The 109,850-nt window shown below is 33.5% G+C and overlaps 6 protein-coding genes and 3 long non-coding RNA genes across 12 annotated transcripts; 5 read left to right on the top strand and 4 right to left on the bottom strand.

The window, feature by feature from the left end:
• Positions 1–7,370: 7,370 nt before the first annotated feature.
• On the bottom strand, positions 7,371–20,620 carry Hpr1 (THO complex 1-like protein Hpr1). Its single transcript, XM_088226177.1, has 10 exons — positions 20,372–20,620; positions 19,595–20,269; positions 19,263–19,516; positions 17,066–17,238; positions 16,411–16,552; positions 16,079–16,164; positions 13,837–14,111; positions 9,337–9,489; positions 9,095–9,249; positions 7,371–7,634 (listed from the first exon to the last, which is right to left on the bottom strand). Exons 1-10 carry the CDS (start codon positions 20,408–20,410, stop codon positions 7,541–7,543), a joined length of 2,046 nt encoding a protein of 681 aa, XP_088082303.1. The 5' UTR covers positions 20,411–20,620; the 3' UTR covers positions 7,371–7,540.
• Positions 20,621–23,164: 2,544 nt separating this feature from the next.
• On the top strand, positions 23,165–32,826 carry LOC148281746 (uncharacterized). The gene is made up of 3 exons (XR_015822288.1): positions 23,165–23,484; positions 24,493–24,634; positions 32,279–32,826. It is a non-coding gene; the product is annotated as an uncharacterized LOC148281746 (long non-coding RNA).
• A 4,463-nt stretch (positions 32,827–37,289) lies between these two features.
• meng (serine/threonine-protein kinase meng-po) lies at positions 37,290–47,443 on the bottom strand. The gene is made up of 2 exons (XM_088226176.1): positions 47,270–47,443; positions 37,290–39,549 (listed from the first exon to the last, which is right to left on the bottom strand). The coding sequence occupies exon 2, from the start codon at positions 39,535–39,537 to the stop codon at positions 38,404–38,406; it is 1,134 nt and encodes a 377-aa protein (XP_088082302.1). The 5' UTR covers positions 39,538–39,549; positions 47,270–47,443; the 3' UTR covers positions 37,290–38,403.
• On the top strand, positions 39,485–68,130 carry LOC148281743 (uncharacterized). 2 transcript variants are annotated; one of them, XM_088226175.1, is made up of 2 exons: positions 39,485–39,579; positions 66,600–68,130. In XM_088226175.1, exon 2 carries the CDS (start codon positions 66,606–66,608, stop codon positions 67,866–67,868), a length of 1,263 nt encoding a protein of 420 aa, XP_088082301.1. In that variant the 5' UTR covers positions 39,485–39,579; positions 66,600–66,605; the 3' UTR covers positions 67,869–68,130. The 2 variants fall into 2 exon arrangements, with proteins under 2 accessions (XP_088082301.1, XP_088082300.1); XM_088226174.1 differs by lacking the exon at positions 39,485–39,579 and adding an exon at positions 51,169–52,591.
• On the top strand, positions 53,240–61,078 carry LOC148281744 (52 kDa repressor of the inhibitor of the protein kinase-like). Its single transcript, XM_088226186.1, is given in 5 exon segments — positions 53,240–53,272; positions 59,735–60,284; positions 60,539–60,636; positions 60,802–60,927; positions 60,929–61,078. Coding segments are annotated over 5 exon segments (957 nt in total).
• Positions 68,131–82,657: 14,527 nt separating the features above from the next.
• LOC148281742 (uncharacterized) lies at positions 82,658–83,737 on the top strand. Its single transcript, XR_015822287.1, has 2 exons — positions 82,658–83,097; positions 83,426–83,737. It is a non-coding gene; the product is annotated as an uncharacterized LOC148281742 (long non-coding RNA).
• Positions 83,738–84,067: 330 nt separating this feature from the next.
• Positions 84,068–86,881, bottom strand: LOC148281741 (uncharacterized). Its single transcript, XR_015822286.1, has 4 exons — positions 86,650–86,881; positions 86,479–86,523; positions 86,008–86,061; positions 84,068–85,904 (listed from the first exon to the last, which is right to left on the bottom strand). It is a non-coding gene; the product is annotated as an uncharacterized LOC148281741 (long non-coding RNA).
• A 4,735-nt stretch (positions 86,882–91,616) lies between these two features.
• On the bottom strand, positions 91,617–93,683 carry LOC148281740 (MRN complex-interacting protein). Its single transcript, XM_088226172.1, has 2 exons — positions 93,383–93,683; positions 91,617–93,304 (listed from the first exon to the last, which is right to left on the bottom strand). The coding sequence occupies exons 1-2, from the start codon at positions 93,431–93,433 to the stop codon at positions 92,402–92,404; spliced, it is 954 nt and encodes a 317-aa protein (XP_088082298.1). The 5' UTR covers positions 93,434–93,683; the 3' UTR covers positions 91,617–92,401.
• Positions 93,684–94,681: 998 nt separating this feature from the next.
• On the top strand, positions 94,682–100,462 carry LOC148281739 (uncharacterized). Of its 3 annotated transcripts, XM_088226171.1 has the most exons (6): positions 94,757–95,149; positions 95,623–95,685; positions 96,128–96,217; positions 96,769–96,843; positions 97,975–98,141; positions 100,404–100,462. In XM_088226171.1, exons 1-6 carry the CDS (start codon positions 94,906–94,908, stop codon positions 100,416–100,418), a joined length of 654 nt encoding a protein of 217 aa, XP_088082297.1. In that variant the 5' UTR covers positions 94,757–94,905; the 3' UTR covers positions 100,419–100,462. The 3 variants fall into 3 exon arrangements, 1 of the variants encoding a protein (XP_088082297.1); XR_015822284.1 differs by lacking the exons at positions 95,623–95,685; positions 100,404–100,462 and having other exon boundaries at positions 94,682–95,149; positions 97,975–99,054; XR_015822285.1 differs by lacking the exons at positions 94,757–95,149; positions 95,623–95,685; positions 100,404–100,462 and adding an exon at positions 95,381–95,556 and having other exon boundaries at positions 97,975–99,054.
• The last annotated feature ends 9,388 nt before the right edge of the window (positions 100,463–109,850 follow it).

Raw genomic sequence — 109,850 nt, 5'->3', positions numbered from 1 at the left:
GTGGCTAACGAAGCCTTCATCTTTTCTAAATTCAAGTCTTTCGGAAGTGGCCGTTTATACCTTATAATAATTCTTCGCCAAGAACCACTGAATGTATATCTGACAAAAATATACGGAAAGTGTTTTCCGATTTTTATTTCTCCGACATTTCCAACTCTCAGAGCTGGTGGGCTTCGTTTAAAAATGGCTTCCACGATTTCTTCAAGTTAAAAATATATCGTTTGTTGTCCTTTGTACGACATAATATATGGTGATGGCCATTGACTTACTGTTTCCATTATTACGGTCAAATCTTCGGGAACTTCGGGAACTTCCCTAAACAAAAGTTCAGTCCTTTTGCTTTCTTATCTCTAGAGATCAACTAGTTGAATCTTCTTTTTATGCTACTTAAGTGTTTGTGTTTATAACGACGTTGTTAGTTGTTACGTAAGGTGAAACGATACCACAACCCGACATTTTTAAAAATTATCAAAATATTTTTTGTTACAAAAACAACATAACTACTAACTGTAATATATGGTCAGATGTGATGTTTTTGTAAAAAAAATCTCACATTTTTTGTAAAATTTATGAAATTTTAATAGCGTTTTGTGCTTGTTAAGTTGTTCTTATCAACAAAAGACTTAAATATGCTTATGGTATTTGAGATAAATAAAAGAGTAAATTCCAAAAAAAAAAGGAGTTATGCAATTTTTGTAAAAAACCCTTAAATTTTCTTTATATTTTTTCATTTGTATTTATCGTATCCGCTTAGAATTATGTATATGTTATTAGAATAAATATTTCGTAAATAAATAATATAGTAAATAGTAATTCTAAACAGATTTCATAAATGTTTATAAATCTTAATTTTGTTTAGAGATTATTAATATTATCATGGTAAACCTAATCTGAGGTAGGTTATTAGTCACATACTTCATTCATATTATAGTAGTAGTTGCGAACCTTTTACCTTCGAAAATTTACAAATCACTAAACGATATGTTTTTAAATTAAATACCGGAGTATTTACCGCTGAAGCGCATATTTGAACGTTTTATTATTTATAATATGAGCAATCGAGTGAAAGCTTTTTTTTAAACTGTATCTGTGTAATATTAATACAGCTTTCGACGTGACCGTTAGATAAAAGAGAGAAAAGGAAAAATATACATTAGGTAGGTAATATTATTATTTGAACGGCGCACGGCAAAAACGGGCTACAATTAGTTAAGAGAGCAAAAAAATATATAAAATCTTCATTTGTCGGACAATCGGACAACTCACTCCTTGAACAAACATGCAAAAACTATCTCATTCTGGCAATTATCGCATTTTGATCTGTTGTTTTGCTAACCGCGATCCTATATTTTTTTCTACAATTTATTACACAAGTAGCCATATTTTGTTTGTTTTTAATATTCCATTCAATTGAATTAATAATTCAGTAGAAAAACAAGGCATAAATATATCGAAAATCGAAAGAATGAAATGAGCAATCAGAGACAGGCAACCTTTGTCGGTGTGCCTACATCTCGTTGCACAGCTTTAGTAAGTCGTAAGAAACATTGAAATCGGGACCTAGAGCAGCTGTCGGGATAGTGTATGAAGATGGATAGGAAGAGTATAGGTAAGACACCTCGTCAAATGTAAATTTAGGACTTGATTCCAGAATGCAGATCATCTGAGATGTAGTTCCAGAACCCCGATCCGCAGTAGAATCCCTTCTCGGGGGTGGCATCAAAGTGTGTCAATGTGACTTTCCTTTGTTGATGATAGCTCTTCACCAGCGTGAACAAATTGCGAAGGCACTTCGTACTGCTCAGTTGGCATATTGAAAATGACCACCGAGCATTATCAAAGGCTCCTCTTGTATCGAGCGCAATCGCTACAATCATCTTCTTGTCTTACAGTGCAATCCTAATTACCTTGACTTATGCGTTTTTGATATTTTGTGAGTAAAGCGAGGTTGTTATCAACATCATCTTCATTTATAAAAGGAATTCTCTTTTAGTATAAATTTAATTATGTTGTCATTCATAATTTTATTTTATTTTATTTATTTTGAATACAAACAGATGTACAGGTTAAATTAACATTTTTAAAAACTATATAAAATGTATACATAGTAGGTCCTGCCATCCAATTATATTTATTCACTAAATAATAATAAATAATATAAAGCGACGATGGCTTAAAGTTTAAATTATATAAATAATAAATATACTATTTATTAAAATAAGATATTTATGGACAAAACAAGGAGATAGTAGGAAGGAAAAAAAGGAAATTCATAAGGAGTGGTAAAGGATGATTGAAGGAAAGTAAGAGTAGAAAATTGCATTTGATTTAAAAGAGACAAAACGTCTATTCTCTGTTATTCTGAATCAAGCCTATTTGTTCACTTCTGTACATATTGTATGGATTGTTAAATATATCAAGACTATTAAACATATACGAGGGATCATAGAATGTTTCCGATGATTTGTTTTAATTTTACGAATATAGAAAATATCAGAGAGTCTAGTTGGCCTGAAGGGGACACGGTTAGCAAGTAGATTAATGAGTTCCGGGGAATTGAATTCGATTCCCCGGAAATGTATTATTTACAATTTTGTAAAGCAGGATCTGATCAAAAATATCTATTTTGTGTGCTAATGAATCAAGGTTATGAAATTTTAATAAAGCTATATAATTTGGAAAATGCAAATGAAATTCGTATTCTAGTTTTTTCGGGAATTTTTTTTTTTAACACTCGATTCTATTCATATTTAATTTATAAACCGGGGGATAGATAGCAGTGCAGTATTCAAGATGATATAGCGTTATAAATGTACCTAAGTTTTTAAAAGATTTACACAGCCGCATGATAAATCTAGTCATTTTGTATGCCTTGTTAATGATTGTTTCCATATGACTATTGTAATTTAAGTTTGAGTCCAAAATAATTACTAAGTCACGTATTTCGTTTGTTTCTCTAATTGCATTTTTATTTATGATAAAGTCATGTTTTGTTTTATTTTTATTTCGAGTGAAAGATATTTTGTAACATTTTGAAACATTGATATGAAGTTTGTTTTCAATACAGTAATTTTATAATGAAAATAAGTCTTGTAATTTTACACAATCATCTCTACACTTGACTTTGGGGTATTTTTTTTAATCGTCAGCATAACAAAGGTAATGGGCATTTTTGAAACATAATTGAATATCAAAAATATAGGCATTAAATAAAAGTGGCCCAAGGTGTGATCCCTGTGATACACCAGACGGAATGGAAATGAAATTAGATTTATATCCTTCAACCATACTTGTCTGAAGTCTATTAGATAGAGATGAACCATCTGTATAAGTCACCGTGTATTCCCAGATATTCTAATTTACGCATAAGAATTCGGTGATCCACCTTATCAAACGCTTTAGAATAATCTGTGTATATGACATCAACTTGCGTTCTGTCATCCATATTGGATGCGACGTATTATACACTATGAAGAAACAAATAAGTAGGTATCTATCAGTGTTATTTGCTTAGAGTAGGTATATACATAAATACTCTAAGGTTATTTGTTTCTTCTCGTTCAGGAAAAGGTGTCGTATCTGCGGATATAATGACAGGCAGTTTCGATGTTCGTAATCACAAATTTTTGTGGATCGTGGATGAGTCGGAAGGAATTCTCTATAAGTGTAAATATAATTATGGTGTCATTCATATTACTCTATGGAGAAATAAATAAGTAGGTGTCAGTGTTCAGAAAAATAAAACTTTTTTGTTTCTTCTTGTTCAGGAAAAGGTGTTGTATCTGCGGATATAATGACAGGCAGTTTTGATGTTCGTAATCACTAATTTTTGTGGATTGTGAATGAGTCGGAGAAGTGTAGTTGTGTGAGTAAAATGATTGCACAATATTAACAAAAAGTTAGGTTCTATTTGTGTATAGAAAAAAGATTGATGTCGTCTGAGTGTAAACAAGAGTCAGAACCATGGACGAGCGTTTTGACTCGATGGCTAATCTCGGGTAAATGTCCACCTCGTCTTGTAGTGGTCGGTGTGTTCACTTACCATTTTTGAAATCCTAGGTTCGATTCCCGGCAGGGTGGACCGGAAATATTGGCTTTAAAGGCGGTTCTGCACTCTAATATTTCAGTGTTCCTGTACTGGCACTTGAAGAGTAAAACTGATCACCTTACCTTCCATGTAACAAAAATAATCTAAATTGGATACTTAGGTAATTAGGTACACTGCAATTATTGGAGTGCCGACGCAGTGCCCTATACACCACTAGGTGCAGATAGGGAAATGATGATGACCCCGTAACTAACAATTATTTGAATCATTAATCACTTCATTAATTTTAGTTAAATTTTGAATTTCCTGTCAAATCAAACTAATTATGCTCCTTATTTCAAACGCACTCGCGGCCAAATTACATACAAAATATACGAGGAAAACTGTTGTTTTGTGCCACGAGAGCGGTTCAGAATAGCACCCCGGGGTGATATTCGAAACGCTCTGGGGGCCGTAGATAACACATTTATCTCGTGTATTTTCATACAAAAGATAGCGAAAGCCGTTCAGAATAGCATCGCTGTTCTCATAACTTATATGTACTATCAGGAAATGTCTATTCCTACATAGTATGTACATATAGTACATGCTTACAACATTACAAACACTTTTTTTTTCATGTTTTTTAAAGTGGGTGACGTATCGGTCAAATAACCTCTTTCAAAAAAATCAATAAATTTAGAAAGTGCGACTTAACAATACCCATGATTCCGAGGACCCGAGATTCCATACTGCATACGGCACCTTTATTCTAGTCAAGTGCCTAACTAAACACCAACATCCATCCTAGTTGGCAAGTTTGAAACTAAAGAGACTTAATGGCGAACGTCTTCCTTTAAAGAAGTCTCACCGGATTACCCATAATGTAAGCAAGTATCCACAAGCATTTAAGAGAGTATTCAAACATTATAACATGGCCCGCGCTTTATTGAATTTGTGAAGAAATCATAATGATTTTTAAAGTACAGGTATCTTAAATAAATATACGATATATATTTTTATTTTTTATTTATTTAAACGCCTTGTAGGCTTTTACATGTTTTACATATATATTTATATAAAGAACAGACATATATTTTACATCTATATATTATTACTCTCGAAATGATTAATTGAGTCTGCCCTCTCTCTGTACGGGCCCATTTTTCCCGCTGGACGTCCGGTCAACATGGGCAAACTCTGCCGCAAACCCCCCTTAGACCATCCACCTCACCCTACCACCTCACCCGACCGATGAGTAGCCGGATAGCAAGCCACGCTTCCAGCCAATGAGGACGACAAAAATATTGTTTATATGAAACGCCTAGGCGTCATCACTAGCGATCGGATCCTCACGTGTATTTTTTTCTTAATGCTTCAAACTTCAAATGGCAGATAAAATATTTATATAAATTCTGGTAAAACAGTTTTTTTCAAATAAAAAACTTAGCTTGTATATTTTAACGTTTCACAGATCGGCCGCTAGATAGCAGTAGTAAAAGTAGTTATTTATATAAAATATTATATATAATCATATATAAAATAATATCTAAATAAGACCAACTTACGTGCGGTTTTTGGGAATACTAAAATTCAAAATGTTTTTTTTTTCTCAAGCCTATGTTGTGCTACAATTAGTGTGAGTATTTGGTTTGTGGTGAATTACAAAATTAAAAAAATAACAACAGACAGGCAGAAAAAGTAGCTTGCTGAAAAAACAGAAAAAGTGAGTATTTGGATTGTGGTGTAATTAAAAAAAGAAAAATAATAACAGACAGGCAGAAAAAGCAGCTTTAATCACATTTTATTTTATTTTATTTTATAGACATAAACGGCAAATCTGCCTTTTACAAACATTTATAATATTAACATATTTGGCTTAATATTTTTTTTTTTAAACATGAATTACCTTATACCCAAGATTTATAAAAAAAAATTAAACCAAAAATTATACAAGATTCATATTAAAAAAATTAAGCTAATAATTATACAGCATATTCAGTAGAATGTTTAAATAATAAAACATTCTACAGTAAAACAACAAGAAAATCATAAGTACTGTTTCACACAGCTCGGCAAAGTGAACAAAAAACTGTATATACGAGTATATATATTTTGAAATGCATGAATAAATAAATATAATTACCATTCACCATCTTTAAAAAAGTTCAAAAGGTTTGTTCTATAGAAACAATACCCTACACTAAATATATCAGATACGTGGGAATAACTATTGCCGAGTTCATGAAGTCTATTTAATACGGCATTACAAGTATACACTGTCCGTGAATTGTTGCTACAAAACGTTAATTCTTGTGTTCTCACCAGGAATCGAACCTGGAACCTTCCATGCGTGAGTCAAGCGTCTTGACCACTTCACTTCAGAGGCTGCCGGGATATATAATTTATTATATAACTGTGTCGTTTTTGAAGCGTGATTCTGAGTGATAGATTATTATTTTCTTTTTTTTTTAAATAAATATTTGCGTTCTTAGCGTTATTCTGAGTGACAGATTATTATTTTTTCACTTAATTTTTGTGTTTTTATGATTTACCCAAACTATTTATTTTATTAGAAAATGAGAACCAAGTTGTGGTAGAGCGTGGTGCGATTCTCGAACCTTTGATCCATGGGTCCGTGACACTAGCCACGGGACCACACCCCGGTTCATTATATTTAAATTGCTCCTTGTTAGGTTAGGTTTGCTGTTGCAAAAAATAAATTGTGAGGCTCAAAAGGGTGAGATTTCATAGTGCCCGAGATTTGGATAACTCAAATGAGGCCCGAAGGGCCGATCAACTGAGACCCGCAAGACCGATAAAGCGTAGCCCGAAGTGCCGAGTTTTCTAGCATGTAACCTGTTGCCTGCTAGTAATTATCATTTCAGTCAGAGCATCTATCGCACAAGAATAATGGAAAAGATTCAGGGCTGGTATTCCAAACGGAATTGCGCGCCAAGAGATCGCTCTGTTAGCGTGTATTTAGTAAATAAATACGCATTTTAAATAGGTTTTCTACGCGCGCTCTTGCGTTCAGAATACCACCCCAGATTTTGTATCGTTTCTTTCAGTACAAACTTTAACTGCTTATGCGGGGCGAATTACTATCCAAGTAATTTAATCCCCGTAAGCTTAAACTGTAAGAACGGATAGTCAAATAAACTTTTGAATCGAAAGGTCTAATTCTTCAATTAAATTTCTCAAATGATATGTTGACCTTTTTTGCTTATTACCGTTGCACGTGTGCAATCTGCGACCAACGCGGCGGCGTTCAGTGTAATAATAATAAGTATATTTAAGATTAATCTTACCTCAAATTTTTTTGACCAAATTAAAAAATCAGTAACGATTACACATTATTATTTTATTGCCATTATAAATTTAACTCTAAATTATTCTTTAAGACAGTATTTTTCAATTTCAATCTTCGATCTTCTTCCTTGCCTATTCCCAGTTCTTCTAGGATCGGCCCCTCCGGTACTCAGTCTCCGATTCTTCCTGTCTTGTGTCATCTCACATGTCAGCTACTCCCTCCTCGGGTACCCCTCGATATTGGTCCACCGGGGGGCTTGTGGACGACTTCGAGCTCTCCCTTATGTGTGAATATCTAACGCAAGTAAAGACTTTTAATGCTACCCCAACATTCGTTTTTAAGGTAATACTTTTAAATTCCTTTAAATGTTTCATTGTCGATTATTATATGATATTTATCATTTGCTTTCAAAATATGAATATCTTAAAGATAGATTGATCTTATAGATTACCTTAAATTCAATTATTTTTTCATCATCATCATTCCCTTTCTGCACCTAATGATGCATAGAGCATAGCGTTGGTACACCAATAGCGGCATATCTTGATCATTTGTTTGTTCACAGCTTAAATATGTCATAATAAACATGTCAGGAATCGAACCCAAGACCTCTTACATGATAGAAAAACACGCTGACCATTATGCTACGAGCCGGACAAACATTTTAAAATTATAAAATAATTCAGTGGTATCCTAAATAACACAACATGTATTTTATTATAATGAATAACTAACTTTTGAAGCATTCGCGAATATTGATTTTAATTTGTATTGTAGAAAACAAATATAGCGCATCTGAGATCCTAATTAATCAAGGCCCTGAGAACCGATTTAATAAGGCCATTAGAACAGATTAACTAAGGCCTGCAGGGCTGATTAAACTCAGCCCGAAGGGCCGAATTTAATATCATATAACAGTCGGCATTAGCAGACTGTTGTTTTTTTAAATTACAGTTTCTTCACTATTCAATGTTAATCGCTTACTAATTTAACTTTTTGTCTAGATATTGAACATATATCTGTAAATTGTGTGTGATTCTGGTAGCATTATTCTGAGTGACAAGATTCTTTTTAATTACATTTAGATTGCTCCAAAAAACAAAAAATAAATTGTGAGGCCCGAAGGGGCGATATTTTTAAGTGCCCGAGATCCAAATCAACCAAGGCACAAAGGGCCGATTACATGAGGTCCGTAGGCCCAAATTTTATAGCATGTAACAGTTTCCGGGACTCCGGGAGAGCGGCTTTTTTTCCAGGAAGCGTGCAAAAAATCCACTACTGACCAAAAAAATGCGCATTGCCCGCTTAGAATGAGCTAAAAAATATAAAACTTTGACTGAAATCGATTGGCGAAGAGTTATTTCCTCCGAAGAGACTAACTTTAATTTATTTGGTTCGGATGGAATATCTCTAATCCGCGAGTCCGCAACACTTGGCAATGGAACCAAAACCCGATTATATATATCTTTGATTTTGTGTGTTCGGTACTTCAGTTTTTAAATTTTTAAATCAGTAATAATTAACACTCAAAAGATGTGTGAAAGTTTTGCATTATTTTACTAACATTTTTTATAAAATGATTTATTTCAATTCAAAGCAGCAAATTAATTATTTATTTTATAATTGACTAGTGTAAATTCCAAAATGAATGTAACAAGAGGATACAATTGAAAAGAAAGAAATAAAAATTGTACAATACAAAAAATTTATTAGTATTTTATTATTACAAACTTAATATAAAATGGAGATATTACGGTTTGAGGGTGGCAGCGGCCTCGGTAAGGCCGAGACCTTCCAGTATATACATCAAACTGTCCGCGGAGGCATCCTCATCTACCGAGAACCAAACCTTCAACATGGCCAAGGTGCGCTGCGGCTCTTTCTCGTGGGAGGATTCGAAGAACAGCACCTGTTTACAGAATGGCGTGTTTAGTTCAGCCAGTAATACCGCGAGTAATAACTAGACTGGCACTACAGCGCTATAGCAACCCCTCACCTGGTCAGGAGCGAAGCAGAGCTTGGCGGCCAAACGGCGCCACTCGGTTCCTAGAGACTTGCTGAGGGCCTCCAACTGTGCCGGACTGGCGACGCGTAGCGCGCTGCCGCTTGCTTCTGCCTCGGCCCCTTCCCCCGTCAGAAGCTCTGGACCCTAAAATAAACATTTTGGGCAATTTACATAGAGTGGATAATATATTACACAACATATTTTATATGTAATATCTGCTTTCAGTAGAAATAAAGTTTTCGGTAAAAGTTAGTAGATCGGGATAGATAAATAATATTATGAAACTTACACCGCACTTATATTACGAATACTCATTCTTTGGTACTCGTCACATTAGTAATTAAATGGGAAATTGTATTTGACATACGAGGGGGTTAAAAACAAAAATGCCTCTGTCCATGATCACTCTTTAACCTCCTCGTTTCTTAAAATACATACGAAACCTGATCTAGCCAAACTTAGATTGGCCATTACATGAATATTTTGAAATTGTAACCGATATAGTTTTAAAATTAATACATTTCAGGATATTTAAGTAAGTTTTAGAATATTAAAAGAACCGATAATAAGATCAGATATTTAAATGGACTGCCGCAACATTCAACTCAAACAACTATATTATATTTTATGCAACTCAATTATAACTTACGGCATTATAGGATGGGGAGGCACTTATAAATCAATATTAAAACCTCTCGAATCTGCTCAAAAATCTATTATTGAAATAATTTGAAAAAGGCCCTTCAGGTACCCTGGGGTGACGCTGGCGTCAAGTTGTTCGAGGAATTCGATATATTGGATATAAGGCAATTATATATATATTTATATAAATATATATATATAATAATTATGTTTGTGAAAGCAAATTATTCTACCAAATCCCAAAAGGAACACTACCAGACGTCAAACTCAAGGATGAATCATGGGGTCTACCACGAACTCTGAATTCGGGCAAAGAAATTTCAGGTTTCTGGACCCCAAACTATTCAAAATGTTACCCGAACATTACAAAACCCGAATTCAATTAAGTAAATTTGTAATAAAATGGTTACTGGATTTAGTTAGAGAAAAATAAGAAATCTTACTAAAAAACATTCTAAAATAATAAATGGTATATAGTAGCAATTGCACAGAAATCTTTAATCCGAGTCATCTTAAAAAAAACATTTCGCTATCCAAGTGACTTGCTCTTCAAAGAATTCAGAGTACTGAATATTATTCAACAGTATATATTGAGAACGGTAGTGGTTACACACATAAAGAGAGACATTTACCCAAGCGTCAACCACAACCATAACACAAGATACTCTAATAGGGATCTGATACTAAGTGAAGGGGTCAACACTGTTCTGGCATCGAGACAACACTATAACGTAGGCAAAAAGGTCCATAACCTTTTGCCAGAATCGTGGAAAGACGGGAGTGTTGTCAAGTTACGGAAGGTGTTGACCTCGCTCTTTCATGACATTGGTCGTAGGGAGTCAGAAAAGTTGATGCATGCCACGGATTGGAGAACCTTACTGGATGTCAAAAATAAAATATAAAAAATAAAGAATAATTTAAAAATATATATTTATAGATGACAACCATGAAGTTTCGCATAAATAAATTGTCTATGTTTTTATGAATGTATGTATGTGTATGCGCATGCGTGTATGTACGTGTGTGTGTATGTACATATGTATATATGTGTATATTTATATATACATGTGTGTATATATGTGTATGTCTGTATGTATATGAATCAAAATGTGTATCCGAATAAGTATATATTGTGTTTGTCTGTGCTCTATATTAATTTGTTAAGTATTATAATATATTAAAATGTAATTGCCTAGCTTGGAACGGGGTATGTACCCTTGTTAGCTGGGCAAAGTGAATATGGAATTGTATTTTGATAATAAGTGTGAATAAATAAATAAATAAATAAATAAATATTGTATAACTTTATAATAAACGAGCTGAACCCGGCGATGCTTTACTATTGCTAGATTCGAGTTCTTGCTAAATAGATTAAATGAACGCAATTGAAAGTTTGATATTAATTATTTTATTATTCCAAATTAGATATGTACGTATACATTATTATTTTTGTGTTTCGGTTTAGATAAATTGTGAGGACAGAAAATTTTGATAAATAGGTGTTCGAACATTGTTTTCCTGTCACTGTCTCGCAGATGTCTCCCCGATACTGTAAGAAAAAGACAACTGCATGTCAGACATTGTGTTAGAATAGAAAAAATCGACGTTTCGCTTTACCGTTTTCCGCACCTCAAAACTGAATCGATTTTGTTATTTTTTTAACAGAATGTCAGAATAAAATTTTCTGTATCGGTATGTTTTGCGTATTTCAAAAATAGTTATATTTGTATACCGTGCGCCGTGCGCCCGAAGACTACAGATAAAACTGTGCTTTTTACAGGCTCGAATGGTTCTAGTTCCCATAATAAGCCATTATTTAAAAAATGAAACAATATAGGGCCACGCCAATGGTAAATATTTATAATGTGTAAAAAAAAGCTCTGCGCTGGTTTGGACATGTAGAGCGAATGGACAACGAAAGAACAGCTAAAAATATTTATAATGCGAATGTCCATGGATGCAGAAATAGAGGAAGACCGTGAAAGACATGGCATGACCAAATCCAACAAATATTTGAAGATGGACATGGTAAAAGTCGGAATAAACAGCGCGCGTGCATGAGAAGATCTATGAAAGTAGAGGAAGCGAGATCTGAATGCAAAGATAGAGTGAAGCGGCGTTCTATCCTCTCTGCCTACCCTTACGGTGAAGCAGCAAGATAGTTTGTTGTTGTTATTGTGAAAAAAAAATCTCTAGTGGCATAATTCAGAGAGAAAATACGTGAATACGTTTGTATGCAGAAAAGTAGGACCGCGTTTCCTCTTAAGATTAAACATAATTAAGTATGCTGACAAAAATTTACTAAAAAATCATTGATAAGTAGGTATTTGTTTATGATTGAATTCCAAATCTAAATGTAATATGTAGATATTCAAATATTGCATTTAAGTAGGTACCTACCTAAGTACTTGTTTATGTTTGAATTCCAAAACATAAAATAATAAATTATTTTCAAATAAAGAATTCTTTTAGCAAATGTCAAACTCTGCTCAGGGATGCACTTGAGTCAGGAATGTGATTTTCAAAAATGTACCGAATGTTAGTTAATATTATTTTAGTATAACAAAAAATCCAGTAAAAATAAATAAATGGGTAGAAATTGTAAGGAATTCGTTGAAATAATCTGACTGGGATCCATAAAAAAACGAATTTTGTTTGTCAACATTCAAAAACCAGCTTTTTTTATACACAAAAAAAAAACCTCCGTCCATTTTTTGTATTTCGACTTTTATTCATTCGTATTCATTCATTATTTATTCGTATTTTGTATTTTCCATTCGTCCATTCTCGGCGAATGCAACCCTCGTGATGGATAAAAAAAACATTTACGCTCCTATCTTTTTTTGTACTTAATAAATTGAAGATTTTGTGAGCTATAAACCTTCTCGTGGCAAAGATGTACATTTATCTGAAAACCGCATGCAAATCGGTCCGGTCGTTATCGAGTCCATCGAGGAGAACCATTCGAACATTGCCTTTTATATACATAGATTAACTAGTGGGTAGTCATGTTATTGTTTATTTTTCCATAAAAATGTCTGCCTTAAAACAGGTTGTACCTAGTTAGGCAGACTAGACATAATCCAGAGAAATCTATTACCTAAGTATGTATGTAGTAGATAAAGAAACTGTAATTTTTGTTAATAAACCATTACTATTACTATTGTACAGCAGGCCTCAGAAAAAGGCTGGGGAAAAACCTAAATCGGACAAGGTTGTGGCAGCATTGGAACAAGAAGCTAGTATCTTGTTCCAGTGCTGCCACAGCAAGAACAATATTGCATCGCCCGCCTGATCAAGAGGAATAAAAATATTACTATTATTGAATATATCGAGAATGTGGTCAAGCAAAATAATGATACCCGATGTGACCCCTTACTGTCGTGTGGAGTGGAAGGATGGACTCGCTAAATCTCCATGATTTATAAAATTGAGACATTAGAAATGTGGTTGTACGGAGAATGCTAAATATCTCACAGACTAATCGAGTATCTAACAAAAGGGTACTGAATATAATGAAAAAAGAAAGTGAGCTATTAATCACGGTCAAAAGACGAAAGACTGCAAACTTTGCCCACATATTCCGTGGAGGAAAAATATGCCCTTCTACGGCTAATGGTGGAGGGAAAGATAGAGGGTAGACGGTGTATGGGACATAAAAGAACACTGTGGCTCAGGAATCCTCGGCAGTAGTTTGGAATACCAGATGCAGAATGGCCCAGGATAGAGAGGAGATTCATCTGACGGTCGCCATGTCGCCAGTCGTTTTGCGAATAGATGCATTCCGGGAGTGCAGTGGTTGGATTTTGCAAGGATTGTGGAAACAAGACGACCTAAGATAAGCGTTACCTGTTCCATATCATTAGGATCACCTCCCTTAATGAGGTCAGCCTCGGATAGCTCTTCCTCCGGAGACTTGGGTAGGTCCTTGGCAACGCGGCGCACCATCTGCTCCAGGTAGTCGGGCAGGCGGTTGATGGGATTGTTGCTGTGTGTGAAGAAGTGCGGCGAGCGTCGTGCCAGAAGTCGCAAGGCGCGCCAACCCCAGCTGCCGTCCGCCACCACCCTGTCCGCTCCCACCACCCCACGCTGGCACTGCTCCATGGCCTCCCACAGGTAGCTCTCTACATCACACAATTATCATTACGTTACTCTCTACTTTTTGTCTTTTTTCATTATAATAAAATATTGAATGCGGGGCGGGTATCGGGTCATTTTTTATTATGGCCACAACCTTATCACGTGGATATAAATATCCCTGTCTGTACCGATTCAGTACAATACAGCAATAAACTTGAGAGATCATGCGGCATAGAAGCAGTTTGATAATTAGGTATTGGTAAAAAGGTAAAAAGCTGTCACTCTCTCGCAGGTGCCTGTCTGAATACTGTGCGAAAAAGAGAACTGCACATTGGACAAATTACGTCTGACTAAAATTGTCAAAATCGAGGTCTCACATTCCCGTTTTCGGCACACCAAAACTGAACAGATTTTGTTTTATTTTTTTAAAGAAGAGATGTGAAAGAAATTTATTGTGTCAGTCAGTGTAAGTTTTCTTTTTTCAAAAATATCATATTCGTATGCCGTATGTCCAAAGACGGCAGTTAAAACTAGGCACTCTTAAGGGTTTTCGGATGATAACCTAGCTAATTTATTAAAAAAAACAAGCAATATGGACATCTATAGTGTAAAAAAATCATCGCTCTAGTCCCATAATTCAAGGAGAAAATACTGGAATACCTTGTTACGAAGAAAAGTCAGACAACGTATCCTCTTAATGTGGGGGGTTATATTCATATTAGTTCCAGTACTAAAGGGAACAGCGTTAAATGAGGTCAAAATGGTCAAAACGAGTGAAGGCCGAAAAACACATCATAAACACTCTTAGGGCCACAAAAGAGAAATTTCTCTGATACGTGTTTTTATTAATAAATAATTCAAATTCAGGAAAACTTAGTACGAGCATTCTGCTGGGATCTTCTCTTGTAACTGCATGACCAGAAATGTGTCAATGACTCCTTTAAAAAAAACTAATGTCCAGTACTTTCATGGATTGAAACGATGTCTCAGATGGGAAGGAAGGAAATGAGGTTTGTGATGAAAATGGTTCTTTCTCATGATATTTTTTGTGAAGAAGAGAACTAATGTCATTTTCCTTTTCGATTCAGAAAGCAGTTGTTGATAGCGAGACATTGCATCAATAACAAAATAATAATTAAAGATAGTAGTACTTTTATAACATAATTATATTAATTGTGTTTCAAGTATCATTTAACATTGATTGATTGATTTGGTGTTTATTTTGTAGAACTCCATATTTAAACTTATAATTAGAAATCAAACACTGATTTGAGTCTACTGAACACTTTATTTTATTTTTACAAATATAAACATTTACAAATAAAAATTTCGTGACAATTGTTTCGCCTTATTTATGTTTATATAAATTTCCTCATAATATTTCAATCATGTTTTAAAATTAAAATAAACAGCAACCTATTATAATATTATTGATATTTTTTCGACAACAATTATCTAAATTTACAAAACTATAAAGCTTCATTAATTATCTCACAATACATACTTGTATGTCAATAAATACTTACTTTGTTATATTTTCCCCAAAATTCAAATATAAATACCTAAATTCCCCATTACCTATTAAACACTTATACCCATATGCAGAGACAAAACTTAAGGTGAGGAAAGTACATTCTAATTTCAAATGCAGAGAATAACCCGAAGGTGAAGACAATAGAATGTACTTTCCTCACCTTAAGGTTTGTCTCTGCATACGGATATTAGCCTCACCCTTAACCATTGGTTTTTCCCTCAATTATGAATTATGTACATGCTATAGATCATAAGATTATTTTTATTTTCTACTTAAGTACCTTGAATTATATAACTATATAAGGACATTCAATCCAAATAATCTTCACATTCGTTTAAAAATACCCTAATAAGGCGAAACAATTGTCACGAAGTTTTTATTTTTATATGTTTATATTTGTAAAAATAAAATAAAGTATTCAGTAGACTCAAATCAGTGTTTGATTTCTATTTATAAGTTTAAAATCATTTAACATACCCAGAGATGGTAGGAAATCTCTCTCTTTTCCCCGACAAGCCTCCAAATTATCCGGACACAAATTCCACAATTTTGTCAGCTCAGCGCTGTAAGAAAAATAAGTGAGAATTAAAAGAAAATATCCATATTTATTGTAACTTATTCGTATTAAGCCATTCCACCGTGTATATAAAAACATAATTTATTCACGACATACACTATTTATTAAATAGAGCAAGAACTTAATGCCTTAAATATGTATTGTACATGTTTAATGGAAAAAGAAATCAAAAGTGACAGATTCACGGAAAACTTAAATCTCGATTATAATTTAGGATAAAATCGATACCTACTTTCCCAAGTAGAACTTTCCCTGAGCCTCATACTCCTTGACAATATCTCCCAGTAGTCTTCTCCGTTTGGGCTTCAACAATTTCCTTATATCTTCTGATACAGGTGGATCTAGTTGACTCGAAGACTTCAGCTTTTTGAATTCTAAACCAAACATCATCATTTATAAATATACATATTATATATATAGTGTTGGGGTTGGAAAAGCCATTACATTATATTAAGACTTATTATAGAAGGATGTTAAACTACAATAAGATGGAAGACTGACTGAAGACTAAGTACACTAAAAAGTCTTTAGACTTAAAAAGGTGTGTTTTTAGATTAATAACATCTCCTTTCTCTTCTTTAGTCACTCCTCCTTTCCTCTTTCCTATTTTTTCCTTTTTCCCGTTGAGTAACGTTATTGATTTAAGTTAATTTATATACAAATACGGTTCTTTCTATTTGTATATTTCTTTAGCTTTTTTATTTTTATTTTCTATCGAATATGTTTTGTAACTTGAATTATAAAAATAAAACTTTTATTTTATTGGTTGGTTTACAATTTTACAATTACATAATATTATTTACAAAAGAGGTAAGTAAAAAAACAGCTCGATGTGGGGATATCTTGGTTTTTGACAACATCATTTTTAAATGAGAGAAAATATTTACCGGGACATCCTTCATTCTTCCAATTATTCCAGTGTTCCTCTCTTTTTAGGATATGCTTCACGCAAGATGCAAAATTTTTCCCATCGGGAGGAGTTTCTGCGAGAAGCTTAAACACCAAATCTGACGTCTCTTGAACCCATTCCGCTTGGTCCGTTTTCAGGTCAAATGATTCTCTATAATATTGATGTTTTTTGTTGATATTTCTTGATAAAACTCCATAGTTAATGATTATGATAAAATTATAAATTAACTTGCTGACGGTAAATTTAACTTAAGCATTTATAGAAAACCCACTTTTAGCGATAATATCATACATGCCCATTCATGCCATCATTTATCTCACAAATTGTCAGTTTTTCATTCAATGATACATAGATTAGTTAATATACCAATGTCTGATGAAAATTATTTTAAAAAAATAAACATAAAAATAATAGCATTCAATAACGGTTATGAAAATAATCTTATTGACAAATTATTAATTAAAAAACAAAAAAGAAACTCAGTCAAAACAATAGGTAATGGTTTATTACCGATAGTAAAAATAAATTAAACTATTGGGTAAAATTAAATTATATAGGTAACACAGGTGACAAAATTAAGAAACTATTTTATAAAAATAAAATAAATGTAGATATGTATGATAAAAAAACAATTGGACAATATCTTGTTAATAATAAAGATAAGATCTCAACCTTAGATAAGAATGGAGTGTACAGTTTAAAGTGCAATGATTGTGAACGTACATATTATCTAGGTCTAAGTGGTAGATCAATAAAAACAAGATTCAAAGAACATATTGCCTCCTATGGATTAAAAAATGACAAATCTAATTTTGCAACACACTTAAACTCGCTTAACCATACCTTTGACAGCGAAAACAATATTAAATTACTAAATTTTGAAAACCAAAGAAAAAAATTAGAATCGATAGAAATTAATAGAATCAAACTTAATGCAGTAATAATTAACCAGCAATTGGAATTATCGAACTCTCCTTTACTTTTGAGATGCCATTAATTTAATCTATAACTATGCTCCTTTTGCTTTAATTATTTACTACTAAAATAATATAATTAACATAAAATTAACTATCAAAATAAATAACTTCATTCCATAAACAATGTATTATCTAAGTATGTATCTTAAAATATTTCGTCATTCATCTATAAGTATGTAAACTTCCCTGTCAAAAATCAAGTATTGTGCTAACTTTATCTGTTAAAATGTGCATTTCCCACTCTGTCGTATTTCGCCATGTGTTATTTTCCCACCTTTTAAATAATAAAAGCTTAATCCCAATTTCGGTCCAAAAACTCCCAAAATGAACTGTTTAGCAAACTAGTTGTAAATATTTATGTTTCTGTCCCCTGTTAAAATACTTATTTGATCTTGTCTCCAAAATATGTTAAGAATAGTATAAAAACTGTAAATGTTGGAAACGATTCACCAGTCTTGAAGATGCCTACTTAGGCGAAAGCGCTCGTTGGTCAAAATAATAAAAAGTAAAACTAAACCAAGAAGATTCTCTATAACACAAATTTAAATAACCAAAATGGTAGAGCACAATACATATGTATATTGTACTGTCCTGGCTTTATATCGAGAATCCACACCTGTATTTTTCAACCTTTTTGAATATGCGACCCCCTTACGAGTAGACAAATAGTTGGTGACCACGTCCCTAACTTTTGCCTTGCCTTGTGGGGTCACGAACAGAGTTGCCAACTTCCATCGAGCTGAAATCGGTAGATTTTGATAGATTCGTTATCAGCTGAAACAGCTTCACAAAAATTAATTAAACCGTTACAGTTGCTGCTGAAAACTGTTATTTAAGAAACAATTTCACATATTTTCACGAGGCTACGACTTTTCCATACTGCTCTAAAAACTTTTCTTACTGTTTTATAAAGAAAACAGATTCACATTGGCGGCCAGATTTTTGTTTTCGTGGGGAGAGCGGATAGCCACAGATTCTTTAGATATATTTATTACGAAACAGTTTCGCATATCACAAACAATAAAAATCGTGGGAAAGGGTGGCTGCTATTATGTCATAAAAATAACCAATTGTTCGAGATATTTGTAGAATTACCATTAAATTCGGTAGATTGCCGAGACCCTCAGGTTGAAAAACACCGATCTGCACAATAAGGGTATGCTTCAGATTAAGAGGGTACAAGAAATCAGAACTTACATTTTGAACTTCACCGACAAATGCAAATATTGAAATAGGATGAGATATTGCACTAATATACATCTGCGAAAGTTGGAGTCGGATAGCTGCAGTTCCAGAAGTTTTTGGTTAGTTAGAAATTTGGCAAAATAGTGCGATTCTTCCTCTCTCTGTTCCCAGTCGTCTCCCGCCTGCGAGGAAGTCCGCTTGCGTCCGGCAGCTTGAACCGCATCCAACTTGTAGGAGCTGAAGGCCGACAGGACGCTGGACGAATGCTAGAAAATCACAATAATAAACACCAGAGGTCTGCAGACGAGGAAGGTGGGTCATCTGCCCTACATCATTATTCTTACCGAAACAAATGTCTTCCATTGGACTTTATTGTAACATAGATTAGGACTCCTAAAGAATTCTTGCAATGACCAAAATTTGCAATACAGGTTGTAGTCTATAGACAACTTATTAACATTCTGTTCTGTGTCTTCGTTTGTCGCGTTAAGGTTAGTCCCGCTGTCCACTCCCAATTCCGTCACATTGTCCACATTAAACTCTGACACAATGTTGAGGCCGGATCGCTCAGAAAACGGGAAGAACTTAGCCAGGAAAAGCAGAATTCTTCCGCAAAATATGGTGTTCTGAGAACGAGACAATCGACGGAGAAGATCGTTGCACATTCTCAGTAAATTATTTTTGCAAGCCACGAAGAACAAATCTTCCTTCCATATGCTTACACCGTTTTCCACATAAGAGAACATTTTCTCGCACTTGTCAAGCGTAAAAGCGTCGAAGATATCTCCTAGCAGAACAACCGGCATGGTCGGGGTCACCATCTGCTTCCGACAACACTCCACGCAGTAGGAAATGTACGTCTCTAGGCGTGCTTGGTCTCCACCCAGGAGGTCTAATAACGTATCACGGAATACTTGGTCCATGGACGTTTTCTTGTCACTGTCGAATCCCGGAGATTCAGTAAACGCTGTGAACATTTCATCCGAGTCGGAATTTATGAAACAGCGGTGTAATTTAACCTAAAAATTTATTTAACCAGTTGTAAAGATATAAAAATTTGGTTTATTTATAAAATACTTGAGGTAAAATGAATTGATGGAAATGCAAAATAAAGTAAGTACCTTAAATTCTGCACGCAAGTCTTCGAAACCACAAGCCATGTTAAATTGTTTAAGTAATATTTTATAAAGAAAAGCATAAGCTTTAAATTGATAAGCTCAGAATGATTTATTGATTTTAGTACATATCGCACATATAATTTCAAAATTAGTCTTTCCGAGGATATCCTAAGTATTTTTTTGACACTTGTACATGGAAATCGAAATGCTACGAACGTCGCCGGGAACTGTAAAATAAAAAATACAAATGCTGAAAAACGGCATAATGATAATTGATAACCATAGAGGAAACACATCAATAGAAAAAGACTAGAGACTAGAAATAACTTGTCAACACACCACAGATTTAGTACCATCGACAATAAATTAACGAAGGGTGACGCGCGACTATCTAGAATCATTCTAAAGCCCTATGCACACGTCATAGTAACACGTAATAGTATTTGTTTGTTTGTTTGTTTTTTTTGTAGTTCAATAGTTTAAATCTTAAATAATAACATATTATTTCAATACGCAAACGTGCTAAGTGATGGTTTAACTGTCCTAAAACAATAAAATGAGTCAAGTTGGGTTGGGAGCCTCGTTGAAAATGAATTGATTTTATAAATATCAAACACCAGTGTGTACACATCAATCCACCACAATGACCAAATGGACCTTTTAGTTTCTGAATTGAAACAAAGTTTTTGGACAGTGTTTTCATTGTAACAATGAGGACATGTTTTTATTTTAATAGTACTGATATAATCTTTTCTTTTCACTACATTTTGTAGAACAAATGGCGAAAAATTTTAGGACCCACTGGCGTTTGATATTTATCAACTCAATTTATGTCCATAAAAAAATATTTAAAACTTAAATATTTGAATAATTGCAACATACCTACCTAATATAAATGCAAACTCGTTCTTGTAAAAAATACCTATCCATGTAATGTGCTTATTGACGTATGGTAGAGAAAAAATCAACTTTTTTTTTGTGTAAAAATTGTTACGCACATCAACACGAGAAGTGGCATTTCTTAAGACCGCCACCACGCTAAATTATGTACTTAGAATAAGGGACATCGGTATGTGTTAGAAAATGTGCCCTCCTCCAATAAAAACTCATATTTGTTACTTACGGAGATGGCTTTTTCCATACTGGGGCATTTAAATAGTTATTTAGTAAAAATATAAGTTATAAGCATTATTAATATATTCATTTTTTCACGCTGCACTGATGCCGCTAGACTGCCGTGAGAGTCGGAGGGGGAAATGAGTATTTACATGGAGGGAGGGAGATGGATAGAGCGGGCGGGCAGCCTCCTCTACCGCTCTCTCTCTCTCTCTCTGATTGAGACTGATTTTTAAAAAAAACAGCTTTAAAGCTGAAAGTATTTAAATTTGGAACTCCTACAAATACGAAATATAGTCACCTAATAATTTACTTACCATACTTTCTATTGTGGGTAGGGTAAAGTTAACTTTTTTCCCTACATGATCGGGAAAATAGGCACAAAGCCCACAAGTTCCCAATACAGAAGACAAAGTATGTATAAATAGTATATCAACATAGTAACGTTGGCAACAAAAAAAAATTTAACCTATAATGACCCTTAACAATTATTTTTTAATGACTGTCTAGATTCCTCAAATATAACCAACCCTTCATCCACTTGGAATAAATTATTAAACGTTTGTTAAATTCTTGGTAGGAGTGAGCGGTAACCAATATTTGATTTGAAGATTTTGCCAACAAACAAATGGTTGGTAATGTTGTGTTCTTCTATTTGGTGCAGAAAAATTCATTCGTTTAGTTAAATTTGGCAAATTCAAAATCCCGGCACAACCCAGTTTTTCGGCATTCATTAATTTATTTATTGAAAATAATGTTGTTTAAAATCTGATAGTTGTATAAAATAATTTAACTCATAGATTCACTTTTTGCAATACATATAATGCATGTAGTCTACCACCAGAGTGCAGCATAATCTTACTATAGAGAGTTTTATTGCCAACTTTACCAATTTTGGAAGCAATCTGCCGATCTACTGAAATTAATGGTGATTCTACTGATTCTACTTTCAATATCTTGAACAATTGACTATTCTTATAACATAAAAGCAGCCACCCTTCGCCTCGTCAATTAAGAATCCGATGGTGTTGATACTATTTTTTTTAAAGAGCGAAGCAATGTTCTCTGTCGTGATCTTTTAAATCTGAATTGAAACTATCGTAATTAGTATTTACTTCGGTAAATGTTAGATATCAATTGCAGAATATTAAACAATTAAAGCAGTAAGTTAATTGGCATTGGACACCGATATTAAAAAAAAAAAACATTAAAAATAAATTCTCGCAAGTTGTTTGAACTATTTTTTATATAAAAACATTATTTTAATTAAAATATCATAAAAGTATCTAATTTAGTACTTATGTCAACAACATATCTCCTAAAGTGCCGACAACTATACATTTTACCCTACTTACCTATGAACATTTTTTGAAAATTGCGGTGTTTTAGCAATCTTTTGTTATAGGTATACATTAAGACATAATGATTTGTCTCACTCTTCAAGCACTAATATTTTAATATAAAGCTAATGTTGCAGTATTAGACCACTTTAAAAAGTATGTTTTACTCAAACCCAAATGTTGTTTCAAACCCACATACAATTTTAATTTTAATAGCGGCAGTGATAGTTTAAAGTGTAGATGTTAGATTTAACTACTTACTAATACTAACTAGCTGTTAATTAATAAAAAATAATACTTTCTTTAATGCGCACATGCGCAGGTGTACCTCGTCCTTTACTATCACAGCTGCTGCGAGTAGCGTGAGTGAGCGAGCAAGCGAGAGGGAAATTAGCAATTTGCTTTTGCTCTGACAGCGCTTGTGTTTTGTGATCGTGTGGCGTCTTTATCAAATCCACTTCCCAATAACTAAACAGTTCTATGATCAAAACAAAGAAGTTTCAAGATCACTATATCCGCTTTGTTATGTCAATTTCGGAGCCCGTGTATGGCGTATAGCATTTTGTTTAATTTACTCTCTTACCGTCGAGGGGAAGTTGTGTATCAACTGTTCCCGAGTTTCGCCACCTAAACAGAAGAAATGGATAATAGAAATCTTAGGTAAGTACAAAGGCGACTGTCGAACCGTTGTGTGTTTACTATTTTACGTATCACTGCATCTTTAAAAAGCTAAACATAATAACTATCCGAGTTGTTTATCAAATTCCTTGACCATCCAAATTACAAGGAGAACTATCAGTGCTCGATACACTTGACAAATGTAGGTTTACTGATTTACCAATATTACATTACCAGCCCTCAGCTATTTGACACACACCTGATTGTTTGGGTCAACAACCTTTCTGCCATCTATGTGTTTTAACTTGTCAAAATTAGGAGAATCAGCTATGTCACATAAAGTACTCTTAACAAAAATCAGTTTTCCGAACTCCCCTTAAGCCAACTAGGCAGTCAGTATCTTAATTCGTAGTTATCATTGTCATGACAATATTAAATATGGTACTCTTTCTCACTTGAGATCTTAATTTGAATCTAAGTATATGTTAATCGGTGTCCAGGCGGATAATGAATACAGTTCTGTGTATGAAATTAAACCGGAATCATGGACGAGTGTTTTCGATTCGACGGCCGCTTTTGGGTAAAAATCCTGAAATAGGAAAATCGAGCGAAGATAAGTCCACCTCGTGTTGTAGCGGTCGGCGTATTCGCCTACCACGCTCAAGATCCCGGGTTCGATTCCTGGCAGGATTGACGTGAAACATTTGTTTTTAAGGCGCTTTAACACCGCAATATTTCACTGTCTGCCACTGGATGCGTAAGTTCGATCACCTTACCACCCGTGTCACGAGAACTATCCATATACATCGCAATTACGATTGCAATACGGCGCCCTCTACACGGCTGGGTGCGGATAGGGAAATAATGATGATATGTTATTAAATAAATCACCGTGGATATAATAATTTAACTGCACATTAATTTTTAAAATATTTATCTAAATTATCAAATTTCATTTGCCTAATCTTCTTATCGAAGAAATGTATCAGAAAGAAATAACGAAGAACAGGTGTTCAGAGTGAAATTCTAAAGTTAACCATTACATTACAGACACAACAACTGGTGGGGCGGGCGGAACCAGCCGGGGCTCAAGGGGCGCCCGCCGCCCCGCCTGGCCAACCCCCCTCACCCCCTGGACGTCCACTCGCCGCAGGACGAACTCATCAACTACATATACGATGCCTGGGATAAGGTACGTCACACTCCGATACCCATTCCCTCTCCTGTCTACGTCCGTTGTGTGACTCGTGAGTTATTAACAAAAGTAGGCTCCGTTAATCAAACCATAAAGTTAACTAATACGGATTCATTACATTTATTATAGAAATAAACAACTAGTGGTACTTAAAGCCACAAATTTGGAATAACCGAAGACCGGTTTTATCGCTGTCGTGTCATCTTCGAGACTGGTATCTTTAACATACTGCAACAGGGATGGAGAACATTTTAGATAAGGAAATATAGAAGTCTAGGCATCAACAGGGTTCATGACATATCATTGGCTGGTTTAAGTGGCCACTTAACACACTGTGTAACATTCACCAAACTGCCTATATTTGAATATCTATTTTCTATATTTTGGACAAACTCAAAACAGTAAGGATAGAGAATTTAAAATTATGTATTAGTAATTGAATCAAATTATTTTTATCTGAAGGTTCTTTTTACAGAGTGTTAAGGGGTTATCATATGAAATATTACACTTTCTCAATGTTTTAGATAGGTTTTGTTTATATTTTTGCACCACAATAGGGCGAGAGGCCCAATAGGGGTGTTGAATTAAGTACGGCATAGAACTCCCAGGCTTGAGAAAAATGACATTTAATTATTGTGATCTCACGGAGAATTGAATCCGGAACCCTCTGTGAGTGGGGCGAGCGTCTTACTGTCTGTACCGCGGGGCCATAATGCGTGTTGCCCTCGATAAATCATAAGTGATATGTTAAAATGAAGAACTTTAGCCCTCCTGGAAATCCGATACAATAAATGTTTTCTTGTGCGCGGTAAAAATGGAGCATAAAAGTGTGCCGCAAAGTTTCCTAAAACTGTACAAGAAATATTATAAAAAATATTTTAACAAAAACTTTGAATGACGTCACTGATTCATATGAATCAACTGACGATAAGAGAGTTATGGAAGATTACCGGTTTGCTTGCCGTCAATGGACCGATGGGCAGAACTGATTAAGAATAAGCGGATGAGAACCTCTGACATCACACTGGGAGTTATTGCAGAAATACAAAACATTTTTTGGCTTAGTTTAACAGTCTATTAACAAAGATTTAGAATGACCTCGAAATGTCCTTTCCTATGAGAAATGCACATTTGAAACCATTGTAGGAACCATAAATAATAAATAAACTCCAAAAGCCAAACAAGCTTCCTTATCAAGGAATAATTTAGTAATAAATATTTTCCTATTTTATGTTTTTTTCTATTATTAATTGAATCAGCACATCTTCGTAACGCTTCATGATGAATTGTTATAAAAATAAGAACAGCTTTTTACCACCCATCGATGGTAGAAGTGCTCTCCGGAATCTATAGTTGTGTTCTTTAAAGAATACACATGTGTAATACTAATAACAAAGTTTTGTTTTTATCATATTTAATAGAATAGTAGTCATTACCGAATTCTTCTTGTGTCAGGCTCGTGGTGTGTGGTCAGCGCGTTTGCCTACCATGCAGAAGATCTGAGATTCGATTTGTGACATGGTTGACGTGAAATATTTATTTAAAATGTTGGTTATTTCACAGTCCCTGGCTGGCACCTGAAGCGTAATGATCATGTGACAAAAATGATCGAGAAACGCTGCGATTGTTGTACCAATGCAGTGCTCTATGCGCCATTAGGTGTGGAAAGGGAATGATGATGGTGAAATTATACTTTGATAAGGAAGCTTGCGTAGATTTGAAACCGATCGGTAATCTTAATAAATATAGCCCTTCTTGTTCCAGCCGTTGGAGTGTTCAGTTGTTTCTAGTACCCGCGCTCCTCGTTAATTTGAATATTTTAGTTTGTCTAATTCAGTCAAAAATAAACGTAGTGCCAATCGGACGTGTGAGCTCGTCGTCGGAGACATTCATATTTTACGAATCGAGAACCATTTAAAAGTTGATTTCGTGGCGTGCAGACGTGCCGGTCTGACTTAAAAATAAATAAGTAATAAAAAAAATTATTCAAAATTATAAAAAAAAATAAATTAAACAATAATCGATTTGAGTGAAACTAACAAAATAAATGTGTTTTTCCATTTTCCGGAAAATCCTGAAAGATATTTCTCAAAAGTCGGAAAAGCTAGGAAAAACAGTATAATTTCCCGGAAAATCCGGAAAATATTATTATCTTCCATATTTTCCAAAAGCAACCCGAGCTTCCCGAGCTTCAAAGCATTGGAGACTTTAACGACAGGGATTGCAACTCGAAGTCTGTAAACAATATAAAATCGTAAGTAATAATTTATTTATATTTTACTTTACGAAATGACAGACTCTGCCAAAAAATTTTTGCGAAGACCGAACTCAGAACCTGCCTCTAGGTCGGCTTCTCCAGGAGGAGATCCGGAAATAATTGATAACCCCGGAAAAAAAGCCAGAAGTCTAGCAAACATTATAAATATCGCAATGAATTCTGGAGCAACTATAAAGCGTGATATCAAAGAGACTGTCTTAACGGCCACAAAAGAACTTCTTCAAATTGTCTTAAACATGTGTGATACCATGAACATAACTGGAAAAATGGACCAAACCTTGGCTATGGTCCAGTCTCAAATTCAAAAGTCGGAAAAAAATATTGAAAAAATTCTTGAAAAGTTAGAAGAGAAGCAAACTCCGACATTACCGTTGGAGCCAAAACCCACTAGCTACGCACTTATCGTGAAATCTGGAGACCCTATGAAAAAAAGCGAGGAGGTAGAGGGTCTGGTAAAACGTCATATAAATGTTCGGTCAACAGGAATAGGCATAGTTGGGTTGCGAAAAATTAGTAACCAACAAATTTTAATAAATTGCTCCTCAAAAAAAGACCGTGAAAGAATGAAGGAAGAAATAAAAAACAAAACCCAAAATCTCTTAGTAGAAGAAGGAAAAAAGAAAAATCCTCAAGTTATATTTAAAGGTCTTATCAAGGGAATCACTGATGAAGATCTTAGCGAATCATTGACAAACCAAAATAAGAGTTTAGAAATTAATGACGATCTAAAGATCAAATACAAAAAGCGAAACAGAAATGCACTTCTTCATAACGTAATATGTGAAGTAACCCCAAGACTATGGAAAACTCTAACCAATGCAGGAAAGGTGAACATCGGATACCAGAGGGTTATAGTTGAAGATGAAAGTCCTGTGGTGCAATGTTACAAGTGTCTGTCCTTTGGACACATACAAAAGTATTGCAATGCCGAAGCTAAATGTGCGGTGTGCTTAAAGGACCATGAAACAAGAGACTGCAAGAGCAAAGAAAATCCCAAATGCGTCAACTGTTTTGAAAGGAAAATGGAAAATAATAATCACTATGCAACGAGCATAGCTTGCCCTGTGAGAACTCTTATGGATAAAAGAGCCAGAGAAAGGGTCGAATACGAGTGCTAATGGCAGCCATGCGAACAATCGAGGCAATTTTATTAAATTTGTACAATGCAATCTCCAAAGATGTAAAGGTGCTACAGAAGAAATAATAAAAGCGTGTTTTGACAAATCGATTGATATTGCGTTAGTACAAGAACCTTACACCGGAAATACTGGCACGATTAAATCAGTTCAAAATGTGCAAATTTTTCAGTGATAATTCAAACATCGACCGTAGAAATAAATCTGCTATTTTTGTAATGAACCAAAACCTACAAATTTATAAAGCAAAGAATATCGATAACAACAATATAGTATGTGCCATTTTACCCAAAGAAAATATTGCTTTAATATCAGTGTACTCAGAGCCTGGTGGACATATAAACAAAACACTCGACGATTTAGAGTACATTAAGGTTAAACTTAACATGAGTAAGATTATTCTTGTGGGAGATTTTAATTGCAAACATATGATGTGGGGTTCGCCAAAAAACTGTTCCAGAGGAAACGACCTTGTAGATTTTATAGCTTCCAACAATTTGTGCGTTTTAAATCAGGGTAAATCGCCTACATTCAGAGCAATTAGATGGGGGAAAGTATCCGAAAGCATTATAGATATTACCTTATGTACATACAACATCGTTCAAAAGATAGACAATTGGGAGGTATGTGAACAAACCGTCCTATTATCCGATCACAACGCAATAAAGTTTAACTTTAAATCGTGTACCTTAGGAATAGAAAATAATCGCACAAATACTAGAATATACTGTACAAAAACTGTAAATTCTAAACGGCTTAATCGATTTATATGCGGTTTTCAGAGAAATATAGATCTTTGCGCTGTGCGTGTTCGTAGATATAAAAATCTTCAATCTAATATGCAAAAAATAAGTAAGGAGCATAAATGTTTTATTCATCGATCTACCAGGGTTGCATTCGAGGAGAATGCATTTACAAAAAAAAATTTTTTTTTTTGTGTATAAAAAAGTTTGTTTATGAATGTTTACAAACAACATTTGTTTTTCGTGGATCTCAATCAGATTCTTTCCTTAAAATCCATTTATTTCTTTTTATTGGATTTTTGGTAATAGTAAAATAATATTAAATTCAATACATCTTTAAAATGGTATTCCAACTTAAGTACACCCCTCTGTTGGTGAGACCGGAGTTTGACGTTTGCAAAAAGAATGCCATATTTGAAAAAATATTTAGTTTTTGCTTTGGAATTCAACCATAAACAAGTACGTAGGTACCTACTTAAATTCAATATTATATGAATATTGACAATTTTTAGTTTTGAAATTAATCACACACCTACTTATCAATGAAAAGTCTTTTTCCTTTTATCCAGACAGTTTTTGCACGCTTTTGGACATTTTTCATGAAATTTATTTTGGTTTCCAATTAAATGTCAAGATCGCGTCGAAACCCGACTGGCGGTTAAATAATGACTAAATTCACGTTAGGCATGAGTTGAGTGTCATAATTTTAGAGGGCTTAGGGTAAAACGCAGTCTGACTTTTCTTCATTAACACGTATTCCCACATTTTCTCCCTGAATTATGGCACTAGAGCAGTGATGTTTGCATGATTTTGATTTGAGCACGACAAGGACTTTTAGGCCCGGTTGTTTGATCGTTAATAAAAGTGGAGTTTTAACATATGTAGTTTAATTTATTGACGAATTCGGTTTTACTATCGTTCTACTATTAATGCGTTGTTTCACCCGCGTTTTTACTTAAGGAAAATGTTACCGCTGTTTTTTCGATTCCAAATCTCAAAAATGGAATATTATATTTTATTCATTTTTTACACATTGTCACACTGTGGAATGTGACTTTGCAAACGTCAAAAAAGCAAACAAATTAAACCACATGACAACATGGTATATTTTAACGTAATAAAATAATATCGGGAAACAGAATTTTACAATAATTATAAAGTTTAACAATTTCCTGTAATAAAAACCCGAAGAACAATAAAAATATTTTAATATCTTATTTAAAAACAACTGTGATAAGAAAAATTAAAAGACAACAAAAGTACGGTAATGTAACAAGCTCCAAATGGCAGGCAAGCCAACGTTCGGGCATGACGTCTGTCGGGTCCGCTAGTATACATAAAATAGCTGGTTAAAAACAAACTTTAAAACCAGATAACATGATGCTTTGATCACAATATCATTTTCAGAATAGGCAAAAAGTAGGTATTGACTGTGGAAAAATGTATCAACAGAATACAAAATAACTAAAAGTTAACAAAAAACAAAATGGGTAATGCAGAGAATAAATAAATGTGAATACTCACATTACAACACGCCACAACACGCCTCAACACTGAGTACCATACTCGTGACCTTTCCACTCTGACACTCGATGACAGATATCCCGTTAATAATCTTGAACCTGCGTGACTTGAAATCTGTGATGTGAATAATGGACCTACGGCCTTTACTAGTGATTCGGCTGGTTCAAATTTAGAAAAAAAGCGGGGTGTGTAGATAAGGGTTAACAAAAGAAAAGAACCATTCAACAAAATATATGTTATTTGTGCAAAGAGACAAAATGTACAAAAAAATATGTCAAATAAACTAGGCAAATATAGGATTGAAAAAAAAAATGTGAAAAGAGAGTGACAGAGGCAATGTGTCATATTGTGTCCCTTAGTAATGAGGTAATCGGAGCACACATTTTACAATATTATTATAGTTTGTAAAAAAAATGCTTAAATAATTTAGATTTTGATTTGATAAGGATAAATGAAATTTATAATATAAGAAATCAAACACTGATTCGAGTCTAGAGTCTATATATGTCTAATATGGAGTTCTACAAAATAAACACCAAATCAATCAATAAATTAAATTAATCAACATTTCCATGTTTGTTTGCTAACATTTGATTTAACTAGAAGATATTATTAAAAATAAATTGTATTTTCTATTACCATTCACAAAGAAACATTTACAAAGAAACATGTACATAAAATGAAGATGATCAGTTTTATTTTGTACGGGCAGGATAACTATCCCCCCCCCCCATCCGTGTACTGTCTTATTTTTTCTCAATGTTGTTCTTATACATGCCTCAGTGTGAATCCTAACGTTGTTAATAAAATTCACAAATCACTAACCGTATTACAGGCAATATTGTGGATCTATAATGCAGAAATAAATGAATACAGCACAACTCGGTTTAGCCAAACTCCAGTCATCCGGATTGCCAAATATCCAGATCGTTATCGGCAAATAAAAGGGTAGTTTTTAATTTTAATTCAATTAACTTTGCCGGACATGTTTAAGTAAGTTTTTAATGTGATTCCAATTCCCTGTATTATTTCAAAAGCAATAAAGTCTGGTACTCATTGATCCGGATAATTTTACTTTTACTGTAATTGTATACTATGTATACATAAAACCATTTATAAAATATTCTCAATATAAAAAATAAATACCAAACTTATTGTGGACTGTGCTCTATAAGTCTATACTGTGGCAATGTAAAAATGATTAATCTCTCATTTTAATTAACAATCAACAAAATATATAGAACAACTTTGTTTTTAACCACTAATTTTTTTTTTTCCCCCGACCGATTTCAAAGCAAACTTTGCTTGCTTGTTTGCTTTGAAACCGGTCGGTAGAAAAATATAGTGGTTAAGAAAAAAGTTATTTTATTTAAGGTAATGAATAACCACAAAGTTAGTGCTTCAAATATAAAATTAAAATTTATAAAAAATCAACATTTTCGTTTTATCAAATTTTAGTGATTATGTTTTTGTCATTTTTGTAGACTCTTTTTACACACTCTATAAAGAACTCTAGTGAATGTTTGATAACCCAATGTTAATGTGTCAGTGACAGAAAATTTTCAAATAAAATATTCTAGTTTGCCTACTAACACCGACGAAATTTGTAATTTACTTGGTTCACCGACAGCCACCAACACATTAACATAGGGTTATTAAACATTCAAACGCATTATACCTTCTGTTCGTCAAGTTTACATGGCATAACTGTTGTCATCATTTGGCCAATAACACCGTGTGAGTCATTTTTATTTTTGTCCTTTTTACAGGACGATGAAAAATGGTTCTTTTATTGAAAGGTCAACTAGAGTACGCCTTTAAATGTATTTAAATGAAATTTTCAAAACTGAAGTCAAATACTCCTTTTCAATTTAACAAAAATGACTTACTCGATGTTGTCAGCTAAGGGACACTATCCTGCGGTGGTAGTGGAAGTAATAGTCTGATCGGTTTGTTGCAGATCTCGCGCTCGGGAGCCAGCGTGTGGGAGCCCCCTCGTCCCCCCGCGCCTCCTCCCCCCCTGCAGCCACTGGACCTGCAGCGTTGGCTCGGCCAGTACCAGCGGTCCCCGCGCTCCCCCCGCCCCTCCTAGCTCCAAAGCGTTTCGCACTTTTTTACAACCCATTTATAATGTAAAACATACTTTGTTCCCACCCTCCAGCGTACAGATATATCTTGATCCCATTTTCCTCGACGCGAGGTACGGCCAGCCTCCGTCGATACTGCCGTCTAGTTTTTGTGTTTTAACTTATTTGTCTTGTATATACAGGTTTTCCCTACAGTGACACATTCCTGTTTAGCTGAGCCAGCTGTCCGTCTATATCTTCCTTACATTCTTTATTACTGTACGTTTTTTTAAATCCCAAAATCTGATATTATTATGTTCTCAGAAAAATCTATATTTCTATTACATCGCATGACTCCAGGCATGTCGGCTCAGCTGCGGTAAATTATATTTGTTTTAACATTTTACTGCAATCTTTCATTCCAATAAATATTTAATCATTATACTGTGTATCTTTCATTATTCGACGATCCAGTTTGGTCTCATACTTTAAACAGTCAATACTGATTAGCATGTAGTGTTGCAATTCCGCATAGGCATTTAATTAATTTTATTCCAAACATTATTGTAAACATTCAAAGCCTCACCCACTTACCCGGATCTGTTTTAAAGGTCTTGTGCCCTCTTTTTGGATCCACACATTTAACAAAATTTTTTTAGCTGGTAATTTTTTAATTTAAAAAAAATCCTTTTTTTTGGAACTTGTATTTACTGCTATAAATATCTCTATCGCTGTCAGAGCAACCTAAGTATATATAGTCAATCTGTCTGTCACCCTCAATTTAATTTTCCCGATTCCGACGGTGATGCAAGTTTATTGGCTCGTTGGCTTGTTAGTAATAAGGAAGAAACAAGTCCTATTGGGAGAACCAGAACTGTCACCACCCTGGCCAAATAATTCAAACCTATTAAGCCCAAAAGAAAATTATTGGAAACAATTAGTCCTAATTGTGAAAAACTGTACACGATGAATTCTTCGAGTACTTTTGTTGTCTTCCAACATTCCGTATATGGCCGGCCTGAGAGAGGCACACCCTGTTCTTGTTGCAGACCTAGGAGTATAAGCAATTTAAAAATTCATAATTATAAATTATTCTTTAATTGTAATAACAATGGTATTATACAAGTATTTAGGTAGGTATACATATTTTTGTTTTGTGGAATAATTTATTCATAATATATAAAACATCTCTATTGCTGTGTAATAATAATAATATTTGGCTGATTTATAAAGCGCAATTTTTGTGAAAAATCACCTCAAGAGTGCTTTACAATTTTATATGTAAACTTACATTCCAACTAAGCTAAAGTTACATATTATATTTTCTGATTTATAATAATTGAGGGTATGATGAATTAAAAAAGTGAGATTTTAGTTAAGACCTGAAATGACTGGGACTGTCGATGATTCGCAAGTGTGAAGGCAGTTGGTTCCAGGCAGAGGGGCCGACAGCGGCAAAAGCACGATCTCCGAATCTAGTGTTTAGGCAGCGTTGGATTTTGACAAGTTTTACTCGGCCTGAATCAAATGCTGACCTAAGAGTAGATTTTCTTTGACATGTATTTCCCTAATACATAAGTTCGATAGGTATCTTGGAGCAATTTCATGAAGGGATTTGAATACTGTCCAGCAAAGCTTTTATTTTATTATCTGTTGGCTTTTTAACCAGTGCAAAGCTCGAACATGTTTTTTTAATATTATTAATAATTTTAAGCGAGCAGCTTAAAGCTGATATGCTTAAATCTATTTAAACTTATATTCAATTAAAATTTATGTTGTAAGATGTGAGAATATTTTTTTACTCCCGTAATAAGCCTTGCTGCTGCATTGAAAACGGATTGGAGTTTATCAGTTTAGTATTCTGGGAGATTTGTGATTATTCCATTACAGTAATCTAGACACGAAACGACGAGCATTTACAAGAGCTTCAGTTGTGTGTATAGAAATATTTCTCTGTACGGATTTGATTTGTCGGAGATGGAAGAAACCAGTGCTTACCGTTTCATTGACCTGAGAATGAAGAGAAGTATCTGAATCTAAATGAACACCCAGTATTATTAATACTAGGGGTAAGATCACAACCTGAGATTAAAATTGGAGATTGGTCTAAAAGGTGTTTTTTGTTGCTATCAATAGAAACTCAGTTTTAGATGGATTTAGTTTGAGTCTGTTAGACGACATCCAGCTATTGACAGGTGACACGTGATTTTTCAAATTTATGATTATATCTTGAGAGCAGTAAAAATAAATTTATTGATCATCCGCATAACAGTGAGAAAGTAATCTGAATAAGTTAAATTTTGGACACATTGTTGTCAAACAGTGTGAAGAGCATAGGACCGAGCACGGAACCTTGTGGGGCGCCAGATTTAAAAAGGGTAAATGAAGACTTTTTATCTGCAATTTGAACTGATTGCATACGCCCCGAAAGATAAGATTAGATCCATGCTTAGTGAGCCCAGAAATTCCAAAAGTTACTTCTGATCTTTTAATAAGAAAGCTATAGCCTTTTGTATCGAATGCAGAACTCATGATTTAAGGAGAGCAAGTATAATGATAAAAATATATATTAAAGGCAGGTTAGGTACCTAAACCTACCTAAAAGTTTGTGGTTTCATCAAATACCATATAAGCATATTATTATTCTAGTCATAAATTACTACACGGGTAAATTTATTATTGTCCTTCAGGAGGAATAATATATACAACATAAATCAAGGTATACTACTTACTGCTGTCCATTTATTTAGTTTTATACAGCGTATTTAAAAAGAAGAGGTAGGTTATTGTAAAATAAATAAACCCTCACAAGTTTCTACTAAGAATTAAATAGAAATATCACTCTACGGCAAAGGGTGATCCTATATTTTCTTGGATTCCTATTCTTTTTTTTTTATTTGAAAATTTATTAACCCTTACGGATTACTACATTTATTTTACAAAAATAATACATATATACATTTTTTATTCATACTCTGTTGTTTAAAATAATAATTTTTACATCTTCTGAAAAGTTTGACTGAGCCTTTTGCTTAGTTTTGTCTGGTAGTTTATTGTAAATTTCAGTCCCTGGTTTACCAGTCTCGATTGTCCTTTTCTTGTTTTAGAAAGTTGCATATGATATTTTTCTGACATTTTCGTATTATGTCCATGTTTACTACAATTTTTAGTTCTTCGTCTACAATTAAATCAGTGGCTAATATATGGATAAATTTTAATGGACAGTTATAATATTTTTGTGTAACATAAGAAATAAAAAATAAAATATTCTGTAAAAGATAATATGGTTTTTTTTGTAATTAAAAAGGGAAATAAAAAATATTAAAAAAAACACAAAAATATTCCATATTATTAAAGGGCAACAAAATATATCATAGAAAAAAAGAGTTCATATCTTTAGTTTGAATCCAGGATAGTGTATGTTTTTTAAAAGAAGGAAAATTTTGATAGTTTGGAATCAATGAAATATTATCAGTAAAAAAAGATTAAAATATTTTTGGGCCTATAAAATATGCATGTCTCTGTGCAAGCCTCGTTTTACAATGTGTTATTTCTAACACACGATTCCTTCTTTGACTTGATCGGTTTGAATTACTTGTAAATAAATTTTGGTTCTTAAATATGTATTTTAAACATTGAAAACAATATATTTGTCTTAGATCTAAAAGTTTAGCTTCTTGGAACAATTGAAAAGAGGGAAAATTGCGATTTTTGTGAAGCATTATTTTTAACATAAATTTTTGAACAGTTTCTAATGGTTTAATATAATTGTTGTAAGTTCCCCCCCATCCAATATAATTCTTATGCTCCAATATAATATGTGTGCCTATAATTTTTCCTTTAAAATTGTACAGTGATAAATCATTAATATTTAAAATATATATTAGTGGACCCAAAATAGATTCTTGTGGTACTCCAAAATTTACTGTTTGTAATTGGCTTTTTTTTTCATTTACATATGTATACTGCTTCTGATTTAGTAAGTATGATTTGCATAGTTAACATTCTTGAAATTTTACTCCTATATCATTTAATTTTTTATCATGGTCTCAACATCTAGAATAACTCCTGTGATTGGAATCCCAGTATCCATGTTTGTTTGAATAAAATTGATTAAATATAATAGGGTTGTTCCTTTTTCTTTTTTTTCTTGAAAGCAGTGTTGATTGAGAGTTTGTATATTAAGATTTTTTTATATGATCAATTTATTTATTATGAATGTATTTTTCAAATATTTTGTTAACGACTGTTCAATTTGCTATTGGTCTGTAATTACTCTGATCTGTTTTATTATTATTATTTATTTATTGAAAGAAAACAACAGCCATTACAACAAAAAAAAAATATTTTCAAATAAACCAAAATTATAGGCCAGTTATAGTTTTCTAAATACTAAATACAATGTCAAAAAAAAAGAAGAAAAAAAGCGTACATTGAAATTGCCACTCCGCATAATTCCATGCGTAAAAAATAAATAAAGTATTACAATAATAATGAAATAATTTAAAAAATACAAGAAAAAGTTTTTTGTTTACTTGGACTTAAAAATCCTTTTGTCGGCGGATCCACACCTCCTTTATATATTGGAGTTATTCTTGCTATTTTTAATTTGCCTGGATAGGTACCTTCTTTTATATGCAGACTAATCAGATTTATTTATATTGGACTAAGGCATGTCTTTAAGAAGTTTTACTAGCGATGGTTTAATTTTATCATATCCCGGAGAAGCATTTTATTTTTAAATTATCTATATTTTTTTTTATTTCTTCTATTGTTGCGGGTCTAAGAAAGAAGGTAGCATTTATTTGGTATTTTTGTGTTTCTGTTATATTTAAACATGGTCCTTTTATTATATTTGAAAGTTTTTTTCTTACATTTGTATAAAAATCATTTAAAATCATCATCATCATATAAATCGTTTTCAATGTTTATTTTTGTCAATTCAAATTCCTATCTTTCAATTACAATATTAGTTGAGCCATTTTAGATATTATTGTATGGAGAAAACAGTAAAATGAAGCTAGAATGACTCAACTGTTTCTAGGTACCTATGTATTCTTATACAGGAAAGCACTTTAAATTAATGTATGAAATAATAGTACTTAAATCAAATTTACCCTTTAAATCTCAAACACACCTCACCTACAGGGAATTCAAATCTTTAATGGCCTTTGTTTATGTGTGCGTTACAGAAAGTTTTCATATAAAATATTATGGTGTGCGTTCTCGCACAATAAAAAGTTGCATGTTTAATTGGTTCAACGACAAGCACTGATGCACTAATATGAGCCATTCATTCAACCACGCGGCACAACAATCATATAAATATGACAATAACAATATTTTGAGTGTGTCCAAATCTTTACTAGATTTTTCCCCCGAGGGAGTTTAACTTCAAGACTGATTAATATAATAGAGAACTTCTTTAAGAAGGGAATATGAAAGTCCAACGACTGTCATCAGCATCATCATTTCACTTGCCACACCCGGTATTGCATGGGGCACTTCATTGATACACCAATAATGCGGCGTATTTTAATTATCAATTACACGAAGGTAAGGTTATCAGTCTTACACTTCAGGTGCCAGTTCACGGATAGTGAAATCCTGTAGTAAATGAACCGAACCTGGGAACTCAAGCAACCACCGACCACTACACGGATTTATCTCCATTCAATTTCCTTTTTCAGTATTTCTATCTGAGAGTAGCCATGCAGTCAAAAATACTCGTTCAGGATTCTGATTCTATTTCACACACAGAACTGTATTTTTCATCCGCCTAGCCCCGGATAGCGACCGTCATATGGTCTATAAATGCCTAGACTTATCCTTTTCTCAAAAAAATTCTCTTTATCTAACAAATTATCCAAAAATGGCACGCGGGTACAGCTCGTGTCCATTCCCCTCTCCCGGCGATGGTCACTCCGATCTTCTGTCTCCTCTCGTACCGAGATGTACGGCTACACGGCGATGTTTCGCTACTCCGTTGGCTGATTCCTTCGGGGGTGCATATTGTGACTTAGGAAACATCGTCGGGATTTGTGTCGCACGACAGCACCCATTCTCTCACTCTCCTGGATGTAGTTATCTTGTCTAGTGACATGGCTAATCCGTATGAGCTAATCGGTTCGTTGAGTTTATTTTTATGATTTTCTCGCGAATGGCTTCCGTCGGCCAAAGACGGCTTCCTGTCGGGGGAAGCGGATGCGGTGGAGCGGGGCTCCACCAGCCACGGCTCGCTGGCGTACTTCAGGACCTCCGTGACGGGCGCGCGCTTATCCGCGTCGTGCTCCAGCAGGCGGCGCAGCAGGCGCAACGCGCGCGGCGTGCACCGCCGGAAGGCGCGCGGCGCGGCTGCGGTGCGGCGTCGCTGGTAGCGGCGGAAGGCCGCGTACTGCGCGTCCCGCTCGGCGTCCGCCATCCGCCACGGCGGGCCGCCCGCGAGACACACGAACAGCAGCACGCCCAGCTGCCAGCTGTCGCCCGACGGCTCGCACGCGTAGCGCTCGTTGCGCAGCGTCTCGCAGATCTCGGGCGGCGAGAAGGCCAGCCGGCCCCCCGATGGCTTGTCCACCAGCGCGCCCCGCCTCCGCGTGGCGCCGAAGTCGCTCAGCTTGACCTTGGAGAAGTCGGCGACGAACACGAGCACGTTCTCCAGCCTGACGTCGCGGTGCACCAGGTCCTTGGAGTGCACGAAGGCGAGCGCGGAGGCGAGCTGGAGGGCCACGTCGCGCGCCGCGTCGCCCGGCAGGCCACCGCGGCGCACGTGGCGCGCCAGGTCGCCCAACGGCGCGTGCTCCTGCGCGAACACCAGGCAGCCCGCGGCGCGGAACGTCACGGCGTAGCTGTCCAGGATGGCGGGGTGCGGGCTGAGGTGATAGGAGTAGTGGAACTCCCGGCAGAAGTCGCGCGCCGCCGTGAGCCGCTCGCACACGGCTTTGAGCACCACGCGGCTGGCCGTGCGGCGGTGCGCGCACAGAAGCACGCGCGAGTAGCAGCCGTCGGCCAGCACGCGCTGCACGTCGTACTCGTCCTCCAGCCGCAGCTCGTGCAGCGAGGGTTCCCGCACTTGCAGCAGTAAGCTTCCCTTCCTCTCGTTTCTCGCCTTCCCCTTGTCCCCGCCGGAGACACCGCCCAGTAACAAATTTCTCATTAGTGAGCCTCCCTGCAACAAAATCGTTCCGCAATATTTTATGTAAGTATGTTTCTATATTCTGATAACACTGCGTGCACGAATTATTGTCTATTGTAGATATTTATTTATTAAAAGAAAGAAACAGCCATTGTAACAAAAAAATACAATATTTACAAATAAAATAAAATTATAATAAATTATATTAAAATCAACAATATTTTGAGTTTGTCCAAATTTTTGTAGACAAGGACTAGACTCCCTGGGGAGTTGTTAACATTAACATTCACCCGCATAAATAAAGGTTCCAACATCAAGAGATGAAAGAATTTAAGGAATATAGATGTTCAAATATGGGCAGAATGGTGAATGTTACACAGTGTGTAAAGTGGCCACTAAGATATTTAACCTATCCCAGATAGCAGTGAAACTTGGTACAAACTTGATTCAAGATTGATGGAAGGTTAAAAAGGAAAATTTGACGCGACAAGTTTTTATCAAAAGTTGCTGGAATCATAGAATTAAGAATAGTCCAGAAACCGCATACGCACATTTTGATGTTTGCAGAAAGCGACTCAACTACTCATAAATGAGTAGGTTTACGTTTTAACCCATCATTTTATTTCTATTTTATTTATTTCGAATACAAACAGTTGTACAACTTGTACAACTTGTACAACCTGTACAGGTTAAATTAATATTTTTAAAAAAAACTATTTAAAATGTATACATAGTAGGGCCTGCCATCCAGTTATATGTATTTACTAAATAATACTGTAATAAAGCGACGACGGCTTGGAAATTTAAACTATATAAATAATAAATATACTATAAGTTAAAATAGGAAAAATATGGACAAAACAAGGAGATTACGGAAAGGAAAAGAAAAGAAGGAAATTGATAAGGAGTGGTAAAGGATGATTGAAGGAAAGTAAGAGTGGAAAATTGCATTTGATTTAATGATTAAATGAATTATGAATGAAGAGCATGAATCAAGCCTATTAATTTTCTTCTGTACATATTGTATGGAGTGTTAAATATATCAAGACTATTAAATTTTTTGTTAAATGTTTCACATATACGAGGGATCGTTGAATGTTTCCGATGATTAGTTTTAATTTTACCAATATATAAAATATCAAAAAGTCTAGTTCGCCTGGAGGGTACACGGTAAGCAAGTAGATTAATGAGATCCGGGGAATCGAATTTATTATTTACAATTTTGTAAAGCAGGATTTGATCAAACATATCTCTTCTGTGTGCTAATGAATCAAGGTTATAAAATTTTAATGAAGCTAAATAATTTGGAAAATGCAAATGAAATTTGTATTCTAGTTTTTTCAGGAATTTTTTTTTCACTCGATTCTATTAATATTTAATTTATAAACAGGAGACCAGATAACAGTGCAATATTCAAGATGGGGGCGTACGTATTTAATGTAAAGCATTATAAATTAATCTAAATTTTTAAAAGATTTACACAGCCGCATGATAAATCCAGTCATTTTGTATGCCTTGTTAATTATAGTTTCTATATGACTATTGTAATTTAAGTTTGAGTCCAAAATAATTCCCGAGTCACGTATTTCGTTTGCTTCTCTAATTGTATTTTCATTTATCATATATTCATATTTTATTTTATTTTTATTACGCGTGAAAGATATTTTTCAACACAGTAATTCGATAATGCATATAAATCTTTTTGTAATTTTGCACAATCATCTCTACACTTGACTTTAAGGTAATTTTTTTTATCGTCAGCATAACAAAGGTAATGGGCATTTTAAAAACATAATTGAATATCATAAATATAGGCATTAAATAAAAGTGGCCCAAGGTGTGATCCCTGTGGTACACCAGACGGAATGGAGATGAAATCAAATTTATATCCTTCAATCATAATTGACTGAAGTCTATTATCTAAGTAAGAGATAAACCATCTGTATAAGTCTCCGTGTATTCCCAGATATTCTAATTTACGCATAAGATTCTTTGTAGACGTCGCTCAGTACGCAACTCCTGATTTGAATTCAACTATGCTGTGTTGTGTCCTTTTAAAGTGTAGAAATACTGCTAGGATCTTAAAGCAACAGGATGCAATCACATTTCTTGTATATTTAGCAAATGAATGTGTATATAACAAATGACTTCAAAATTGAATTATTTTTCCATCTGTCAGATTGTCGAAGAAACAAAATAGAAATTTCGTTAGTGATGCCAGGGTAATATTTTGTTTACCCTACTTTGCTCATCCAATGAGAGAATTAATGAAAATTGGATCTCGGATTAAACAACTCTGTGGTGGATTTTTGACCGACATTATCTTTAAAACATCAAATATTATTTTACATGATATAAAAATATCCGTTTAATGTAAAAAAAAAAAATTGTTTTATATTTAATTAGTTCATTAATTCAATTACTCTTATTAAATGACCCTTTACTTATCTACTCTGTTGTGTCAATCAATATTTTCGAGTGCACAATAAAATTTTAGAGAAATTAACAGATTGCTTTTTTTTACCTTACATTTGTGTTATGATTATATTTTTTTCCCATCGTGCAACATTACGTGGCGACATCACGAATGCGCGCGGCAAAAGTGGGGCATAGTGGGGGAATTTTTGACACAGTCTGATGTATTCAAATATGATTCTACGCTCCTTCTGGAGTATTCTTAAAGCTTGTATTATGTATATGTAATTTGAATACGCTTTTCGTACTTTTTTAGCCTGTCTATTGGGTACATACCTATATTTTGTTAATTTTAAAAACTTTTTCAGTCTTGTAATTTTTTAACATTTGCACTCTCTTACTGTTTAATTATTATTATGCATACATGTAATTTTTAAACTTTATTTTTTTTTCTATTTTTATATTGTGTTATATATAATTTCGAATTCATTTCCATTACCTTGTATTATGTTTATTTTGTAATTTTTTAAAACTTTTTCACGCCCTTTTAATATTTAGTGTATCATAATTTCTATTCTGCTTTTGTTCATAACGTTATAGTTTCAAATATAAAAACGTCTCTAAATAAATATTGTTATCTGCATGTCCCTAAATGAGTTTTTTTACAAAAACTCGATAATATATGTAATGTGTTTTCAATTTAAATCAATACATATATGTATATATATATATACAGGTGTTCTTTAAACCCTGTCACATCCGAAACCACTATGATCAGTATGGGCAAGAAGACATATTGGCATATTTGAAAAAATATTTAGAACGAAGAAAATTTGTAAAAATAAAATATTAAAAAGAACAAATGGTTGCTTACTTCTGCAGGGGAGAAGCGAGGGGGGCTCTCGCAGCCATAGAAAACATTTTTACCTCGCGTATTCACATAGAAAATAAAAGTCATCGCTCAGTTACGTTGCATGCAGCATGTCTAGTGCGTAGTGCGACAAAGAGGAATATTGAAATCTATTGCAGTCAGCAAATCGGCACAATCGATCTGATTATGGAAGTAAATTATAGAAAAATAATCGATCCGCAATCATATGCGTATTTTGTGAAGGCAAGGTAAGTTAAGTTTAGATTATTGAGGCTTGGGAATTTGTATTGCACGTATTTAAGAAATGTATTTTGTACTTTATCTGTCAAGTTTATGTAAATATTATATTGAGGATTTCAGATGCAGGAGACGTGTTCTAAGTGACTTCTGACTAATGAAGTATATGAAATCTGGGAGAGAATAACAAATAAAAAAGAACGTGTTTTTGGTATAAATATGTGAAAGCATGGCATTCTATCCTCTCTACTTACGTCTCCTAGTAAAATGCGTCCTACTTATTTTTAGACAAGAAATACATTTTTTTTAACATTTGTAATGTCAGATGTTAGTATGAAAATGTATTGATTTTTTTTTCACTTTTAAAAATACTTTTTTAATTAAAAAAAAAGCTTTAGTCTTTATTCAATAAAATACACATTTTATTACAATATGCATTATAAGCATAAAAACATATTTGTCCCGACACACTAAAATATACATTTATAAACGAGGAAATAGTTATTTACGAAAAATAATGTTTCCCTTAAAATTAAGAAGTTTGGCGTTCTATCTACTGTGTCTACCTTTTCAAGAAACATTTAACTCGGCATTAAATATTTCCGAAAAAAATATATCTGTCAAGAAATCGGCGCGCGAAGTGAAAATAAATATGTATTTATAAATAAAAAATAAGTTTGTAAAATGTTGAAGAATGACTATCCTCTCTGCTTACCCCTAAGAATAGTCTGCGTAGTGGTGTACCGATAAGTCGTTTTATCTTTTCCAAAGTTTTTTACTTACTCACCCTTTCATGATTTGTACCTTTTTACTTGAATGCGTTTTGTACGAAATACTTAAGCAAAACTTGAATCCTCCGTTGTTGGTTAAAAATAATCCATTGATTAAATATTTCACGAACAAGTGCATTTGCGATTAAATGTTTAACGTACACATGTCATAGCGAATAAATGTTCGGCGAAGAAGTGCTGTGGCGAACAAGTCGCTGGCGGTGAATTGTGTCTGCAAAGAAAAGCCCGGGAACAAATGTCTCGCGAACAACTGTTGGCTGTTGGCGAACAAATTTCCGGGAACCAATTATTCAAGATGGATGAAAAATTAATAAATAAGATTCACACTAAATATTTTTTTAAAAAAAAGTTCAAAATTTTATTTATTCATCATACCTAACTGCTCCAAGCCAAACTGGTTCTGTTTTCATAAAAATATTTTTAAAAATTGCCTACTAAATTTAACGACTCAAAAAAACCTTTTCGAAACACTTAAAATGAGATGTTTTATCAGTGTATAGTTAATCTATGTACACTTTAATACGTTTATGTTATTTATCCGTAGGTATATTAATCATTAGTGGATTCCGAATTGTAAAATTGTATTCTAAAAACCCCTCCTTCTCCTTCTCCTCCTCCACTTTATTTCCTCGTCCCCAACTTTCTTGCAATGCTAGAATCTAGAATCGGGTTGTGGTCCTGTGGCTAGTGTCTTGGACTCGAATCCCACTCTACCCCAACTCGATTCCGATTTTCTAATAGTGAGTTATTTACAACTCGTTGAAAATGGCCCTCAAAATTAAATATTTGGGTAAATCATAAGAACGCAAATATTTATTTAAAAAAAAAATGCTTTTCTCGCGGTTTTTCTGGCGAAATACGGCGTTTATTGGCAAAAATACTACACTTGCATAAAAAATGTATATAAATATGTGCAGTAGCGACGCTATTAACTAACAACATTTAATAATAAAAAATATACAGACTGGAACAATCTAAATTCAGAAAACTAGTGTTAATGTAAGAGTTATGATAATTACAGATTGAAAAATAGAGTAAAAAAAGGAAATTCTTTAATAGGTAAAAAAAAGTTCGTTCTTGAAGGCAGCGTTAAATTCCAGCTGAATTGTTCCGAGTCTTAGGAGCCACTTTTCCATTTGTTTCAATCAACAAAGAAACGAAAGCAGTGTGCATAAATCGGGCTAGGTAAATGATCGAACCACGCGCTGTGGATTTTAGTAAACATTCGGTTTTGTTTAGATTATTTAGCTTTCATGTTTAAATTTAGGTTGGAATCGTATTTGCATTTGACGTCATACAACTGGCAACGAGAAATGATCCGATCCGGTGTGTTCGAGTGCCGAACATCGCCCGCGCCTAGAGCTGGGCCGCGATTATGAACGGCTATCTTCATCGGTATAATATACTGAGACGGTATAAACTAATATCGATATTTATGTACGAAAGTGTGTATATTTGTATGAAAATTCGAAATATCTTTGTCGGTAAACGGTAATACGTATCCGGAAGAGTTCGATATGTACCTAGCGGGGGCAGAATGCTCGACTTCTTGTATTGTTTGATCAGTGGGTCTGAGTACCTTTTCCATATAGGAACAATAGGCCGCGTGGGTATTACAACCTTTCATAGATGCGATGTGCGACTTATCGTCCCCGTAGCTGCATAGGAGTAGGTACCTATCCGCAGTTTCCGTAGGTAACTCCTATCGAACTTTCAAGATCATCGTTTAGCTACATCAAAGTGGCCATAAAGTCTCGCTGCCGCGCCGCGCCGGCCGAGGGGAGAATATCCAGACCACAATACAAAACTGTTTACGTGTATTTGCGCACTAAAAATACCTAGACTAGTGTTACATGAAACTTTGCAGGTTGGTAACATACGGAATAAAGAAAGGTCAATATTTTACGTAGTGCCTAGGTACCTACTTATTATTTATTTCAACCTAGAAATCGCTAAAAATAAATAATATTGTAAACAAGAGGAGGATCCATCCCATTTATGGATGTAAAATTACGTAATTTTTCCAAAAGTCGCGGTAAAATACCGTAATTTACGGTATTTTACGGTATATGCTCCAACTAGGTAGTGGACATGGAATGATGATGATGATGACTTTTGGTAGGTCAACTATCAAATAATTAGTAAAAAGTTAATGCTAATAGCGCTTTTCCGCTATTTTGATAAAATGTATTTGATGACGCGAGAACTATGAAACTGGTGGGTTCACTAGTCGTACTTTGTATTGAATTTGTCTCACAAATATATCTGCTTACAAATAATTATGTGGTTCGAAATTCGTCCATTTTAGAATTGCCCTTATTTTAGAAAAACGTTATATCTGCGTCTCTCCGACAGATAAACCGGTCAGTATTGAGACAAATACCGGGATTAAATAATAACGGCCGGTAATAGAACCGAGGTTTTCTGGCACTTTCGGGGTTTTATAACCCGAGACTACCGAGAGTGGCCATCGAGATGCTAAGTTCTGGACGTTCTGGTTCCGTTTCCCCCGAGGAACTTCATTCCGACCGGATGCGGACTTTTTTATTTTATTTTCAGTTCACAAACAACAAAAAATATAACAATATAATATACAGGGTGTTCTTTAAACCCAGTCACATCTGAAACTACCATGATCAGTATAAACAAGAAGACATATTGGCTCATTAAAATATGTTTTTAGAACGAATAAAATTTATAAAAATAAAATATTTAAAAAAACAAATGGTTGCCTACTTCTACAGGGGCGAGACGAGGAGGGGAAAGGTACCGACAATCGTGTGGCGGCGCCCCCCTCACTTCTCCCCTGCAGGAGTAAGCAACTATTTGATTTTTCAAATATTTTCTATTAAAAATATTTCTTCGTTCTAAAAATTTTTAAAATATGCTAATATGTTTTCTTGCCCATTCTGATCATCGTGGTTTCGGATGTGACAGGGTTTAAAGAACACCTGTATACACTTTATAAAATAAAAAAAATAATAAGGCTAAACATCTTTCGCCAATTATATGTGAACATTAATAATGACAAAACAAAAATTAAACATTTTAAATTGACTAAAATTTCATTTACAATATACCTACATGATTTATGCAATTGATTAATGTATTTTATCAAATAAAATTTAATTTAAATATTAATAATTCATAAACGGCCTCGTATAGTAATAATAGTAATAATAGTAACAAAAAATAAAAGGAAGAAGTAACAATAAATTACGCGTTAATAAGGGTATTAAATCATTTTATTTAAATGCAAACGAGATCTAACCTACAACAGCACCTACCTAATATTTAAATTATCAAGGACAAAAGTGGAAAAGTTTCAATTTTTTTTGCATTAGATATTATGAAAAAAACTTTACACAAACGGATAATCTAAATAGCAATATTAATATAAGATTTTTACAATTATAAAAATCAAAATTTTATAACTCACCTTTACAATAATGAAGAAATATTAAATCGATCGTAATATCAAATCACTACATAGGTCGAGGAGTAAGTAGATAATACACGGCGGGTAGTTTGTAGAAGTTAATAGTGGATCACTCCAGTTGAGTACGACACCTGCGCCGACCGGCTCCGCAACAGGTCTGCTCTGACTGAGGCTGGCCGCCCACCGCCACCGCCCTTATATATACCCGCCGCGCCACCCGTGCACGCTGACGTCACCGCCCTACACCCTACACCCTGCACCCTGCACCCTACACGTATCCCGCCAGTTTGCCAGCCAGCCTCATCCCTCATCCCTAACAAATTGTTTCATAATCTCCCTTCTTGGTGAAATTTTAATAATAGTACAGCTTACAGCTCGCTCACGTAATTCGATTAACGGTTTTAATTTTATTTATGTCCGATACTTACAGTTACGTACGGTAAATATTTTTATACATTAAATTGTTTTCATATTCACGTCACGAATTGCTAGAATAAAATAAACACTGCCTCGCCGTGCCCGTGATTGTTTCAAAATATGCATATGTTCAGCCCGATTGGAGTAAACTCATTAAATCACTTCGGGGCTGGTAATCTGAATGCTTTTTGAGGGGTAGATTAGTACCCAAATTAACATGCTAGCAACGCTTCCTCTCTCCCCCCTAGAGAGTTTTCAGAATCGCACTCGGTAACGCGTCGGTAACCCGTAATTGAACATGTTTCAAAAATATTGTGTGCATCGAAGATAACTCTGTTAACTTCTCGTAATACGGACCCTGGAGGCCCAATTGCAGTAGTGAATTACAGCACAGAACACCCGGGCTCGTCCGCAGCCTTCCGTGCGCGAGGCGGGGGTCTCGGCCATCACACCTTACACCGGACACCGGTATGGCAACAAACTAAACTGAACTGCTGTTTGTAACTTGAGTTTCCAGCTGTAATAAATACCTAAAATTACCTACAATTAACTTTCTTATAAATTATAACTGTAAAATACTAGCCTAGTACTTGCGGAAACTCTCTGAACTCTGACGTATTGCGGAAATTAGTAGAATATTTTCAGAAGTAGTAGTAGAAACAAGCCAGAAAATTAATGCCGCGTCCGAAGCGAAGGACTCGGAAAATCTTTACAAAGACTTCGTTATTTGACAAAAGAGCTAGTTCAAATGACTGACACAGGTGTAGGTGGTACGCGGTAGAGATAGTATAATTATTATTACACCTATAATTCACGTTATCTGCTGAAAAAGCTAGCGTTACGACTCGTTGAAAATGCCCCCAATATTAACGTATTTGTGCACATCGTGAGAACTCACACATTATCTCATGTCTTATGTTGCGCATTGGCACTTTTACCTTAACCAATTTTAGATATTTTTTTACGTGAATGCAAGATAATCGATCTGATCGATCATATTTGACTTTCATCATGGAAACATGGAATCATGGAATACAGTATAGTAGCAAAATATCTGTCTGTAAAGATCTTACTGTTCTATACCTCACTGTTGACTAGTTACTGAAAATTATTTAATAATATTATTATCATATTTACAACAGGTATTTTTTAGTAATTAAGGAAAAAAACACCAATGCTTTTTTTAATTTATTACACTTTTCACTAAAACACGCGTTAGCATACATTCTTGATACAAATATTTACTTACCTACACACCTCACGTAATAAACCTTCAATCTATGTCCTACGACTACTACGAGTACGTATGATGACGACAAAGTATTGTCTGCTTTGCGAGTCGCCTTTTTTGTCAAACTAATACATAAAGGTAAAATAAATGCCCATGAAATTACTGAATGGCTGATTTGCGATAATTCCTTCCATGCGAGTAGATAATAATTTATCGTTTCCATTTATTGGTTCAATTTTTATATTATTTTCAAGAAATTTCTTATATTTTTTTTTCAGTTTCAGTGCTGCAGAACAGCGTTTATTTCATATTTTTGAAATACATATTAAAATTTGTTACCCAATAAGTCTAGAGACTTTTCGGTGTTTTTATATAAGTTCATCATTTAGTTTTCAATAATGTTTACATTGTTTTCTAAATTCATATAATTTATTTTTACAAGCTGCTGACAAGTCGGTTTCGCGGGTTCATTTTTTTTTTTTCTTATTCTAATAATTAAATTATGCAAAAGTAATATTATAAGGTGAGTAGATAATTTGGTAAACTTGTGAGTTTTTGTGACTTATATAGAAATAGAAAACCTAGTCTAACAATTACATACTATTAAGTACTGTTTAATATTATAATATTTAAATAGACTTATTTCTACCCCCTTTTCGTTATTCCGGCAGAATATGAAATGACGAAATTTTCAACGACAAATTATAAAGAAAAACTCTAAAAAAATAAAACTCGCTAGCACGTACGAAAAAACTCTTGCAGATAAAATGTGTAGGTGGGTACTATAATATTTAAAAAGTTTACACCTTGTTAGGCAAATATACAAATAAATTTGAAAAATGTGTTTTTATCCTGCAATATTTCGTAGTTGTAAATCTTGCCTTCAATCGAGATGCTCGTAGCTGCCACGTGCCACTGTACAGGTATTTACATAATATAACAAGGTGTTCTTAGTGCCGCTACCGGTACCTTCCTCAATTAGGTTCACCTTCCTTCGGGAACATGATATGGGTACAGAGCGAGTTCACCTATTAACCGGAACCGGAACCGGGACCGGAACCGAAGTCGGTACAAACCTGCACAATACTTCTAAATGCACAAAATAAACTAAACTAAATTGATGCAAAACCCCACTCATGTAAAATGAAATTACACAGTTACATCTTAGGCCTATGTTCAAGGCGCACGGAATGTGGGAAAGTGAAAACTGACCAGCAATTTTTCATGTAAAAAAACTAAGCCTGACAGCGTCATGTCACAACACACTACCGCATTCGTTCCATGCGCGTGCGCTCTGAACGTATACCCCGACCACAGTTCTATATTATCAGGATATAAGAAGAAAGGAAGGAAGGCTGGTCTTGAGGTTACTCCGTGTGCATCCGGTGACGAAAGGATTTGTTTAGAGTCATTTTCATTATTATACGGATGGCTTTTCACGGGTGCGCTTTTTTCTTATTTATTTTGTTGCACTGTATTTACTGATGTACCTATATAGAAAACTATAATTGGCCTATAATTTTGGTTTACATTTGTAAATGTTGTTTTTTTTGTTACTATGGCCGTTGTTTTATTTTATTAAATAAAATTAAATATAATGTGCCCACATTAGTACCGACGTATACACGTAAAATACTTTTGTAATTGTATATTTTAATTTCAGATCTGTATTTTTTCTAGATTATACCGGCTTAATATTGTTTATCACAATTTCATCATTTTTCTTTCCGCACCTAGTGTTGCATAGGGCACTGCATCGGTATGCCGATCGCGGCGTATCTTGATCATTATTAGATACGCGAAGACAAGGCGATCAGTCTCATACTTCAGGTCCAGGAATTATGACACATTCCACACATTCAAATAAATATTTCGTGTCAACCATGTTGGAAATCGAAACCGAGCCCTCTCGCATGGTATGCAAACGCGCTAACCGCTCGAACGCGAGACAGACAAAATGTGTTAATAGCCAATACTAAATCATTCTTAGCCAGCGCGAAGCGTGACGGTTCAGAGAAGCCTATAAATAGGGAAAGTACGTGTCCTGTATTCTGTAGTTCTGCATTTCTGTAGAAGCAGAATTACACACAGAGTTAAACCACCGTGTCCGAACATGCACTAAAACATTAGGTTGATTATGTTTATTCAGTGGTGTGTAAGAGAATGGGTGTGGTGGAGGGTTGAGAAGGGCAGGGGTTAAGAGGTTGAAAGTTACACGATTGCTTAATTTTTCAACAAAAAAGTGGGCTAGAATAAAACGATATTTGATTTTTTGTTAAGGGAATATTATTAAGTCCTTTTTAGGATTTAAATGTAAAATTGTAACTCGTATATCCTTATCAAATTCGTGAGTTGAATTTTAGTTGAGGTATTGTTTACAAATAGAATTCTTCTCCATTTACAATTACGAATATTATCTTAAGCTTTGTTGGTAGACGCAAAAAGTCAGTGAGTGGTTATATAGGCACTACAACATTCGTTAAAATGTTTGACCATAAAGCTTGGAGCTGAAATTTAGATCTTTCAACATAAATACCTAGTGATTATGTTATTAATTATTTCTGTCTACAAACACACTGATGATTAAATAATGGATAAATGGCCACACTGATGATTAAACGTCAAATAATGTATAAAACTGTTTATAAGACGGGAAAAACCGAATACCGTTTGGTCAATTCAACGTAAGTTAGTGTTTTGGATAATGCTCAAGGTCGCAATAATGGTCCGAATGAACATTTTCAAATTCAGTTGCACGTGTTCGTATTTGTTTGACGTTTAATCATCAGTATGGCCATTATATGAAGCAAATGAACAAATAGAAATTTTCAAATTAATCACCCTCTCTCTAGAGGGTAGAGAAGATCCAGAATACCACCCGCCCTGGTGCGCTTAATGGTCGGTGCGTTCGTATACCGTGTTCGAGGTCCCGGGCTCGGTTCCTGGCGCGGTCGTCATTAAACGTTTGTTAACAAGATAATAATATTGTTCTGTAATACTGTAATACTGCTCCTGGACCGTGACAACTGACAACTGACAACCTCACCTCCGCGTGGCAGATGATCGGATCGACACACGCCGCATTCGGTGTATCGATGTAGCGCCAACGCCACATGCAACGGGAGTATGCTGATGTCGATTATTATACAGATTGAAATTATTTATTAAAAATTAATACGAGCGCCCCCCTGCTGGCTCCGTGGAACCCTGAAATTCCTAAAAATCACCTTGTCATATGGCTATAGGATTCTATTAGGTCAGACCCGCGATAGGTATCTTTAAAGGAAGATCAGACATCGCGTAGATCGGCACTGCGCCTCCGCACCTCCGCACCTCCGCACCTCCGCACCTGTGCAACGGGCCGAAGTGTGGCCAAAATCGTCGTTAATTTCTCGGGAACTACTCTTGTAATTGAGTGCAGACGCAGATGAATGATGCCGGGAACCGAAAGGCAACTGATTACTTTTCGCGAGAAATCTCTGAGATTAGATTCCCCAGTTGTCTCCGCGTGTGGCGGAGGACGCGGGTTCCGGGAACGGACGAGCGGACGGCGGCGGCGGCGGCGACGCAGACGGGAGATGTTCCCGGTCTCCCGGCCTCCTGGCCTCCTGGCCTCCCGGCCTCCCGGCCTCCCGGCCTCCCAGCTAGCTACTCACGGCAACTACAACTTCAGTGTGAGTATGTTGCGCGAGATCGGTAATGACGGTCGCGTACGGAAATAGTCGCCCTGGTGTATTAATAAACTACTATTTCTATAAATAAATTCACTCGAGAAACGATCATGACATGCCTTCATTTCTTCACACCAGGGCCCCGATTACAATGGGACGTTAACATAGTTATATTCTACTGTCTATAAAGAAAAATCGATATTTGTGAACAAAAATGAGTATATTTGCGTGAACATTTAAAGTATCTTCATAGGTAACCGATAATTAAACACGTTAAAATAAACAAATGTATGCGTGTTCCGCTTTTCATACGGAAAACTTAATTTTACTTTGTAGATAAAATTAGTAGGCGGAAGATAGTCCAATAATTTCACCTTTATCTGCACTAAAATATCTCATTCGCCCGAAAGATAGTATTGCGAGAGTATTCAGTCTACTTTCATCGCGGTTTTACAATTCCATTATCGACACATTTATTCTGCGCTGTCCTTGATAATTACATCATTAAAATGCAAATTATCAATCATTACAATTTACAAATAATAATCTCTAAGTTCACATTAAACAAATCGGGAACGAAGGAATTTTAGGTGTGCTAAAAACAAAAATAAGAATATTTAGAAAATGTCCGTTTCATCAACACAACGCGCGATGCCGACGCCGACGCCGACGCCGACGCCGACGGTATCCGTTGACCAATTATTATACATAGACGTATGAACATTTGTTTTTCATTATCATCATCATTCCCTTTTCGCACCCAATGGTGCATAGGGCACTGCATTGATACATCAATCGCAGCGTGTTTTGATAATTTTATTACATGAAAGTGAGATGATCAATCTTACGTTTCGGTTGCCAGTCCAGGGACTGTGAAATATTCTAGTTTGAAAACTGCTTTTGAAATAAATATTTCATGTCAACGATGCCGGGAATTGAGCCCGAGACCTTTTAAAGGGAGGCAAACGCGCTGACCAGCATCGCGAGGCCGGCATTTGTTTTTGTTGGATCCCAATTTTTTCCTTATAATCCTTGTATAACTTCGACCTATTTATTTATTTTATTTATTGATTTCTAGGAACGCAAAAATAATATTACCTTACATATATTATATTTAAAAAAATGCATTTCTATCAGTGTGCCACTGTGTGGCTGGATGTAATACGAGTTTCGCAATCGCGCCCCTGGGCGTCGTTCGACGTTTACACAAAAATTTTTTTATTTGAATATGATTTATTTTAAGCTTTGTTAGTCACAATAAGTTTTTCTGGGTTATAATGCCTTTTACCGATTTTTCGGATTGCATTACAGCCTGTAGCCATCGAGTCAAAACGCCGGTCCAAGGTTCTGGTTTGTATTTTTTATCTGCCCGGGAACACGTGCCGTTACCATAAGCTCATTTTAAGCTTTTTCTATCGGGTGAGCTATGTTGATGTGTGCCTGACGGTGATACAAGTACACAGACGCCGAAAAGTTTTCGTTACGCATTCATAAGTAAAGTTTTTTAAAGATTTGAATGGACCGTTGGTACCGACGCAACGCTGAAAGATGCCGCTGAATCAGCCAACGTTCGAGATGCGTCCGATTCCATTCTTCGTATTCAAGCTCAGTCCTCGGTCTTCTCCGGGGTTTATCGGTTATTATTGACTTCGAAATTTCCCGAAAGGAAGCGATCAAACGAAAAACGTGCAATGCATTCGCTCGCGGTCCCAGATAGCAATGTAAACTTGACTCGAGCTTGTATCAAGAGTGAAAGCTTGATCCGCGTTTGAGATGGCAACTATGTAAACTTGAGGCAAGTTTAAATTAAACTTCCTAGTTACCATCCACCAAACTTTCATGATGTTTGTTTTTATAAACATCCTACAAGGTTGCCACACCAAAATTCATGCAATTTTGGGTTTTTCTACAAAGCCACAGCAGACTCGAAGCTTTTTAAAAATATTAACTTTAAATAAAATATCCTGTTATCATAAGTCACCATATTAATTTATTTTGAATAAAAATTAGAGATGTTGTAATGTCAAATAATTCTCAAAAAACAGACTTGAGACTAATTTGACTGGAGGTCAGAGTCCGGTGCATTCTTTTGTCTCTCAGCATTGAAACAAATAAATAAAACTGTTTTAAGACTTATTAGCTTTTTGACTAGCGGGATTTCTCATTGTAAAAAGTATCCGATATTCAAATCAAAATTGGTTGCAACAAAGAGGGAAAACATTTTGAGAAGGGAATATGGAAGTCTAGGTATTTACAGAGCTTTTGTTCTGTCATTGGCTGGTTTAAGTGGCCACTTTACAAACTGTGTAACATTCACCGTTCTGCCTATGTTTAAACATCTTCATTTCCTGAACTCTTCCATCTGGTAACTTTTGTGAAGTATAAGAGCTGAAACCATTTATTTTATGGGTGAGATTCATCCAGTTGAACCATTTACCTACTGGGCAACGTCTGAAAATATTTTTTTAATTTTTTATACTTCCTATACCAGTTAGTTCAATCAACAGTGTTTTGGGTATGTTCAAATGTAAAAGCGCTGAAACCTTTATCATCTGGGTGAGATTCATCCGGCTGAACATTTGGACATACCCAAAACATTGTTGATTAACTAACTAGTACAAGAAGAAGCATAAAACTTTTTTTTTAATTTCAGGCGTAGCCTAGTACGTTAAATGGTTCAGCCGTTCAGCCGGATAAATCTCACCCGCATAATAAAGGTTTCAGCTCTTATACTTCACAAAAGTTAGCTGATGAAATGTGGAGGTCTGAACATAGGCAGAATGGTGAATGTTACACAGCGTGTAAAGTGTCCACTAAAACCAGTCAATGACAGGTCATAAGAATTGTAAATACCTAGACTTCTATATTTCCTTTTCAAAAATGTTTTCTTTCTCTGTTGCAATAAATGTAGAACTTTTATATTTCTTTTCATTTTGCTCAATTTTTCTTTTCCTCGTTTTTTTATTTTATTATTTTTTTTATTTATTTATTTTTGATTTTTTACAATAAACATAAGTGATAAAGCAGAGTATTAAAAAAATAAAGCATAAGTACAAGGCAATGAAATACATATTAATAGTAAAAATAGTAAACAAAAAAATCCCACAAAGGCATGGCCTGTTCGTGGGTATACAAGAAAATGTTGATGAATTTTTGCTCCTATAATAAATAATGGACAGTTATAATATTTTTGTGTAACATAAGAAAGAAAAAATAAAATATTATGTAAAAGATAATTTGGTATTTTTTTATAGTTATTAAAAAAGGAAAATAAAAAATATTTAAAAAAAAACACTAAAATATTCCATATTATTAAAGGGCAACAAAATATATCATAGGAAATATCTTTAGTTTGAATCCAGGATTCCAATTTTTAAAAGATGGAAAATTTCGAATGTTTGGAATCAATGAAATGCTATCAGTAAAAAAAAAAAAAATTTTTTGGTCCTATAAAATATGCATGTCTGTGCGATCCTCGTTTTACAATGTGGTATTTCTAACACACGATTCCTTCTTTGACTTGATCTATTTGAATTACTTGTAAATGTCGAAGTTTTGCTTTTTGCGGACGATATTAAAATATTAAAAAAAATATCGGACATTAATCATTGTGAAACTCTGCAATCAAATATTAATAATTTGTATAATTGGTGTAAAAAAATCAATTATTTCTTAATATTAAAAAATGCAAAATTATGACATTCTGCCGCAACAGGAATCCCATCGTTTTCACGGATAAAATAAATTCTTCACCATTAGAAAAAGTTACAGAGATGACAGACTTAGGTATTCTTTTTGACAAAAAACTGAGTTTTATTAAACATATACAAAACATTACAAATAAGAGCATGAGAACCTTGGGATTTTTGCTGCGAACGATACAAGATTTTAAGTCTATAAACATAATGAAAACATTGTATATTGCCCTAGTGCGAAGTCAACTCGAGTATAACTCAGTTATATGGTCACCGCATTACAGGGTTCATGTTAAGGACATCGAAAGAGTTCAGCATATTTTTTTGCGTTTTATCAATTTTAAATTAAGTATACCGATTGAATACATAAATTACTCATACTTAAATGATTATTTAAACATCCAAACATTAGAAAACATACGAAAATTAAATGACTTGCTTTTTTTGTTTAAAATAATAATGTCGATGTTCGATTGTTGTGAACTTATCAATTTGATTAATGTGCGGTCGAGTTACCCGATGTAATACTTTGTTCTACTGCGGTCCATCATCGACCAATTACAGCGCGAATTCGCCAGTAATGCGGATGCATGTACTCGCGAACCAATATGCTAACAACATCGATGTCTTTAGCGTGAGTTTTGTAAATTTTAAATATTAATGTATATGTTCCTTATCAAATAGAACTTAATATTCTGTTCATATTGTATTTTATAACATTATGTACCTAGCTGCTTTAAACCTTTAATTGTATTTCTTTAGCTTATTAAAAAAAAAATAGAAATATATATATATTGCTTTAATTTTTTTAAAACCAACTTAACTTTTAAACACAGTTCTATATTTTATTACTTTATATTGTATTTTTTTTAAATTTATGTTGTTAATACACTCATCTTTTTATTTTTATACCAACTTTACTTCTTAACACTGTTCCTATATTTTATTTCTTTATATTGTGTTTTTTTTTTTAAATCTATGTTGTTTATATCCTCATCTTCTTTTTTTATACCCACTTTACTTCTTAACACTGTTCTATCTTTTGTTGCTTTATATTGTATTTTTTAAAATTTAATGTTGTTTATATACTTATATTTTGTAAAACTTTCATGTACCTATGTAAAAGCTTTATGGGCGTGAAAAAATAATTTTAAAAAAAAAATAATTATAAATAAATTTTGGTTTTTAAATATATATTTTAAACATTGGAAACAACATATTTGTTTTATGTCTAAAAGTTTAGCTTCTTGGAACAATTGGAAAGAGGGAAAAGTGCGATTTTTGTGAAGCATTATTTTTAATATAAATTTTTGAACAGTTTCCAATGGTTTAATATGGTTTCCGTAAGTTCCCCCTATCCAATTATTCCATAGGAAAGAGATGACTGTACAAGTGCATAAATACCATGTTAATAGTATTTAGCTGGGCGTAAATACTTAGTCGTTGGAACACATTTAATTATCTCAGTTTATTAACAATTATTTAAAGACGATTGGTCCATTTAAATTGACAATCAATGATTACTCCCAGGTATTTTATGCACCTTTCAGACTTCATTTTTTCACAGTTATTACATATGTCAAGATTACAATATTTATTATGAAACATTACATTAAGGGAAGAATAAGGGGAAGATGATTTTGAGTTGTAAAATGGAATAAACAGTGTTTATTACAATTTAGCGAGAGAAGATTTTGATCTAACCATTCCTTGATAATAGTTATATAAATATTGGCTTTTTTAAAGTATTATTCCAGGTATCACTTTGTACAATTATTGCAGTATCATATGCATAAGAAACTAATTTACAGGAGCAGCTATATTACAAAGATCATTAGTATATAAGAAACAACAAAGGGCCAAGAACCGTTCGTTGTGGGACTCCGTGTATAACAGTTTTAGTATTACTAACGTTAATTCCGATCCCAGTACATTGCAGTCTATTTGCTAAGTAACTTTCAAAAAACAACAAGCACTCATGTTTTATGCCAATTTGACGTAATTTACTTATTAAAATTCTATGATTTACTATATCAAATGCTTTTTTAAGATCTAAAATATTGTTAAAGTTTTCATATTCGCATCTAGACCAGAATAAATTTCATGTGTAAGTTTAAATATTGCATCATCTGTACTCCAATTAAATCTAAATCCAAACAGGTTATTTGACAAAACATAATTCGTTTCCACAAAATTCATAATTCTTTTTTTAATAAATTTTTCTAGGATTTTTGCTGATTGTGAAATCATTGTTATTGGTCTATCATTATCAGTTTAACATAGAGAGCCTGGTTTGTGAATTGGTACTATAATCGAAGTTTTAAATTTATCAGGAAATACACCCTTTGAAGTGATAATATAAATATTTTTATTGACTTAATGGTTAAACTACATAGGTCATCTATGTATTTGGAAATTTAATTTTCCCCAATAGGTTTAAAGTGGGATAATTCGGGGGTTGAAGTTTAGTTACTTTCTGGGTTGTGTGCTATGGAGTCATTTAGATGCATTTTAAGTGAAGGATTATCTTCTATAAGCGATGAAGCAATTTCCGTGAAACAATCATTAAATTTACTGACCATCCGTGAATATTATATTATCATCAGTTATTATTTTTTCAGGAGTTATAAACTGAGTTTGTTTTCGGTTTGAAATTTCATTAATAACATTCCATATTTTTTTAGAATCTTAGTTTGAATTTTGTAATAGATTGGAATAATATTAATTTTTACTATTTTTTTTTACAACGTTTATTTTCATTAATAGGCATATTAAAGTTTTATGATTTTTATAAATTTTATAGAGTTTATTTCTTTGTTGAATAGATATTATGAGCCCACAAGTTATCTAGGGTTTTATCTTTTTTGTTTCCTTTTTAGTGTTGATATTGGATGACTACTACTAGCAATATATTAAGAATATCATGAAAAATGTCTAGAGAAAGATTCGGATCGTCATTAGAAAATACCGTGTTTCATATTGTAATAAGCTAGTTAATTTTTGATGGTCGATTTTTATTTTGTTTTTATGTTGGTGACTGTAGATAGTAGAGTTATTAGATTTTAGTGTTGTATGTTTATAATTGATATCTCCTGTTATGAAAGAAAAATCAATTGTTTTATCATGGATTTCTTTTATTATCCCTTTCAGCTTTTTATTTTCAGATTTTTTAAAATAATTTTATATCCAATGAAGGAGATCTGCAAATGGCAAGGATTGAATATATTTTGCAACTAAAAGTAAAACATGAATCATATTTGAGTAGTTTGATTTAGGCATTTAAAAAGTAACATTTGTTAACAAACTAGAATTGTAAGATATAGATATACCGTCATGAGAAGTGTGTTTAGAGGGCGCTGAGAAAATTGAGTAACCAGGGATGCTAAAAGGGATGCATTCTCTTAGTTGAGTTTTTGTGAACATTTTGTTCAGTATTAAAATAATTCATAAGTATACAAAACTCATCAAAAAACATTCTGATGGAGAAGGCAACTTCAGAGCGTTGTTGAAGTTCCGAATCGATGCTGGAGACGAGATACTGCGTGATCACGTAAATACGTGTGCTAAAAACGCTTCCTACATCAGCAAGTCGACACAAAATGACTTAATTGAATGCTGTGGGGAATTAATCAAAAACAAAATAGTGAACAAAATTAAAAAGTCGAAATATTTTACCATTATAGCTGATGAGACCACATATGTTTCTGTTTGTGAGCAACTAGCCGTTTCTATTCGCAATTTTAATGTAGATACAAACGAAATACAAGAAGACTTCCTAATGTTGGTCGAAGTTGTTGAACTTACTGGTGAAAACATTGCTCTCCATATTTTGAAGGCGTTGGAAAACCTTAACCTGGACTTAACATTGTGCCAGGGTCAAGCATACGATGGAGGAGCCAAAATGAGCGCTAAAACAAAATGTGCTCAGGCACGGATATCCAGCATCCAGCTTTTAGCCTTTTTTACCCACTGTGCAAGCCACCGACTCAACTTAGCTCTCAGTACAGCCTGCAACGTACCCAACATAAGAAATGCCGTAGCAGTTATCTCTTCTTAATTCTTTTCTTTATTCTCTTCTTAATCAACGCAACTTTCTTTCGTGAGTCAGCTCAACGAATACATCTCCTCAGAGAAGAAATGCAAGCTCATCTGCCTAAGGAAAAACAAAATATATTTTTAAAAATGTGTGAGACCAGATGGGTAGAAAGACATGAAGCGGTTTTGACATTTTTGGATGTCTTGCCATGTCTACCAGAATTTTTGCAAAAAATGTCTGATCAAAGAAACAGGAGTGCTACATTTCCATTTTCGTTGCTCCAATCTATAATGTCGTCGGAATTTCTCATAAGCTTGGTAATTCTTTCTGATATTTCAGGAATCATGCTGCCCTTATCCCGATCATTACGAGCCATTGAAATCGATATACTTTCTGCAGTTCAGCTTATCAATACGACCACAGCGAGTCTGCAGAAGCAATGTGAAAATAGCACAGACGCATTAAAAAAACTTTTCAATCAGGTTGAGGCCATCGCAAACAAAATTGGTACAAAAATCACGGTCCGCAAAATCACCGGCCGTCAAACAAATCGGCCGAACATTCAGACTCAGTCAGTGGAAGAATATTACCGACTTTCAGTATATACTTATTCCTTTTCTAGATTATTTATTAAATGAAATGTCATCCAGGTTCCCTAGCACTCCCATGCAAAGAATCGGACAGTTTCAAAAGTTGTTGTCACATAACTTCAGCGATGAAGATATAGAGGATGTTTTGCAAGGCGCTGAAAGTATATAAGGAAGACCTTCCTTGTTTTTTAGCTTCGAAAGGAGAGCTAAAAATTTGGCAACAGATGAGAGAAAATATCCCAAAGTCTCCAGCAGATGCCTTCAAAAGTGCAACGGTGCTGCCGAATATTAGAACTCTTTGTCAATTGCTGCGCACGTTTCCTGTTACTACTAGCACTGCCGAACGATCTTTCTCCACCTTACGCCGATTAAAGTCGTATCTTCGCAGCAGGATGACAGAAGAGCGCTTGAATGGACTGGTTTTAATGCATATCCATCAAGACATTGCGACAAAAATAAACGCTTATGAAGTGCTGGAACTCGGTGTCTCTTATACGTACTCATGTTGAAATTAGCAAGTTTTATAAACGTGTTTATCGGAATCATCTAGTAGCTAGTGTCTAGTGGATTTTGGAGAAGATGAATGAGCTATTGCGACACGCGAGTGAACCAAAATGTCAGTTAGATCACAATAATAATTTGTGTTTGTCGAATGTGTATTTAATTATGTGGTTTGGGCTCGCGGCGTCGTCGGCGGCGGCGACCCGTCCGCGTCCGCCGTATAAAGGCACGTCCGACGTGACCCGCAATAATTATCGCCACTGCAGTGGCGCGCTGCAGTTGAGTCCCGCTCCAGACGGCCCGCCCGCCGCCGCCGCCGCCGCCGCCGCCGCCTCCGCCGACATGGCCACCCCGCTAGTGGTGATCGTGAGTACTGAACCATCTTTTTTTTGTTTTTTTTACAATATATATAAGAGGTGAAACAGAGTATTAAAAAAATAAAGGATAATTACATAGCAATTAAATACATATTAATAGTAAACAAAAAATCCCACAAAGGCATGGCCTGTTCGTAGGTAAACAAGAAAATGTCAATGAAGTTTTGCTCCTATAATAAATAGACAGTTATGATATTTTTGTGTAACATAAGAAATAAAAAATAAAATATTCTGTAAAAGATAATATGGTATTTTTTTATAGTATTAAAAAAATATTAAATAAAACACAAAAATATTCCATATTATTAAAGGGCAACAAAATATATTATAGAAAATATCTTTAGTTTGAATCCAGGATAGTGCGTGTTTTTCAAAAGATAGAAAACTTTGAAAGTTTGGAATCAATAAAATGTTATCAGTAAAAAACATTTCAAAAATTGGGCCTATAAAATATGCATGTCTCTGTGCGAGCCTTGTTTTACCATCTGGTATTTCTAACACACGATTTCTTCTTTGACTTGATCTATTTGAATTACTTGTAAATAAATTTTGGTTCTTAAATATATTATTGGAAACAATATATTTGTCTTATGTCTAAGAGTTTAGCTTCTTAAAACGATTGGAAAGAGGGAAAAGTGCGATTTTTGTGAAGCATTATTTTTAATATAAATTTTTGAACAGTTTCGAATGGTTTCTGTAAGTTCCCCCATCCAATTATTCCATAGGAAAGCGATTACTTTACAAGTGCATAATATACCATGTTAAAAGTATTTTACTGGGCGTAAATACTTAGTCGTTTGAACACATAGGTTAATTATCTCAGTTTATTAACAATTATTTAAAGACGATTGGTCCATTTAAGTTGACAGTATGATTACTCCCAGGTATTTTATGCACCTTATATATATATAAGAAACAACAAAGGGCCAAGAACCGTTCCTTGTGGGACTCCGTGTATAAGTCTTAGTATTACTAACGTTAATTCCGATTCTGGTACATTGCAGTCTATTTGCTAAGTAACTTTCAAAAAAACAACGAGCACTCATGTTTTATGACAATTTTACGTAATTTACTTATTAAAATTCTATGATTTACAGTATCAAATGCTTTTTTAAGATCTAAAATATTGTTAAAGTTTTCATATTTGCATATACACCAGTATAAATTTGATGTGTAAGTTTAAATATTGCATCATATGTACTGCAATTAGGTCTAAATCCAAACTGGTCATTTGACAAAACATAATTAGTTTCCGTAAAATTTATAATTCCTTTTTTAATACATTTTTCTAGGATTTTTGCTGATTGTGAAATCATTGTTATTGGTCTATCATTATCAGTTTAACGTGTAGAGCCTGGTTTGTGAATTGGTACTATAAACGAAATTTTAAATTTATCAGGAAATACACCCTTTGAGATACAATTATTAAAAATATATACTAATGGTGATAATATAAATATTTTTATTGACTTAATGGTTAAACTACATATATTATCTGGTCCATAAGAGCTATTAATATTTAGGTCATCTATGTATTTAGAAATTTAATTTTCCCTAATAGGTTTAAAGTGGGATAATTCGGGGGTTGAAGTTTGGTTACTGTCTGGGTTGTGTGCTATGGAGTCATTTAGATGCATTTTAAGTGAAGGATTATCTTTTATAAGCGATGAAGCAATTTCCGTGAAACAATCATTAAATTTACTGACCATCCGTTAATATTATATTATCATCAGTTATTATTTTTTCGGGAGTTATAAACTGAGTTTGTTATCGGTTTGAAATTTTATTAATCACATTCCATATTTCTTTTAAATCTAAGTTTGAATTAAGAAACAGATTGGAATAATATTTCTTTTTACAATTTTTAATTAGAGTATTTAGAAAGTTTCACCAATCAATTCGCCACAATAACATACTAACTTATGGTACGAGTATTCATGTTATAACATAGCGAAGGTAGATAAACAAACAAGCTTCTCTGAGATAAATCCTCAATAAAGAATATATCCGCCAGTGTCTTAACTATCTTATCTTTTTTCTTTTAAATATTTCTTATTAGTGGGTGTTTTCACACTAGAAAGTTCTTAGTCCCTGGACTGGTACCTGAAGCGTAAGACTGATCATCTTACCTTCATGTAACAAAAATGATCAATATACACTGCGATTTGTGTACCAATTTAGTGCCTTATGCACCATTAGGTGCGAAAAGGGAATGATGATGTACTTTGGAAGTGCTTGGGTCATGAATATTTATGTAAGGTGAAGCTAAATGGGTTTCTTGATTTGATTGGTCGGTTGAAATTGTCTTCTTCTGTCGATATAATAACTGGCTGCAACTCTTCGTATGGAACATTAAGGCTGACATTCTCTATAATATCTTTTCTATTGCCGCATTGACCAATAAATATTGACGCCCATTCATTTTTCTGAAACAAAAAAAATCTAGATGTACTTTTAATAACCATTAAAAGGGTACTATCTAAAAAATAATCATTTAAAAACTCAACTAGCAATAATTTTGCCAAGGCATAATCAAAAAGCTGTTTCAACTATTAAAAATATTAGATCACTATATTAAAAAAAACAGCATTCACTAATAATGAGAATAAAAATAGTGATTCAACAAAACTGATTTAACTAGAAATATCAAAATATCAACCCGAAAGAAGTCAAAATAAACATAAACTTTTTACTTACCGGATTAATCAAAATTGTCGAGACTCAAAATCTAGCAATGAGTATTCGACGATTTGATCAGAATCTAGCTATCAACACTGCAGCATCTCCAAATAATACCGAATAAATTCACGAATTACCAATAAAACTGTAGCAACTCGAAAAACAATAGTTTTGTGCTACCAACGTGCGTGCACGCCGTGCTGCACTCCACTCGTTTTCCTGCAACCGTTTCGGTGGGTGGATCATGAACTCATCCATTCAACAAAAAGTTTCTAAAGCACCATCTTTTGAGATATTCATGATATTTTTTAAAAAATCAGTTGGTTTGTTCATGGTTTTTTTTGCAGTCCGAATAAATGATTAATTAAAAAAAATTTTTTTTGGGTTAATACTGTTTTGATCTAGGTGCGCGAGATAGGAACCGATAGATCCTCTCGAGTGTTCTGCTATATCGCACTGCTTGCTTGTTTTACTTATCCTTGGCGCTTGGCGTACAAGTAGGTAGTAAAGCTAGGGTTTCCTAAGACAGCGGTGACCGTATCTTAACGGCCGTAGTGAACGGTGATGCGGTGGATAGCCGTCGCAGTGGTGACTAGAGAGTGGTTTCTAGGAAAACGATGTTGATAACACCGTTAAAAAATAAAACCACTCTCTAGTCACCACTGCGACGGCTGTCCACCGCATCACCGTTCACTACGGCCGTTAAGATACGGTCACCGCTGTCTTAGGAAACCCTAGCTTAAGTAGTATATTTAATGTTTTGCAATTGTATACAAACTAGAAATCACAAGAGATCACTGTAACTATACCGGCATGGAACTTTCCCGAATATATCCAGTCTCACACAACGTCGCCTTAATGCAGATTTAATTTGCATGTTTAAGATACTTAATAGTTTATTTGATGTCCCGACTATTCTCCGACAAATATCTCTTAATTTTCCTTCACGTAGACTCAGAAATAATGAAATTCGGTTCCTCGGTCATCATAAGACTAATTATGGTTTCCATGCTCTTCTACCCAGAATGATTAGATTTTTAAATGAAAATCAAGATCTAAATTATTTTTATTATAAATTGTGTTTTTTTTTCAAATAGGCTAAAGAAATATTCCCAATAAATTGACTGTACAAATATGTAGAATTAACCTGGATTCCATAATGCCTGTCTAATGTATTAACTTGTCTTTGCTTTTCTTTGTTGTATTCCTTCGATTGTTTGTTACTGTATTATTATTGTTTTTCGTTATGTAATTTGTTTAAATTGGACATTGTCCGTAATTTTATAAATAATTTTATAAAAATAAATAAATAAACATATATAAATATGTAATAATAATTAAGTTAAATTTACTACTGAGATTTAATTTTTCAATTCAATGGTATGGCTGTTTTTTTTGTTTAGTTTAGTTTACTATTCAGTTTTAGGGACTTTCTAGGCTACACCATAGGGCTTTATAAGTTTTACATAAAAATCATAAAATTATATCAATTAAATTATACAAAAAAAACATTGTGTTTATCGATGCAGGCTTTCCCGGGGATAGAGGCAAAATGACATAATATTATGTTATCCTACTACTCTGTTCGAACGATAACCTTCAACATCACTTACTTCTTTGTCCAATCGCGTCGATTTGAAAGTTGACGAATCGTTTCAACTTTTGTATTTTATTTCCATCACAATAACAGCACAAAACCCGTCAGACTTCTGAAAAATCACGTAAATTTTTGTGTTCACATCGGGAATCAAACCAGGAACATTCTGTGCATCGACATTGTGCGTAACATTTCACATAATTTCTTCGTTTCAAAATAAATATCTGAGACAGAAAAAATGCTTAAATAAATTTCCTGAACTTTATCGTCGACGTCACTTCAAATTTTCTCATTTTTAAAGTACCTCTACAAAGGAGGTTTTAAAGTCATGAGGAAACACCTAAATGTCGTAAGGTCGTAAGGTTATAGTCGTCGCCGCATAAGAATGCATATGCTAACATATCTTTTACCCTGCGGTCACTATGCAAGCGTAGGCATTTTAATCTGGCGACGACTATAATATATAATGATGTTTTTTCAATAATCTTACATTTAAAAAAAAACTTGGTTACAGTGATATTATTGAATGTTCTCAGGCACTGATGCACGCTTACTTGTCGCTGGCCAGAGCGGCTCCGGGCGCTCCATTCCCAGAGTATGGTTCCCCTCTACTTTCTCGCAACGGGCCAAAAGAAACATTCTTAGTGCTGACCCCTGACATCTTCCCCGAGCGAGGATTGCCACCCCAATCTGAACAGAACAGACGTGACCTCGAGCAGAACAGACCTTACCCTGGGCACGACTTTCCGGATCAGCATAGATCTAACGTTTTAGCGCAGAAGACTCCGGAATTCCCAGAGAAAAAGACGCCTACTTTTCCGGAGCAGGAAAACCCCGAATTAACAGAGCAGGATAGATACGATTACCCGCAGCAAGAAAGACAGAACTTTCCGGAGCAAAAAAAACTGAAATTCCAGGAACACCAGACACCTTGTTTCCCGGAAAGGGAGATACCTAAAGATCAAGAGAGACCTGATTTCCCTGAACAAGAGAGGCCTGATTTCCCAGGTCAAGAAATACCTGATTTTCCAGAACAAGAGAGACCTGATATCCCAGAAAAAAAGGGGCCTGATTTCCCAGAGCAAGTTAAAACTGATTTCCCAGAACAAGTTAAACCTAATTTCCCAGAACAAGAGAGACCTGATTACCCAGAGCAAGAGAGACCTGATTTCCCGGAGCAAGTGAGACCTGATTTCCCAGAAAAAGAGAGACCCGATTTCTCAGAGCAAGAGAGACCTGATTTCCCGGAGCAAGTGAGACCTGATTTCCCAGAACAAGAGAGACCTGATTTTCCGGAGCAAGTAAGACCTGATTTCCCAGAAGAAGAGAGACCTGATTTCCCAGAGCAACAGATACCTGATTTCCCGGAGCAAGTGAGACCTGATTTCCCAAAAGAAGAGAGACCTGATTTCCCGGAGCAAGAGAGACCTGACTTTCTAGAGCAAGTGAGGCCTGGTTTCCCCGAAGAAGATAAAACAATTTTTCCTGAGCAAGAGAGACCCAATTTTCTAGAGAACGGACCCACTATTCTGAAGCAAAACATACAAGAAAAACCAGAACATCACCTCGCACAAGTGAAGCTGTTACGAGACTCCGTGGGACAATACAGTCTAGGACTACTCTCCCAGGGGCCCGAGGGGCAGGAGCTAAAGGAACAGGGCCGCCTCATCACCACTAATGGAGGCTGGGAGTATGTGATAGCTAAAACAGGATCTTACTCTTACGTATCTCCCGAGGGAGTAATGGTCTCTGTGGAATGGGAAGCTGATCATAATGGATTTAGAATAATTAGGTCTAGTGTTTAATATAAATATTTAATATTTTCAAATTTCGCACGCATGTCAGTCTAAAACCAAAAGAGGTCCATTTTCTACTTTTTTTACAAGATACAAACTGGAAAAACTGATAATACGAAATGCTTAAGATTTTAAAATCAAATAAAAATAATTTTAATAATATTTCATAGAAAAAAATATACTTTTTGTAATTTAGTACAAAATATATTCACGGTAAGATTTATAATGTGAGTAGTAAAAGATAAAGTGACTTTTCAATAATAATTCAAGTGTTGGCATTTTCTTTTTGTTAAAAGCCCCGGTGTTCCTATTGTTCATAATTAAAATCACCAGAATTTTACAATAAAATTAGTCTTTATTTACTTAGAGTATTATTCATTTTATCCTTTTATTAATGGTTGGGTCCCATAGGGCTTTGCATATCCTATACTTTGTGTTAAGAATTCTCAACAATGCTCCAGTGGAGCCAACAACATATCGGTGGAATGTTTTGATGAGTAAGGATTTTATTTTTTTTACATAAACGCAAAAATACACATTCAATTGTTCCAGATTACAAACAAACAAACAAGCCATCACGCCGTTTCCTCGTTAGGGTAAGCAGAGAGGATAGAACGCCACAACACTCTATCTTTGCATACAGATCTCGCTTCCTTTACATACATATATCATCTCATGCACGCGCCGATTATTCCGTCTTTTGACATGTCCATCTTTAAGTATTTGTTGGATTTGGTCATGCCATGTCTTTCTCGGTCTTCCTTTATTTCTGCATCCATCAACATTCGCATTGTAAATATTCTTAGCTGTTCTTTCGCTGTCCATTCGTTCTACATGTCCAAACCAGCGCAGAGCTCCTTTCTTGATTTGGTCGATAATGCTTGTCTCAGCCTTACATAATGTACGGATCTCAGTATTTGTGCATCTATCGTACATAGTTTTACCACACATTCACCTGAGAGATCGCATTTCGACAGCATTCAGCCTGCTTTCATCCCTGTTTTTCTAAGTCCATACTTCGCTCCCTTACATCAGGGACGGGACCAGGACTCCGTTGTGAACTGCCAATTTTGCCTCTTGTGACAAACATTTAGTTGCCAAGGTCGATTTAAGTGCACCGTTTACTCTGTTCCCGGCGAGTGCCCTCCTTTCAATATCTTTCTCAATCATTCCATCCCTAGTGAACATACTTCCTGGGTATCCAGATACACGAATTTCTCTACTTGTTTTAGTATAACTCCATTCACAGTGATTTCAAATTTAGTCATACTTTCATTTCTTTCAAAAACCATCACATTCGATTTATCGACATTCATCAGTAAATCGCTTCTCTTGCATACATCGTAGACCTTTGTTACCAAGAATTGCAGTTCATCTTTGTTGTTAGCAAAAAGTACAGCATCGTCAGCATACAAAAGACAATTGACATTTAAATCACCCATTTTTGCGCCCATTCTTAAGCCTTTCAGTTCTTTCATGCAGTTATCGATATACACGTTGAACAGCCATGGTTACATCACACATCCTTGCTTCACTCCTTTATAAATGTTAAACCACGATGTGTATGATCCGTTTACCCTAACACATGCTGTGCTGTCTTTATACAGAGAAGCAATAGCACGTGTTAGATTTCCGCTTACTCCGTACTCCGATAACACCTTCCATAATTTTTATCTGTCAACTCTATCAAACGCTTTTTGCAGATCGACAAATGCGCAGAAAAGCTTTTGGTTTTTAGCAAGAAATTTCTCTGTCATGTTTCGTAAAGCAAATATTTGATCCATGCATCCTCTTCCATTCATGAATCCGCTCTGAATATCTCACACTCTATCTTTTGTAACTTTTCTTACTCTCTCAATCAGTATTCTTCCATACATTTTGCCAACAGCGCTCAAAAGGCTGATTGCTCTATAATTTCCGCATTCTACTCTTAAACCTTTTCCCTTGTATAGAGGCATAACAACAGCCCTTCTCCAGACTGGAGGAGTGTATTCTTCCTCTAAACATCGGTTGAAAAGTTTGTGCAGCCATACAAAAATTATTTCACCACCCGCCTTTATAAACTTTGTAGCAACATTATCAAAACCTTGCGCTTTTCCATTCTTCATATATTTGGCAGCAATTCTTATTTCTTCCATTCTTATCTCTGTCGTACCATCATCTGCATTTAAACTTACCTCCTCAGCACTACAGCCCCTCCTCAGGTGCTGCAGTGCTTATATTTCCACCTCCTCGAAGTATTCTTTTCATCTTGTTTTTATTCCACTATCATTTGTCACCATTTTCCCATATTTTCCTTTTATACCTGTCATACATCCACTTACATTACTGTTTTGGGAATTTTTCACCGCTTTCCAGAATATCTTTATATTTTCTTGGAAGTTCTCGGTCATTTTGATTTCCTCTCGAAATTTCAACAATTTCTTTCGTTCACACACACCTTGTTTCACTCTCTTCTTACATTCATTATTTACGCTTTTTAATTTTGCGTACCTACTACCAATCGCTTTATTCACTGTCAGCAGATTTAACCATGCTTCCTTCTTTTCTTGCACTATTTTTTTTATTCTATCGTCCTACCAAGCATCACCTTTCTTTCTTCCTTGTTTCATTATACCGCATACTTCCATCGCAGATTCACACACACCATTTTTCAAACATTCCCACATTGCATCAATACTCTAATTTTTACACATTCATCAATCAGTCTTAGATTTACAGCCCTTTCAAATTTATCTTTTATGCGATCATTTTGGAGTTTTTCAACTTTGACTCTAGAAGGCGCCTGCATTTTGTGGGTCTTGGACCGCCATCCTTGAAACAAGATTACTCTTGATACCACCAAGAAATGATATGTTTCCATTTCAGCTCCTCTGTACACCCGCATATCAACTGTCACAGGCTTCAATCTAGAGTCAATGACTACATAGTCGATAAAATAGGTCTTTCATTGCCTCTCTCCCACGTACACTGGTGGATTTCCTTATGATCAAAGAATGTATTTAACACAAAAAAAAATTCATTCCAGACATACCTCTAGCAATCTTCTTACATTATCATTCTGCTTTCCATCCCCGAACATGCCTAGGGCTGACTCCATCCCGTCTCTTCGAGTTCCCACCCACCCATTTAAATCTCCCGCAAGTATTACTCCCTCAGTACCGCTAAACCGTCAAATTTTGCCCTGGATGGATATTTTGCCATTTATAGATGGTACCAAATTAACCGAAATCAAATGGAAATATGATTTTTCAAAGGTTGATCATAGATTAGACTGTTTGAGCAAAATATCCATCCAGGGCAAAATTGGACGATTTCGCGGTATCTTTTTTTCCATTCATCACACTTGTCCAAAACTTATCCTTCTCAGATTCGCAGTCGGAATTCACAGGAGCATATCATATTATTAAAATAATACCTGTCAATCCAATCTTGAATCTGACAAACATAAGTCTAGAACTTATGAAGACTTATATATTTACTTTTATCCAGAAGAACTAGTATTGAGCTTTCGAAGGGACCGCTTTGTTACATTTTGCCTTTAATTCGGATATAATTATTTAACAGATATATTATCTAATCAGTAGTTTATATATTATAACAAAACAAAATGTGGGTAGGTACGCATGAAAATAATGAAATTCCCAATAAAAGTATAAAGACCCCAAATAAATATTACAGAGTATTATGGTTCTGGGTATTATTTCAAACTATGAGTAATTATTACACTAAATGAGACTTGAAAATATTATTTAACTGACAATTTAATTTTGATTGGGTAGGTATAGTTTGTTCGTCGTAACCACTCTATTCAGTCACTGAGCGCGCAAAAATGTGCTACTAAGCGTTGCGGTGTCTTATGAATTTTTATTTTTATGCATTGAATTAATTTTATCATTTTTGTTTGAAACTTTGCACTAGAAATTTAAAGGCACATTTACAATACATTTAGAGGAACTCTTCTTCTTCTATATCCATATTTGCTCCGTGTGTAGAGCAAATGGATTCCACAACTGTCTCCAAAAGCGATGCAATCGACTGCCAGTTCCCGTGCGTCTCTACCCAGATAGCAGTGAAACTTGGTACAAACTTGATTTAAGATTGACGGAAGGTTGAAAAGGAAAATTTGACGGGATTAAGCGTTCTGCCTATGTTAAAACATCTTCATTTCCTCAACTAAATTAAAAGTTTGAAAATCATCGGAAAAACATCCAATGATAAATGCGTAATTAAAATACTTTAATTAATTCATGAATTTATCTGCAGCACTGCGCATTAAAAATGACACGAAACTCACAGACAAAAACGGTGAAATACATATTTTTCTATGACTTTGATTGCCAATCTGAATATTGTTTGGAATTAACCACTTTTTTGGATATTTGTCATGCACTAATTTAATTCGGTGATCTCCGTGGTGTAGTGGTTATGACATTTGGCTCACACATGGAAGGTTCTGGGTTCGATTCCTGGTAAGAACATAAAAATTTAATGTGTTTTTTCTTAAGGATAAGTGTACCGTGCTGTAATTCACCACTGTAATTGGGCCTCGTTGTGGTGCCAAAAAAAATCGGTCGTGTAGAAATGTCCTGGGATTAAATATAACAGTTTAAATTTAAAAAAATAATAAAGCAATTCTCTCCATATTTCTATGTATATGGCAATGTATTGATCATCACTGTATGACTTTCGGATTCTGAAATACCATTCTTGACAAAGCAAGATTCCAGCGAGTTTTGTCAAAACTTGTCTTTTCAAATTTGACATAACAATATTCCAGCAACTTTTGATAAAAAATTGCTGCGTCAAATTTTCCTTTTCAACCTTCCATCAATCTTAACCCTTATACTGCTAAACAACGATATATCGTTGTATTTAATCCCTATCATAAAGTTCTAACTAGACTGATGCTGACGTCATAATCCCCAAAAGGGTAAATTGCTTGTTGCACTTAACCGTCAGTGGTATAAAACATTTTCAAAACATAAAAATTACTTATTCGACGGGTTATATGTGAAAAGCAGACATAACCGAAGGGCATTTATGACAAGATATTTGAATGTGGAAGAGGCTAGGATTGTATGCCAGGATAGACGTGTGTGGCGGTCCATTCTCTCTACCTACGCCTACGGGGAAATGGCGTGATGGTAGTAGTAGTTATTATTTAGTTTCGTACCTATTTCAGCCCTACGGAAAATTTTATACAAAAAATGTTTTCTGTAAGAAAAAAAAAAGTTTAAGCATTAAATTGTACGGCAAAGTTTCTTGAAAATGAATAAAAAATCATTAAAAATATTTTAATGAAAACGAACAACTTTGAACGACGTCACTTGTTCATATGAATCAATCAATGATAAGAGGGTTGTGTAAGATTTCCGGTTTGCTAATCGTCAATGGACCAATCAACAGAACTAACCGAGAAGAAGTGGAAGAGAACTTGCGACGTCACACGCGGATTAATGTCAGAAATACAAAACTTTAAAAGATCGTAGCGCTGATAGTACGATACATAAAAATTGAAAAAAAAAGCTTTGTCTCATAACAATTTATTTTTTTAAAAACCACCAAACATCCTTATTATAAATTTACTTATGATGTTTAAATTCGCAGTGCTTTTAAGAAAAGAGAAACGACTAAACACAGGAAACTTCTAGTTAGTTGGGACCTGAAACAGTGAACTTTTTCCATTCCAAAAACAGTGAAATAAAGAATAAATCAATGTTAATAGTTAGATTTTTAATCACCTATATGATATTTGAGGAAAATAATTATTTTTGGTGTTTTCCCCGCTATTAAACCCGATTCAGTGATTACGAAAATATTGATGTACTTCCGTAATGAATAACTAATTGAATACTTTACCTTTAATATAATTACTCTTGTCTAGTGAGGTCCCTATATCACCGGAAAACCCCATAATTAAGAAAATAAACAAATAAGTAAAGAGCCATCAAACATAAAAATAATTCACCATGAAACCTAATGATTGTCAATTAGGACGTTTGAATATTAAAAAAATAATTTGTTAATTTATTATAATGGGTACCCACAGTTATGGGAAATCAAAATGTTTTAGCTGTTCATTAGGTAGTAATTATTACTCTACTAACAAAACGTAATTATTACTATACAAACTCTATTCTACTAACTATTCTACAAACAAAACGTAAATGAGGTATATTAGCTCGATATTGATCCAAAAATACTTTAAGAAAAAGCTTCTTCGATTTCGTGCTCTTCGTAAGAGTCATATTATAAATTATTATCACTATCACTTAAAAAATATGGTTATTGTCTTATTCACTTTCGGAATAGTTTGAGCTGCTAAGCCTCCGAGTTTCTCGACGAGGTACTATTATTTCTTTATCACTTTCACTATCCGTTATCATTTGGAATGATATATTTTGTAAATTTATTCATAATAAAAAGAACGCTTTGCAGAGTTGAATTGTTAGTTAGAGTAACAAGGTAAGATTAAAAATATATATAAATGTAAAAAATATATAATTTACCTCAGCTGTTTGTAATTTCGGCAACTTCTTGTCTATCTCTCAATCCATTATGCGTGAACTAGCTATTAGTGAAACGGAATATTTTTCTTAGAAGAGATATCAATTTGTGAGACAGTTGTACAAAAATATTATTTTTTTTAATTAAAATTATATTATAACAACTACCAAGAAATAATATCACTTCTTAGTACATTTACCGGTTACCTTTAAGTTTCAATCTAAATAACTCCCTACAAACATTTGGACATACTCAAAATATTGTTGATTAAAATAACTTGCATAAAAAATTTTAAGTAATTTTAGGCATTACCTAGGAAGTGAAATAATTTATCCAGATGAAACTCACCGACATCAATAAAGGTTTCAGCTCTTTTGACTAGTTTGCAAAAGTCAACAGATGGAAGAGTTGAGGTAATGTAAAAATAATCATGAATGTGGATGTGTAAACATACCCAGAATAGTGAATATTTCACAGTGTGTAAAGTGGTCATTTAAACCAGCCAATGGCAGATCATAAGTCCTGTAAATGCCTAGACTTCCATATTCCCTTGGCAAAAATGTTTTCCCTCTCTGTTGCAACAAATTTCAAGATATATTTTACTCAATTTTTGATTAGATGCATTGATGGAAGTGGTAGGTTTAATAATATATAACAGAGCACTTTGCCCCGCAATCAACAAAAAAACTATCATAATTATTTCGTCTCAATAATAACAATGCGCATTGAGATTGCAGTACGAGATCAGTTTTGTTTGTTTTTATTTTCAATTAAGAAAGGGTACGAAAATTGTCTATTTGCGGCACGAATTGTCTATCTTGCTCACTCCATTGGGCTTGAATTAGATATTTATGAAATGGAAGATTTTTCTTGGAATTGCTATTAATTGATAAAACAGTAGCGTGTTTGGAAAACAACGTTTTTTTTAAATATTTTATTTTTTTAAACTTTATTCGTTCTAAAAATTAATTTTAATGTACCAATATGTCTTTTTGCTCATACTGATCTTCGTGGTTTCAGATGTGACAGAGTTTAAAGAACACCCTGTATATATATAAATACTTGTAGTAATAAATGTGAACACCTTTTTGGTTGGGTTGAATTTTATACATCATTTCTACTCAGTTCTAGGAAGAAATATAATTAGTAAAGAGTTGACAGCCGCTAGTTTTCGTAAAATTTGAATCAAGACCCCCACGACTGAACTGTAAAAAAAACACGATAGTTTCATTAAATTCCGTAATTAACTCATTTTCCAGAGACCTTGTTTAGTTATTTAAATTCAATATTATCCTTGCAGTTATTCCGCGTACCATTGCACATTTCATTTAATATTTCGTATTGAGTAGATCGTATATCCTAGCAAAACATATTTTTAAAGTTGATTGTTTACATAACTTTAATTACATGGCTAGGTTAATTTTATATTTATGTTTATTATAATAAATTAGATTTTAAACATAAGAACAGTGGATACGAGAAGGAAGGAATATGGCGGGAAAAGTGGACCTACCCCCAACCGAAGCGTGCGCCAATCAGGGAGACAGAACCGAGAAGCTGGAGGCGTCAGCCCAATCCGGGGGTGGGGACATCCAGAAGGTGATAAAAACCGCGACACCCGCTGACAGAACTCTCTTCCCCGATCTCTCTTCTCCGGGCTCTCTTCTCCTATCTCTCTTCTCCTGCGCCACCATACCTTCACTCCGTGGGTGAGTTTGTCTTCGAGGGTCACGGGCGGGTGCCTTGCCATCCTCGTGGCCCAGTCAGTAGCCCAGAAGGAAGAGAAGCCACCACGCTGACTATTCAGCCTTGACGCCCAGCCCCAACGCTGCTGCACCACGATGAGACGCAATCCACGCGCTCACGTAGCACTATGGAAAATAAAGGTCGGTTTCGGATCGAAAGTCAATAACTCTTTTATTTTTAGAGGTATATTTTTGAAAAAATACACCAATATAAAACAGTCTTAAAGGCTTGAAATGAGATAAAATTTAATATGATATTTTTATTTTCACACAGTAAAATATAAAAAATAATATTAAAACCATAAAAAATGATGTTAATTTGATTATATGTATACCTACTAACTAATTATTATAATATCGATGGGTTATTGAACATTTATCGTATATCTATAAAATTTGAAACACGGCACTTGAAAGTCTACAAAGAAATATGTTCATATTATTTAGAGTTTAAACATTATACTCGTATTATAATAATAATAATAATTAAAAAAATAATGTCAGGTAAATTTTTATTAATTAACTAACAAAAAACTTAATATTAGAAAAATAAAGACATACTACTACTACTTCTTTCCCTTATCCGCAACCAATGATGCATAGGACACTGCACTGTCACACAAAGTGTATCTTGATAATTTTATTACCTGAAGGCAAGATGATCAGTTATACATACATATTATTCACCTTGATATTAACCTACATAGCTCATAACATAAATCAATATCAAAGAAAAACATCTTATAGTGTTTTCCTACATTTCTCAATTCTCAAACAAGTAGTCGTAAGAAATATTTTGAAAAATTAGTTAATATCAATATACTTGTGTATTTTGTACAAATGCAGTGCCCTATGCACCATTGGGTGCGGATAACGGAAAGTAGTAGTCGATTTTTGTTAAAAAATTATAAAATATTTGTGTTTATCATAAATTTATGCTATATATTTTACTTAATGAACTTCACGACCTGGAATAAGTCAATTCATTTTCAAAATATCTAGGGTATCTTCATCAAGTTCTCTCACTTTTTTGTTACACTCTTTTCACACCCCCATTTACTGTATAAAATTAAATATTTCAATCCATTTTTGTACACAGAATCTATGGTCAAAATTTGATCCGCAGTACGATCCAATAAATTTTGAAGTTTTAGTATTTTTGCATGGGTGTTTATAATTTCCATTGCTGAAGATGGTGGATAGCAGGTCTTTTTAATTTGTAGAAGAAGTTGATGGTGAGGAGTCGATTGTAGCGTCTTCTGAATTAGGTAAATTAAGTAAATATTCTGAATTCAACCAATCACTGTTTTTCATTAAAAATTCATTCTTAATCCGTGAAGATGCCGTCCATCGTTTATTGAAAGTGGGAATAATATGTCTTTGAATATCACTGATGATGAAACATATGTTGTCTTCGGAGATTTGATAATTTTCTTTGTAAACTCTCGATAATGCCTCATATGTTTTCCCTCCTTCACTGTAGGGTAGTATTATATCACGTTTAGTACTCTTGAAAGTAGTCATTTTAAAGAATTAACAAAATAACGTTCATTATAAATTTGTAACAAGTAAAGGCTTGTATAATTATATTAAATGTATGCAAAAAGTAGCTCTTTAAATACTATTAGATCAATAACAGTATTATCATCTTATTTTTACATTTTTCATACGCAACATGAGTGCAAAAATGACAAATGCCTATCAATAATATCAATAAATGATTCATTCAATAATGAATAACATTCTAATTCGAAAATGTTTTTAATAAATAGTCGTACATTTAAGTCATATATTTGAAACCGCCATAGATAGCGGTTTTTAGTTTTTTGACCTTTATCACATTTTACGCAATTTAAGCAGCTAATTTTTATAAACGTTTTTGTGAATAGGTACCTACACTACAAAAAAACATGAAATATAAAGCGTGGGGAGACGTGGGTGACTGTCAAGTCTCGATGAACTTATTCTTTTATTTAATATATTTAAATAAAATAAAATCACTTTGTTTTTATGTACTACTTATATTTTTTATAATTTGACAACCAACTAGTTTCAGCAATACTATGCCTTCTTCAGGGTTAATTACAAACTAACATAACATGTATAAATTTTTTAAAGTGAAGGTAGAGTGGGCGTGGCTACGGGGGTAGAGAAGAGAGGGGGTTTGTGTGTGGATTTAGGGAGAGGGAACATATTTAAAATGGTACTATTACTAAGATTTATTTGATTATCTATAATATTTAAATTTTTGTATACAGCCTTTCTAATCTCCAATATTTCAAAACAATACAGTGCATTTCCTTTTTTGTTTGTATGTAGAATTTCGATTCCATCTTCAAAGTTGAATGAGTGACTATTTGTTAGGATATGGTCATCAAACTCAGAAAAAATATTGTTTTTAAAGTATCTTATATGTTCTTTAAATCTAGTTTTAAAAGTACGTGATGTTTTTTTCTATATAAAATGACTTGCAGTCATGGCACATCAAGTTGTAAATGCCTGATCGATCTAATTTATCAGTTCTTTGTTTAGTGTTTTTTAGTATACTTCCGATATTATTGGTTGTGTTAAATGCTGGTTTTATGTAATCCGGTTAATCTTTTAAAATTTTATTTGAATAATTGTTAATGCATAAAAATCTTCTTCACCGTCAATTAATATTTAAATCCCTGTTGTTTGAAAACAGGAATTGATTTTGAATACATTTTTTTTTAATAAAAGACAGTTTGTGGCATTGAAAAATGTATATATTTACTTAATTTTAAATTCTATCATTTTTTTATAAATTGACTATATAACTATTTAAAAAATATATTGAAATGTGTCAGTAGCAACTTTAGTAAAAATCACTTATGATATGCCGCTGTTCTACCATTTTCCATAGTGCGTCGCCGCACCACGATGACGCCCACGCCGCTGTCCATGATGAGCCGCCTACGTCGTGCGTCCCCTACGCACCCAACGTCATTCCTCGTGCCCCGCTGAGGGACAAGAAGCCACGCTGCCGATCATGACAAGACGCCCACGTGGCACACCTCACCGCAGCTGGATGCCACCGTCCCAGCTACCCTGTCACCTCAGCCAGATGCTGCTCCCCTACGCTGCGCCATGCCGCCGCCCACGTCGCGTTCTGTGCCCACGCCGCACTCCAAGGATCCACGCCGCCTTTGCGTCACCACGCCGCGCCGCTGCACTATGGTTCGATTAGAACATGCTAGCTAGATTTTTGTGATTTTCTTGTAACCTGTTATGGTTACTTAATGCACTTTTAGGGTAATGAGAGGAAGTGTGGTCATTGGGTAGGTAAAAAAATATTTTTACTCAAATTCTATAATATAGTATTAAAAAAACACACGAAAAAGTACAACAATAAACCAGAATTAGGTAGGTAGGTATGTGACAGGTGTTAAAACATTTAAAAAAAGTCTAACTGGTAGAAAACACGTTAAAACGATAGGTACATGAAAAGAAGAAAGAAAGGGTCTAATAGGCAGTAGGTACGTGAAAACTCTTACAAAAAAGGTGTAAAATGTATAAAAAATAGACCCCGGACAGGTATTATAAAAATGGTCTAACAGTGGGTACAAGACAGTAATCATAAAAAAGGTCGACATGTAAAAACAGGTAAACTACCTTCTGATATGTTAGACCTAATTACGCCTTTCTGAAATTAGTGATAAGAAAGTATAAGTAATTGTAACTAATCTTCGTCATCGCTAATTTTGTCTTCTGATGAATCATAACCAATACAGTCCTGCATGCTAACATTAGGATAAGTTATCATTGTACTTTCAGATGTATTTACATGAGGTGGTTTTTTAAATTCTAATACCTCAGAAGGGAGTCTACCTGTGTTTTTTTTTTGGAAACCTCTCGTAGGCCGTTTATTAGAGTCAGATGTGATTAATAACATATTCGACTTCGAGTCTACATAATATGCCAAAGCCTCTTCTCTCGATAAGCACGTTTGACTGCTGTTTTCACTACTACTGACAATATCTTTCATAGATTTGCACTTTTTGGGACTTTCATTTGCGTCCTTTATAACAACAGCAAAGCTCCGGTGCCCAGACGATCACGTTGAGAACTCTGCTGCAGCCACTCAGTCACACCCAGCCATAACACATAACATCACCATACACGTGTCGCGTGTACTGAGCAGATCTTCATATCGCTCTTTCAAGAAATTGGTCGTAGGGAGTCAGAGAGGTTGATGTATGCCGCAGATTGGAGATTCTTACTGAATGTTGAAAATTAAATATAAAAATAAAGAATGACGAAAATACAAAAGACAATAATGAAGTTCAGCATATACATTAATTAAATTTTGTATATTTTATGTATGTATGTATACTATGTATGTGTATGCGCATGGGTATATGTATGTGTGTATGTATGTATGTATATATGTTTGTATATGAATATGTGTATGTATATGTTTCAATATGTGTATACTAGTAAGTTTATATTTTATTTGTCTGTTCTTTCTTTTAACTTGTAAATAATTATTATGTATTAAAATTTAATTGCCTAGCTTGAAACGGGGTATGTACCCTTATTAGCTGGGCAACGTGTACAAAAAAATGTATGTAATATACATAAATAAATAAATAAACATGTGACAAACAGATCGCAAGCGATTACTATAAAAGGTTTCCAATCTTCTTTTATACCAACTCTATCAGGTATCCAACAAGGTTCTCATCTTGGTCCATTATTTTTTATTGTATATACAGGATGTTCTTTAAACCCTGTCACATCAGTATGAGCAAGAAGACATCTTATTCCAAGTCGGTCCCTCAATGCTGAGGATCCTGATCACCATGAACACTTCTGATTAGTCTGTTCCACTCCAGTCTGTCCTCAGCCCGACGAACTGACTCTTCAAATTTTATTTGGACAGTCCATCTATATGGGATTCTACCCCGGTTTCTCCCACCTTCAACTCGGCCAGACATCGTTGCCTTTTCTAGATTGTCTAGCTCACGTCTAGCAATATGTCCAAAGAAAGACAGTATCCTTCTCAAACACACCACTGATAGACGAGTTGTAATCTGGAGCTCTTCCAGTATCGATGCATTCATCCTTCTGGCTGTCCAAGGCACACGCAGCAGCTTTCTCCAACATCACATCTTGAATGCATCGATTCTCTTCCTCTCGTAGGCACGCATTGTCCACGTTTCAGCCCCATATAAGAAAACGGAGAATACCAGGGCTTCCATCAACCGCTTTTCTGTGTTTATTGATATATTCGATCTCGCCAAATCTTCTTTAAACGGTTCATTGCTTCTTTGGCCATTTGAATCCTGCAACCAATCTTAGGTCTGCAACTGCCATTGTTGGAGATAAGCGAGCCGAAGTACACAAAGTCATCTATCAGTTCAAGGTCTTGCATCTGTCTTGTCCGTAGGAGACTGCCAGCTCTATCTACAATCATTAACTTTGTCTTACTTTTATTTATTTTCAGACCCAGAGCCTCACTCTCCAACTCTATCTGTCTGAAGGCTTCTGCTAGCTCGGTTTCATCTTTGGCAATCAATGTCATGTCGTCTGTATATCTCAGATTTGATATTTGTTGACCTTTCAATTTGACACCACCATTCTACCCATCCAGCGCTCTTCTCATAATATATTCACCGTAAAGGTTAAAGAGTTTTGGCGACAAGATGCAACCTTGACGCACACCTCTTTTTGCTTTAAATGGATCTGACAGTACATTCTCCATCCTTACTCTTGCTGACCCATCCATATTTAATTTTGTCACCAGTAATGTGAGATGCTGTGGCACACCCATCTCTAGCATGATCTCAAACATACGTTGCTAACATACACAGTCAAAGGCCTTTGTGTAGTCAATAAAACACAGTAATATTAGCTCATTGAACTCACGGCACTTCTCAATCAGCTGTCGAATGTTTAGGATCTGCTCCCGTGTACCTCTTCCTGCCACAAAACCTGCTTGCTCGCAGGGAATTTGACAATTGATATAATTCTCTAAACATTTATTTATAATGAAAAGAAGAATTTTGCTGGCATCCAAATGAAATTAAATTTTTCTTTGTTCTAAATATTTTTTAAAATATGCTAATATGTCTTCTTGCCCATACTGATCATTGTGGTTTCGGATGTGACAGGGTTTAAAAAACACCCTGTATTAATGACATAGTTGAAGATCTCAAAAACTCATGTATATTACTGTATGCTGATGACGCCAAAATATTTAAACTGATAAAATCAACAAACAATTGCACATGTCTTAAATAAGATCTGGACCCCCTTTCTTTATATTGTGCTCGTAACAAATTATATCTAAACATATCCAAATGCTTCCATCTCACTTTTACTCAAAACATTAACATCATTCATTATAAATATAACCTTGTTACCACATCTTTTAAGGATGTTGAAATAATTTAGGACCTCAGTGTTCTGTCAAATAGTAAACTCGGCTACATCAAACATGTCAGGCATATTACATGTGATGCATTCAAAACGCTAGGTTTTGTCGCTACTTAAAGCTATTATATAACGCTATTTAAGGCTGTAGTCGGTAAGTTGAATCGTACGGTTTGCCGCCGAATGCGTAAAATATACCGCTTCAAGACAAAGCAATCAAAAAAAATATCCTGTTACATTGTATGTTCGTCAATTTTTACGTACTCTTCATACTTTGTTTGACAAAATGAGAAAGACAGAGATAGATAGAGTTTTTGCGTGATTATTTAATAGGTAAAATCTATAAATAGCACTCCTGACTAGCGTACTGCAGAGATAATGTAGAATTGTACAACTATCGGATAATCTGTGACATATGTTGATTTCTGGCTTCTGGGTAATTATGGATATTTGTATTTTCGAAGTTGACAGATAACACTGTTATGTTTTAATGAAAATGCACCATGTCACTAAAGTGAATGCCAAAAAAATAATGCACTTCATAATATTGTTTTCAAGAGAAAAATTATTTGATCTCATCAAATTACGTAAGTAAAAACATTTTTTGACAGTATGACATTTTATAATATTTTTCCTTTAAACTGATAAGTTTTTTGAATTTGCACTTGATCATGTATTTCGTAATAAAATTGGAAAAATATGGTAGATAAATTCTAAAAAATTAACAACATATAATGATAAAAGACTCGGCCAAATACCTAAAAATATTTTTATAGGTTAAGAATGTATTGTGTATATTATTTTAATTGATTTTATTTTCTTAGTTACTATTTAAGTTCAAAACCATGATAACTATCAATTAAGGTAAGCATTGCATTTAATCTACGTAAAATTTATAAATACATTTCATTCCAGGTGCAACAGACAAAAGAATAATGCAAAAGAATAAAGTCAAAAGGGTGCCTACCAACTTTTACACTAAAAACCTATAAAAGCACATTTAATCACCTATCTAAGAGTTGTGTATCAAGTTCTATATAGTAAAGCATGTATTCCACTCAGAAAATACTAAAAGGATGTCTACATAATCTTACATGAAAAAAACTAAAACGGTAATTCAAGCATTTTAAGAGTTTTGTGCATAGAGTGGAAACCTTGTATTGACAAAATACTGTAAGCGATTATTTTAATATGCATTGAGAAAATATAAATATGCTAAATTACTTACATAATCGTTTTATTTCTATTTTTACACCTATGTGAGAGTGACGTAAAATATTTTTAAAATATATACAAGTGTTTTAAACCTTTTCGAAGTAAATAGAATTTTGGATAGATCATCATCCCTATCACCTATTGGTGCATAAGGCATTGCATTTGAAAACAAAATACAGCGTATTTAATAATATATAACATGAAGGTAAGATGATCAATCCTGCAGTCCCGTGCCAGTCCAAGGAGAATTAAATATTGCAACGTAAAAACACATAAAAAAATATTTCACTTAACCCTGCCAGGAATTGATCGTGGGACCGCTTGTAAGTAAAAATAAACAAATTGTGGAGGAAAATTTCATTTTTATTGAAAAAATACTAAAGTGCAAATGGTTCAAAAATATATATTATTGGGAAGAACCAGTAAAGAATCCCGATATTTTTGATAACAATAGATCGCTAGTTATTTTATGAAAAATACATTGTGAAAAAGAACTAAGAATATATTTCATGTTACAATGGTCTTGATTTAGGGGGGACAGGTTCAATCAAAGTTGTGTATCTGGAAACAGAAATTAAAAAAATAATAAAAGCAACATCTACATAAATTTAAAAAAAAAAAACCATTATAGTTGAAAGAGGGCGGAATTTCTAAGCTGATTTAGGTAAATATTTTTCTGAAACTGGTGAGTATAATTTAACTTTTACTGGTTGATGGGATGTTTTCGTTAAACAGCTTTTTTTAACAATTTATGACTTTATTGGGGGCAACTTTTTTGTTTTCGATAGCCTCGAGAACATTTGGTGGATCTCTGATAGGCATGGATCGTGTAACTCGGGGGTCAACAAGCTCTGGAAGCAAACAGTTTAAATAAAAAGATTTTAATTTTATGTTGGGCTCCGGTCCACACTCCAAAAAGACATATTTTTTTTAGTAATATGCAACTGTCCTTGAACTTGGTAATACCAATCGTGATTCTGATTTACATAATACTCGGTATGGTTTCTATTTCTTTTCCAAAACTTAATTTTACCACTGTCGATGGCGGTTTCAACAGTCATAGTCATATTAGAAGCAGACGATGGACATTTTATTTCTATAATGATACCGCCATGATCCGTACTAATGTTATCTGGTGTGGCGCCTAGAAAACAATATTCACTATCAATAAACAGCCCACACTTCTGAAATTTGATATTTTCTTGAAGGCTTAATTGGTTTAATGCGGTCAGTTCATAATCCTGACCATATTTAATAGAAAAAATATTACTTAGCGATTTACTATATGGCATACTTCTAACTAACCCTGAACAACTAATTCCTATTCTTCTTTTACAAACTTTACCAAACCATGACGCAGTGAGTAAATTTCTACACTTTTCTAACCATTCCCCGCTATCTGATTGTAAAACCGTTCTTCTTTCTATCAAATTTCTTTCAGAATGATCGCCGATTCCATACCACTTGAAGATCCTGAGTAATTTTTAAAACATTCATGTTTTGGTGCCTCAATATTCTTATTAGTTGCTCTAGCACAAATCACACAGTATTTATTATAAACACCCATATATAGAACTTTCCCCGTACGAAACCCTACTATAGAAGCTGCGCCCGAGTTAGACGAGTAGTTGGTTTTGTATGATCTCTTAGACCAACACCCGTCAGCCACAACAGTTATCATTGGTTTACCATTTTCATCAATTTCACCATTCGCAGTAGCCAGTTGTCCCTCTTCTGTCGTTGCCTCCTCCATAACTTTTAGTTTCGCAGTATCCCACCATTCACACACTTTCTTATTGATCTTCAAATACTTCCATTTACTCATGCAAGGAATTCCAACAGCAGCAGTCAACTCTTGCAAACCACTATATCCAGAACCGATACTCGATATTCCAGACACAAACGATTCATTTAAACTCATTTCATTCGATCTGTCCTTGCAACAATTTACAGAAAAACATAATCCACACATATTACATTTTAAATTTAATATAGAATTAAAGCCATGCAACTTTTCATCCACAATCACCATATTCGTTCCTTTGCAATCAAACATGGAAGAATGAGAAAATATTTCCTGGATTTTAGTGAAAAATTCCTGGATGTCCACAACTCTCCTGCCTTCCAACTTAAAGGGGTGTAATGGCTGTGCTAGCAGTTCTGGAACTAGCTGTTGCGCCTGAAATAATACAGATTAATTAATAATCATAATCCAATTTAGATTTCATTAGCTATTTTAATGTAAATACTTAAAATATTCCTACTTCGATATGAATACTAACCTGACAACCGTCATCTTCTAGAATATCAGTTGAAAGATATTTCGCTGGAACACCCTAAAACATTTCAATTTGCATATTACCCAAAAGGCAAATATAACCCTACTTATTGATAGTCAATATTTAGAAAATAAGGGTTATAATAATTATTATTTGTACTTTTTTATTGTGAATGCAGACAATTGGTAGAATTCTTTGTACTTTATTACTTAATTAATTATTGTACTTTATTTTTTTAAATATATAAGAGCGTATACTGTGACGCGTTTCGTCTTGTTAGGACATTTTCAAACGACGGAATGCGTCACAATATAAACTCTGGTCTTTTTAAACAAATAAAGTAAAATAAAAATTCAATAAACGTGTTTTATTTAGGGATACATTACCAAATTCAAACTTATTTGTACATTTAGTATTGTTTTGTAAAATGTTGTAGGAATTTTATTTATCTAAGTAAATAAGACAATAACTTACAGTGTATTCTCCACAGGCCTTAGTTAATTTGAGCTTTTTTGAATCCTAAAATAAGCAAATAATAAACTGTTACATTTATTTGTAATGGTGATACAATGATTTATGTAAATCAAATGTCTGTCCTTTGTATTCTAAATTTTAATACTAATAAATTAATCAAATCCAACTTACATTGCATTTCTCCTTTGGAAATTGGGATTGATTTAGTTTTCGTTTGGTTTTTTCGTTGGTTTTTTCGGCATTGTTATGATAAAATCGGTCACTAAATATTCCAAATTTATGGAATAAAGTATCACTCGTCTTTGATTTCTATAATAAAGTAATTCTGATTGATAGAAAATATTATTAGTCTGAGGCCGGCTAAGCAAAACGTCAAACCATCACAATGAAGTTGGCTGCGTTCGCGACATTGTAATAATTATATGGCTGTTTAGTGTACACTTTGTACATAGTACCTACCGAGTGCTGGTATGTCCTAGATAAATGTGCAATTTGACCGTTTTTGTGTACGAGTAAAATGACGCCGTTAATTGTTATTTGAATATGACGTGAAATTACATTTTTGAATGATTTATCAAATTCGAACAAACTATTCATTCAAAAAATAACTTGGTTTTGATCCTGGTTTAAATTGTGTTAGAAGGAACACAAAAATAATATGTTTCGAACTAAATTTTGTTTTGAAAAAGGCATTAAAATTTTGAGCACAGAAAACACGTCCGTCTGCGGCCGCTCTGAGGGCCGATCTGAATGTAATAAAAACCCAAATAAGACATTGTTTAAAATTAAATATTACAACTAGAATTATCGTATTGAAAAAAAATAAAAAAATACAGTTCTATAAAAAAAGGTTTTAACTAAACTATTTCAATATTTTAAAATTTTTTATGGTGTTACTGATTGCATAATTTTACGTAGAAATAAAGGAAAAATTTATGTGATTTAAAATGCTTATATTTCTTTTCAAAAACAAAAAAATAAGATTCTGCCGCGGCCATCTCCTTTTTAAATTTATTATCTTCAAATCATTTAAAGAAAAATCAGTTCAATACTTAGTCTTTATTGAGATCCCAGATTAATAAGCTTAGTCTAAATTTTGAAATTGCGTAATCTGCCGGTCTGAAAGTAATTATATATAAATAAAAAAATAAATTTAAAAAAAATACAGTTCTATAAAAAAAGGATTTAACTAAACTATTTCAATATTTTTAAATTTTTTATGGTATTACTGATTGCATAATTTACGTAGAAATAAAGGAAAATTTTATAAAAATTTATGTGCTTTAAAATGCTTATATTTCTTTTCAAAAACAAAAAAATAAAATTCTGCCGCGGCCATCTCCTTTTTAAATTTATTATCTTTAAATCATTTAAAGAAAAATCAGTTCAATACTTAGTCTTTATTGAGATCCCAGATTAATAAGCTTAGTCTAAATTTGAAATGGCGTAATCTGCCGGTCTAAAAGTAATTATATTTTAGTTATATGAAACTTTGAAGTACATTTTTTGATAGAAATACCTATAAAAAGTATTGTTTTTATCTCATACATAATTTTTAATTTTTTTTATTGCGCGATTTTTGACAAACATTCGTTTTAAAATGGCAAAATCGTATGATTTCCTAATTTTGCGTTCGTTTTACCAGACTACAGCCTTAAAGATATTAATACCTCAAAACTTTTGTATTACGCATTTGTTAGAAGTCAGCTTGAACATGCAACTTTAATCTAGTCCCCAAACTATGACTGTCACAAATATAAAATAGAAAAAGTTCAAAATAAATTGTTAAAATGTCTGTCGTACAGAAACAATTACCAATTTGATAATTGCAACACTTTATTTACTTTGTTTGATTTATAGAATTTATTTCATTGACCTTAGCATTTTTGTTAATATGCTTACTGTTTTTTCTTGTTTACCTTAATTATTTTTATTACTTTGTATAACTTTTTTATTATAACGTTTCTAACTTTTATAACTAATTTCACATCTTTTTTCTTTATATTTTGTGTTTTATTTTAAGTATGTTAGCATGTATTTTATTATTTTTTGTAAATGCCCCTTCGGCGTTAATGAACAAAATAAATCAATTATAACAAAGCGAGAAGACATTTTAAGATAGACTCCTTGAATTATAGACGACAGATTGCAGAATTAATGTTTTAATTAAATTTTTTAATGGCATTGCTCTGATTTACTTAGTATAATTAATTTTCATGTACCCTCTAAACTCTAAACGTACCCGTCTCACTAAATTGTTTTACTATGCTGATGTAAACACTAATGCAGCAAAAAAATCATCCACTCATAGAATTCACAATTTGTATAGTAACATTATCGGAGTCAATACGAGCGATATATTAAACATAAATATTTATAAATACAAAAAGGATTAGTAACAGCATACATCCATTATCGTTGTAGGTAAGAAGGTAAGTAATGATAGGTGAATGATATACTATTTTTTTTCATTTTTATTTTAAATTTACAAAGTCATACCTATATATGTATATATATATACCTAGGCAATGCCTAGTAGGCATATACCTATATTATGTAGAAAGATTCAATTTTCAATTTTTCAATTTTGATTCTCCTGTAATTTAACTTATGCCACATTATGTACATTGTTGATTATAAGTTTGAAATAATTTTTAGTCTATATATATATATATATATATAGTTGGATAATTTATAAAGCGCCATTTTTGTGAAAATCACCTCAAGGGCGCTGTACAATTAATAAATATCCCAGTACGTCTTGCAGCTACAGAGCGCATGGACGGTTGGGATTCTAGTTCCTCGTTTTCAATTAAGATCAATCAAAAATTATAATAGATAGGAGCTAGATTACAGGACGTCTTGCAGCTACAGAGCGCATAGACAGTTAGAAATTTAGCCCCCATTTACACATTTTAAAAATTGACAAATAAATTTAGTGTATTACAAAATAATAATAATATGAATAGTAAAAAGGAGTAAGATTACAACACGCCTTGCTGCTACTAAGCGCATAGACGATTGGAATTCTAGACCCCGTTTACAAAATTAAGGTATTTTAAAGTTGATATACTAAAGCTAGATAACCAATCATCGTGCAGCTACAAAGCGCATGGATGAGAGGAATTCCAGCAAAGTTAAAACAATATCAATAAATTTATAAAAAATAGAGTATAGTAGTAAATTGGTCAAGTGTTCATACCAAGAAGTAAGCAATAAAAAACTAAATAAATCAAACACTGTTTCAACTCCATGGGTAACAAAGGGAGATAGATGTCCGAAGAGAAGCTTTTGTAGACAGTAGGTAGATATCGTTGCCATGTGGCCCGCTGGCTAGTAGATAGTTTCTGGAAACGCACGTGCGTAGTACTATTATGCCTTTTGTTCCAATGACTTGGTGTCCATTTTGGTCCGTATTATTTCGTTTTATGAGACGCAACATTCCTGTACAAATTCACTTCTTTACATGAATATTACACAAACGCGTGTATAAGCGGTTTGATTTATAATTTTGTATATTATTAGAAGGCAGATATTTGAAATATTATGTATTTATCAATAAATGTCAGTTCACTTTTAGTAGCACTGTTGTAATTTTTTAATTATGGGTGTAGTGTTCTAAATAGCAAAATTTAGGTACTTTCGCGTCAAAAACTGATGCATTCTTAAACGGTATTAAAGGATTCATATAAAATTTTATGATTTTAAGGTTACAGACGCACTATTTTTGTAAGTTTCCATTGTTCACTATTTGTCACATATTTTGTTAAGAATAAAGTATAAAACAATGCTATTAAATAAATAGTCTTCTTTTTTCCACTGTTTGTTGAAACATGACTACACTACTACACACTAATGATTTATAAACATTAACTCATTGTTTTCTAACATATAAACACTTATTTTCAGATTTATTATAAGATTATAAGCTACGGTTGGGGAGGAACTATATTTCACGCCCAGCCCGTACGGTGGCTGACTAGTATTAAGTATCTAATATATTATAACTAAATCATTGTGTACAAGACAGAAGATTTCAATTTAAAAAAAAAAATATTTTTTGTTAATAAATTTCATAAAAAGTACATGTTTTTGTAAAATTCTAAACATATCTACTTTTACACATCTAGTAAATGTTATCACTGTAATTCTCTAAAAAAAGAGACTAACTCTTGTGCTTGGAGAGTGACTTACACTGTTTTAGTTGTTTATTTATAGGAGTTTATATAATTTTAAATACGAGTACATGAGAAAGAAAAATTAAAACATAGGATACTCGTATATAAAGAAAAAACATAAAAAAATAATACATTCATACTAATTAAAATTTAATGTTGTTTTTACACGTGTTCAAAAAATTTCTTTAGATGAACTTTAAATTTATATATTATTTTTAATAGTTTTTATTTCATTGGGAAGATTATTATGATTTTTTACACCTTTGAAGACAAAGTTATTTTGACCATGACTTGTATGGAATTTAGGAATTTTAATATTATGTTATTATCTGGGTGACTTATTCATCTCAAATTCTTTTATTTTTTCTTCTTTGTAAATTTGTATGGTAAAATTTATTTTATAAAGAGTGTCTACTGTATGAACCTTAAATATTTTATATAGACTTTCCGTATTGAATGTTGAGGGTTTCTTTAAAATTACTTTTATAATTAATCTTTGTACTATTTTAAGAAGGTTTAATATATTGGCATATGCACCACCCCATCCTACAATACCATATTGTAACAAAGATTGTACAATTGAGTAATAAGCTATTTTTAAATGATTGATTTTTAAAATATCCCTTAATCTAATAAATATGTATATACATTTTCTAATTCGTTTAACTAGTTCACTAATATGGTCTTTCCATTTTAAGTTTTAAAAAAAAGAAGAATCACGAGTTATGTTAAAATATATGTATATTCAATAAAATTAGTTTAAATATCATTTTAAAGGGCATTAGGAATTCACACTTAAACAAACAAAGCAGCCAGAGGCCAGCAATAAACTCACTGCTTTTTAATTTCCGTAGGAACATGAGTAAATAAATCTTTTATTGTTTCGTGAATACTTAATTATATATACAGGGTCTTTCACTAAGAGCTTCCTATCTTTTAATTGAAATAAAACAAAGTGTATGTGAGATATCATCGAATTTTTTTATTTGTTTGAAAGGTCTATCGATGCCATTATGTATGAAATATAACATTGTTCAAATGCCACCCGCGGCTTCTCTGGGTGGCGCACATCCGAAATGTCCAATTTCCCATGACTCTGGCGCATAAATCAGGCTGAATTTGACTGACGGCATGGTTTATGTTGGCTTTGAGAGCCGCTGTGGTTTGTGGCTTATTCCCATAGACCTGCGACTTAAGGAAACCCCACAAGAAAAAGTCTAACGGGGTCAAATCACACAATCTCGGTGGCCAGTTAACATCACCTCCACGTTAGATGACCATGCCCTCTAATAGCTTGTGCAGAATGTGACAAGAGCTGTATGGCACGTAGCACGGTCCTGTTGAAACTACATGTCGTTGGTGTCCATATCATCCAATTCAGGACAAAAAAAGTTGGTAATTATCAACCTATAGCGCTCGCCGTTAACGGTGATGGCCTGGCCAACGTCGTTCTCAAAAAAATATGGACCGATGACGCCGCCAGCCCAAAATCCACACCAAACAGTGACTTTTTTAGGATGAATTATACGTTTTTGGATCTCATGTGGATTGGTGTTGTCCCAAATTTGTCAATTTTGTTTGTTGACACACCCATCCATCCAGAATTGGGCCTCATCGCTGTAGATGATTTTTCGATGAAAATTAGGGTCAGTTTCAATGTTGATATTTTCGTATCATGATATTTACTACAAATTTTAGTTCTATATACACCCGGGCTGATGAAAGGATCAAGTAGTTCTCGCGAACTAAAGACGTAAAATATTGTTTAACGAATCATTAGGAGTGTCAGAAAAAGTATCAAACATCTGCAGAGTTACAGTGGAACATGGAGGACCTCGCGATTGAATTCGGGAGAGCTGTGGCAAAACACGGGAAACCTTGCGGTGGAACATAGGGGAACTGGCGGTGGCACATGAGGGGGCTCGGGGTGGATTTTCATCATGTAAATATTTATTCCATTTAGAAGAAGTTGGATTCACAAGTCGCATGCCAGGTGGAATATTGGATAGATTTATTTGAGATTTACCTGAGCTTTTTTCATTAAAACATGGAATAATTCCTCGCCCTTTACTGCAAGCCTCAGTAAATTGGGTAGAAGTTATAGATGATTCTGTGCAGGGGCCAATATTTTCCTCTATGATGTTATCACTATTGTGATCAATATAATAATCATTTTCAGTATATTTTTTTTTAGACTGAATGATTGAATAATCGTCATTTTTCAAATTAAAACATGCTTTTCTTTTCCCGAAAGAGTATTTATCGCTGATTTTCAGTTTGGGAAAAGAGTTGTGATATTTTTGTGAGTTTTCACTCTGTTCCGATGGTATTTCTAAAACAATATCAATGTCATTTGATATGAGAGTTTTACGGTGGTCAGATTCCGTAGGTGGAGGTTTTTGAAGATATTTTTTCCATTTGCTGGTATCAGCATCTTGTACTGATACCATATTACCAGAACTACTAGAAATTCCTAGAGTCTTTGTAACATTCAATGTGTCATTTTCTTTGTTCATCCGGAGAGCATTAAGTTTCTGTACATGGAGCCTACATTCTTTTCCAGATCCTTCGCCATAAACTTTCATTAAAGACTGCCTGTCACCGCACACTTTACAATCCCATTTTGTCGACTTCTTCAGAATGTGACTCTGGAAAAATTACAAAACTAAAAAAAGTTTGTACAAATTGTGTGAAAATATCGATTTAATATATTTTTTAATAGGTACCTGAAAAGTGCTACATTTATAACACTTTAATACGCGAAATTCTTGAGGCATTCTGATCGCAGGCTGATATTGTATACTTGGCCGTCAGTGCCAGACCATTGGCGAATTAAATTCCTCGAATTTAATTATTTATCAATTTAAAATAAATTAAATGATTAAAAGGAGATGGCTCAGTCGTAATTTATCTGAAAATATCAATTTTTTTAATGTCACATATTACCTGTCACCCACAGACTAGTCATCCACAGACTGTCATCTCTAGATTCAGGTAGTAATTACCGATGAAAGTAGTCGAATGAAAGTAGTCGACTACATTCGATGGGTAAATGTAGTCGACTGAAAGCCCGAATGCAGTGATGTAGTCGAATGAATTCACTCAGAATATTGGGTAGCCTCCTCCCAAGCCAAGGGTAAACATCTTTTCCAACTGAAACTAAATGTAACAGAAAAGCCTTGGTTTTCCAAAGTGATTCTGAACAAGTTTGAGACATCCTCCATATGCAGAATGCGCATTGGGCGCTGCTGCAATGGTTCTCATCTGTTCAGAATCCATGTCCAGGACTCTGCCATTTGCGAATGTCAGCTAGATGAGGAAGATTTAAACCATTTTTTTTTTGGATGCCCCATAAATGATTGGTATCCTGATTTTCTATCCGACCTCTCTGATATTAATATCCCATTCCCTATTCATATTCTAACTCTCCTGTCCCACCCAATAAACGTGTATTTAAAATCCTATGTAAATATCTAGTTGTAAATGGTGTAAAGCTGTAAATATGTTTTATTATTATATGTATATATTATATTAAATACTAACACACTAACTTGTACATATAATATTATATATGTAAAAAAAAAAAACAAAAATACTCGACACTGGCCAGAACACCCAAGTTAAGGTGTGAAAAGGCCATGAAAATACGAAGAAGAAGAAGAAGAAGAATGAATTCACTCGACGACAAATAGACCAATGGGCGAGCTTTACGCCGACTATCGAATGAATTAGTAATTTCCAAACTAATGAATTCACTCGACTACAAATAGACCAATAGGCGTGCGTTAAATTCATTCGACTACAAAAAGACCAATAGGCGAGCTTTACGCCGACTATCGAATGAATTAGTAATTTCCAAACTAATGAATTCACTCGACTACAAATAGACCAATAGGCGTGCGTTAAATTCATTCGACTACAAATGGACCAATGGGCAAGCTTTACGCCGACTACTTTCATCGAGTACTTTCATCGCCAACTAATTCGTTATTACGTAATGGGCGCAAATAGTTCTACATTATCTCTGATCAGGCAGTTTTCAGCCAATACAAGACTTTCTAGTCATTCTTCCGATGTCGCACAAGCCACTTGCTAGTAAATCAATACAGTTTGTGGCGCAACTGTCGGCGGCGTGTGCCCAGCCACGCCGTGCCGGCCGGCGTCCTTCTAGACGAACCGCCAATTTATCCGTTTCCATTCGAAATCGCTGTCACACTGCTCTCTGTGTTTTTACACTTTTTTCTTCGAAATGCCGAGTTGTTGCGTACCGAATTGTAATTCTACGAAAAAACTACATCGTTTTCCGAAACGATATCCACATTTATTTAAAGAATGGATCAATCGTGTTCAAAGTCCCAAATTTATGAATTTATCAGATGACGAAATTAATCGACTTTGTTTTGTGTGCATTAAACACTTCAACGCATTCAACTTTAGCCAATACAATGACATCCAGCTTTTATTGTGCTCTGTGCCTACCATTGGATTGCCAGGTAAATTGCATGATATTTCATACATAATTATTTCAAGAATTTGTCTCATGTTGCACGTTTATTTGTCCTGTTTGTCTGCCCTGCAAATTTTTATTGACAATCTTTACAACTCATAGGGAAAGCATACTTTTATTAATCTGGACCCATTTTACAATGAAAGTTATTAGTATTTCTGCAAGAAAAATATATGTACGACTCAGGTTGGCTTTCCACTGTAATTGCACCTTGTTTATCTGTCTTGTGTCTATACAATTGCAAGTCTGCTTTTGGAATGTGGTGTTTGTGATTTGTCTTACAGTTGGTTAATCGGGTTATTATGTATCTACAAAGTTGGCGTAGTGCCTTTTCCTGCAACTTCCGACATTTTTATTTGGTCATTATTTACAAACAATTACCAGGGTGGCATGGTGTGTATACAATTTTAGGGATGTGCCTTTGCAATGTGGTGTTGGTAATTTGTATTATTTTTACAGGGTTTAACAAGTCACCATCCAAAGAAAATAGTTTTCATTATTTACTTGGTGAACAGAGTTCGGGTATGTATTTCTATAATTTTCACATTTCCTTACACCCCTTCTTTCAGACATGTACAATCTCATTTATTATATTGTCGTTATGGTCGTGGCATGGTGTGTTTTCAATTGTAAGGATGTGCTTTCGCAATGTGGTGTTGGTAATTTGTATTTATTTTATAGGATTTAACAAGTCACCATCCAACGAAAATAGTTCTCATTATTTACTCGGTGAACCGAGTTGGATAAGTATTTTCTATAATTTTCACATTTCCTTACACCCCTTCTTTCAGACTTATGTACTATCTCAGTTATTATATTGTCGTTAATGCTTTCTACACGTAACCATCTCAGCTTATTCTTTTCTATTCATTCAAGCCTTACTCGATCTTTCAAGGTTTTTCCTGAAGTTCTTGCATTATGTTATCTGGTATGATGTTCATTTTATTTTTATTGTGAATTACAGTAGGCATAGCTGTTACTGAAGAACACCCCTGTGCACTCCCGGAAGGCGTTGCCAGTTGCAGTGGTACGACTTTCATCCAACCTATTTCTGGTTTGTAGTAATATTTTTTTTATTTTTGTAATAAAAATTTACAAACACACATATTTATATATAAGAGAAAGAGAAACATCTTTGTTTCTTTGTTAAAAAGAAAAAAATAATAAACAATACATATAAATTCAGGAGAGTTCAGCGTGTGTAAGAGTTAATGGGAGATTTACATCTTGGTTTGCGATCTCAAAAGGCGTGAAACAGGGATGTGTAATGTCACTATGGTTGTTTAATCTATACATTTTTCTATTAATTTCATACATTTTCTGCAAATTGAGAAATGCCGTTTTTGTGATCGACCAAGACTACATCGTCTGAGCGTGGGCCGTTCCTTTTTTAATTATTAAAAAGTTTATAGCACATATATATCGTATGACATGACCATGAAAGTGACCCTCTCAGTTGAAACAAATTTCTGACCCATAATTTTCTCCAGCAAATCGGCATATTAAAGCTGTTTGTGTTTTCAAAGAACTTAAAATGTATACATACAGTTACTTGTCCGACTCATTGACACATTGTCACATATTACTAATTAATAATGTTTTTAGATATCAACGCTGATGACATATCAGGCCCACTGCATATTTCTGGTCCGAGTGCACCTCAGCAGAGTACACCAAAAAGTTAGTATCAAATGACATGTATTCAATAATGCATTTTCTCTTGGTTCTTGGACAGAGAGATTTCGTTCTACATAATATCCACAGATACTTTGTTTCTATCATGTTCATGCAGTTTATGAATAATGCTAACGGATGTTTCCATGAAAATGCGACATAAATTTTTCGTCATTAAAACTTCATGAGGTGTTAAAAAACATTAAGTGGTTAAGACGCTTGAATTACGCACGGAAGGTTCCGGGTTCGATTCCCGGAGAGAACACAAAATTATAATATGATTTTTCTGTAATTGATCACTGTAATGGGCCCTCTTGTCCTGCTGTGGTGCAATTTTTATATTATTTATTATCGGGAATCAAAAAAATTACCTAATTGAATTATTGTTTTTATGAAATTTTTCCTTAATCGTTGTTCAATGTACAGTGATATACAGAATACAGATGCATTAGTGTGCAATTTGTACAATCTTTGGGAGTCGTCGTCTTCACAATATATATAATGTTATCCTGAGTTCCTATCTGACCTCTCCAAAATCAGCGTCCCATTCCCTACTACTATTTAAACTCTTTTGTTCCCACCCAATAATAATATATTAAAAAATTTATGTAAATATGTAGCTATAAATGGTATTAAGTTGTAAATAAGTTTTATATTATGTAAAATGTATGTAATATTAAATACTAACATGCTAACTTGTATGTATAGTACTAACACATGTGTAAATATTTAAATAAGTTAATCTCAAACTTGACACTGGCTAGAACACCTCAGTTAGGAGTGAAAAAAGCCAATAAAAAACTAAAGAAGATATACAGAATAAATATTTTTTTACATTATATAGATAAAACACATTGAAAAAGACTCAATTATGACGTTAGTATCCGTTGAATTACCCTAATACTACTCAAATTTATTAAAGATATAAAATACAATGAACTTCAACCAAGAACTTTCATTAACAAACTTGGAAGTGAAATTTTATATTGTAAATAGAACCAACTGCTAGTATTTCTTTTTGCTTATTTCCAAACAGCATCCCTTTACATTTTATCATTCTTTGCAATAATAGTTAGGCATTCATTATATTATGATGTTGGGACCCTTAATGCATCATTGTGAAATATTATATTACAGGACGAAAATATGACCACATCTTGAAGGATGTAAATGAAACCCAATCTCAAAATTTAACACCCAGGAAAAGGAAGCTTTACAAGAAATGTTTGCAGTTTAAAAAGGCTAGAAGAAACATGGAGATGAAGATTAGAAAGATGGAACTCAAATTAAACAAAGAGCGCCATGTATCCTTTAAAAATAAATTAAATAAAATCACATACCGTTTTTTTAAGTCTCAATTGAGGCTTCAGAAACGGACAAAACAGGGCCGTAGATATACAACTAACGATAAGGTTTTTGCATTGTCATTAATGAAGCAGGGCTATAAAAGTTATAAATATATTTCAAGCATATTTTCCTTACCATCCAGAAAAACATTGATGACAATGCTAAATAAAATCCCATTTAATCCTGGTACCAATTTGCATATATTTAAACATTTGGAAGAGGTCGCCCAAAATCTTTCTGCTAAAGCTCGAATATGCTCTTTGATGTTTGACGAGATGTCAATTAGTCAGAATTTAATGTACAAAAAACATAAAGATTTTATTGAGGGATTCCAAGACTTGGGTGAAGGAAAACGTACTCCAGCTTTTGCTGATCACGTTTGTGTTTTTATGCTACAGGGTTTATATAATAAATGGAAACAACCATTAGCATTTGTTTTTACAGGAGGACCCATTAAATCTTCAGATTTGGTTGTTATCTTAAAATCAATAATCTCAAATATCTTTCGTAGCAATTTGGAATTAGTTTCAATAATTTGTGACCAAGGTAGCTCAAATGTTGGTGCAATAAATATCCTGAAACAGGAAACCCGTGAATTGTACCTTCGGGGTGGTACTGAATGTAGAGTTCACGGGTTTGAAATTGAAGGCCATGAAATTGTACAAATGTTTGATGTGCCACATCTTTTGAAGGGATTTAGAAATAATATGCTAGTAAAAGATGTACATTTTGTTCAAAATTCTGTATCAAAAATAGCAAAGTGGTCCCATATTGTACAATCATACACATACGATCAAGCAAGAGGGGAAGACTTTTTCCAAATGCACAAATTAACCGATAGTCATATTTTCCCCGACAAACTAAGAAAAATGAAGGTCAAGGTTGCTGCTCAGGTATTCAGCAGGACAGTAGGAACTACCATGAAATCTTTGGCAGATACTGTGGATGATATTGACAATGGGGCATCACAGACTGCTGATCTTATATTATTTATAAATAAACTTTTCGACAGTTTAAATGGCAGTTCTCTCAATGCTAATAGTATTATTTGTAAATACCGTTGTGGAGTCAGATTAACATCTCCCCACTGGAAATTTTGGCAGGAAGCTATTTCCATCTTAAAATCAGTAAAATTTGTAGATTGCAAAAACCAAAAAATATCAGTACCACCTACAGTGCGTAACTGGATTACAACTTTGGAAGCAATATCATATTTGAGTAATAAATTACTTACATGTTATAAATTTACTTTTGTGCTTCCACGTAACCTTAACCAAGACCCCATTGAAAACTTTTTTGGCATGGTAAGAAGTCAGGGTGCACGTAACATAAACCCCTCTAGTTCAAATTTTATAGATGCTTTTAAGTCGCTTCTCATATCAAACTTATCTCATACTCACTCCATTGGAGCAAATTGTGAAAATGATGACGGTGAAATTTTAGATTCATTAAAACTTTTTTTAACATCGGACATCGAAGTACAGGAACAATTTCATGTTGATGATCACTCCTTACCAACAAGTTCTTCAAGACAGAAAAGTAGTCAATATGTTGCGGTTTGTAAATATATAGCTGGTTATGTGGCAAAACGGGCTTTATCTAAATTTGGATCTTGTTGTGAATGTAGACTGGATCTTAAATCTGAAACACAGTTACCGGGGCATAGTTTAATAACTTCTAGGGCATGTGGTCCAAATACTTTAATCCACCCAACAATCAAAATCTATAAAGTTTTTAATACCATTGTCAATCACTGCAAAAATAATTTACCGACTATTTGCCCATAAGTTTCATGTTATGTCGAGTTTGAAGGAAATAGTACTATCTAAATTAAATTCAGCATGTTTATCTTGTCCAGCACATAGAGGCCACCTTTTTGATTTTATTGTTAACTTAGTATTGCAATTATATATTTTTTCTTGGTGTAAACAAATTAACTTTCTATTAACTGGGCGAAAAAAATTAGAGTCTTGCATTGTTGATCCTCTCAAATTACAAGCTAGAAAGTGTTATAATAAAAGACTTAAGAATAAGAAGCGCAGACAATAGAGTAGATACATGCATACCCTTTTCTTCTTACCTACCATATTAGCACTTCATTTCATTACTTAATAAGCTTATAAGTGCTTCCTTCCTGCTTTATTCCTAAGCAGCAGCCTAGAAATGTCAATGTGAAATAAAATAAATTATCCACCATTAATAATGTTCTTTTGTTTCAGAATGGTGATTGTTGATGCCATGGATCTTAATGTGCAGAAGAAAATATTTTTCATCCAGGAATAGAAGGGAATCCAATACTGATCACAATGCTGCACAATTTTTAAATAATACTCAATTGTTATTTTTGATAATCAATATTAGCATATATATATAGTTGGATAATTTATAAAGCGCCATTTTTGTGAAAATCACCTCAAGGGCGCTGTACAATTAATAAATATCCCAGTACGTCTTGCAGCTACAGAGCGCATGGACGGTTGGGATTCTAGTTCCTCGTTTTCAATTAAGATCAATCAAAAATTATAATAGATAGGAGCTAGATTACAGGACGTCTTGCAGCTACAGAGCGCATAGACAGTTAGAAATTTAGCCCCCATTTACACATTTTAAAAATTGACAAATAAATTTAGTGTATTACAAAATAATAATAATATGAATAGTAAAAAGGAGTAAGATTACAACACGCCTTGCTGCTACTAAGCGCATAGACGATTGGAATTCTAGACCCCGTTTACAAAATTAAGGTATTTTAAAGTTGAAAATATGAAAGCTAGATAACCAATCATCGTGCAGCTACAAAAGCGCATGGATGAGAGGAATTCCAGCAAAGTTAAAACAATATCAATAAATCTATAAAAAATAGAGTATAGTAGTAAATTGGTCAAGTGTTCATACCAAGAAGTAAGCAATAAAAAACTAAATAAATAAAGCACTGTATCAACTCCATGGTTAACAAAGGGAGATAGATGTCCGAAGAGAATCTTTTGTAGACAGTAGGTAGATATCGTCACCATGTGGTCCACTAGGCTGCTGGAGAATTTCTGGAAACGCACGTGTGTAGACCCCAGGATTACGCCTATTGTTCCAACGACTTGGTGTCCATTTTGGTCCGTATTATTTCGTTTTATGAGACGCAACATTCCTGTTCAAATTCACTTCTTTACATGAATATTACACAAACGCGTGTATAAGCGGTTTGATTTATAATTTTGTATATTATTAGAAGGCAGATATTTGAAATATTATGTATTTATCAATAAATGTCAGTTCACTTTTAGTAGCACTGTTGTAATTTTTTAATTATGGGTGTAGTGTTCTAAATAGCAAAATTTAGGTACTTTCGCGTCAAAAACTGATGCATTCTTAAACGGTTTTAAAGGATTCATATAAAATTTTATGATTTTAAGGTTACAGACGCACTATTTTTGTAAGTTTCCATTGTTCACTATTTGTCACATATTTTGTTAAGAATAAAGTATAAAACAATGCTATTAAATAAATAGTCTTCTTTTTTCCACTGTTTGTTGAAACATGACTACACTACTACACACTAATGATTTATAAACATAAACTCATTGTTTTCTAACATATAACAACTTATTTTCAGATTTATTATAAGATTATAAGCTACGGTTGGGGAGGAACTATATTTCACCGGCCTCAGACGGTGGCTGAGCGTGAAATATTAGCACTTCATTTTATTCTTTAGTAACCTTATAAATGCTTCCTTCCTGTTTTATTCCTAAGCAGCAGCCTAGAAATGTCAATGTGAAATAAAATAAATTATCCACCATTAATAATATTCTTTTGTTTCAGAATGGTGATTGTTGATGCCATGTCTCTTAATCTTCACGAAGAAAATATTTTTCATCCAGGAATAGCAGGGATCCAATGCTGATCACAATGCTGCACAATTTTGTTATTTTTGATAATCCAATATACTAACCACACATGTATATAATATTATTTTACGAGTGTCAGTTTTCTTTCTCGATTCTTTCTGACGCATCTAATAGAATCGAGGGATTTATTTTAACAGTAAAATAAAACTATTAAAAATGTTTTTTTAAATTTTTATTTATGTATTCCTATTCCATAATAAATTTAATGTGCAATATCAATATAAAATTGTTTTTTTAAATACAGGACAGAAAAATTAAATTGCGTGCTAATACTTGTATTTAATTAAGCAATTTTGTATTGATATTGTACAATAAATATCAATATACGATGCAACGCAGTGATTTGAATTTTCGCGCCATCGTCAAAGCTTCTTGTATGCCACACTAGACAGCGCTGCGATCGACGCCCAAAGTGCTTAGATATAGTACTATAGTTTCCTATCTAAAGATATCTGTAATCTGTGATCTCTGATGGGCGCTGGGGTCTGGCGGACGTGATAGTTGAAATAAAATGCTTTTGTTTTTTGTAGTTATGCCAGCACAGATAAAATAAAAATGTATATTAATGTAATTAATATATAAAGTGCATCATTTTACAATAACAATAAAATAAAGTGACGTTTGTCTGCTGCTAGCCTATTTGTGTACTTAATAATAATAAAATTTATATCAAATCCATCCGATCTGAAATATCAACACAATAATAGCTGATTGTAGTTTTACATGCGTGACCTAAAGTATATACTCTAAGGACCTAAACAATAAATATGAAACAAACATATTTTAATTTTCATCCTTTCTTTGGCAGATAAATATTAGGTTATGTCAAATAATGATAACCACAGACTATAATTATTCCCATGTAAATATTCTAAATACCATAAAGTAAGGATAATGGTTTACATTATTATTATTGCCATAGTTAAAAAAAAAAACAAACTGACGTACCTAATGTTTGGATAATTTATATAGCGCCATTTTTGTGAAAATCACCTCCTATGTAGGTTTATAATTTGTTGCTCTACGGGGGGTATTTTTTAATTTTCAAACCATGTCTCCATTTTCCCATTTGTTTGTTTGAAAATCAGTATTAATTTGATTTTAAAAAATATTTTTACATTACAGGGTTACATACAATAAACACACGACTTTTTTTATATTCACGTCCCGGCTTTCTAGAAATAAAATCCGTATTAGAACGTGACTTCTGTTTTTCATATAATATTATTAGTTCAAGTAAAATAAAAATTCAAAACATTTGAAAATATCCTAGAATGTAACCAACTCTAAGTTTTCATACAATGTAGTTATCGTTTTTTGCTTGTGTTCATATTGTTATTTCTTTATATTTGTGTTGTTTTTAATTTTAATTTGTAAATCTATGTCACTTGTTTTTGGCCGATGTTATCACATTTTGGTAGAAGGCTCTTTTTCTTATAAAGGAAAAAAAAGGACCTAACATTCCCAAAGCATGGATATTTCTCCCGAAAAACGGAGTTTGTCTTTGAATTAATTTCTGTGTCTATTGTCTATGGTATACCGGAAATAAATGTTTTGTTCGAATGATTAATTCGATTAGTAAATTTAGTCGATTATTTTCATTTCTAGTAGTAATAGTTATACATTATCTCTGGATTCAGGATTCAGGGATTCAGCTAATGGTGGAATAATCGAATTACAATAATCGAAATACTCGATTATTAAAAATATCAAGACATTTTGAAATGCTTACAATTAATCGAGTTCATTCGGACTTGACTAAAAATAATCGAGAAAAAATAGTCGAGATATCTCGAGTGAATTCATTCGAAATATGAATTCGGACTTGACATTTCGAGACAATCGAAACATTAATTCGGAATGGATTTCGAGACAATCGAGATATGAATTCGGACTTGACATTTAGAGAGAATTCATTCAAAATTGTTTCTCGAGAGATTAATACGAAACGTTTACTCGGACTAAGTTAATATTTCGGCGTAGAATGATTCGAAGGCGCTTTTTGCGAAATGCATTTGATGAGTTCTGTCAGACATGACATTTCGAAAGCAATGGTAATTAATTTTTATAATTTTTTGGAAGTGTAAAATATCGTTTATGTTCAATAAAATTCAAGTATGTAATGTTAAATAAATTGTTGCCATGGGTTCATATTTAACCTGAGCTGATTAAGATGTAGGTTAACATTTTTGTGTGTCGTATTATCAGCCCTATGATTTAATTTTATTTTGAAATTACTCTGCGTGTGACGTATTAAGTTCATGTCTATTAGTTTGTTTCCCGGAAATAGGATAACTATCACAATGTTATATATTTGGTTGATTACGGTGAACTAGTGACGTCATTCAAATTAGTTCGTTTTTATTAAAATATTTTTCATATTTTTTTTCTTACATTTTCAAGAAATTAAAATTGAAATTAATTGCTCTAATTTTTACCGTGCGTAATAAAACAGATTCTATATCCAATTTCCTGTAGGGCTGAATTTCCTCATTATTATTTTGAAGCGCTTTGTTACACATGTATATGTTTACCCCCCTCCCCAAAGCTTCAAATAAATGTCACCAATGTTTTTTTTTGCCATTTCTGACATTTCGCGGTTAACAAATAATCGATTACTTCGATGTTTGAATTCAATTATTTTCAAGTATCGAACGCTTGTATTTCGATTATCTAAATATTTCGATTATTCCAACATTAGATTCAGCCATGTTTTCAATTTTCGGTGTATTCATATTGTATCTTCTATCGGCCGTTTTCACACATGCCACGCAAATCCATACGACCCGATAATTCTACCGCGTTTATCCTACAAACGCATACAAAATGTGTTAGTTTTTCAGATGCGTTGTAAAAATGTACACGACCCGGTCTGCCAGACACGAATCTGCCAATATCTTTTGGGGTGTGCTTAATCGCAAACGATTATTATCAATATTAATAGTTCGAATATCCGAATTAGATTATTCCCGTAATCGACTTTTTATTTATGGATAAGGCGTTGTTTTTTCAAAATACTTATGAAGTATGAATAACGAAAGAAAAAATATTAATTAAAAATATATAATATAAATATGCCTATTCTTATAATGCATTATTGTATACACTAACTAAAAAAAATACATAAATACTTATGTATTTTACTCGTAATATTATTATAATTGTGAAAACTATTTTTTGGTCATTTTTCAAAAAAGTGTTTTTTAATTAGATATTTTTTCTAATGTTTTTTCTTGTTTTTACTATTTATTTATTTTTTTAATAAAAAAAATATTTCTTCACACAGGCTTTACCAAGGGGACTGTTGAGAAAGAAATGGTGTATTTCTTTAAAATAATTTAATAAAATAATATTTCGAAAAAAAAAAAAATAACGCGTAAATCAGGGAATTTTCATGTACCTAAGTTTTGCTCAACGAAGTTCGGAAAAAGGTATCTGGAAAGTATTAACCATTCCGAATAATCAATAAATATGAAAACACGAAAAGTCGAATAGCAAATCCAAAAGTGTAGCAATTAAAAAATATTACTTAAATCTTTTTGATGGTGATAGTTATTAATGTTCTTTATAAAGATGGTGTAAAGTGTATACTTATATTTTTATTTTTAATATTTCTACATATATTTATTGAAATATTCGATACTTTGGAGGCATTTTTTTTCAAAATTGTAATAATTTCACATGTGTAATACTGTCTGTAGCTCTACTTTAATATATAGAAATACATTATGCTACATTGCCTCTGTCACTTCAAAACTTTTTATATTCGTGCTTTCCTTGTCTGATAAAGTTATAGGTTTTATTATTTTTATTTAGTCTTTAAATAGTACAAACATAAGATATGAATGTCCTAATATATTAACCTGTTTATAATTATTATTAAAAAATATACTAATTATTAACAATTTTTAACAATATACGTACATTAAAAAAAACTTATTTAAGACCAACTCGAATAGAATTACTTTTTAAGATATAACTTATTTGCTACACATGCTTTATTTTATTAACTTACATTAAAATGAAATTTTTTTTGTTCACTTATTTCTAATGGTATTTCCTTAAACTGTCCAGCTCGGTGCATCGACGAGTTCTGTGTCTTCGTTTTCTTAGTAAATGGCAGCCTTACTTCATTTTTATTTCTAGTTTCATATCCGAGTTCACACTGATTAGAAAAAAAACAGTGTTCCATAGGCAACATAGGTTCAAAACTTTTTTTCTTCATTTTGTTTATAAACACAAAAGTTTTTTATTTTGCTTTCAATACATAGGAATTTGGTTCTATGGAGTTGAGATTTAGTGTCAAAAAATGATAAATTAATTTAAATAAACTAAAATTATATTTCTGTATAAAAAAACCTAACATGTATTTTTAAAATTGAATTTCATATTTGAAATTGATCAAGCAGAGACCTAAAATATTGTCAAAGATAGATATATTTTTATTTGGCTTAGGTGGCATTGATTTTTTTTACTATTTTTAGCTAAATAAAAAAAAACTGTATTATTTTTAAGTATTCAAATATATTGTTAGCTCTAGAGTGATTTAGACAAGTAAAAAAAAATACCAAACGTATTCAATACATTTAATGACATTTTCATGATGTTCCTTTTATTGTAAGAAACATGACTAAGTGATTATTTTTATTCACAACGTATTATTATTTCAATTTTGTTAATATGTTTTACTTATGGATATTCGTATATATCTTAAATCTGCTATTTTTTATTCACAAATGAAATGATAAATTAGGAACCGTTAAGTGAATTGCACAGAAGTTTATATGAACCACGCTGCTAATTAGCGTATTATTAAAAAATATATATCGTCTTCATAGAAATCCCATCCCACCTGTCATTAATTTATTTATTTGGTTAAACAAACAATGAAAAATAAAAAAATACACTACCTTTTTTTTGTCAACTACATGTAAACACTAACAAAATACATATTTAAACAAAATTAACAATATAACCCATTATTTTATAATATAAATTAGAAAGGGTATAAAATTAATACTATGCACTTTTAAGTGCAGTTTTAAGTTTGAATTATTCGGAAAATATTGTTTTTAAATCAATACTATTTTTTTTCAAAAAAATCGGATAAAAAATATTCGATTATATCAACGCGTTTTATAATATTCATAAGAACATCTCAATAAGTTTTTACGAATGTGTTGGTGGAAAAGTGATGTACCGCCATTATTCGTTTCAATTAGCTTCGATAATAATATCGATTTATCGTTTATAAAAACGGATATTTATTTTTATTAAAATAAATTTATACATACTTCGGTAAAATTTAAATACATTATCACCAAACCCTTATCAGAACTCAATGGTGCATAGGCCAGTGCATTGTTAATTTGAATGTATATATTATTTGAATCATTATGTTGACATTATAAAGGAATAATTGCATACAATAAACATTAACTTATGCGAGTGTAAGAGTCCTTGTTTACGCCTTCAACTTTAGTAAGCAGAAAATCAACTATCAACAAAATTACCAAAACAATCAAATCATACAAACAAAAGATAATTAAAAACATTTTTTTTGTAAACCACTTTATGTGTTCACACAATTGATTAGTTTCGGCTACAAAACATTTCCCTCTTTAGGGTTTTTTAACAAGTAAACATACATAATACATATATTCGGTTGTGTAAACAAATACAGTGGATCACAAAACAAATTTTTTTTTTTTTCTCAAATCAAAATTATATATTGCGATGATCCACAATGTTAGATTTACAAACATTAAAAATAACACAATGACATTATATTCATCATCATCAAACCCTTATTCGCACCTAATGGTGCATAAGGTACTGGAGGTGTAAGGAATGATGTACCGCGGGAAAATTCCCGAGAGCGTAACTCCCCGGAGCGGGAGTACATTCCTCCACATACCCAAAACCGTTTTAAAGACTGTGGGTCTTCCTTTCGGTTTTACTCATACAAAAATGCAGTATTTTTGTCGATAAATGAGTTGTTCTCTTAAAATTTCCAATTTCGTATTTTATTTCCATTGAATTTAACTCTACTACGTTCACTGCCCCTTTCACTGTGAGTTTGGAAGATTATATGGAGGGTTTTAGTCGGATATTGTCATTCATCCTTTGAAAATACATGTGTTTATTGCAATCATAAATGGTAGCAAAACGGTATTTACTTGTATCACAATAAATTAAAGATGCAAGGCGGTAAAATTACCGCAGTATTTTACGGTAATTTTCAGTAAAAAACGAATATGACGTACAAATTTTTATTTTTCGAAGATATAACGAATACAAGTAGCTTTGTTTTAAGACACGTTACATGACAGTGAAAACCAGGCTTAGATCCGTCGAGTGGTTGTCGACATTTGTTATAAGTATGGGACGTTCAAGGTCATTTGGTATATATTTTTTTTACTTTTTTTTGATAAAAAAAGGTTATTATGTTTCGAAACTTAACAGGATCGGTAGACATAATGCCCTTAGTAAAACCTTAAGTGTGTGACCTTAAACGACCATCTCTCATGCCACAATTTTGTAAAAATTAATTTATTGCTTATAATTACATCCCTATAGATTTTATAAAAAAAATGATGAAAAAAAGAGATGATGATGATGACTTTTGGTAGGTCAACTATTAAATAATTAGTAAAAAGTGAGTGCTAATAGCACTTTTCCGCTTTTTCGATAAAATGTATTTGATGTTCAAACGCGTATCTTGAAAAGTATTGTACTTACGAAAAAAAAAATAGTACGATTTTAAGTAAATTTTATTTTTTTAGACTTTCGTATATTTTTTTTCTATAAAACCTTCAGGGGCGTAATTATACACAAAAACTGATTTTAAGCACCATTTTTTCAAAATCGTGGCATGAGCGGGGGTCGTTCAAGGTCACAAACTTCGAATCGATACTTTAGGAATGAAATCGTTCCGCAGTATTAACTTAAGGTTTTACTAAGGACCCTATGTCCACCGATCCTGTTAAGTTTCAAAACATAATAACCCTTTTAATAAAAAAAGTGAAAAAAGTACAAACCGAATGACCTTGAACGTCCCATGCTTCTAATAAATCTCGACAACCACCAGATGGATCTAAACCTGGTTTTTGCAGTCATGTAAAGTGTCCTAAAACAAAGTTAATCGTATTTGTAATATCTTTGAAAAATAAAAATTAGTTCGTCAAATTCGTTTCTTACCGAAAAATACCGTAATATACCGTATTTTACCAAAATCTGGTAAAATTCCCGTAAAATACCGTGGTAATTTTACCGCCTTGCATCTCTTGACACGGTATGCAAGTAGATTAATTAGTTCTGGGGAATCAAATTTATTATTTACAGTTTTGTAAAGCAGGATCTGATCGAAGATATCTTTTCTGTGTGTTAATAAATCAAGGTTATGAAATTTTAAAGAAACTAGGTATTTAATTTGGAAAATACAAATGAAATTTGCATGTATATTTATATATATACATGATCCCGTAACTTCGAATCGATATTCGAATATTCGAATCGATACTTTAGGAATGAAATCGTTCCGCAGTCTTAACTTAAGGTTTTACTAAGGACCCTATGTCCACCGATCCTGTTAAGTTTCAAAACATAGTAACCCTTTTTATAAAATATAAAGTGAAAAAAGTACATACCGAATGACCTTGAACGTCCCATACTTTTAATTAATCTCGACAACTACCCAATGGATTTAGATCCAGGTTTAGACCTGGTTTAGACCTGGTTTCTTAAAACAAAACCAGTCGTATT

This window comes from Micrasema longulum, unplaced genomic scaffold (assembly GCF_059751315.1).
Source record: "Micrasema longulum isolate JH-2025_06_02 unplaced genomic scaffold, ASM5975131v1 h1tg000414l, whole genome shotgun sequence".
NCBI lineage: Eukaryota > Metazoa > Arthropoda > Insecta > Trichoptera > Brachycentridae > Micrasema > Micrasema longulum.
The sequence above is the reverse complement of the archived record's forward strand: the minus strand, read 5'-3'. Positions and strand labels throughout refer to the sequence as shown.

Excerpts from the sequence above, each read along its gene's own strand:
- Hpr1 (XM_088226177.1), bottom strand. The coding sequence starts at position 20,410 with ATGGCTTGTGGTTTCGAAGACTTGCGTGCAGAATTTAAG. Across the intron at positions 19,517-19,594 it reads AATGGAAGACATTTGTTTCG|CATTCGTCCAGCGTCCTGTC; the intron begins GTAAGAATAATG and ends GTGATTTTCTAG. Across the intron at positions 7,635-9,094 it reads GCCGCTGCCACCCTCAAACC|ATATTCACACATAAGGGAGA; the intron begins GTAATATCTCCA and ends TACTTGCGTTAG.
- meng (XM_088226176.1), bottom strand. The coding sequence starts at position 39,537 with ATGAGAAATTTGTTACTGGGCGGTGTCTCCGGCGGGGACAAGGGGAAG.
- LOC148281743 (XM_088226174.1), top strand. The coding sequence starts at position 52,349 with ATGATGCCGGGAACCGAAAGGCAACTGATTACTTTTCGCGAGAAATCT. Across the intron at positions 52,592-66,599 it reads ACGGCAACTACAACTTCAGT|GCACTGATGCACGCTTACTT; the intron begins GTGAGTATGTTG and ends GAATGTTCTCAG.
- LOC148281740 (XM_088226172.1), bottom strand. The coding sequence starts at position 93,433 with ATGCCTCAAGAATTTCGCGTATTAAAGTGTTATAAATGTAGCACTTTT. Across the intron at positions 93,305-93,382 it reads ATAAATGTAGCACTTTTCAG|AGTCACATTCTGAAGAAGTC; the intron begins GTACCTATTAAA and ends TAATTTTTCCAG.
- LOC148281739 (XM_088226171.1), top strand. The coding sequence starts at position 94,906 with ATGCCGAGTTGTTGCGTACCGAATTGTAATTCTACGAAAAAACTACAT. Across the intron at positions 95,686-96,127 it reads ACTTGGTGAACAGAGTTCGG|TAGGCATAGCTGTTACTGAA; the intron begins GTATGTATTTCT and ends TGTGAATTACAG. Across the intron at positions 96,218-96,768 it reads TTTCATCCAACCTATTTCTG|ATATCAACGCTGATGACATA; the intron begins GTTTGTAGTAAT and ends TAATGTTTTTAG.